Below are 101,843 nucleotides of genomic sequence, written 5' to 3' on the forward strand. Positions count from 1 at the left end.
ACCCTAAGCCTAGCTTCAGCCTTATTTCAATGCAAGTCTATGGGGTGAAATTTCAACTTTGTCCTAGAGACATGGGGCCACTTGCTCTTTCATCAGGAGCCCCCAAGAAGCGCCCACAGCAAATTTGGGGCTTCTAGTACTTGAGGAACCCTAACCCTAACCTTAACCCTAACCCTAACCCTAGCTTCAGCCTTATTTCAATGCAAGTCTATGGGGTGAAATTTCAACTTTGTCCTAGAGACATGGGGCCACTTGCTCTTTCATCAGGAGCCCCCAAGAAGCGCCCACAGCAAATTTGGGGCTTCTAGTACTTGAGGAACCCTAACCCTAACCTTAACCCTAACCCTAACCCTAGCTTCAGCCTTATTTCAATGCAAGTCTATGGGGTGAAATTTCAACTTTGTCCTAGAGACATGGGGCCACTTGCTCTTTCATCAGGAGCCCCCAAGAAGCGCCCACAGCAAATTTGGGGCTTCTAGTACTTGAGGAACCCTAACCCTAACCTTAACCCTAACCCTAACCCTAGCTTCAGCCTTATTTCAATGCAAGTCTATGGGGTGAAATTTCAACTTTGTCCTAGAGACATGGGGCCACTTGCTCTTTCATCAGGAGCCCCCAAGAAGCGCCCACAGCAAATTTGGGGCTTCTAGTACTTGAGGAACCCTAACCCTAACCTTAACCCTAACCCTAACCCCTAGCTTCAGCCTTATTTCAATGCAAGTCTATGGGGTGAAATTTCAACTTTGTCCTAGAGACATGGGGCCACTTGCTCTTTCATCAGGAGCCCCCAAGAAGCGCCCACAGCAAATTTGGGGCTTCTAGTACTTGAGGAACCCTAACCCTTAACCTTAACCCCTAACCCTAGCTTCAGCCTTATTTCAATGCAAGTCTATGGGGTGAAATTTCAACTTTGTCCTAGAGACATGGGGCCACTTGCTCTTTCATCAGGAGCCCCCAAGAAGCGCCCACAGCAAATTTGGGGCTTCTAGTACTTGAGGAACCCTAACCCTAACCTTAACCCTAACCCTAACCCTAGCTTCATCCTTATTTCAATGCAAGTCTATGGGGTGAAATTTCAACTTTGTCCTAGAGACATGGGGCCACTTGCTCTTTCATCAGGAGCCCCCAAGAAGCGCCCACAGCAAATTTGGGGCTTCTAGTACTTGAGGAACCCTAACCCTAACCTTAACCCTAACCCTAACCCTAGCTTCAGCCTTATTTCAATGCAAGTCTATGGGGTGAAATTTCAACTTTGTCCTAGAGACATGGGGCCACTTGCTCTTTCATCAGGAGCCCCCAAGAAGCGCCCACAGCAAATTTGGGGCTTCTAGTACTTGAGGAACCCTAACCCTAACCTTAACCCTAACCCTAAGCCTAGCTTCAGCCTTATTTCAATGCAAGTCTATGGGGTGAAATTTCAACTTTGTCCTAGAGACATGGGGCCACTTGCTCTTTCATCAGGAGCCCCCAAGAAGCGCCCACAGCAAATTTGGGGCGGGGCTTCTAGTACTTGAGGAACCCTAACCCTAACCTTAACCCTAACCCTAACCCTAACCCTAGCTTCAGCCTTATTTCAATGCAAGTCTATGGGGTGAAATTTCAACTTTGTCCTAGAGACATGGGGCCACTTGCTCTTTCATCAGGAGCCCCCAAGAAGCGCCCACAGCAAATTTGGGGCTTCTAGTACTTGAGGAACCCTAACCCTAACCCTAACCCTAGCTTCAGCCTTATTTCAATGCAAGTCTATGGGGTGAAATTTCAACTTTGTCCTAGAGACATGGGGCCACTTGCTCTTTCATCAGGAGCCCCCAAGAAGCGCCCACAGCAAATTTGGGGCTTCTAGTACTTGAGGAACCCTAACCCTAACCTTAACCCTAACCCTAACCCTAGCTTCATCCTTATTTCAATGCAAGTCTATGGGGTGAAATTTCAACTTTGTCCTAGAGACATGGGGCCACTTGCTCTTTCATCAGGAGCCCCCAAGAAGCGCCCACAGCAAATTTGGGGCTTCTAGTACTTGAGGAACCCTAACCCTAACCTTAACCTTTAACCCTAACCTAGCTTCATCCTTATTTCAATGCAAGTCTATGGGGTGAAATTTCAACTTTGTCCTAGAGACATGGGGCCACTTGCTCTTTCATCAGGAGCCCCCAAGAAGCGCCCACAGCAAATTTGGGGCTTCTAGTACTTGAGGAACCCTAACCCTAACCTTAACCCTAACCCTAACCCTAGCTTCAGCCTTATTTCAATGCAAGTCTATGGGGTGAAATTTCAACTTTGTCCTAGAGACATGGGGCCACTTGCTCTTTCATCAGGAGCCCCCAAGAAGCGCCCACAGCAAATTTGGGGCTTCTAGTACTTGAGGAACCCTAACCCTAACCCTAACCTTAACCCTAACCCTAACCCTAGCTTCAGCCTTATTTCAATGCAAGTCTATGGGGTGAAATTTCAACTTTGTCCTAGAGACATGGGGCCACTTGCTCTTTCATCAGGAGCCCCCAAGAAGCGCCCACAGCAAATTTGGGGCTTCTAGTACTTGAGGAACCCTAACCCTAAACCCTAACCCTAACCCTAGCTTCAGCCTTATTTCAATGCAAGTCTATGGGGTGAAATTTCAACTTTGTCCTAGAGACATGGGGCCACTTGCTCTTTCATCAGGAGCCCCCAAGAAGCGCCCACAGCAAATTTGGGGCTTCTAGTACTTGAGGAACCCTAACCCTAACCTTAACCCTAACCCTAACCCTAACCCTAGCTTCAGCCTTATTTCAATGCAAGTCTATGGGGTGAAATTTCAACTTTGTCCTAGAGACATGGGGCCACTTGCTCTTTCATCAGGAGCCCCCAAGAAGCGCCCACAGCAAATTTGGGGCTTCTAGTACTTGAGGAACCCTAACCCTAACCTTAACCCTAACCCTAACCCTAGCTTCAGCCTTATTTCAATGCAAGTCTATGGGGTGAAATTTCAACTTTGTCCTAGAGACATGGGGCCACTTGCTCTTTCATCAGGAGCCCCCAAGAAGCGCCCACAGCAAATTTGGGGCTTCTAGTACTTGAGGAACCCTAACCCTAACCTTAACCCTAACCCTAACCCTAGCTTCATCCTTATTTCAATGCAAGTCTATGGGGTGAAATTTCAACTTTGTCCTAGAGACATGGGGCCACTTGCTCTTTCATCAGGAGCCCCCAAGAAGCGCCCACAGCAAATTTGGGGCTTCTAGTACTTGAGGAACCCTAACCCTAACCTTAACCCTAACCCTAACCCTAGCTTCAGCCTTATTTCAATGCAAGTCTATGGGGTGAAATTTCAACTTTGTCCTAGAGACATGGGGCCACTTGCTCTTTCATCAGGAGCCCCCAAGAAGCGCCCACAGCAAATTTGGGGCTTCTAGTACTTGAGGAACCCTAACCCTAACCTTAACCCTAACCCTAAGCCTAGCTTCATCCTTATTTCAATGCAAGTCTATGGGGTGAAATTTCAACTTTGTCCTAGAGACATGGGGCCACTTGCTCTTTCATCAGGAGCCCCCAAGAAGCGCCCACAGCAAATTTGGGGCTTCTAGTACTTGAGGAACCCTAACCCTAACCTTAACCCTAACCCTAACCCTAACCCTAGCTTCAGCCTTATTTCAATGCAAGTCTATGGGGTGAAATTTCAACTTTGTCCTAGAGACATGGGGCCACTTGCTCTTTCATCAGGAGCCCCCAAGAAGCGCCCACAGCAAATTTGGGGCTTCTAGTACTTGAGGAACCCTAACCCTAACCCTAACCCTAACCCTAGCTTCAGCCTTATTTCAATGCAAGTCTATGGGGTGAAATTTCAACTTTGTCCTAGAGACATGGGGCCACTTGCTCTTTCATCAGGAGCCCCCAAGAAGCGCCCACAGCAAATTTGGGGCTTCTAGTACTTGAGGAACCCTAACCCTAACCTTAACCCTAACCCTAAGCCTAGCTTCATCCTTATTTCAATGCAAGTCTATGGGGTGAAATTTCAACTTTGTCCTAGAGACATGGGGCCACTTGCTCTTTCATCAGGAGCCCCCAAGAAGCGCCCACAGCAAATTTGGGGCTTCTAGTACTTGAGGAACCCTAACCCTAACCTTAACCCTAACCCTAACCCTAACCCTAGCTTCAGCCTTATTTCAATGCAAGTCTATGGGGTGAAATTTCAACTTTGTCCTAGAGACATGGGGCCACTTGCTCTTTCATCAGGAGCCCCCAAGAAGCGCCCACAGCAAATTTGGGGCTTCTAGTACTTGAGGAACCCTAACCCTAACCCTAACCCTAGCTTCAGCCTTATTTCAATGCAAGTCTATGGGGTGAAATTTCAACTTTGTCCTAGAGACATGGGGCCACTTGCTCTTTCATCAGGAGCCCCCAAGAAGCGCCCACAGCAAATTTGGGGCTTCTAGTACTTGAGGAACCCTAACCCTAACCTTAACCCTAACCCTAACCCTAGCTTCATCCTTATTTCAATGCAAGTCTATGGGGTGAAATTTCAACTTTGTCCTAGAGACATGGGGCCACTTGCTCTTTCATCAGGAGCCCCCAAGAAGCGCCCACAGCAAATTTGGGGCTTCTAGTACTTGAGGAACCCTAACCCTAACCTTAACCCTAACCCTAACCCTAGCTTCAGCCTTATTTCAATGCAAGTCTATGGGGTGAAATTTCAACTTTGTCCTAGAGACATGGGGCCACTTGCTCTTTCATCAGGAGCCCCCAAGAAGCGCCCACAGCAAATTTGGGGCTTCTAGTACTTGAGGAACCCTAACCCTAACCCTAACCTTAACCCTAACCCTAACCCTAGCTTCATCCTTATTTCAATGCAAGTCTATGGGGTGAAATTTCAACTTTGTCCTAGAGACATGGGGCCACTTGCTCTTTCATCAGGAGCCCCCAAGAAGCGCCCACAGCAAATTTGGGGCTTCTAGTACTTGAGGAACCCTAACCCTAACCTTAACCCTAACCCTAAGCCTAGCTTCATCCTTATTTCAATGCAAGTCTATGGGGTGAAATTTCAACTTTGTCCTAGAGACATGGGGCCACTTGCTCTTTCATCAGGAGCCCCCAAGAAGCGCCCACAGCAAATTTGGGGCTTCTAGTACTTGAGGAACCCTAACCCTAACCTTAACCCTAACCCTAACCCTAACCCTAGCTTCAGCCTTATTTCAATGCAAGTCTATGGGGTGAAATTTCAACTTTGTCCTAGAGACATGGGGCCACTTGCTCTTTCATCAGGAGCCCCCAAGAAGCGCCCACAGCTAATTTGGGGCTTCTAGTACTTGAGGAACCCTAACCCTAACCCTAACCTTAACCCTAACCATAACCCTAACCCTAGCTTCAGCCTTATTTCAATGCAAGTCTATGGGGTGAAATTTCAACTTTGTCCTAGAGACATGGGGCCACTTGCTCTTTCATCAGGAGCCCCCAAGAAGCGCCCACAGCAAATTTGGGGCTTCTAGTACCTGAGGAACCCTAACCCTAACCTTAACCCTAACCCTAACCCTAGCTTCAGCCTTATTTCAATGCAAGTCTATGGGGTGAAATTTCAACTTTGTCCTAGAGACATGGGGCCACTTGCTCTTTCATCAGGAGCCCCCAAGAAGCGCCCACAGCAAATTTGGGGCTTCTAGTACTTGAGGAACCCTAACCCTAACCTTAACCCTAACCCTAACCCTAACCCTAGCTTCAGCCTTATTTCAATGCAAGTCTATGGGGTGAAATTTCAACTTTGTCCTAGAGACATGGGGCCACTTGCTCTTTCATCAGGAGCCCCCAAGAAGCGCCCACAGCAAATTTGGGGCTTCTAGTACTTGAGGAACCCTAACCCTAACCTTAACCCTAACCCTAACCCTAACCCTAGCTTCAGCCTTATTTCAATGCAAGTCTATGGGGTGAAATTTCAACTTTGTCCTAGAGACATGGGGCCACTTGCTCTTTCATCAGGAGCCCCCAAGAAGCGCCCACAGCAAATTTGGGGCTTCTAGTACCTGAGGAACCCTAACCCTAACCTTAACCCTAACCCTAACCCTAGCTTCAGCCTTATTTCAATGCAAGTCTATGGGGTGAAATTTCAACTTTGTCCTAGAGACATGGGGCCACTTGCTCTTTCATCAGGAGCCCCCAAGAAGCGCCCACAGCAAATTTGGGGCTTCTAGTACCTGAGGAACCCTAACCCTAACCTTAACCCTAACCCTAACCCTAACCCTAGCTTCAGCCTTATTTCAATGCAAGTCTATGGGGTGAAATTTCAACTTTGTCCTAGAGACATGGGGCCACTTGCTCTTTCATCAGGAGCCCCCAAGAAGCGCCCACAGCAAATTTGGGGCTTCTAGTACTTGAGGAACCCTAACCCTAACCTTAACCCTAACCCTAACCCTAACCCTAGCTTCAGCCTTATTTCAATGCAAGTCTATGGGGTGAAATTTCAACTTTGTCCTAGAGACATGGGGCCACTTGCTCTTTCATCAGGAGCCCCCAAGAAGCGCCCACAGCAAATTTGGGGCTTCTAGTACTTGAGGAACCCTAACCCTAACCTTAACCCTAACCCTAACCCTAACCCTAACCCTAGCTTCAGCCTTATTTCAATGCAAGTCTATGGGGTGAAATTTCAACTTTGTCCTAGAGACATGGGGCCACTTGCTCTTTCATCAGGAGCCCCCAAGAAGCGCCCACAGCAAATTTGGGGCTTCTAGTACTTGAGGAACCCTAACCCTAACCTTAACCCTAACCCTAACCCTAGCTTCATCCTTATTTCAATGCAAGTCTATGGGGTGAAATTTCAACTTTGTCCTAGAGACATGGGGCCACTTGCTCTTTCATCAGGAGCCCCCAAGAAGCGCCCACAGCAAATTTGGGGCTTCTAGTACTTGAGGAACCCTAACCCTAACCTTAACCCTAACCCTAACCCTAGCTTCAGCCTTATTTCAATGCAAGTCTATGGGGTGAAATTTCAACTTTGTCCTAGAGACATGGGGCCACTTGCTCTTTCATCAGGAGCCCCCAAGAAGCGCCCACAGCAAATTTGGGGCTTCTAGTACTTGAGGAACCCTAACCCTAACCTTAACCCTAACCCTAACCCTAGCTTCAGCCTTATTTCAATGCAAGTCTATGGGGTGAAATTTCAACTTTGTCCTAGAGACATGGGGCCACTTGCTCTTTCATCAGGAGCCCCCAAGAAGCGCCCACAGCAAATTTGGGGCTTCTAGTACTTGAGGAACCCTAACCCTAACCTTAACCCTAACCCTAACCCTAGCTTCAGCCTTATTTCAATGCAAGTCTATGGGGTGAAATTTCAACTTTGTCCTAGAGACATGGGGCCACTTGCTCTTTCATCAGGAGCCCCCAAGAAGCGCCCACAGCAAATTTGGGGCTTCTAGTACTTGAGGAACCCTAACCCTAACCTTAACCTTAACCCTAACCCTAGCTTCAGCCTTATTTCAATGCAAGTCTATGGGGTGAAATTTCAACTTTGTCCTAGAGACATGGGGCCACTTGCTCTTTCATCAGGAGCCCCCAAGAAGCGCCCACAGCAAATTTGGGGCTTCTAGTACTTGAGGAACCCTAACCCTAACCTTAACCCTAACCCTAACCCTAGCTTCAGCCTTATTTCAATGCAAGTCTATGGGGTGAAATTTCAACTTTGTCCTAGAGACATGGGGCCACTTGCTCTTTCATCAGGAGCCCCCAAGAAGCGCCCACAGCAAATTTGGGGCTTCTAGTACTTGAGGAACCCTAACCCTAACCTTAACCCTAACCCTAACCCTAGCTTCATCCTTATTTCAATGCAAGTCTATGGGGTGAAATTTCAACTTTGTCCTAGAGACATGGGGCCACTTGCTCTTTCATCAGGAGCCCCAAAGAAGCGCCCACAGCAAATTTGGGGCTTCTAGTACTTGAGGAACCCTAACCCTAACCTTAACCCTAACCCTAACCCTAACCCTAGCTTCAGCCTTATTTCAATGCAAGTCTATGGGGTGAAATTTCAACTTTGTCCTAGAGACATGGGGCCACTTGCTCTTTCATCAGGAGCCCCCAAGAAGCGCCCACAGCAAATTTGGGGCTTCTAGTACTTGAGGAACCCTAACCCTAACCTTAACCCTAACCCTAACCCTAGCTTCAGCCTTATTTCAATGCAAGTCTATGGGGTGAAATTTCAACTTTGTCCTAGAGACATGGGGCCACTTGCTCTTTCATCAGGAGCCCCCAAGAAGCGCCCACAGCAAATTTGGGGCTTCTAGTACCTGAGGAACCCTAACCCTAACCTTAACCCTAACCCTAACCCTAGCTTCAGCCTTATTTCAATGCAAGTCTATGGGGTGAAATTTCAACTTTGTCCTAGAGACATGGGGCCACTTGCTCTTTCATCAGGAGCCCCCAAGAAGCGCCCACAGCAAATTTGGGGCTTCTAGTACCTGAGGAACCCTAACCCTAACCTTAACCCTAACCCTAACCCTAACCCTAGCTTCAGCCTTATTTCAATGCAAGTCTATGGGGTGAAATTTCAACTTTGTCCTAGAGACATGGGGCCACTTGCTCTTTCATCAGGAGCCCCCAAGGAGCGCCCACAGCAAATTTGGGGCTTCTAGTACTTGAGGAACCCTAACCCTAACCTTAACCCTAACCCTAACCCTAACCCTAGCTTCAGCCTTATTTCAATGCAAGTCTATGGGGTGAAATTTCAACTTTGTCCTAGAGACATGGGGCCACTTGCTCTTTCATCAGGAGCCCCCAAGAAGCGCCCACAGCAAATTTGGGGCTTCTAGTACTTGAGGAACCCTAACCCTAACCTTAACCCTAACCCTAACCCTAACCCTAACCCTAGCTTCAGCCTTATTTCAATGCAAGTCTATGGGGTGAAATTTCAACTTTGTCCTAGAGACATGGGGCCACTTGCTCTTTCATCAGGAGCCCCCAAGAAGCGCCCACAGCAAATTTGGGGCTTCTAGTACTTGAGGAACCCTAACCCTAACCTTAACCCTAACCCTAACCCTAGCTTCATCCTTATTTCAATGCAAGTCTATGGGGTGAAATTTCAACTTTGTCCTAGAGACATGGGGCCACTTGCTCTTTCATCAGGAGCCCCCAAGAAGCGCCCACAGCAAATTTGGGGCTTCTAGTACTTGAGGAACCCTAACCCTAACCTTAACCCTAACCCTAACCCTAGCTTCAGCCTTATTTCAATGCAAGTCTATGGGGTGAAATTTCAACTTTGTCCTAGAGACATGGGGCCACTTGCTCTTTCATCAGGAGCCCCCAAGAAGCGCCCACAGCAAATTTGGGGCTTCTAGTACTTGAGGAACCCTAACCCTAACCTTAACCCTAACCCTAACCCTAGCTTCAGCCTTATTTCAATGCAAGTCTATGGGGTGAAATTTCAACTTTGTCCTAGAGACATGGGGCCACTTGCTCTTTCATCAGGAGCCCCCAAGAAGCGCCCACAGCAAATTTGGGGCTTCTAGTACTTGAGGAACCCTAACCCTAACCTTAACCCTAACCCTAACCCTAGCTTCAGCCTTATTTCAATGCAAGTCTATGGGGTGAAATTTCAACTTTGTCCTAGAGACATGGGGCCACTTGCTCTTTCATCAGGAGCCCCCAAGAAGCGCCCACAGCAAATTTGGGGCTTCTAGTACTTGAGGAACCCTAACCCTAACCTTAACCCTAACCCTAACCCTAGCTTCAGCCTTATTTCAATGCAAGTCTATGGGGTGAAATTTCAACTTTTTCCTAGAGACATGGGGCCACTTGCTCTTTCATCAGGAGCCCCCAAGAAGCGCCCACAGCAAATTTGGGGCTTCTAGTACTTGAGGAACCCTAACCCTAACCTTAACCTTAACCCTAACCTTAGCTTCAGCCTTATTTCAATGCAAGTCTATGGGGTGAAATTTCAACTTTGTCCTAGAGACATGGGGCCACTTGCTCTTTCATCAGGAGCCCCCAAGAAGCGCCCACAGCAAATTTGGGGCTTCTAGTACTTGAGGAACCCTAACCCTAACCTTAACCCTAACCCTAACCCTAGCTTCAGCCTTATTTCAATGCAAGTCTATGGGGTGAAATTTCAACTTTGTCCTAGAGACATGGGGCCACTTGCTCTTTCATCAGGAGCCCCCAAGAAGCGCCCACAGCAAATTTGGGGCTTCTAGTACTTGAGGAACCCTAACCCTAACCTTAACCCTAACCCTAACCCTAGCTTCATCCTTATTTCAATGCAAGTCTATGGGGTGAAATTTCAACTTTGTCCTAGAGACATGGGGCCACTTGCTCTTTCATCAGGAGCCCCAAAGAAGCGCCCACAGCAAATTTGGGGCTTCTAGTACTTGAGGAACCCTAACCCTAACCTTAACCCTAACCCTAACCCTAACCCTAGCTTCAGCCTTATTTCAATGCAAGTCTATGGGGTGAAATTTCAACTTTGTCCTAGAGACATGGGGCCACTTGCTCTTTCATCAGGAGCCCCCAAGAAGCGCCCACAGCAAATTTGGGGCTTCTAGTACTTGAGGAACCCTAACCCTAACCTTAACCCTAACCCTAACCCTAGCTTCAGCCTTATTTCAATGCAAGTCTATGGGGTGAAATTTCAACTTTGTCCTAGAGACATGGGGCCACTTGCTCTTTCATCAGGAGCCCCCAAGAAGCGCCCACAGCAAATTTGGGGCTTCTAGTACTTGAGGAACCCTAACCCTAACCTTAACCCTAGCTTCAGCCTTATTTCAATGCAAGTCTATGGGGTGAAATTTCAACTTTTTCCTAGAGACATGGGGCCACTTGCTCTTTCATCAGGAGCCCCCAAGAAGCGCCCACAGCAAATTTGGGGCTTCTAGTACTTGAGGAACCCTAACCCTAACCTTAACCTTAACCCTAACCTTAGCTTCAGCCTTATTTCAATGCAAGTCTATGGGGTGAAATTTCAACTTTGTCCTAGAGACATGGGGCCACTTGCTCTTTCATCAGGAGCCCCCAAGAAGCGCCCACAGCAAATTTGGGGCTTCTAGTACTTGAGGAACCCTAACCCTAACCTTAACCCTAACCCTAACCCTAGCTTCAGCCTTATTTCAATGCAAGTCTATGGGGTGAAATTTCAACTTTGTCCTAGAGACATGGGGCCACTTGCTCTTTCATCAGGAGCCCCCAAGAAGCGCCCACAGCAAATTTGGGGCTTCTAGTACTTGAGGAACCCTAACCCTAACCTTAACCCTAACCCTAACCCTAGCTTCATCCTTATTTCAATGCAAGTCTATGGGGTGAAATTTCAACTTTGTCCTAGAGACATGGGGCCACTTGCTCTTTCATCAGGAGCCCCAAAGAAGCGCCCACAGCAAATTTGGGGCTTCTAGTACTTGAGGAACCCTAACCCTAACCTTAACCCTAACCCTAACCCTAACCCTAGCTTCAGCCTTATTTCAATGCAAGTCTATGGGGTGAAATTTCAACTTTGTCCTAGAGACATGGGGCCACTTGCTCTTTCATCAGGAGCCCCCAAGAAGCGCCCACAGCAAATTTGGGGCTTCTAGTACTTGAGGAACCCTAACCCTAACCTTAACCCTAACCCTAACCCTAGCTTCAGCCTTATTTCAATGCAAGTCTATGGGGTGAAATTTCAACTTTGTCCTAGAGACATGGGGCCACTTGCTCTTTCATCAGGAGCCCCCAAGAAGCGCCCACAGCAAATTTGGGGCTTCTAGTACCTGAGGAACCCTAACCCTAGCTTCAACCCTAACCCTAACCCTAGCTTCAGCCTTATTTCAATGCAAGTCTATGGGGTGAAATTTCAACTTTGTCCTAGAGACATGGGGCCACTTGCTCTTTCATCAGGAGCCCCCAAGAAGCGCCCACAGCAAATTTGGGGCTTCTAGTACTTGAGGAACCCTAACCCTAACCTTAACCCTAACCCTAACCCAACCCTAGCTTCAGCCTTATTTCAATGCAAGTCTATGGGGTGAAATTTCAACTTTGTCCTAGAGACATGGGGCCACTTGCTCTTTCATCAGGAGCCCCCAAGAAGCACCCACAGCAAATTTGGGGCTTCTAGTACTTGAGGAACCCTAACCCTAACCTTAACCCTAACCCTAACCCTAACCCTAGCTTCAGCCTTATTTCAATGCAAGTCTATGGGGTGAAATTTCAACTTTGTCCTAGAGACATGGGGCCACTTGCTCTTTCATCAGGAGCCCCCAAGAAGCGCCCACAGCAAATTTGGGGCTTCTAGTACTTGAGGAACCCTAACCCTAACCTTAACCCTAGCTTCAGCCTTATCGCCAACACTAATTCAATGCAAGTCTATGGGGTGAAATTTCAACTTTGTCCTAGAGACATGGGGCCACTTGCTCTTTCATCAGGAGCCCCCAAGAAGCGCCCACAGCAAATTTGGGGCTTCTAGTACTTGAGGAACCCTAACCCTAACCTTAACCTTAACCCTAACCTTAGCTTCAGCCTTATTTCAATGCAGGTCTATGGGGTGAAATTTCAACTTTGTCCTAGAGACATGGGGCCACTTGCTCTTTCATCAGGAGCCCCCAAGAAGCGCCCACAGCAAATTTGGGGCTTCTAGTACTTGAGGAACCCTAACCCTAACCTTAACCCTAACCCTAACCCTAGCTTCAGCCTTATTTCAATGCAAGTCTATGGGGTGAAATTTCAACTTTGTCCTAGAGACATGGGGCCACTTGCTCTTTCATCAGGAGCCCCCAAGAAGCGCCCACAGCAAATTTGGGGCTTCTAGTACTTGAGGAACCCTAACCCTAACCTTAACCCTAACCCTAACCCTAGCTTCATCCTTATTTCAATGCAAGTCTATGGGGTGAAATTTCAACTTTGTCCTAGAGACATGGGGCCACTTGCTCTTTCATCAGGAGCCCCCAAGAAGCGCCCACAGCAAATTTGGGGCTTCTAGTACTTGAGGAACCCTAACCCTAACCTTAACCCTAACCCTAACCCTAGCTTCATCCTTATTTCAATGCAAGTCTATGGGGTGAAATTTCAACTTTGTCCTAGAGACATGGGGCCACTTGCTCTTTCATCAGGAGCCCCAAAGAAGCGCCCACAGCAAATTTGGGGCTTCTAGTACTTGAGGAACCCTAACCCTAACCTTAACCCTAACCCTAACCCTAACCCTAGCTTCAGCCTTATTTCAATGCAAGTCTATGGGGTGAAATTTCAACTTTGTCCTAGAGACATGGGGCCACTTGCTCTTTCATCAGGAGCCCCCAAGAAGCGCCCACAGCAAATTTGGGGCTTCTAGTACTTGAGGAACCCTAACCCTAACCTTAACCCTAACCCTAACCCTAGCTTCAGCCTTATTTCAATGCAAGTCTATGGGGTGAAATTTCAACTTTGTCCTAGAGACATGGGGCCACTTGCTCTTTCATCAGGAGCCCCCAAGAAGCGCCCACAGCAAATTTGGGGCTTCTAGTACCTGAGGAACCCTAACCCTAGCTTCAACCCTAACCCTAACCCTAGCTTCAGCCTTATTTCAATGCAAGTCTATGGGGTGAAATTTCAACTTTGTCCTAGAGACATGGGGCCACTTGCTCTTTCATCAGGAGCCCCCAAGAAGCGCCCACAGCAAATTTGGGGCTTCTAGTACTTGAGGAACCCTAACCCTAACCTTAACCCTAACCCTAACCCAACCCTAGCTTCAGCCTTATTTCAATGCAAGTCTATGGGGTGAAATTTCAACTTTGTCCTAGAGACATGGGGCCACTTGCTCTTTCATCAGGAGCCCCCAAGAAGCACCCACAGCAAATTTGGGGCTTCTAGTACTTGAGGAACCCTAACCCTAACCTTAACCCTAACCCTAACCCTAACCCTAGCTTCAGCCTTATTTCAATGCAAGTCTATGGGGTGAAATTTCAACTTTGTCCTAGAGACATGGGGCCACTTGCTCTTTCATCAGGAGCCCCCAAGAAGCGCCCACAGCAAATTTGGGGCTTCTAGTACTTGAGGAACCCTAACCCTAACCTTAACCCTAGCTTCAGCCTTATCGCCAACACTAATTCAATGCAAGTCTATGGGGTGAAATTTCAACTTTGTCCTAGAGACATGGGGCCACTTGCTCTTTCATCAGGAGCCCCCAAGAAGCGCCCACAGCAAATTTGGGGCTTCTAGTACTTGAGGAACCCTAACCCTAACCTTAACCCTAGCTTCAGCCTTATCGCCAACCCTAATTCAATGCAAGTCTATGGGGTGAAATTTCAACTTTGTCCTAGAGACATGGGGCCACTTGCTCTTTCATCAGGAGCCCCCAAGAAGCGCCCACAGCAAATTTGGGGCTTCTAGTACCTGAGGAACCCTAACCCTAACCTTAACCCTAACCCTAACCCTAACCCTAGCTTCAGCCTTATTTCAATGCAAGTCTATGGGGTGAAATTTCAACTTTGTCCTAGAGACATGGGGCCACTTGCTCTTTCATCAGGAGCCCCCAAGGAGCGCCCACAGCAAATTTGGGGCTTCTAGTACTTGAGGAACCCTAACCCTAACCTTAACCCTAACCCTAACCCTAGCTTCAGCCTTATTTCAATGCAAGTCTATGGGGTGAAATTTCAACTTTGTCCTAGAGACATGGGGCCACTTGCTCTTTCATCAGGAGCCCCCAAGAAGCGCCCACAGCAAATTTGGGGCTTCTAGTACTTGAGGAACCCTAACCCTAACCTTAACCCTAACCCTAACCCTAGCTTCAGCCTTATTTCAATGCAAGTCTATGGGGTGAAATTTCAACTTTTTCCTAGAGACATGGGGCCACTTGCTCTTTCATCAGGAGCCCCCAAGAAGCGCCCACAGCAAATTTGGGGCTTCTAGTACTTGAGGAACCCTAACCCTAACCTTAACCTTAACCCTAACCTTAGCTTCAGCCTTATTTCAATGCAGGTCTATGGGGTGAAATTTCAACTTTGTCCTAGAGACATGGGGCCACTTGCTCTTTCATCAGGAGCCCCCAAGAAGCGCCCACAGCAAATTTGGGGCTTCTAGTACTTGAGGAACCCTAACCCTAACCTTAACCCTAACCCTAACCCTAGCTTCAGCCTTATTTCAATGCAAGTCTATGGGGTGAAATTTCAACTTTGTCCTAGAGACATGGGGCCACTTGCTCTTTCATCAGGAGCCCCCAAGAAGCGCCCACAGCAAATTTGGGGCTTCTAGTACTTGAGGAACCCTAACCCTAACCTTAACCCTAACCCTAACCATAGCTTCATCCTTATTTCAATGCAAGTCTATGGGGTGAAATTTCAACTTTGTCCTAGAGACATGGGGCCACTTGCTCTTTCATCAGGAGCCCCCAAGAAGCGCCCACAGCAAATTTGGGGCTTCTAGTACTTGAGGAACCCTAACCCTAACCTTAACCCTAACCCTAACCCTAACCCTAGCTTCAGCCTTATTTCAATGCAAGTCTATGGGGTGAAATTTCAACTTTGTCCTAGAGACATGGGGCCACTTGCTCTTTCATCAGGAGCCCCCAAGAAGCGCCCACAGCTAATTTGGGGCTTCTAGTACTTGAGGAACCCTAACCCTAACCCTAACCTTAACCCTAACCATAACCCTAACCCTAGCTTCAGCCTTATTTCAATGCAAGTCTATGGGGTGAAATTTCAACTTTGTCCTAGAGACATGGGGCCACTTGCTCTTTCATCAGGAGCCCCCAAGAAGCGCCCACAGCAAATTTGGGGCTTCTAGTACTTGAGGAACCCTAACCCTAACCTTAACCTTAACCCTAACCCTAGCTTCAGCCTTATTTCAATGCAAGTCTATGGGGTGAAATTTCAACTTTGTCCTAGAGACATGGGGCCACTTGCTCTTTCATCAGGAGCCCCCAAGAAGCGCCCACAGCAAATTTGGGGCTTCTAGTACTTGAGGAACCCTAACCCTAACCTTAACCCTAACCCTAACCCTAGCTTCAGCCTTATTTCAATGCAAGTCTATGGGGTGAAATTTCAACTTTGTCCTAGAGACATGGGGCCACTTGCTCTTTCATCAGGAGCCCCCAAGAAGCGCCCACAGCAAATTTGGGGCTTCTAGTACTTGAGGAACCCTAACCCTAACCTTAACCCTAACCCTAACCCTAGCTTCATCCTTATTTCAATGCAAGTCTATGGGGTGAAATTTCAACTTTGTCCTAGAGACATGGGGCCACTTGCTCTTTCATCAGGAGCCCCAAAGAAGCGCCCACAGCAAATTTGGGGCTTCTAGTACTTGAGGAACCCTAACCCTAACCTTAACCCTAACCCTAACCCTAGCTTCAGCCTTATTTCAATGCAAGTCTATGGGGTGAAATTTCAACTTTGTCCTAGAGACATGGGGCCACTTGCTCTTTCATCAGGAGCCCCCAAGAAGCGCCCACAGCAAATTTGGGGCTTCTAGTACTTGAGGAACCCTAACCCTAACCTTAACCCTAACCCTAACCCTAGCTTCAGCCTTATTTCAATGCAAGTCTATGGGGTGAAATTTCAACTTTGTCCTAGAGACATGGGGCCACTTGCTCTTTCATCAGGAGCCCCCAAGAAGCGCCCACAGCAAATTTGGGGCTTCTAGTACCTGAGGAACCCTAACCCTAACCTTAACCCTAACCCTAACCCTAGCTTCAGCCTTATTTCAATGCAAGTCTATGGGGTGAAATTTCAACTTTGTCCTAGAGACATGGGGCCACTTGCTCTTTCATCAGGAGCCCCCAAGAAGCGCCCACAGCAAATTTGGGGCTTCTAGTACCTGAGGAACCCTAACCCTAACCTTAACCCTAACCCTAACCCTAACCCTAGCTTCAGCCTTATTTCAATGCAAGTCTATGGGGTGAAATTTCAACTTTGTCCTAGAGACATGGGGCCACTTGCTCTTTCATCAGGAGCCCCCAAGGAGCGCCCACAGCAAATTTGGGGCTTCTAGTACTTGAGGAACCCTAACCCTAACCTTAACCCTAACCCTAACCCTAACCCTAGCTTCAGCCTTATTTCAATGCAAGTCTATGGGGTGAAATTTCAACTTTGTCCTAGAGACATGGGGCCACTTGCTCTTTCATCAGGAGCCCCCAAGAAGCGCCCACAGCAAATTTGGGGCTTCTAGTACTTGAGGAACCCTAACCCTAACCTTAACCCTAACCCTAACCCTAACCCTAACCCTAGCTTCAGCCTTATTTCAATGCAAGTCTATGGGGTGAAATTTCAACTTTGTCCTAGAGACATGGGGCCACTTGCTCTTTCATCAGGAGCCCCCAAGAAGCGCCCACAGCAAATTTGGGGCTTCTAGTACTTGAGGAACCCTAACCCTAACCTTAACCCTAACCCTAATCCTAGCTTCATCCTTATTTCAATGCAAGTCTATGGGGTGAAATTTCAACTTTGTCCTAGAGACATGGGGCCACTTGCTCTTTCATCAGGAGCCCCCAAGAAGCGCCCACAGCAAATTTGGGGCTTCTAGTACTTGAGGAACCCTAACCCTAACCTTAACCCTAACCCTAACCCTAGCTTCAGCCTTATTTCAATGCAAGTCTATGGGGTGAAATTTCAACTTTGTCCTAGAGACATGGGGCCACTTGCTCTTTCATCAGGAGCCCCCAAGAAGCGCCCACAGCAAATTTGGGGCTTCTAGTACTTGAGGAACCCTAACCCTAACCTTAACCCTAACCCTAACCCTAGCTTCAGCCTTATTTCAATGCAAGTCTATGGGGTGAAATTTCAACTTTGTCCTAGAGACATGGGGCCACTTGCTCTTTCATCAGGAGCCCCCAAGAAGCGCCCACAGCAAATTTGGGGCTTCTAGTACTTGAGGAACCCTAACCCTAACCTTAACCCTAACCCTAACCCTAGCTTCAGCCTTATTTCAATGCAAGTCTATGGGGTGAAATTTCAACTTTTTCCTAGAGACATGGGGCCACTTGCTCTTTCATCAGGAGCCCCCAAGAAGCGCCCACAGCAAATTTGGGGCTTCTAGTACTTGAGGAACCCTAACCCTAACCTTAACCTTAACCCTAACCTTAGCTTCAGCCTTATTTCAATGCAAGTCTATGGGGTGAAATTTCAACTTTGTCCTAGAGACATGGGGCCACTTGCTCTTTCATCAGGAGCCCCCAAGAAGCGCCCACAGCAAATTTGGGGCTTCTAGTACTTGAGGAACCCTAACCCTAACCTTAACCCTAACCCTAACCCTAGCTTCAGCCTTATTTCAATGCAAGTCTATGGGGTGAAATTTCAACTTTGTCCTAGAGACATGGGGCCACTTGCTCTTTCATCAGGAGCCCCCAAGAAGCGCCCACAGCAAATTTGGGGCTTCTAGTACTTGAGGAACCCTAACCCTAACCTTAACCCTAACCCTAACCCTAGCTTCATCCTTATTTCAATGCAAGTCTATGGGGTGAAATTTCAACTTTGTCCTAGAGACATGGGGCCACTTGCTCTTTCATCAGGAGCCCCAAAGAAGCGCCCACAGCAAATTTGGGGCTTCTAGTACTTGAGGAACCCTAACCCTAACCTTAACCCTAACCCTAACCCTAACCCTAGCTTCAGCCTTATTTCAATGCAAGTCTATGGGGTGAAATTTCAACTTTGTCCTAGAGACATGGGGCCACTTGCTCTTTCATCAGGAGCCCCCAAGAAGCGCCCACAGCAAATTTGGGGCTTCTAGTACTTGAGGAACCCTAACCCTAACCTTAACCCTAACCCTAACCCTAGCTTCAGCCTTATTTCAATGCAAGTCTATGGGGTGAAATTTCAACTTTGTCCTAGAGACATGGGGCCACTTGCTCTTTCATCAGGAGCCCCCAAGAAGCGCCCACAGCAAATTTGGGGCTTCTAGTACTTGAGGAACCCTAACCCTAACCTTAACCCTAACCCTAACCCTAGCTTCAGCCTTATTTCAATGCAAGTCTATGGGGTGAAATTTCAACTTTGTCCTAGAGACATGGGGCCACTTGCTCTTTCATCAGGAGCCCCCAAGGAGCGCCCACAGCAAATTTGGGGCTTCTAGTACTTGAGGAACCCTAACCCTAACCTTAACCCTAACCCTAACCCTAGCTTCATCCTTATTTCAATGCAAGTCTATGGGGTGAAATTTCAACTTTGTCCTAGAGACATGGGGCCACTTGCTCTTTCATCAGGAGCCCCAAAGAAGCGCCCACAGCAAATTTGGGGCTTCTAGTACTTGAGGAACCCTAACCCTAACCTTAACCCTAACCCTAACCCTAACCCTAGCTTCAGCCTTATTTCAATGCAAGTCTATGGGGTGAAATTTCAACTTTGTCCTAGAGACATGGGGCCACTTGCTCTTTCATCAGGAGCCCCCAAGAAGCGCCCACAGCAAATTTGGGGCTTCTAGTACTTGAGGAACCCTAACCCTAACCTTAACCCTAACCCTAAGCCTAGCTTCATCCTTATTTCAATGCAAGTCTATGGGGTGAAATTTCAACTTTGTCCTAGAGACATGGGGCCACTTGCTCTTTCATCAGGAGCCCCCAAGAAGCGCCCACAGCAAATTTGGGGCTTCTAGTACCTGAGGAACCCTAACCCTAACCTTAACCCTAACCCTAACCCTAACCCTAGCTTCAGCCTTATTTCAATGCAAGTCTATGGGGTGAAATTTCAACTTTGTCCTAGAGACATGGGGCCACTTGCTCTTTCATCAGGAGCCCCCAAGGAGCGCCCACAGCAAATTTGGGGCTTCTAGTACTTGAGGAACCCTAACCCTAACCTTAACCCTAACCCTAACCCTAACCCTAGCTTCAGCCTTATTTCAATGCAAGTCTATGGGGTGAAATTTCAACTTTGTCCTAGAGACATGGGGCCACTTGCTCTTTCATCAGGAGCCCCCAAGAAGCGCCCACAGCAAATTTGGGGCTTCTAGTACCTGAGGAACCCTAACCCTAACCTTAACCCTAACCCTAACCCTAACCCTAGCTTCAGCCTTATTTCAATGCAAGTCTATGGGGTGAAATTTCAACTTTGTCCTAGAGACATGGGGCCACTTGCTCTTTCATCAGGAGCCCCCAAGGAGCGCCCACAGCAAATTTGGGGCTTCTAGTACTTGAGGAACCCTAACCCTAACCTTAACCCTAACCCTAACCCTAACCCTAGCTTCAGCCTTATTTCAATGCAAGTCTATGGGGTGAAATTTCAACTTTGTCCTAGAGACATGGGGCCACTTGCTCTTTCATCAGGAGCCCCCAAGAAGCGCCCACAGCAAATTTGGGGCTTCTAGTACTTGAGGAACCCTAACCCTAACCTTAACCCTAACCCTAACCCTAACCCTAACCCTAGCTTCAGCCTTATTTCAATGCAAGTCTATGGGGTGAAATTTCAACTTTGTCCTAGAGACATGGGGCCACTTGCTCTTTCATCAGGAGCCCCCAAGAAGCGCCCACAGCAAATTTGGGGCTTCTAGTACTTGAGGAACCCTAACCCTAACCTTAACCCTAACCCTAACCCTAGCTTCATCCTTATTTCAATGCAAGTCTATGGGGTGAAATTTCAACTTTGTCCTAGAGACATGGGGCCACTTGCTCTTTCATCAGGAGCCCCCAAGAAGCGCCCACAGCAAATTTGGGGCTTCTAGTACTTGAGGAACCCTAACCCTAACCTTAACCCTAACCCTAACCCTAGCTTCAGCCTTATTTCAATGCAAGTCTATGGGGTGAAATTTCAACTTTGTCCTAGAGACATGGGGCCACTTGCTATTTCATCAGGAGCCCCCAAGAAGCGCCCACAGCAAATTTGGGGCTTCTAGTACTTGAGGAACCCTAACCCTAACCTTAACCCTAACCCTAACCCTAGCTTCAGCCTTATTTCAATGCAAGTCTATGGGGTGAAATTTCAACTTTGTCCTAGAGACATGGGGCCACTTGCTCTTTCATCAGGAGCCCCCAAGAAGCGCCCACAGCAAATTTGGGGCTTCTAGTACTTGAGGAACCCTAACCCTAACCTTAACCCTAACCCTAACCCTAGCTTCAGCCTTATTTCAATGCAAGTCTATGGGGTGAAATTTCAACTTTTTCCTAGAGACATGGGGCCACTTGCTCTTTCATCAGGAGCCCCCAAGAAGCGCCCACAGCAAATTTGGGGCTTCTAGTACTTGAGGAACCCTAACCCTAACCTTAACCTTAACCCTAACCTTAGCTTCAGCCTTATTTCAATGCAAGTCTATGGGGTGAAATTTCAACTTTGTCCTAGAGACATGGGGCCACTTGCTCTTTCATCAGGAGCCCCCAAGAAGCGCCCACAGCAAATTTGGGGCTTCTAGTACTTGAGGAACCCTAACCCTAACCTTAACCCTAACCCTAACCCTAGCTTCAGCCTTATTTCAATGCAAGTCTATGGGGTGAAATTTCAACTTTGTCCTAGAGACATGGGGCCACTTGCTCTTTCATCAGGAGCCCCCAAGAAGCGCCCACAGCAAATTTGGGGCTTCTAGTACTTGAGGAACCCTAACCCTAACCTTAACCCTAACCCTAACCCTAGCTTCATCCTTATTTCAATGCAAGTCTATGGGGTGAAATTTCAACTTTGTCCTAGAGACATGGGGCCACTTGCTCTTTCATCAGGAGCCCCAAAGAAGCGCCCACAGCAAATTTGGGGCTTCTAGTACTTGAGGAACCCTAACCCTAACCTTAACCCTAACCCTAACCCTAACCCTAGCTTCAGCCTTATTTCAATGCAAGTCTATGGGGTGAAATTTCAACTTTGTCCTAGAGACATGGGGCCACTTGCTCTTTCATCAGGAGCCCCCAAGAAGCGCCCACAGCAAATTTGGGGCTTCTAGTACTTGAGGAACCCTAACCCTAACCTTAACCCTAACCCTAACCCTAGCTTCAGCCTTATTTCAATGCAAGTCTATGGGGTGAAATTTCAACTTTGTCCTAGAGACATGGGGCCACTTGCTCTTTCATCAGGAGCCCCCAAGAAGCGCCCACAGCAAATTTGGGGCTTCTAGTACCTGAGGAACCCTAACCCTAACCTTAACCCTAACCCTAACCCTAGCTTCAGCCTTATTTCAATGCAAGTCTATGGGGTGAAATTTCAACTTTGTCCTAGAGACATGGGGCCACTTGCTCTTTCATCAGGAGCCCCCAAGAAGCGCCCACAGCAAATTTGGGGCTTCTAGTACCTGAGGAACCCTAACCCTAACCTTAACCCTAACCCTAACCCTAACCCTAGCTTCAGCCTTATTTCAATGCAAGTCTATGGGGTGAAATTTCAACTTTGTCCTAGAGACATGGGGCCACTTGCTCTTTCATCAGGAGCCCCCAAGGAGCGCCCACAGCAAATTTGGGGCTTCTAGTACTTGAGGAACCCTAACCCTAACCTTAACCCTAACCCTAACCCTAACCCTAGCTTCAGCCTTATTTCAATGCAAGTCTATGGGGTGAAATTTCAACTTTGTCCTAGAGACATGGGGCCACTTGCTCTTTCATCAGGAGCCCCCAAGAAGCGCCCACAGCAAATTTGGGGCTTCTAGTACTTGAGGAACCCTAACCCTAACCTTAACCCTAACCCTAACCCTAACCCTAACCCTAGCTTCAGCCTTATTTCAATGCAAGTCTATGGGGTGAAATTTCAACTTTGTCCTAGAGACATGGGGCCACTTGCTCTTTCATCAGGAGCCCCCAAGAAGCGCCCACAGCAAATTTGGGGCTTCTAGTACTTGAGGAACCCTAACCCTAACCTTAACCCTAACCCTAACCCAACCCTAGCTTCAGCCTTATTTCAATGCAAGTCTATGGGGTGAAATTTCAACTTTGTCCTAGAGACATGGGGCCACTTGCTCTTTCATCAGGAGCCCCCAAGAAGCGCCCACAGCAAATTTGGGGCTTCTAGTACTTGAGGAACCCTAACCCTAACCTTAACCCTAACCCTAACCCTAACCCTAGCTTCAGCCTTATTTCAATGCAAGTCTATGGGGTGAAATTTCAACTTTGTCCTAGAGACATGGGGCCACTTGCTCTTTCATCAGGAGCCCCCAAGAAGCGCCCACAGCAAATTTGGGGCTTCTAGTACTTGAGGAACCCTAACCCTAACCCTAACCTTAACCCTAACCCTAACCCTAACCCTAGCTTCAGCCTTATTTCAATGCAAGTCTATGGGGTGAAATTTCAACTTTGTCCTAGAGACATGGGGCCACTTGCTTTTTCATCAGGAGCCCCCAAGAAGCACCCACACCAAATTTGGGGCTTCTAATACTTTAGGAACCCTAACCCTAACCCGAGTTTCAGCCTTATCGTTAACCCTAATTCTATGCAAGTCTATGGGGTTAAATTTCAACTTTATCCTAGAGACATGGGGCCACTTGCTTTTTCATCAGGAGCTCCCAAGAAGCGTCCACGCCAAATTTGGGACTTCTCGTACTTGAGGAACCATGAAACCCTAACCCTAACCCTAGTTTCAACCTTATCGTAAAGCCTAATTCAATCCATTGAAGGACCCAACCTTCGAAGGACGCATCCTATGAGTCCATATGTCCATATGTCGGATGAGTCAATGTTGCAAATTCCTCTTCATTTGATGAATGTTTTCACAGGTTTCTACCACCATGCAAAATTTGGTGAGTTTTGGAGTCTTATTCACACTAGCGCTGTATAAGGACAGAATAATAAGAAGAAACGGAGGCTGTGTCCTTCGTAGGATGAGTCCTTCAAAGGATGCGTCCGTCGACGAATGCGTCCTTCGTAGAATGCGTCCTTCGTAGGATGAGTCCTTCGTACGAATCTGCGTGTTCATTGAATGAAGAATGATGCTGATTTCATCGTATTTTCAGTAACTAAACTTTTAGCAAACTTAGCTCAAACTTACAAAAGTAACTAAAAGTTACGTTTTAGTTGAAAAAGCAACTTAGTTACAGAAGTAACTAAAATTAACAAACTGTTTTTTGTTGACTGTTATAGTGCAGCACCTCTGGAAACACCAACAGGCCGGTTGACCTTTACTTAGCACTTGCCATAGGGCGCCGTGAAAAACACAGCAATCTTGTGGCTAAAGCCTCTGTTCCACTAAAATTAGCAGGATGACATCATGTTTTTGGACGCGGGATGTCGCGGAAGCAATCGGCATTGAGTTCTGTGTTCACGCACCAAACTCAGCGGGGTGTCACCCCCGCCGGCAAGCTGCACCCCCTCCGCTTTCACCGCCGCGTGTCTGCTGAGATCGCATGATGAAGTTCTACAGAATTCAAGAGTCCGGCGGTGGCCAGTGTTCTTAGTTGTTGGTCACTTTTGGTGGAATGATGACGTCGTTGCCGCCAGACTTGAAGCGGCGCGCACCTCCGCGGCCGCTTCCCGCCGTGCAGCGATTGTTTTGGCGTCTGGTCCATTTTGTGCCCGAGCAGCGGGCGAAACAGCCAGAGGACAATGAACAATTATCCAGCGCTGATGGAACGTGATCGAAAACTTTTGCATCAGTGCTTGATATACGCCGCGACTGGCGCGATATTATGATTTAGCGGACGTTACGCTCAACGTCACCCCGTGCGGCAGGTAAAAAAGGTGGTGTTGTCCCGGCTTTACAGATTCCACCGCATGCCGATTAGTGCGGAGCCGATTGGAGACGATTTTGACCTGGGTCGTTTGCTGGGTCATTTGACCCGTTTTGTCGCGCGGCTCGGTGAGCAGATTCCACCGCCACCAAATGCCGATTATTTTCAAAAAGCCCCATGTTTTTTGGGCAGTGGAATTGGGGCTTAATTGTCTTTCTGTGTGAGTGCAGAGCCTCACTAAGTGCGTCAGTGCTGTCAGATGAACATGGAAAACCTGAATGTTCAGCTGAAGCCTCCCGTTTCACTGAATCACCAAGTGTAGGAGGTTTTTTGTTTGTTTGTTTTAGTCACCCTCAATATGATTGAACTTCTGCTTCTCCAGATCTGAGCCAACAAAAGCAAAAACTATCAACCCTGCCAGTAGAGGAGCATTGGATTTATTTTAAAAGAGTTTCATGACCTGTCTCCACCAGCGGAACTCTGTCAGCTCAGTCGACTCCACCCTCCACCTTGATCCACTCCTGCTCTGCCTTGGCAATCAAGCCCACCTCAGCCCCACTCTGCCGTGTTGTCTCCGTTTACAAGGCCAATCTTTGATTTCATTCAGCTCAGTCTGCTTGTTGGCTGTGAAGCTCAGTTTCTGTTGCCACAGATTGGCCACTCTATTTTGCCATTATCATTTTCATCGTTCTGTGATGGAACCTTTTTCCACCATGTTAAAATTCTTACTCTGCTCCTTGTGTTCTTCTGCTGTACCTGGCACTTTATGAGATGAATTGTCCAATGTGTGACATCTCATCAGTAAGACTGAATAATGGTACAACGTAAAGAAAATGTTATATTTATGTTGCAGTGTGATGAAGTGACTAAAATGAACAGTTGTGGTGCAGTTGTCTTTTTCAACCAAAAGAAAAAAAAAGTTGAGCGGTTGATGTAGCCCAGGGTTTGAATCTGCTTCAGTTTTCTGTGTTTTTTCTTCTTCTTCTTCTTCTTCTTCTTCAGCCCTGGCTTACCCGCTGGTATGAGAGACCTTAAAGATTAAACAGGATGTCAAAAAACAGAAATGAACAAACATTTGAAATATGCCCTCTTACCATTGGATGCAGCTAAAAAAAATAAAGCAATTGTCATCAACTATAACATTTGAAATAAGATAAAGTTATTAGAAATGATGTTTGTTGCATCCACCAGCATGAACTCTCCAGGCCAGTGTGTACCCGTTTGGTATGTTGCTGCCCTCTACTGATCAAAATGAGGAAGCTCAACGGGACACAAATCTCAACAGCTGCTGCCCAACATCACTTTTCTGTTCCCAGTTTATTTTGTTTGTGCGCTGCACTTAGCCATTATGTACATCCTGTCATGGCAAACAGAGGAGAGAGGGGGCGCGCATAGACGCACCTTTTTACACAAGTCAGTTAACACTTACACAGCAGACAGGCATAACACATGACGTACAAGAGGCCCAAGTCAGGTCGCTCCCACACATACCACAAACAACACACATCCATTGACTACATTACACAGGTTAGCATGTTGACATAGCCGTGTGATTTTTTTTTTCTTTTTTTAGATAGAGAATTCAGTCAGCAAGGAAGCTAATGGTGGTTATATCACATGTAGGTCCTCAGTTCGTATAGAGAAGCACATGGCACACACCCAGTGTGTCTGGAAAGTCCCCTAACGAGAGCCGTAGCCCTTAGATCAGAGTTTGTTGATCGAGGTTGTGACTCATTCTGTGTCCAAAACCAGCTGAAGAATTGAAACCAGTCAGCCTCTTCCCTTGTTCCCTTCTGATCTACGAATCCGTAAAGCAGGTCCACGAAAGGAGCTCATAATGAAGTCCAACAGAAGGAGGAAATATATCATTTTAGGGATGATCGAAGAGGAAAGGAAACCACACAAGCCTTTTATCGTCCATCTCCAAAGCAGAAGGCATGAAAAGTAATGATATGCTGGGGGGGCAAGATTTTTCACAACATATTTTCAAACTGATATCAGATATTGAACATCAGAATGAAAAATCTCCACAAGTCTTTGCAGCAGAGCTCAATTAATAAAGTGGAAGGTGAGGACACAATTAAATTGTGTTGGTGTCCGAAAAATGCAAAGTCTCAAGGGAGAAATAATACGTCTTACTGCTGGATCTTTGCATTTTTGACCCCTGTCTCTACCTTGGACTCTGAAATACCTTTTGCACACACAGACTATTCCAGCAGTATGACAGTAGCTCTAACTTTACTCATTTAGACAGAAAAAAAGAGCTTAATAATTTCAAATTAAAACTTTAGGCAGTGTGATGTTGCTGCAGAGCCAGAAACTGAAGAACATGCAAGACCTGCTCAAGCTACAAACTTCAGTGTGCTGTGCTAGGAGTTGTTGTACATCTCAGCTCTCTCATGACCTCATCAGTTTACAACCAGTAATGCATTGCTTTACTTCAAACTCAATCCAACAGCTCTGTTAAAACGCTGCTCATAGAAATAAGTGTGCAGAAACACTTGGTTTTAGCACACAAGTACCATTTCAGGAGGTTGGAAGCAGAAAATTGTGATGTTTTCCTTGAACACAGTTTCACAGAACACTAAAAAAAAAAAACGTTAGCCAATGAAACGGGATCAGAGGCTCATTGCGGCTGAAACTTCGACCGATAATGGCAATGACCAGAACAAACATTAGTAGAAAATCAATTTTGAAAATGTTATTTGTTTCAGAGCCACGTCAGAGTCTGTCAGCTTGTGCTTTGACAGAGGCCCCTCCCCTTTACACTGTCACTGGAGGAGTAGGTGTACATAATGGCCTCAAAAGTGCTTCATGAGTGCGGCGGTACACAAGCCAATCATATAACACCCTAAACTGACCCTCACTTGTTGATCAGCTGCAACGTTAGCGAGTGAGATAGCACCTTTCCGACCAAGTCATTTTATTTGTTCTTGTTTCATGCTCATCATCCTCAAGATAACAAAACATTTTCCAAGACTTTCTTAGTATTAAAATTCACATCACCAATGTTTCTCCAACAACATTTTCAAGAATCTTTTTACTACTTCTGCTCACTTCTCTTAGCAAGTGTGCGCTAAAACATGGAGTCTTTGAAATCAACCCTTTTTGATGTCACCAAGGGCACCGATCCCATCGCCCACTCAGGTAACAGAGGGCAGTTTTCTGGGGGAAACTCGAGAAATCCTTTTTTAATTTGTTTGTTTGGTATGCAGTTATGAGCCTGCTTGAAGAGTCCCTCATAAAATAACCAAAGGACTGAACAGGGGCATAGTATGGAACTTGTTTTTTTGTGTGTGTTTTTTTTTTTTTTTAACTTGAAATGCTTAATTTATGCTACCAAGAATCAAGAACGATGGACTCACTGAAATGTTCTTCCACGGCAGAAGAAGAACCTCAGACTGCTGGTGCGAGCAGTCTGATTGTTGACAAATGCCTTTCGCGCCTTCACAACAACTATTTGTCATGTAATTTTCTCCTTTAGAAAAAAAACAGTCACTTCAGTCCCTGATGAGTTGTTTTTTTTCTCTCTCATATTGAGTGTCTATTGCTCCAAATTCACCACATGACTTAAGCTTTGACGAATGGGTTGGTTCAGCTCACTCAACAAGGACAGACATCGGTGCGCCACACTGATACAGTCGGGAAGGTACTTTAAGAGCTACAGGAAGTGGTTAGTTCAGTGAGTTTTTGCAGATCAACTTGATGTTCCAACGTATGGTGACGCTGCTGACCAGGGTTGTCGACTCTCCGTCCTCAGAGATTGATGATATAATCTGCCGGGGCCTCCTTTTTTTTTTTTTCCCTTTGCTAACTTCTTCTCCATGTTTACTCAGTAGAGGGGTTTTTGTCCTTGGCTTTCAAATTCTGACCAGGCATCGTTCAGTTCCATGAAAATCATCTTGGCATACTGTTCGTACGGTTGTCCCGTTGCCTGAGACACAAACAAAAGAAGACAAGTTAGAAAACAGACTGTGTGGTACACCGAGAGCTTTTTCCTGTGTGACTATAGAGTTTTGGCAACATGTTTTCGGGGTAATTGCCCTCCTCTTGCATGTTTCCGGTTTTGCTTCACCTTTGCTTTGAAGGGACATTATTTTGTACATTTGAGGCTTTTACGTAATATCGTATTAACCATCACAGAAACATAAAAATGATTTTGGTGTTCTAATAAATCTGTATATTAAAAAAAAAATAAACACAAACATTCTTCTGCTCTCTCACCTTGTCGGGGTGGACAACCAGGACTGCTCTTCTGTAGACCTTCTTGACCTGCTCTGGGGTAACCAGGTCAGCCATGCCCACAGTCTTCCAGCGCGTCTCCCCTTCCCACAGCACTGTGTGCATGGTGGACAGAAGAGCGCGGATGTTACGCTCCTTCCCCTCAATCCAGTCCAGAATCTGGGTCACAAACAGGGGGAAACAGAAAAGGGGCACATTAGCATGTGGGAAGCAGAGCTGGAAGAGTAATTAGCAGACGTGCGTTAGGCTGGTTTTGGCTCTGCTGTCGGTGAAATCAATTGAAACAAAGTGTGTTCATGTTCCTTTTTACTCTGATGAATTATTTTTTTTTGTTTGTTTTTTACATAGAACTCTTCTTTTTGGAAAGCTTTGGTTGTGCTGTACTGAAACAATGGTTGGCAAAAACTTTAGCAGTAGTTTGACTCAGATGCTGTGACTCAAAAAGAAAATTTAACTACAAAATACTTTGTAGTCTCAAAAATTCTCCTGCCTTTAGCTTCTCTGGATCCATCTCTTTGGCCATTTCCTCTTTCCTCATCTCCGCGATGGTCCTGGGCCCTTTCTTCTCTTTGGTCCCTGAAAAGCCCTGACCAGACAGCAGGTCATCGAAGTTGGCATCTGAGGCCTTGGGCTTAGGACCTGGCAGACACAAAAATAAACATTTTTTAAGCCACATTACTGCTGTGGACATATCAGATGCCACTCCACACCTCCTACTCACCCACGCTGGCTTGGGCCTTGCCCCCTGCGCTGGGCGAGCCCCCTCCCATGGCAGAGAAGCTGACGTTGTAGTTTGGTCGGTTCTGGGGCGACATGTGCGGCATGGGGCCGTGGCTCGGGCTGGGCTTTGGCTGCGGGGCGGGGCTTTGTCCCTGCGCCTGCCATCCCTGCCCCGGTCCCGGTCCCGCCCCTGGACCAGGCTGCCACGACGGGAAGGCTCCGTGCTGGGGAGACGGAGGAGGCCGGGACGGGGAACCCATGGGTGGCATGAAGGGCGTAGGTCCAGTCGGTGTGGTGGGTTTGCTGGAGAAGCCCGAACCTGCCCGAGCAAAGGGCCACGTTTAGCAGGAAGAAGCAAAACGTTCACAAGGATAACTTTTTATATTCCCAGTCACAGACCTCCAAAGCTGCCCCCGAGGTTGCCAATGTCCGCAAATGGGTCCAAGTTGTTTGGCTTGGTTTGGTGGGTGGGGGTGCTGTGAACTGAGCCTGTGGGGCTGGTGGTGGCTGAACGGCTGCCCATAGTGAAACCTGCTCCTGCGTGAAGCAACAAAGAAGGACAATTTCTCTTTGGCAAGGCCATTCAAGGCTGAATCTCCGTTGAATAAATGATGTGTGGTACCTGTGCTTGTGGTAGCGGTTCTGTTCCAGTCCCAGCCTCCCATTGCATTTTGATGCTGAATGTTGACAGTCGGGGTCGTTGGTGGAACAGGAGAACTCCGGCCTGTTTGAGCGCATGAAGTCGGTATTGAAAGTGAGTTGGACATAAACTCATGGAGCCAGAAAGTCTCATGCCATGACAATCTGTTAGATGCCCAAACTGACAGCAAGTTACTTCAGGAAAGTGTCAAACTTAAGAGGCAGAATCACTTTTGTAATGGTAAAATCAAAAATATATGCAAGCAGGAAATAATGTAACAAACTTGTTTAATTCAGACGCAGCCTCGAAATTTCTTCATATTTGTCATGCAGTATTTTGCCCCCAGACATTAAGAAATATAAACTGTCTTGCAAAGCCGCAGAGTATAATGGCAAACAAAAGGAAATAATGATAAAAACCAGTTTTATGCATCTGTCACAATAAAAAAAACAAAAAACCAAACAAACGCTGTTTTAATAACACAATGCATATTTATGTGCAGCAGCGCAGCAGCAGACTTGCAGATGCTTCACGGTTTAAGATACTTTATCCCTAAATCCAGTGTGCTGGGTGAGTGTGCAGCAGAACAGCAGACGCATGCCTTACCCAAGCTTGCTGGCTGCAGGGTGGGTGATGGAGAGCGAGCAGCATGCAGGAAGGGGTCCGGCTGCCCCATGTTACCTGGTCCGAGGAAGGAGCCCATCATGTCCTGAGGCTTCGGCATGGGACCCGCCCCGAAAGGATCAAACGCTGCGGTAAACAAGGGAACCCATCATCACTGTTGTGTTGGACTATTTGATTGACATTTGCATGCAAAATATGAGCAAACTTCTCTTATCTCTTTATGAATCACTATTAGCTTCAGATCAGTGGTGTTAAACTGATTATGATGAAGGGGCCACATCAACATTTCACAAAAATCCCCAGTAGAGATTAACAAAGTATTCTGATTCTGATTTTGATAACACACAACTCACTTTAAAGTAAATCAATAAAGAACATCAACCAAACATTTGCCTTCCTCTGCAACAATGATTATAATTATTTATTTCTCGACTTCACTTCTAGTGTGGAGGCAGGATGCTGCCACTCTGTGGGACAAAGGAATTTTGAATTGCTCTTAAATGCAGTATATATTTTTATGTTAAGATAAGAGCTTGTTATGCACAATTCAAGCATTCCAGGCTGCCCATAATGAGCTGGGTTTGGGCCTGTGAGCCTCCTGGTTTTCCTACCTGGTGCAGGCGAGGGGCATGGCGAGGCTGTGTTGGGAGCCACTTTGTGTGGTGTGGACTGGGCAGAGGACGGCCCACTGGTTGGCTGTGGTGGCCCCCCAAACAAGTCCCCCAGGAGATCTGTGGTGGCGGCGGTGGTGGCGGTGGTGGACGGAGCCTGAGCTGAGGGACGGCTGATGTCCACCCTGTCCAGGCCCAGGAGGTCCACCTCCTCGGGCGGTTCTGGGGCGGCTGGGGCGGCAGGCGCTGCGGCGGCAGGCGCTGCGGCGGCAGGCGCTGCGGCGGCAGGCGCTGGCTTTTGGCCGGCTGCGCCGGTGCCGCTTTGCTGGCTCGAGATAGACAGCATCTCGTCGTCCGAGGGCTCGCTCTCTCCGCCGTGGCCCCGGCCGTCTGGACCCCCCTGGGACCGGCTGGGCTCTGCCAGAGGATGAAGATGGTGAGATGGAGAGAGAAGACAGCGGAGGGCAAATGAGGGATACACACGACTGCACAGGTCTCCTCTACATGAAGCACTAGCTACATTCCAGCTCCTATATAATCTATTGAATATGAAGTCGTCAATGGGTTCAACAGCTGAGCTTAACTCAGGCTACCAGACTGCACTGAGGAGCTTCTCTAACAGGTCTATGCAGTCATTTCACATCTTACCCTCCAGGTCCAATCCCTCCATCTCATCTTGCAGAGGCACAAATGAGAAGGCATATTAGTTTGTTCATCTGCTGTAATGCAAACGTGTCTGTGTCTCTGCAGCGTGATTCCTAATTTGTATGTGTGATGCTGAACTGCCAGTGAGGCCATCCATTGGAATTTGTTATACAGATTCTAAAAGGCACGTGGCCCTGAGCAGATGCCGCCATGGCCTTTAAAAGCCTTTAGAAAAAATCAAGCTGGTGCTTCAGCACCTTCCAGGGCACTAAAGTCAAGTGACGGCTATGACGGTGCAACACGGATCAGAACCATGTTGTCAGCGGTGCACAGATGGTCAGAGCTATGTGATAAACTAGTGGAATGCATGGCCATGACAGGCTGACAAAAGAAAAACACTCAGGTGATGATGATATACAGTGGATCAAGTGGTATGAATTTGCGCCCCACTTTAAAAGAGATGAGTGCACACGTTCGCACCGTACCAGCGATTGCCAGAGCATCCTGGTGCTCCTGGTGGCAGGAGAAGAGAACACTGGGGTTGAGGTCTTTGCATGGGAACTGCTCCCACGGCGGCGTCAGGTCTTTCTGCTTGTCCACACCTTCCACCTCCACGTCCAGTATGACGTGGAAAAGCTGCGGGTATTTCTCCGGGGAGTCGCATGCATCCAGGTCCGGTCTGAGAAAAAAGATTGCAAAAGTGTGTGTGAGTAAATAGTGACAGTGTATGGGTGAGAGGAAAAGGAATTATTACAGACTACAGTTAAAAAAAATTGAAAAAAAAACTTACTTGTTAAACTTTAACATGGTGGTGCCAGGAGCAATGAAGCCAGTGTGGAACTGGATCTGGAAGATCTGCGTGTTGGACACCTAACAGGAGAACAAACGTAAACATGTAGATCATGTGATCCTTGCACTTCTGTCAGCAACTGCAATCGCAGTGGTTGGCTTTTTAAAAACATAATTTGAAATTTTTGAAAATATTCACTGAAACTTATTTCACTAATATGTTTGTGTATGTTTTTTCTGTTTCACTCTATAGCAGCTTTAATGAGCATTTGACATTAAGCAAAACCATTTTGCACAAGGTAGCCATACAATCAACAAATTTGCATATGCAACATTTTACAAAACAAATTGTGAATAAAAAAAAAAAAACATCTTGTTCAGAAAAACAACCTCATGCAGAAATGTCAGAAATGTCATAGTTGCAGTCAAAGAGAGTTGCCTGAAGATCACCTTGGCCTGCAAACGCCCCCCAATGGTGGACCTCATGTGGTAGACGGAAACCACCACGTCTCCCTGCACGCTGACACCCAGTGGGAAAACCACCTTCCCCTCCTGGACCCTGTGTTCCCTGGAGATGCATGTTAAACAATAAAGAAGAGACAGATCGGTCATTTCGGAGCGTATCAATCATTCCGTTTGCCTCGGAAGACAGATTCACGGTCCCCGGCTCACCTCATCCTCTCGTACTCCTGTGCGGTGGTGAAGATCTTGGTCTCTCCGATGAGGATGTCGCAGAAGGGCCGGCAGCCGCTGCGCTGCTTGTTGAAGCACGGTACGGGGCTCACGGTCAGGGCCTTGATGGTCAAAGGCTTGGAGTGCGGGAGGCTGGGCTTCTCCGACACCATGCTGCACACGTAGCCTATGTACCTGGATGAAAAGGGAAGGATAATCTTGTTTCTTTCACTCCATAGGATCCAGACCATAGGCTGTCAAGTGGGTTTTTTTTGGCCTGGGTTAAACTGACTGTGGAAAGGCAATAAAGGAACTCTGACCATTATGTATCCAACTTTATGTATCAAGCATGCATCCAAAAACGGTCGGGTTGACACACAAAACAAAACACAGCTCATATTTTGTAAGAAAAAAAAAAAAAAGAACAAGCCCTTCATGATTGTGCCAAGTCAGAGTCAAGGGAACTAAGAGTGGACGCTGAATCATTGCTATTGCATCACCTGTGACAGCAAGCACACCAAAGAAATTGTGTCCCAATGAAAACCAAAAGCTGCATATTTAAAATAAAAAATTAAATTAAAAAAAGGGTCAAAATACTTCTATTGAGCAACACTGCCAGTGCAATCTCTCATGCATGTCCTTTCAGACACATTCAGGGCCGACTTGTAACTCTGACCATGCGCTGTCCCTTCCTTCCCCTCCACTTCTGCCAAAACACTGATGTCGTTTTCCTCCCAGTGTTCTGGCAGCTTTACTGGACGATAAATAAACCACACTACAAAAGCTACACAGGAGGTGTTAAAAGGCGCCCCGGGAGGCAAACTGAGCCAGACTCCAGCCACATGCAATCGTTTGCCTTTTTTTTTTTTTTTTCTTACAAATCTCGCGCTACCCTCGCTCTTCGCTGCATGCACACACACCTGCGATGTGAAGGCCAGAGACCAGAACCTGGCCGCTTGGCGCTGAGCAGCTGCATGGCCGGGATCGGGTTGTTGAAGAGGTGGCAGAAGCAGAACATGGCACAGACGAGGACACCTGAAGGAGCGCGGCCGTCCTGCGAAACAGAGGCAGAGAAGCAGAGATGAAGTGTTTGTTGACCGCCGTGTGTTGAATTTCCTCCGCCAGCTCGGCTCAGGCCGACGGTGGGGAGCAAGAAGGGAGGCATTCTTGTGATCTGGGGCAGAGAGAACCATTTGGTAAGGGTTATGCAAGGAGCAGCCACTTGCCAAATCGTGGACCACAGTGACTTGGCAGTGAGAAGCACGACCACAAGTCGGTGCACGCTGTTGGAGCTCAGGAATCAAAGCGGTGCTCAGTATTTCTCACAAACAACAAAAATAAATTAGTGCAAAGAATTGAGTTTCTAAAATATGCTTTTGTTGCATAAACTGAGGCTTACCAATTACTTTTATTTTACTGTAAGTATACACTTCATTATTATATATATGGCCAGTATGTTAAGCTTGTACCAATATAAAAATCATAAATCAAGCCAAATTTCACACACTGCACCTTTAAGGGTGTGGAATGATTAGGGGGTAAGCCTTTTGTGTATTGTTCCTTCCCACAACCAACACAACAGTGGAACAGGAAGTGACTAAAGCCCCTGCAACACTTTATGATTCCTCTCACGCTAATGATTTGCGGCATCAAATGCCGAACAGCGTCGAAGTCGAGGCGTCTCGTTCGTACGGTATCGATCCATCGCAGCTGACTGACACGCTGGGCTGAAACGCTCCTCTCTTCTCCTCCGTCAGCGAATGAATTGCCTTGTCAATAGAACAGCCCACTGCTGAGCAGCAGCGGAGGCGGTGAGCGACACAAGGCCGAGGAGCCGGGCAGAAACCGTTGGACATCTTCCGAGCTCTTTCACTGCATGTATTTTTCCTGCAACACAATGCGTGACCTTTGCCTCGGCAAGTTGGACAGAAACATCAAGTATCAAGCTGTCCAAGGTGCTCGCGACAGGTGGGTTTTGAATCAGATTGCTTCAATATGCATCGGTTGACCTGCATGTGGCCAATGTTTTTGGCGCAAATTTAATACCCGACTTTCAAGGTGCTAAAAGGTGACGTAAAAAACGCAGAGTAACAGAAGCATCACTTGTTTTAAATGTGCAGAAAAGGAATCATCGTCCGTGTTGTGCAATCTGTTGAACTCATCCATCGACAACATCTCGACAGCTGCTGTTATTTATTAGGTCAATTCCTAACTGTTACCCAAAATGATGTATGTAAGACGTGCACTTCATTGTTTAGCTCCAGGATATTTCTGAGGTCATGAAGAAGGCAATGGTGGCAGTTCAGGGAATAAGAGGATGGGGGTGTTCGTGATATAAGATGCTAGACGTGATCATCTTCTTACCGAGCAGGTGATGACGCAGACATTCTTGGGGTTCTGTTTGAGCCAGTTGTGCATGTTCTTACACACCGCAAACAGGTTGTGGAGGCCGGGAGCCTGTCGGGAGGGCCAGTTGCACTCAGACACCTGGAGACGAGACGGAGGCGTCGGCACCGAGAGGGAGGAGGACGAGATGGAGCGACAGCGAGGAAGAGATGCAGAAGAGAGAGGAGGGCGGACGTTAGCAACAGTCGCGAGGATGAGTCATCTGACGGAGACTCGGCAGCTTCTAGGAGGCCATTTTGGTCAGGATGAGTCAACCCTCCCCTGCCAGATGGTGGCAGTCTCTCCAGCAGGGGTCTGCTGGAGTCTCATCAAAAAGTCATAGTCATTATTTTGTTTTTCGAGAGGTGATTCAAACAAGACATTTAGACCAATAATCCTTTTTTTTTCCTCCAATATTTAAAGCACAAAGACTCATTATTGTTGCAAATGCATCCTCGCATTGTCTTTCCAGCTCCTATTACATTTTAACATCTGAGCGTTAGTGCAGGACATCAAGTTTGCACTAAAGAGGAGGAGCAATCTGCCATACTTTGATCACACCGTGTTGTTTTCCTTTATTTCCCTGACCTGGATTTTCTTTTTTAACACCTCTGCGTGTGCCAGCTAGCACCCTGAAAGCCGTACTCGCAATCAGTGTAAACAGTTGACATTAAACCTGTGCAAACTAAACTCTGACTCTCTGTGAGCAGCAGAGATGAGCTGTACACACAATACAATACAAACACATGCAACTACATGTTACCCGATTGAAGATGTAATCGTAGAGTAACTATTTCAATTACTTTATCAAAGTCGTGTAACTAATTACATTTGATTACTTTTTTAAATTTGGAATAAATGTTCTCAACTGTTTAGAGCCGACAGTGTAAAGCTTCCAGGACTGCTCAAAACTAACAGACATAACAAGGTCAAACTTGAGTGCCTCTTTTTACTGCAAGATCGTTCTGAGATATAAAATCAGGGCAGTATAACCAATTATCTTTTAAGGCAGCAAAATCAATCACATTTTTGCAAAGATATGCCTGCTAAACCAACCACTTAACATTCTTCATCGACATGAACTTCAAAATCGCTCAGACTTTTACCGTGTCAGAGCACGGGAAAACCAAGGTTAAACAACATAGAGCTCAGCCTTTTTTTTGTAAAAATTGGTCATATGCAATTAAAATTGTAATCACAAATAATTCCACAAGTAACTGTAATTTTATTACATATTTTTCCAGTAATGTAACTGATCTTTATTTTGTAATTAAATTACGTAACAATGTCACATGGACAGGTAAGTTGTTACTCCCCATCACTGGCAAATGCATTTCAAAAACAGATTCAGAGAGCAACACTGCCTGCTTGCACCCTCGTGGACACGAATTAGCCACTGTGGATTTGATAACGGCGCCGCGCCGGCGGAGAGCTCAACACACTGGCAGGCGGCCCTCGTGCACTGCGACAGTTACTTTCTGTGGAGACAAACTGGCCCAAAGTGCTGCAAAATCCCAATCCTGGCCCTGGCCCTCAGTGGGCGCACTCACTCACCCTGTTGGAGAATTTGGCGCCGCGGTAGTTCCGCTGCGACAGGTTAAAAACCGTGTAGTGGTCGGCGTGCCGGCTGTCGAGGAACGAGCGGATGTCCTCCACGTGGTTCTGGTAGCCGATCTGCACCGACTCGGCCGGGTACGTCATCACTGCAGAGGACGCAGACATGTCGGGTTGAGACCGGCTGGAAGGAGCGGCAGCGAAAACACAGCAAAACTCCTACTCCGAATTGTACCTTTCAACGCTCAATTCCCCCACCCTGCTGCTGTTGCACTGCAGTGCATTCACTTCAGTCTGCAACAGTGGGCCCGCGCACCAGCGTGATTATCAGCATGTGCGCACAAGGCATTGTGGGATAGAAAGGCCCTCAGGTGACAAATGCCCAGCTGGCTGTGCTTTGTAAAGGCCAGTTCACTACTGCTGCTGCACATTCATAGCAAGCTGGTGGTATGTGTACTGAGGACAAATGATGAGCTGAAAACACATTTGACTTTTTTAAAAGTGGAATTCATCTTCGTAATTAGCCTTATGTATAATAATAATAATAATAATAATAATAATAAGAATAATAATAGTTTTAGTAGAAAGACTCTTTAGACATCAAGTTATTGCTGTAACTTCTCCTCACATCACATCAAAAATGCAGTCAAGCAAATTAGTTGGCAAATCAAGTCCAGCCTAAATAATAATGTGCTGATGCTCCATTATGTTGGCTGCAGCAGCCAGTCAGTTTTAATCTCTTGAACCTCAAGTCTGGTCCGGTCAACCCAAACAGTCGTGCAGAGTTTTTGGTTTTGTTGAATACAAAGTGGTGGACATTGAGCACCAGCCAGGACGCACCCGCAGACAAGTTTCTCCAAAGTGCAGCAATGTTTACCTATGATGCGTGTTGTGATGTAGGCGATATCCAGCTCCCCCTTAGTGTATCTGGAAGGAAGGAGGAAACCAGAGAGTTAACTCCAGCGGTCATCCATGACAGTGAAGAGTGCAGAGAACGAAATAAAACATTTCCATTCCCATCACATTTACTGATAAATGCATGCAAGAAAACATTTCATAATGTTAGTGGTATGTTCAGATCTGATCAGCTGGCAAATGTGCCGATTGCTTTGTCATGAGGGTCAGAAGAACCTCTGATCTCAGTTCATTCGATTAGTATGTTTAATGAAGACCACAAAGACCCAGTACAGACCGATCGCGGCAGTTAAGGCCAAGCAACACCAAAACTGTACAATCCCGACACATTTGCTCTACGCTGGTGTTCTTGTCGCACCTCGGAAGTTGGAGGAGTACCTTCTACACACACAAAAAATACTCTTCACCTCTCTAATAACATCACACCATTAGAATGAGGGCTCTGCAAGATCCAAGCGGCGGATCCACTTCTCGACATCGTCTCGCTCCAATCGTCCCAGGCGGCGTGTCATCCATATTCAGGCGGGGAGACTCAACAGGCTTCAGAGCAGAAGCTTCCATGTGTCAGGCTGGCAGGGAACGTTTCTTTTTCGACACTCATTACAAGAGGCTGAACGGCTCCACATCAAAAGGAGAAGCAGCATGCGTGGATCGTTCTGTCGAGTACGACACGGCCTTTCGCGGCCAAATTTAGACATGGATGTTTTAAGCACGCGCACGCACAAAGGCACGTACACACACACACACGCAGAAGCAACCAAGTAGAACAACATGGTGAAGGTGATTAAAAGAGCTTATTAAAAACTATGTAGACAAGTGTGGAACTTTTGATTTGAGTCGTCAGCGGCTGACTTCTGGAAGTTGGTTACAGAATCACAAAACAAATGATTCCTTTATGTTATGCGTTTAAATAAATCATCAAGAAACAATAATTTGGGTTACATGCAATATTTATTTTCACAGTTTTAATGCTGATGTTTCCAGTCCTGACTGGTCCTTTGGATTACTTTAAGGCAGAGTCAAGAGCCGTCACCCCTGGAACAAAGTTTGAAATTGGAAAAAGCGATTGTGTTCTTGCCTGGGTTTGTTTCCCTTGGACGTCATAACACAACCCTTCTATCCAACAATGAAGATGAACTTGAACAGCTACTGACAGAACAAAGGTCGCCACCCCACAGGGCACAGCTGACCTGTAGCTATCACACCGAGAATATTAGCGGGCCAATGTGCATCAGATCAAGTTGAGCTGCAGCCTACTGTGAAAATCCCCCAAGCAGCACTGATCTGGGCCATGTCTGCGTGGACATGGAGGAGAGCCATATGGCCCCGATGGAATCCCAGACCTGGTTATGTAATGCTGCTCAACTAGTCCGCTCTGGAGTGGACTAGTTGGCTGCGTGCGTCTTGAGGACTTTCAGCGTAGACACCGGAGGCAAATGAAGGATGAAACGTGCAGTATATTCCGCTGGCTGATAATGAGACAAGATTGATAATTGAAAAAGAAGAGCGACTTGTCTTTCTTTCTTTCTTTTTTTTTTTAAGGTGTATTTGATGGTTTCTTTTTCTCTTTTTTTTAGTATAGCTTCTTGGCTATAGGGTGGTGAGGGGTCAGCTTTCAATGCCATGGCCAGCAGTAATGGTGTATACGCTATGCTAAGACCTGCCTCCTTGACACATAGAGCTGTGGACAGCAGCCAATTGAAAGACGTTGAGTGATGTGGAGAATAATATGTTGCAGAGTTCACGGATTGAAGAAGCACAAAGCTCGCTAGTCAACAAACTACAATATAAACAACGCAGCAGCACTGGGCCTGTGCTGGTGATGCACCTGGCTTCATGAGAGACCCGACCTTTCAAAATAAGACAGTGATGACCATTATGCTGGTGAACATAAAGGTTAGTGTTGTAGTACTCGAGATTGGTCTTGGTCTCGAGACCACTTCTTCAGGGTCTCGCTCTCGTCTCGGACTCAGAGGGATTTTTACTCGGTCTTGTCTCGGTCTCTGACAAACGGAAAATAATCCAGCTGCTGCCGTTTACGCCGTTTGTGACACCCAGAGTGACAGAGCTCCTTATTCCAAGTTAATTTATTTTTTTAATTCTATGAAGCAAAATTGTTGATTTTTTTTCAAAATGGTTCAAAACAGTTGGCAAAGCAGCAAAATGTTGCTTTGCTAACCCTAGCCCGCCTCTCACCACCCGTACATACCAGCTCCGCACAAACACACTGTGGACACACGAAATGAATCCCTCCGTACCGGCGGTACACTGGCTATCTGGCACAATGAGCTGCCATGAATAATTCAACCAGGGGATAGAGAGAGAGAGAGAGAGAGAGACAGACAGACAGACAGACAGACAGACAGAGAGGCGACAGATGAGGGGGTTGGGGGGGACAAGCGAGATGAGAGGAGAGAGACCGAAGGAGTGGGCGAGGCTCAGGAGAGGAACAAACATGATCAAACTTGCTGAGTCAATAGTGAGGAGTGTGTGTGTGTGTGTGTGTGTGTGTGTGTTTCTGACAGCACAATGGCCGCTCTGTGCTGCCCCCCCCCCACGCCCCTCCAGCAGATGCCTGTGCACAAAGTGGGGCGAGCAAGCGGTGCCAGACTCTGCTGCGTCTCTGTCTCTGTCTCTCTCTCTCTCTCTCTCTCTCTCTCTCTCTCTCCAAGCCCCACCAACATCCCTCTTCCTCGGGTTCTCACTCTCGCTTAGCAGCGACGACCAAAGTGAATGGACGCACGCACTGCACATTAAAATCGCGGTGTGGCTGCTGCAGCAATATTTGACACAGCAGTGCAGTCGAGCAATTTTTTTCTTTTTTCTTCAATGTGGAAACCGAAATCTAGATCCGCATCACCCAACTGCGCCACAACTCAAAACAAGGGCAGAGCAAAGCACAGGGGGCCTTAAAAAGTAAAAGGTATTAGCATTATAAAGCATCGAGATCCCTTCCATTTCAGCTCCATAATCTCTGAACGTGCCAACATCTATGAGAAAGTATCTTCAGTCTGTTTTAGTTTTGTCAAGGACTCCATACGCAGTCAGCTTCCATCACAGCAGGAGGCAGCGGAAGCTCCTCAAAGCTGCTGTGAAAAACTGGAGAAAAACAGGAATCTGAAGCTTGAGGAGCAGCTGCTGCTGAAGATGTTTTGGTTTCATCCCAGCGGCGGAGCATTTTCATGTTTAATTACACGAAAATTGGCACACTTTTCCCTTCTCTAACCTTAACTTCCTTAACATTATTAAAGAACACAGTTCAGCACTGTACACAACAGACAGCGAGAAGTTTGCGTAGGATGCACAGAAATCCACGAGCATTCATCTCAAGTGCGAATCCACAGTGCAGCATTCTGCACTGTTACTGGCTGCCATGCATGAATGGAGACTTACGTGGAGACTTGGCTCATGACCTGTCTGGACGTGTCTTTCAGAGTGTCCTTCAGGTTGTCTTTGAAGTTGCTGAAGAACTTCCCCGCTCCTCCCTTCACCATGTCCAACAGCCCTCCTCCGTAATTGGCATCCATGTCTGCGGACGGAGCACATTTAGCCACAAGTCAGACTCCAATAGCAGTTCACACACACACACACACACACACACACACACACACACACACACACACACACACACACACACACACACACACACACACACACACACACACACACCAAGTGTCATCCATCTTTTTTCTATTACTGCTTCTCCTGCACTCGCGGGGTTTGGTGGCGGCTCTCCCTGCACTGATGTGCCAGTTAACACGATCAACGTTTGAGTGGGTGCACAAGGAAACAGGAAGACACACAGTGGATGCATGTAATTTGGCGTGATGGATTGTAATGTATGTCCATGTACTGTGAGTGCGCCCTCAGTCACACTCCCACTTCTCTCCGTCTTTCTCCCACATACATCCACAGCAGCTAACACAATAAATGTTTCACAATCAGAGTGTCGGTGCAGCACAAACTGGTCAAAAGACGGACAAAAAAAATCCCCAAATATTTCCTTTATTAATACCAAATTAAACTAGTTTTACATCCATGTCACAATATCAGTGGTAATAATGGAGTGGGCTAAAAATGATATATGGTGCAATTGTGTAGCAGACTTTTTGTTGCTTTAACCGTTTTACACTCTAACGAGATGAGTAATGAGAAATTCTGGCTGACTGATTAAATACAGATTAGCTGATCCATTCATACTGCCATTATCGTCTGATATCTTCCTTTCTTTGGTATGAACTTTGCACGTCCGCCCTTCATCGCTCTGTTCCTCTGCTGGAGTAGTTCTGTGTTGCACACTGATCTGTCATCCTCTTTTTTTTTCGTTGGTTCCTCACTAAAATCCATTTTTAGACTTTTCATCCGAGGCTGCATGGGCCGACGGAAACGCCTGGCAGGGATTTATTTCCTTCTGAAGAATAAAGCTTCTGCTTGTTGATCTGCAGAACTTTCCAGAAAGTCAGGTTGAGATTTGACAGCGGCTGCCAAAAACGCATAGTATGTGTCTAATCAAGTGAACTTTCTGTTTTGACAGAATACTTAGATACTTGGAAACTGAGACAATGTGATGTAGTCAAGGCTGCCTTGAACAAATTCAGAACCCGCCTTAAAGCACACAAGTTACCGACCGACAAAGTTATTATCTAAATCATACTTCAGCTAAACCGGGTTTTGCACATTATCAATTCCTGCAATGGGACAAAACTTTTCTTAGAAATCCTCTAGCCGAAGATTCTCCTGAAAAATAGTAATATCCTGCCAAACTTAAATATTCTTCAAGGCCCATTTAAGCATTAATGACTGGAATCATTACTGTAGCATTCTTCAAGGGAAGCTCCTCAGTTCTCATTAGCGTCAGCTTGTTTTAAAAATGTAGATCCTCACAGTGGGAAGCGTGGCAGAACGAGTGAGACACTGGAATACTGCTAGTTCTTGAAGTCAGGAGCCTAAATAGGGCAGCAGTCATGTTGAAGTGACTGCACAGGTAAAGAGCAATCTGCTGTGATGAAAGAAAGCAAAAATCCCAAGAGCTCTACTGCATGAAAGGCTTGTGGAAACAGAAAAAGAGACACGTGAATGAGGAAAAGGCCCTTTCTAGTTTGAGTTTATCCAAAAGACTCTTTCTCCAAACATCTAGTTACAAATATCCACACAAACGTTTGTCTCTTGCATGCATAAGGTGGCAGTTGCTACTAGATAGATAGATAGATAGATAGATGGATGGATGGATGGATGGATGGATGGATGGATGGAACTGACATTGCAAAGTATGACTCAATCCCACAGTGTAAACAAAGCACTGTGCCAAACACCTTCTCCCCTTTTTGCCGTTACATTTTTGTCTCCCCAAGTGTGTGTAAATCTCTCTCCTTGCCGAGAGTCTTTCAGCAATTGAGGCCAGATGGATGTGGGAGTGTTGCAGGCTGGCGATCCAGCAACAGTGACAAACCTCACTAATACAGACACCAGAGGAGGCTCCGACAACACACAATGCCATCAGGTAAGCAGCCCATGACGAGGGCGCAGAGGGAGCTGGATGGGTTAATTTCTCCTCCTCCTCTTCCTCCTCCGCCTCCAACTCCTTTGGAGTCTGGACCCTCTATCCCTCAATATCTGCTTGTTTTTGACTATTCGGAGGGGTTTAAAGAGACACGGTGCAGGACCAGCACACATGAAACAGCCCCGCCGTGAGGCCTTGAGTGGGCTAGACAGATATCTGACACTGGGACCCCTCCCCCTACCCACCAATCCCCAAGGCCCTGAGATCATCCTCACATCACCACTTCCAATCTCTTTCCCTCACTGACCCTTTCAACCTCCGCCCAGCTTCTTTGGTTTCACACGTGTTCATCCCTCAAAGCTGGCTGACTCTGTGGAGCGTTACAGTGGGATATTGACCATGATCGTTGACTTAACACTCCTTTACACTTTAACGCCCTTGTGTTCCAGATTTACCTGGCAGTTGTCAATTAATTCGTTTTAGGAAATGCAGGTCAAATAAGATAAGTTTTCACTTTAAGCTAAATTGACTTGCTGTCACACTTAGATGAAAGTGTCGCCGCCTCAATGCTGCTACACATCTTTTCAACCATCTCAAGTGAAACTTAACTATTATGAGAAAACCGGTGATACCTTTTGGCTCTGAGACAGTTTGACAGTGGACGATGTTGCCAGCAATACATGTCACCATACAACCAACTAGAAACCAACAGTGTTTGTGACCGACGTTGATTCATGTGCATCGCAAGCTGCGGGTTAGATTGCATTTTTCACCAGACGGCAGCCTGCGAGCACCAAACTTCACGTCGCACTGCAATTTTAGTTGTGCAGTTTTCTCTGAGCATGTGTGTGTGCTCCCTGGCTACACCACAGTGATATAGCCATGCCGAAACAAAAACAAATGTATTGACTCACGCTGAATTGCAATACACATCACCCTTACATCCTGCAACAGAAAAGTGGATGATAATAACATCATCCCGGGTATCTGGGAGGCGTCTTCCACAGCTCCACACAACAGCAATCCTGAAGCAGCAGTTCTGGGTTACAGTTTCTTATGTGATGTGCAGTTCGTGGGCACCACCACCACCACCACCACCCAGTACACACTGACCAGTCATCACCATCAGAGCCTGGTGGTCGTGGGTAACCGACGGGAACCCACAAGGTAGAGAGCGCCGCTGTCCTACCTGAGCTGTCCATGGTGCTGCAGTCCTCCTCTCGTAGCGGGCCTGCTGCCGCCTTCGCTCCGACGCTGCTGGCCGCTAGAGTGCCGCTGCTGCCGCCGCCGCTGGTGCCGCCGCCGCTGCTCCCTCTGCCGATGCTGAAGCCGTCTCCGCCGCTATCGACCAACTGCAAAGATTCGTAGCCATCGTAACTGGTCTTTTTCTTGTAGGCCCCGAGCAAACTCATAACCGAAGGAGGCAGCAGCACAGGAGGAAGAGACGGCGGATGAAATAGATGGGAAACGACGAGTCCTCCCCACCCCCCCGGAGGACGCGCAGGCTCGAGCCGGCTGTACGCAGCGACGTCGCCGCCAACAACGCCACAGCCTCCGCTGCTGCTGCTGCCGCTACTGCTGCTACCGCCGCCTGCACCGCATGTCCGAGGGAGGAGAGGGCGACGGGACTCCTCTGCGTTCAAGCGAAGCGAAAATTCAGCCGGAAGGTCCCTCTGTCTCTTCCTCCTCCTCCTCCTCCTCCTCTCGCCCGCTCTCCCTCTTCTTCTGTCAGCAGAGCCGCATTTTACTATGACGCTGCTGCCGCCACTGCCGCTAAAACTGCCTCTGCTGCTGCTGCGGTCGCGCTTGAGTCCCCGACTGAGTAAAAGGGGAACCCACCCCGGCGCACAATCTTCTCATGTTGTTGTCGCATCTATTATTTAAACAGCCTAATCGGTAGTTGTGATGACTGTGCAGCCATAGTGTTCCCTTCAAGGTAGCAACTAAATACTTAAGCTATATACAGTATATATATATATATATATATATATATATATATATATATATATATATATATATATATATATATATATATATATATATATTTTTTTTTTTTTTTACATAAAAAAAAAAAATCCTGAGTCGAGGATCTGCATTACGTCACACTTTTTCGTATGACGTATGTCACTTGAACTGTTATAATAAAAATATTTCTACCGATATGTGTCTCTCACCTCTGAAACCTTCAGAAATTCTTAACTTCTCTAACTGCCGCCACATTTTGACCAAGAACAAACATCCCTTTGTGATGTCACAACAAATGTATATCGCAGGCTTGTCGCAACGGTAGGAGGAATACAATGAGTTTATCTCCTCCCAAGAACCTCAATGTGCTTTTTCAGCACAATTGGACAATTGCAGCTTCAAAATTGTCATTTTATCTTCATTGTGTGGAATATGACTTTGAACCCACGTGGAACCAGATTGTGTCGTGTTTCCTTCTCTGGCCTCGTCCCCTGGCAACGGATACCCAGAATGTTTCAGAAAAGAGGACATGAGCCTGGGAAACTCTTTTATAGGACCGCGGACAAGAGCTCAAAGCCCAGCAGGAATTGAATGTTCTGAGGGGAGGTGCATACGCCCTCCTTAACTGGACCGGAAGTGCTACTGAGCCATTGTGGCAACAAGTTTCCTGTCTGGTTTCTAAGCAAGACTTGGCCTTTGATGCCTTTCAGAGTGTGACTCTAAGGAAGAAACCTGTCGGTGCAGAGGGAGAACCACCATCTCTGCCACCTAACTGAGCAACCCCGGCAAACCACAGGGCATTTTTTTCACTGGATAAATAGGTTATAGCACTTTTCAACAAATTAATAAATTAAATTAAATTTTCTAAACAACGGTTTTTGATTCTTTCACATACATCTGTGTAGTGGTCATATTTTTAACAGTGCTGCTCTCATAAAACCAGAAAATTCATTATGTCTTCTGATGTGGCTAGCTGTATTTTTTTGTTTTTGTTTTTTTGTAAATTTCATCATTTAATTATATCATTTTTGTCAGTTTATGGAGGGAAATTGAGCTGTTAAAAAGCTGGGACACATTACATGATCTAAGATAGAAATTAGGTCAAATAAACTGACAATTAATTTATAAACAAGGCAATAAGTTCATAATGACTCAAAGGTTTTTGATTCCTTACTTTAGGGGGAAAAAACATTATTTTCCTTTTGTGCATTTTTTACAGCTATGGGAATTAGCCCATTGTGATGTCACAAAAGGCTTGGTAAGAGGACCTCAACCAGCTGATAAACTTATGCATTTTAGGATCATTAAAAATGCATGGCTGAACCACGGAGCACTGAGGTGAAAAATAATGATCTAAAAATGGTTATAATTATGGGAAGAACATTCCATTGACTCTTTGAACCCTCTCTGAAGCCTTTCGGTATCACTGCTACAGGTACTGTAATTAGGTAATCATTTACCACCACTGCAGCGAAACCATTTCGCACATGACCGTTATGACAAGCAAATGCGGTAAAACCGCCTCTGATGAGGGAGACACCTGACTGGTGTAAAAATGTGTTTTGCACAAAACTGTGGCTCTGTTTTCATTCATTGGTTTTTCATTTAAATGTATATTTTAAAATCTTTTACATCAATAGTCTTGGATTTCAAAAGAGGGCATTGGTCTTTTTTAACCACTATTGTCAAGGATACACTAAGGATTAATGATTATCCCCGTAAGAGTTAAAGTAGAACCCAGGAATCCGCTGGATCAGCTGCAGAGCAGCTCAGTTGACAACGCAGCTGTGGACTTGAATCGGTCAGAGACTTTTTCCTGTCATCTACTGATTCTTCACAGTGAACACTGGGATACTGCAACAAAGCTTCTGCCCTTTCTTTCTCATGTTCACAGAAAAAGTAATGCAGGGAGATAACTAGTCATTCTAAACAGCCTGTCATGTTGACCAACACAGATTTCAAGCAGATTTGATATTACCTTGTTAAAGCCTGTTAAAAGCACACAGTATGATTATATAGTTCTTTATTTTAATCTTACGTGAAACACATTTACAGCAGGGCGGGGATGGGGGGGGACTAAATAAATATGAAACTCACTTCTCAAGATTCATCAGATTTTGATAGGCCGTTCAGTTTGTGTGTTCTTTCTATTATTATGACAAATTATCCATATAGACACCAGTAAAGGTGAAAGAAGATGACAATCAATGCAGCTTAATTGACCCTGGGTGCATACGTGTGGATTTTTTTACATTTTTTTTTTGCTTACCACGTGGTAAATGTTGTTTTATGATGAGGACTGCCCGACACTGTTGCCTGTGAGAGATGACGCGTCAGCTAAACCCTGTGAGGCTGAAGCATCTTGATCGCCCCCTGGTGGTAGGCTGCAGTATAGGCCTTAAACGTATGAATTCTCAGCAGTTTGTAATCACCGAGAACGCAGTCCCCCTATTATGCAGCACTTTGTTTTATGTGGATTTAGGGCGGAAGTGAAACATAAAGGAAGCAACACCTCATCCATCTAGTCAAATATGGAGCGTGACATCTAAAGATTTTTCGTTTTTCGCACAAACTGTAGTGGCTTACCATCAAAAAGTGTCGTCAGATCCGGGAATGCGTGATTCGGTGACCTGTGCTGAAGGGTCGCACCGTGATACCGACTCAAATGTGCCAAGCTGCTCGCGTGACGCCGGCAGTGACGACGACAGTCACGATTGGTCAAGGGCGACGATGAACGTCGAAGCTTCTGGCAACGGTGTTTATCAAAATACAAGATGCGACGTTCATGCGCGGAAAGACAAAACTGACGCGACGTTTTCCATAAATAAAGCACACAAAGCTTCGAACGACGTGCACATCCATCTGCGTTTATGAGCGCAAAACGCTGACCTGGTATTGTAAAGCTGCTCAGCTGCATCAGCCGGCTGGCAGCAGTAGCCCTTCAGTCACACACTATAATCCAGTGTCATCTGTCCTGTACACTGACAATACACATTAAGATCAATGCAGCTCATAAATGAACGTGGAAGTGTGACGCAGCTCTTTGGGTGAAAACGCGCGAAGGTGTCGACGTCCCGATCAAAAAAAAAATAACCACATGATGTCACCCGTGACTCGCGTGCGGGCCTATATATAGCCATCTTGGGAAAACACGCACGGTTTCCTGCGAATAACAGGCGAGTGTTGCTCTAGAGAGTGTTCACCTCTCCGTCCAATGCCCCGGTGATGCACACGGAGGAGGGTTCGGTGTCGGGGGGGGTGGGGGTTGCTTTGGATCTCTGGATGTATGGCTTCCTATTATGTAATATCCGCGCGCGCACGTCGTGATGCGCCCTCTCCTTCTCGGACAGGTGAGGCTGGTGCGTGCAACGAAGGGAGGCAATGAAAACGCCGCATAATTAACGTAATGAGAAGGACGGTACAGAGCGACGAAGGCAGACGTGACTTTACCTTTCGGAGCGGCTTCTACCATCCTCCCGGGAGCGCCGTCATGTGCCGCTCTGATGCTGCCACGCTCCTCCTGGCTCCTGGACGCGCGCACCGACCTTTGGTTTGTCATCCACCGATACTCAAAGGTCGTGGACCGGTGGACGTCCTGCGAGGACACCGCCGGTAATTGGCTCCTGGAGATTGTTTTTGTTTTTTGTTTAGTGACTCCAGTTATGGCATCGTCATCACCATCAATACCATCATCATCATCATCATCATCATCATCATCATAACCACAATTTGGACTGAGAGCTACGAAAGAGGTCCCCGCGATGGCGATCCGTAGATCGATAAATCATGCGGATGCGCTCCGAGTAGGAAACATACGGGATGGGCGGCGTTTGCGAATCGGCGGCGCCGAAAGTGCGCCACTCAGCGCATTCTGCGTGTCATGACCGATGTGCTAAAAACCTGGGGTGGATTTTTAGAGACGTGCGGGAGTGAGCTGTGTATCGCTGCTTTCATACCAAAAAAATAAACAAACCAAAAAGTGAGCTTTTCAGTTTGTTGTGGTGACATTCTCAACGGTTTATCAAAGCGCCACATTACAGAGACACTTTGCGGACAAAGTCGTCATTTCTGCTGGTTCTGTGCTCTTCACAGCACAGGCAGGTATTGGTGGTGCCGTAATAGCGAATACACGAGGTCGTGGCTTGAGAACAGAGGAGCCAACGCCACACTTCCATGTCCCCGTTTTGTTATTCAGGTGAGCGTGCCTGGTATGTGCACCACGCTTCGTGCACGCAGATACCTCTGTAATCCGTGACGGTGCAGCAGAACATGCACACGGGCTTTAGCCGCAGACCTGAGAGGATTAGGCCAGAGAGGGGGGGTGACAAGGTAGAGGCGGTCTATTTACGTGCGTGCGCGTGATTTAAATACCCACCGTGGCTTCCTCTGTGGAGCTAGAGTGCTTTGCTGTGGCTTCCCGTTTTCTTACATAATCTAAAAAGATCAAGAGGTGAAGGAGGGAGGAGTGGCGCTTTAGTGTTTGTGTCTGTGCAGCAGCGTACATTTGTTTTGTTTTGCGTGTTCTGTCACTTACTTTCCGGAGTGTTCCGTCCGGATATCCTGTGCCTAAAACTAAACTGAATCTGGCCCAAATTCATAGCAAATTAAAGACACGTGACCGTTTACACTACTGGTGAAAAGCAAGCAAAATCGGAGCGCAATCAGACACCAAGAGCCTCAGAGTTCAGGATGCAGTACATGAGTTCTTTGATTCACTGTGCCAAACAACACTGGTTTGGTGGATGGTTGCAGGTGTGGTGAGAGGAAGACACACCTGTAGCCACTCATATTTATGCTTTACAGCAGTAGGGATCCACCTCTTCCTGTTCTTCCTCCTCCTCTTCCTCTTCTTCCCTCGACTCTTCACTACAATTGGATAACCGAATTTTGCATAATGTTAAAGGTAAGCAAAGTAAAATGCAATTCAGAGAAGAATGGAGATGGAATATAAAGGATTTTTATTTATTTTTTTCTATAATCTGTAATGCCATATTTTGAAAGTACCTTATTTCTTCCCAGAAAAAGATAAATTATCTCTGGACACAAACAATGTATTTCAAGTGGATGCATCAATGTCAGGATGCAATTAAAACCTGTCAATCGGGGGCATAAAGGTGCTATTCTTCTGTGTGGCGACATGTTTAGACAGCATGGTTGGTCAGCTGTGGTGCTGCCCAACCAGGAGTGGTGTTGTCAGCATACTTTTCACACCACGCCTTGTTTTTCAACACACTGAGCAGCCAAAGCCAGTCATGCTCTCTGACTGACAGCATGAGTGAGAACCAGAGGCGAAAAGAAAGACACTTTACACAAAAGTTGATCAAAAAAAGTTTGTATTTGATTTTGCCACAGATGAAAAAAGGTTTTTCAGTACAACATATATCACCCTGCAACAGCCAAATGCTAGATGAAAGCCATAGCTTTGAGAAGCATATATTTGTGTATAAAAATGCTTTTCGGAAGTGTTCAGCTCTAACCTATACACATTTCTTTTATCATAAATGCATTGATGAGGAAGCAATTCTTTAGAATCAAAACATGTATAGAAAGAAGCTATTTATGTAGCTCTGTTTTTTTTTTTAATTCACAATGCAACACAAGGCAATTACAAATGTAGTTGGTGGATATGTTTTTGGAAATACTTGAGTTTGAAAAAATACAAAAAAATTAAAGCTTGTTCTCACTTACCTACATGGACACATCATGTACAGCAAATTTACAGCATATTATACGTCTTAAAGCAGAGGAACCACCTGTCTCAGCAAAACAGTCACCTTAGTTCCCTTTAAGATTTTCTTATTACGACGTTGGACATTATTTTATGTTATGGCAGAATGGAGTAAACACAACTTAGTGGGCATGCAGACCCACAAATCATGCCTTTCCTTCCTAGTTAAATTACAACATGTTACATTCAGCCAATGTGACGACGTTTGCCTTTTATAAATTATAAATGTGAAAACTTGATTGAGGTACAGATCAATTGAAAATAAGTTGTTTAATGACTGAAATGAAAGCGGCTAAAACATTAAGTAAATAAGTAAATGACAGCATTATGTTTTTGATGTTTTTCTCGTTTTCTGTATGGTGTCGTATTTTGGACAGCCACTTTACATGTAACAATGTTTTCAATTTCTATCCTGTTCACACTTTTCAATGTTTTTCTTTTACTTTTTTTATTCTTACCCTTAAACTGTACCCTGACAAGTGCTTTAGCTAATCTGAGATTATTCATTCAGAAGAGTAGAAAAATAAACCACTTATCCACAAACAAAAACTATTCCAGCCGTGACCGTTCCAAGAAAGAGAAGAGACTGAATTGTGAGTCCAACAAAAACAAGTTTGGATTAGTGCCTTTGTCAAACTTCAACATTGACGGGGGGGACTGGAGGCTGCGGCTGGCGAGTGCGGCCGGCACTTCCTCTCCTCCCTCCCTGCGGTCTGTTCATTCAGAGAAGTGTCAGGGCACCTGGCCTTGGAAGACGTCTGAAGGTTACGTTTGCATCTTTGCTGTGAGCAGCGAGTTGATATAAGGCCAAATCCGATCCGTCTCTGTGCCGGAAAATGAGTGCAGGACTCCCTGTGACCTGAGAGAAGAAGAGGAAATAAGAAAATAATACTAGAAATATCAATGCAAATATGAGACAACCTTTTCACTTATTATAGTTTATAGGGTTCCAAAATATGAAATTCAATGTACAATTTCATCCATTCAAACCAAGGTAAAAAAAATAAAAATAAAAATAAACAAGTGTGAAGCACTGGTTACTTTTGTGAGTTATTTTTACAAGTCAGTGTGGCCTGAGGTGTAGAGGAGAGGTCTTTGCTGAAGACACTTTTTCCAAATCCTAATGTTTATTTGGCCTTATGAACCTACCACTACATTCCCGCTTCCTTCTTTTCACTTGTGAAGCATTAAAATTTGCACACGCACACACTGGAATATACAGCATTTTCTTCACAATCAGGATGAAGATAAATTTTCAGAGTGCTGTTTTGTATTACAGTACCAAACAAAGAACTATTGTTCACAAATACTTCTGAGGACTTTTTACCACCAGGAATTACCAAATTCTCATTCTTAGTCATAACTTTTTTTTCTCTTGTTATGACAGCCATCTGGGATTAATATTAGATGCAAGGAATGCAGGAACAACATGGCTGCAGTTTTGTAGGGGAGCAGAAGAAAAAGAGGAAAATTTCTAAGTCACAGACTGCAAACACAAGCAGCTGCGTGCAAACATTACAAATCCTGGAATATTTGTCTTCATTACAAAAGGAAAAAACTCAATTTCTTACACTGAATATTTGTGGTGTACATGTAAACATACACATGGCTGCAGAAAAATGAGAAAAATCACTGTATACAATTTACAAACATTAACGGGTATAAACATTTGCACTGACTTGTATAGGTCTATGACAGGCTTAGCCACATCTTTGTATTGTCTCAGTCTGGCCATCAGGGCTTCGGGTTTGTCGTCGTCATGTTGGATCAGCGGCTCCCCTGTGATGTCATCCTTTCCCTGAGGAAGCCAGCACAGTTTAACTTCAACAAAAGCAAAGTCATTCCGCAACACAGGAATGAAACAAATTAAGAATAACGGAGGAAAAAACAAGCCACGACATTGACCTTCTTACAGACTGAAGGGTGGCACTTAAAAATGAAAACAACGATAAGAACAACAGAAAGAAGCCAGACAATGCTGTGGCGTGGCTGAGACCTGCACTTGAGGCGGATTGAAGCCCATGTTGTAAACTCTCCCACTGCCCGGATGGATCCAGCGGTCATTCAGTCGGTCCTTGAGAGTTTCGTACGGGATGTTGAGGCTGATGACCAGGTCGAGTTGAAATAGACTGTTCAGCTCCTTTGCCTGGGTCAGAGTCCGAGGAAAACCTGGCCAAAACAAAGACAGAGTGAACTGCATTCAGGATTGTGGTGTCTTGCATGGCAAAAAAACAAACATATTGTGTATAAGTTATTTCACAATTTCATGTTATTTTTTCTGTTAATTTCTGGTTAATTTTCTGTAAAATGTTTCTTGCTTCATGTCAATGGCTAACAATAAGCATGTCGACTGAAAATGCTCAAGCGTCATAATGTGAAGAAAGTTTATCAAGACGATTTGGTTAAAATATCAAACTTCTGCATACGAATAAACAAAATAGTGTCATCCAACGATTATGACTTGTACCTTTCACTGACAATTCAACAGTGATGTCCGCTTCTCTGTGGCATGAAACACAGTAGTGTGTTGCTTTTAGTTGACAATTAAATTTTCATTACTACATGCTCACACTGGAGTGGTACAACTTGCAGTTTAGCTGTGTCATGTTGTGCTGTGGATTATTCTGAAAAAAAACAACTGTTAATATTGGCAAAATAAAAGGGAAAAATCACTTGTGCAGGTACGAAAATAATGAATTCAACATCTTCAATGGACATCATCTGTTAAAAATGTTTAAAATGTACACAGTCTGTCAGTCTAGACAAATTTTGCCAGAGTTTAGTCTTGCATGAGCACCAAAACAAACTGGCTCCCTGACCAACCCTCTGGCATGGTGAGCGCTGATATCGGACCATTTTGTGGACAATGTCAAATGATGAAGTAACTACATGACGTCACAAACCAGGGGGCGCCAGTTGGTTTTTCTTCTGTGTTTTTTTGTTCTCCTTTTTCATTGTTTTTTCTTTTCTTTTCCAACCATCTATTTTAGTTTAATTTTTTATTTTCTGGAGTTCATTTGCTGCCGTTTGTGGTTTATTGACATGGTGTTGGACTAAGTGGAAATTCACACACCAGACTGTGCAGTTGTCTCAGTGCAGTAAACATTAACAGTCTGCTGATCACTGACTCACTCACCTTCACAGTCCTCCCTAAAATATTTTTTTCTCAGCCACGCCTGTCTACCTTAAAAAAACAATTGTTACATCTGTGAAGACAAAGCTTAATCCAGCTGCTCTACATGATCACCGCTGCACTCACTCAGTCACAAATGCAGCAGAGCTCTTGTTTCATGTGGCATATCAAAAGACTGGCTCTATCCCTAACAGTTTTCATATCGAATGAGTCTGGAGAATGTTCATTTTTTCTGACACTACGGTCCACCTCACTCTGATCTATCTGGAGAAACAGAAAACAACTGCCATAACAAAGCACGGCCAAGTTTTGGCTGCTGGAGGTGAAAACTGGCACCACGTTTGTGGGTGTGTTTACATCTCGCAGCACCACATTTACAATCTGGAAAGCCAGACGGGGTCTCCACTTCCTCAGTAGATCAAGCAGAGTTAGATCCCAAGGCGCTATTAGAAAGCAGATGAAGTCCCCCAGTTCCTAATTTGGCCACTTCCAGTTAACTCCTTAGAATGTTTTGCTGTAGTTATTGTGTTTCCTAAAACTAAGTTTGTGAAAGTTTCTCTTTACTTTCTTTGCAGTTAAAACATTTTTTGTGTAGTTTTGCTCAAGGTATTTAAAAAAAAAAAAAAAAACAGTACTTGACTCAACTCTCTCTTTTTATACTGCTGAGTCACCATGAAGTTCACCATGTTAGGAAACCCTCCCTTGCATTCCAACTCTCCACCATAATGCTGCCCTTTCAAACATCAGTTTAGGATTTTCCTGTTCGATCCTTTTGTGCACAAACTTTTCATTGTCACTTTGCTGCATCGCATGTCTGTGTGAAACAGCAATCAGTATTCTCAATCAGTATTCTCCCTTGTAAAACGTTCTGTCTTTCCAAGCAAAACGAACCACAGAGAACAAATAGGATGTTTTTTACATAAGTTCTGGGATGGATTAAAAAAAAAATCCCCTCCAAAAAAAGAAATCAATAAAATGTGGGACTATATGTCTCAGAGTCACAAGGTAAACATGAGGAACTTAGATAAATGATGTGTGGGTCCCTGTGTGGGAGCGTGTTTATGTGTGCCTGACCTTAATATGGCCGTCTTTTTAGCTTACTAAACTAAAGCTATTTGATCAGTGTTCATGTTTCAAGGTTACAACAGCTCTTTCATTAGCACCAGGATTCCCTGTAGTTTTAACTCTGTATTTATTCTCAATGGTAGCAATTTTGAGTTGTTTTCTACCCCTTTATGATAAATGCTGCAAAACTCATGTACATATTTTAGATAAAAAAGTGTAATTATACGATATGCTACTAAGAATGTAGCACTTTATAGAGCATACAGACATGTAATTTGAGTCACCAAATGACTGAAAAAAGGGTATTTGGACTAAATGTTGCATGAAGGAAATTTCCATCAATTTGATTTATACAGTTCTTATCCCATTGAGTCAGGGAACGTTGAAATGCAGCTGGACAGCTCAAATTTGATGTATGAAATCTCACGCAACCATCTTGCCAAGCTCCAGAGTCTATTCAGTTCATCTTTGTGTTCATTAACCAATCAGCATCCTTCTAACAATGCCAAAAGCAGGAAATGAACGGTGCACGTTTTTTTCTTCTACATAAAACCAGAGAAGAGAGTGAAGAAGAATCAGAGATAGTGAATCTGAGGCTTGTTGCTGCCACCAAGATTAGAGGCTGCACTCAAGGCCGTTTAATCAGAAGTCACACATTTTCTCATTTAAATATGAACAAAACAGCATTGAGGCTTTACTCTCCATTTTCTCTGTTTTGCTTTTGCAAAAGTTTGGTTAAACAAAACAGTGCATTGTAACTCACAACAGGGTGGTGACTTGAACCTTGTGTCTGCACCAATAGGAGGCCTTAACTGCTGGTGTTAAAAAAAAAAAAAAAATGTCTGACTGGTCTGCTCTGAAAGTAATGTAATGATGATTTGGCCAATTACCTTCCATTGTGTGTGCGTCTGAACCTGCCTTCCTATTTCCAAACGTATAGCATAGCATAGTAGTCAGTAGCAGTTGGGAAGCCAAACAGAAAAACTGAGGCTGCTGTTTGAAGAGAAATTCAAAATACAGCCGCACATAATAATAATAATAATAATAATAATAATAATAATAATAATAATAATTCTTGAAAGCTGTATTCTTCTTACCGTCTAGTAGCCAGCTGTAGTTGCTCATTTCTTGCAGTCTGGGTAGCATTAGTCTGGTCATCACATGGTCAGGCACCAGGATGCTCCTCTCTACGTAGCTCCTCACCTCCACGCCTGCCTCTGACCCCAAAGTGCACAAAGTCTTTGAAATTACACACTGTGTTAATGTCACAATGGAGGGGGGGGGGGGGAGGCTCATGGAAGAAAACCGTTATAAGAACACCAATGGCATCACTACATGTTTACACAGCCATGTAAATCAAATACATGATAAGTATCCAATAAAAGCGACGCCTCAACTTTGTGACGGCAGAAATCGACACGGCTCCTCTTTTCACGGATTTCCTACAGAGTTGAAATCGCACCCTTTCAATTCCGCTGGCCGATCAGTTTCAACGGCCGTAAGGCAATATTGAGAGGGGGGGGGGGAGACAACACACAACACAACAAAACTCATTTTGTTTTGGAAATGCGTTGAGAAGCTTGTGTTGCTTGTGTTACTCCTGCATGAGTCATAATTATTTAGCGCATGCGCAGCCATATGAGTATTTTTTTTTTTTTTTTTTTTTTTAGAAATACGCGTAACACACAGTAACGTCAGTGGTTAAATGAAATAAAAATAAATACACATATTTACATGTGTTACTTTCTCTCGCGGCTATGGAGGCGAACGCGTTCGAATGACTTCTGTTAGCAATGTTGCCGAGTCACCGCAGACATGAGCGGAATGAAAAGTTTGACAACAAAACATTCCGTGCAGATTCGAAAAGATGTTATGTGACAACCGTAACGATCCTAAGGCGCTGGGTCGACTCCACAAAAGCCCTCCACAGTGGTCTCAGCAGTTGTGACCTACCTGAATTGGACGCTATGCTCTCCCGTAGAAAGTGTCCGCTGGACAAATATTTCAGTCCAAAGCTTTCCGCAATCCTCTTGGATATCGTTCCTTTTCCCGATCCGGGTGGGCCCATAATTGCTGCTCTGAAGAACTTGGCCATGTCCTTCTAAATCCACTCTCCGATTGCAAAAAATCCTCTAAAATACGCGCACGTTTTCTTCCCACTTCTTGCGCGATGGGACACTGCCCAGTCCCCCCTCCCCCTTTTAATAACTACAAACCAGTTACTATGTCACTAACGGCTATCAAAACATGCACATAGCCTGTCTGACATTAATCCAGTTTGGCCAAAGTAAACTCCAGCTTATCTTTGGAGTCTGAAGTTCTGTCTCTGCGCACACATCAGGACTTTCCTACTTTTTTGTGTGTCTGTGTGTGTTTTAGCCCTCGGTCCAAATGGAAACGCTTTTCCTTCCCCCTTTTTTCTTTTGGCCCGTGCGTATGTTAAGCTGCGCTACGTCTTTAAGGACAGATTTCTCCCCGCGAATGAATGAGGGAGTCGCTGCAACGCCCTATTTTGCTGTGCCCATCCACAAAAAATGCGGAACACTGATTCGCACGAACACAGTGTGGCAAGAGTCGTTTCCCTACGCAGGACGGGAAAAAAAAAAAGATAACTTTTTCAATACTAAAAAGCTTTCTTTCCTCGTCTACGATTGCAACAGCGGTGGGATGGAAACGTGAAGTAGGAAGATTAACAGTGGCCCACAAACTGTCAATTTCCTCCCAATCGTAAATATGATACTATATAATATTGATCGTTAAAAAAAAAAAAAAAATGAAACGAATTCAAAATTTGCAGATACTTGATGTTTTTTTGATGGGGGTTGACGGCGAAAGAATGTATATTGGTCGCATTTGTCTAACAAAAATCACGACAACAGCATGTCTACTCCAAACCTTCGGGAATTCTTTAGTGCGTGTTATGCTGTAACACGCACTAAAGAATCCAAATTCCGCGTCCTCTGAGCGAGAAGATAGCAGTATGACGTTCCTGGGTGTTTTGGATGCTATGCAGCATTTAAGCACTGGGTGGTGCTGTGAACTCGCAATCAGAATAGGACGGTCGCGTTTCTCTTTACAACCAGTGTCATGTCTCTCGTTTCTTACACGTCTGACAAAAAGGGCGTGACAGTCAACTTGTCACATGACTCCTAAAATATTAAGAATGCGTAGCCAGTGTCTTGTAATGGGTCGCGAGCGGTCGACATTTTAAAATGTTGACTTTTCAAGAAAAAGCAAATCAGTTCCCCAGACCAGTGAGAGTTGCGGCGCCATGCATTCTTGCGTTGTACTAATTGGGGGTGGGCGGGGGTGGGGGGGTTGACTTCGTGTCAAAGTGCGTAATTCCCTGATTCCAGACCTGACAGGAGCGTCGCTTTCGGGTGAGACGCGCGCATGCTTTATTCGTTGCTTCTGTCTTGTGTCGCCGTCTAAAACCTTTACGATTTTGCCCTGTGAGCAGCGCAGCGTGCGCAGAGAAGCGCGCGAGCCGCTGTCATTCCGCGCAACGTTTTTTTTTTTTTTTTTTTTTGCGGACGGGAGGAATCGGATGAGTACTTGTTGCGAGCCATACGGCGGCGGCAGCAGCGTCCCGGAGCTGTCAAACGACTGCGCACAGCCTTCAGTCAGTGGAGTAACGAGACTAATCCATCAGACAAACAACTCTGGAAGCTTAACCTTTTTTAGCCGAACGAATCAACTTCTTCTCTCCACGGACTGAAGCCCTATCTCTCTTTCTCTCTCTCTCTCCCTTTTTATTTAAAAAAAAAAAAAAAAAAAAACGTTCTGAATTTGTCACATGGCTTTGGAGAATTCAATAACAACAAAAAATGGCGACTATCACGTTGTCCTGTGTGGTCTTGCTGCGTCATTAAAAATATTCATGTAAACACGGGAGATTAAATGAGAAAATGGCAAGGTAAGTGGCGCAGATTTTTGTGATACACGTATTTCGCCATTGAGCGACATTAAGAATAAATTGTTGTCTTTGAATCGCACAACATGATATTTGTTTTTGCCAGGGAAAGGGGTGTGTGTGCAATGCTGGGCGTTAACGTTCGCTGCACAGTATTCCGCACACCCCAAAAAAAATGCATTTCGAGTTTTGCCGTTAGATGACTGTGAAAAAGGCAAATCGTGTTCATATAAAGGCGCTGTGCGTGTTAGTGCGTTGGATTAAATGACGACGGTGATTCGATTTTTGCCAACTTTTCGTCGTTTCTTGTAACCAGCAACAAGCTCTCCGTGCAACCCTTTAAAATCATGTACCCCTGGCGTTACCATGTGTGCCGAATTCGTATTTCTCGTGCGTTACCCGGACTGTTTAGTTGGAGACTATAAGCCTGTTATTTACATTGGGGCTTTATGCAGTCTGGGCGCGCGCTCTCCACACTCGCTACTGGTGATTTCAACTGACACCAATGCCAACAAGCTCAACGCAGAGAGCCGACAGTGCTCTGGCCCATCTGTCCTGTTTACGCTTTTTTTTTTTTTTTTTTTTCTTGTTTCGCTGCTTCTCACGTCTGGCACAGGAGAACATCTTTCTCTGTGTGTGTTTTTTGGCCAGAGCCCTGAACAGCGGGGCTAATGGAGTTGTTTACATGAAGTGCAGAGGGCGGACTGGCGACCAGGAGGGGGCGGAGCCGCGACGGAGCCAGAGAAGGCTGCTCACATCGGGTGGAGGCGGGGCTTTGCCAGAAGAATCATAACAAGTCTGACGTCACTCGGCCTTGTGGTTGGTATGAATAATATAGCCACAGCTGAGTTTAGCCTGCACGTAGTCCTGCAAAGGGGAGGAAGCCGTCTGTGTCGGTGATTGTTGTGAAACAGCGCCGTGAGCGGCGGCCGAAGCGAGACTGACGCTGTTATTGATGCTTTCAGATGGAAAAAGGAAAAAGGTGTTGCTAAGCAGGAGACCGCAAAAACAAACATACTTCATTTTCAGCGAAATTATGTCTAGTCACGTCTTTGGTGTGGCCTAATCGTGTTCACGTTACACAATCAGGGTTGTGCTTCATCGGAACCTGACTGGCAAACTAGCTTGAATAAAAAAAATGGCCAACACGACCAAAATAGCCTGTATTAACTATAGCACACATTCAGAATATGTACACACAACTGGTACACAAGGTGAGGCCTAACCAATCAGTCACAATAATGTTATAAGTGGTATTTATGTTGTTCGAGTATAATAATAATAATAATATTTGATGCATTGCAACGGTTCGTGTTTCCTAAGCACAAATTTAAAAAGCGAATGAGCCATTTGTATGTTTTGAATTGCATTCTCACTTGTTAACCCTCGAATTTTGACAGTTGTTGAATGGAACCAAGCCCCGGACTGCTAGATGTGACAGGCTGCCCTGGTTCAGTTATCACAGTGCTGATGCTGTCCCCATCGAAGGTACAGTACTGTGATAACTGAAGGATGGCTGCCAACTTGACACGAGTGCAGTTTGTTGACGGTTGGCCACATGGGCCAGAAGATATATTGACTTGACACACACTTGCAGTTGCTTTCTCAATAAAGACAAGTTACGCCTCTGAATCTGCTGTCCGTGTCTGTGTTAAGGAGTCTAGCTGATAACAAAAAATACACAGAACAGAAAAAGTTGACCAAATTTGCTTATAGTCGAACCTGAAAGTTTAGAGAGCATTTGTCTTGATTATGCGTTTGCAAAGTAAATAGCATTTGATGAACTCAGTGGGATACATCAATTAGTGTCAAGGAGGTTCTTGCATTACATTGTTGTCAACAGGGGGAGCCAAAGATCCATGAACTGCAGAAGTTCTGCAGCCCTCCCTGATTGCGTGAAATGTTTCTAAAATAAGGCAAAGATTAGTGGCCACCCTTATGTTCTCAATTGCTGTAACTTTAAGATTAAAGCGTGTGTTAAGTGTCCAGTCAGTGTGTTTTACAAATGCAGAAAAAATGATGAACAATGTCAGAATTGGAATACTATGAAAATATAACAATGAATTAATACTGTAGTCACTTAGATTTCCCCAGAAGACTTAATTAAAAAAAAAAAACACCTGTTTTTGTTGAGGAAATCCCCTAAGAGTCGCTAAAAAAAAACCACGCTGTTTAAATCTGAACGCCTTCTGCCGTTTGACTCACCATTCTTACCAAGTACTGCGAGATAACTGGGATGTGGCAATACGTTGGTCCCTCCTCGTTTATACGGTCAACACCCTTTTTTTTTGTGTCACTTTTTCATTTCCCCCCTCTGTTTATCTGTTCTCATCTCCGTCAACAAGTGACGATGCGCATAAGAAGTGTCAACTGCAAGGGTGATGTAATTTGGTGTTTAGGACCAACCCCTTGCTCGGTTTGGCTCAATAACAGCTGTCTGATGGCACTGGTCACAACAACAGGCTGGCAGAGCGATGTGAGAAATAAGGAAGTGGAAATCCAGACACAGCTAGTCAAATGGAGACTGACATTTGAAGTGAGTATATTTACAAACATTTACAGAAAGTTGGGAGCTGATCGATCGCGCACAGCAATCTAGTTCATGCGCTTTAGCATTGGTCAAAAAGTGTACAAAGTAAAAGTGTAAAAAGTGTTGTTACACAATTTATCACTTTAAGGTCACATAAAAATTGTCGTGTGTTTGCGATATTGCAGCCAATAATTGCTGCACGAAATGACTAAATATGGTCACAGGTCAGTGTGGTATGTTGGTTTTGCATGCAACGTTAATGTCTTTTTTTTTTTTTGTAATTATTATTATAACGACCAAAATAGTCAGAATCTCAAAAATGCAATGCACTTTTTGTTGACCATAGGGGGATGCGATGAAGTACATAAGCCACATTATAACATTTTGAAATTGTCGGCTACATTTTAAAAAAGACTGTCAACTGACTTTTGGAAGTTGTGCATCGGAAAGACTTGGACAAATGGGAAGATCATGAGGCGGCAGTAGCCACAAATAGAGGCCAGCAGCAGTAGGTCTGCAGAGACAGCAGGACAAAGAAGAGGATGAACTCGGCACGACGACGCTTCCTGCAGCAGTATTTAGAAAATGGCTGTGCTGCACGAGCCAATGGTAATGATACTATTATTCTAACATGTTTTATGCGATAAAAACATGTTAGAATATTATAATATTGTGAATTATTTCTATGATTAATTTACAAAGGTGGCTGTAACTTTGTTCAATCATTCAAATCAGACTTTTTATGTTATTATTTGTAATAATAATAATAATAATAATAATAATAATAATAATAATAATAATAATAATTATAATAATTATAATAATTATCTCCATCATCATCACATATAGTGTAGATAGTTATTTATGAAATGTTATTAATAAAATAAAAAATAAAAAATAATAAATTCCTTTTATTACAATATAATACAATGTATCCCAGCTATTATAACAAGTCCCCCTTAATTTCGTACGTATTGATGGCGTCTAATCTCCGGTTAAGGAAGGTTTAGAGTGCGTCATTGATTGACAGCCACAGCAGCCAATCGTTGGCCTTATTCTTCAGAAACCCACAGCGTTGTTTTCGGGAAAGGGGACGTTCCCTGTCAGGAAGCGCTAGCGACAACCTATGTGAGTTGCGACTTCGCTTTATCAGCCCTATATCGAAGAAAATCTGTGAATTCGAGCCCGGTAGCCCTCACGATACGGTTGGACACTTTGGATATCCCCCCCCCCCCCAGTCGTCGAGAGATTTTTTTTTAAAAGTGACCTCCGGCGACGAGCTCACGAATTGATTGCGGTGTAATGCAGTAAACCAGACGGAAGTAACTTGCCAGTTGCCTGGCCGAGCTTCTAAGGTGAGTATGTAACGCTTTATTAGGGTCTTGTTGAAAGAAATATGTGCCGTCTTGGTCGCTGGAACTAACGTGACTTATTGGCCATTTGTTTACGTGGCTGCCAAGCTGCGTGTTTAGCTTTATCTGCCCGCTCGCGCGGGCAAGTGTGTCTGCGTGCGACGAGCTAAAGCTAACGTCAGCCAGCTCCAGTCTCTTCGGCACGGCAGCGGTGACGCTTCATCCGCGTCTGACGGCAGTACACTGGCTATTACATTCATAGTGGCTTTAAGCAAGCATCCAGATGTGAATGTACACATTTCGGTTACTGTTGGAGAAATGGCTGGGGATACAAAAAAAAAGAGGGGAAAAAAAAAGGCGTTGTCACAATTCAGGTGAGACGACGCATTCAACAGCGGCCTTTTACACTCAAAAAGTTTAACAGACAGCGGATAAGATAGTGGACATTGTGGGAGAGGGACACATGCTTTCGCCCCCCCCCCCCACACCCATATATAATAGAATTGATTTCCTAAGTAAATGGGTTCTTCTGACGACGTGAAACGCACCACACCCGTAGCGTCAAAATTGAAAGTGACGAAAACGAAAATGATTTTGACCGTAACCAGCTGCTGTTCTTGATTGAGCGCAGTTTAATTATGACGATCGGGGGTCTTTTTGGGACTCAATAGCAAAGACGAAGTCTTGGTATCGACTGTTTGTGGGACAGCCTTTGGATTTTGTCCTTGTTTGTCTTGCAATGACGAACATGAAAATTAGTGCCATAAAGTAGTCTCTCTCTCTCTCCGTCTGTCACACACACACACACACACACACACACACACACACACACACACACACACGCAGTTTCTGGTTTGACCCCTACTAAATCGACACAATGAGTGAAGGTGTTTTCCAGTATCTCTCTCGTTTCAGCGTGAACAGGAAGTCAACATGTCAGCCTTAAATTCTTAAAACTCTTGGGTTACAACTATTTACACCCCATTTGGGAAGCATTTTATGAAAGCTGCTTTTAATTAGGTTCTACTGTAACCTATTTATCAGTCAGTTACATACACGCGCACAATGTGAATACTGTGATTGTGATGCAAGTATCTGCAGAGCTATACACACACACACACACACACACACACACACACACACACACACACACACACTATATTTTAACGATGACAGAAAGATAGACTGAATTAAATCTGTAGTTCCGTGCAAAGCAACATAAAATGGTAACATTGAGACAACAGAAAAAAAAAATCCACCTTTTTATATCAATATGTTGCTATTGTAATGTATAAACGTGTTGTCATATATCATAGAACCCATGTAACCTCTCCATTGTTGTTGTTTCCCAGCATCTTGTCTTCTCATGGGACCATTTGTATCACTTTTACCAAAAACTTCCCAGTTATTAAACTGATCTACAGCCATGTAAACATCCCCAGTAGGATATTATTACATCATTTGTAATAGAAAGTCTTATAAGGAGATGTCTTTCTATTGCTTATTTGAGTTGAAATAAGCAATGATAAAAGTTCTGTAAACTAAATTTTAGATTTCTAGAGGTTTGAATGTCTTTTCACACCATTACTTAACTTAGCTTTCTATAAGAGCCAATGTAATTTCTCGTGTGCAGCTGTTATTACTTTACTAACAGTAGTAGTAGTAGTAGTAGTAGTAGTAGTAGTAGTAGTTATAGCTGTTTGTGTTGCTTTAACTTTACAGGAACCGTTTCAAAAGTGGACTCATAATCAATAAACACTCAACTAATCACGCTAAATCTTATGTTACGCATGAGTGCAAATGTAGCTACATGAAGGATAACTGGAGTCTCGAACAGCTGGTTGGGATTTGGAAAATTACGCCTTTGGTTTCATTTAGCTTTACTTTGATTCTGAACTAAACATTATCCGTGTAATGTTCACACTCAGGACGGAATCTTAACTCTCACAGGCAATTCATTTAAAAAAAAAGCTTTCACCTTCATCGTTTGTATTTTTCTTAGATTGTAATCTGTGAATATTGATAATTAGATTTTACTTGTGTGAAAGCCCTTCATCCTAGTTTTAAAAAACAAGTGCCTACATCATTTAAGTACGGATTATAGATTTTTCCTACGTACTTATATGTATTACAACAAGACGTACAAAACCACAATTTATCATTTACTGTAATAAATCGTTTAACAGATCAAAATAAGTGTTCCTTTATTGGAAGATGACGATGAGCCATGTTGATAAAACTGACAATACTGCAGCATCCAACCTAATTTTTTTTGGTTTGTTAAAATTCAAAAAATATAACTATTATCATTATTATATGGTCTCTTCAGATCTTTATTATTCGTCCTGATTCCCATCGAGCAGCCTTACTTGCACCATTAACCATTAAAACAACAAAGAAAACAACAAAAACTCTCTTCAGAAAACGGCTTGTTTACTCAGAAGGCCAAATGAACACCTCGCTAAATATTGGAAAGATGTCAATTCCCCTTATGACATCACAAAGGGCTGATTTCTAAAACTGTGTGACTTATACACTTGTTGGAAATTAGAGCAAGCAGATGACTAGGATAATTGGCTTTGATGCGTTTTTCAGCCTTTACTTGATTGCATAATTGAGGACACATTATCAGTTGCATTATTGAATTTGAATTGGTTCATCCAGTTTGGTTTCTATTAGGCTTTCAATTTATGTTTGTGTGAAAACATGCCTCTGGCAGTGGTAACCCATAAATGGGACTGATTTTAAATATATATATATATATATGTATATATATATATATATATATATATATATATATATATATATATATGTATATATATATATATATATATATATATATATATATATATATATATATATGTATATATATATATATATATATATATATATATATATATATACATATATATATATACACACACAGTTTATATTGTAACAGTTTGTTGCATAAAGTAATTGGATGACCTTTTCATATGTGACATCAACTCTTGTCTGTTGAAGTTAATTTCAGTCATTTCAGGGAAGTTTTACAAATGTATTTTGATGTGACACTGTTTTTGCCATATTCTGCCAACACCTTTGAGTCATTGTGTGCCGTACTAGTCAGTTCAGTGTCGTTAAAGTTAACCTTTTAAAACCGATTATCATGCTTGGTGCCACTTATTCAGCTATCACAAATAACGGTGGAACATAAAATCCATAACATATATTTAAATTAAGCTGAATTTAAGGAGGAAGTTTGCGCGCTTGGCCCATTGTAGAGGCAAACGGATGACTCATTCATGACCCTTCTGAAGAAATTCAGCTGGAGGAAATTGACATTATAGTTTTAAAAAACCTCTTGCCAGACATTTGGGCTTTTTGTTCAACCAGTGGTTTCACATCAGTAAGCACGTACAAGACAACTTGAAATAATTGGCACATAATATGCACACATAGGTTAAAACTACACTTCAGGTTGTAAAATTAATCAAAACTCTAATCAGCACTCCCGTAATATTGCAGTTGGTGATCTTGTCCGAAGGCCTCATGATCGCAATTTGGTGATATTTTATGTTGCATTTTAGGGGGAGGGATAGCATCTAAGATCCTTTGCTACACTCTTGATATTGAATTGATAGCTGACATAACCTGTTTTGATACAACTAACTAGGCGCATGAGTAAAGTAAATACATGAGTGCATCTGCCATCAGTTTATTTGCCTTTAAATTTCTAAGCTTGTAGGACTCTATAAACATTTCTTGTTGTTGCGTTTCCTTCTGTGTTAAATCTACCTGTCTGTGTCTGTCTATTAGTTTGTCTGTCTATCTGTCTGTGTCTATATTTACACTTGTATGTGTGTGCATGATGGTGTGTTTATCGAGGAAGGAAGTCAGTGAATGCAACCAAATGCACACACACAAGTACGACAGTGAACCGTCCTTACCTGCATGAGTGGTATTAGATGTTCATTAGCAGTGGTCCATGCTGAACAATCAACTGCTACATGTCTGCTGCATCAGGCTCTGCGGCCCATTTCTGGCATTTACTACTGTTGTGGTTGAAGTAGAGACACAGAAACACAGGGAACTCGAGAAACAAGAGTTCACAGTCTTTGACTCTGACATCAGCCCATGGTGATACACATTAGGTTAACTACAGTAGGTCAGTGTTTTTTTTTCTTCTTCAGTCTTATCATTCTTAAGGTCAAATGTTTCACATGCTTTCAGATGTTTATTTTTCATTTGGGACTTTAGTAGAGTAGCCTTCCATTACGCCCAAAGCTCTGTGGACAATTGGGGGAAAAAAAAAACATCCTTAGCCCCCTGTTTGCAGCCCAACACAAAAAGGTTATTGTTTTACCTTGATAGTTTAATTTGTTCATTGTTCATTTAATGTTATATCTGTCATGTGAGGAAGGGGATTTTTAAAAAAAATATATATTAATTTTCCATCCATCTTTTTGAAACCGTGTTTGGCGGTTCCTGCTGGCAAAACGATAGAATGCTGTTTTTTTTTTTTGTCACTTCATTGTTGCCGTCCTTTTTGAAACCGGAAACTCGGTCCGTCTTTTTACTCAGCCCATGCTTTGGCTTGTATATTTGTCATTTCCTGTTTTTACTTCTGCCGTGGTTACCGTCACTCCTGTGTGTGAACTTTGAGTGCTGCCCCGCAAAAAGTGTGTAGGAAGCGCCACAATCCTGGAAATTGTGTAGAAGGCTTCCCCGCTGAAAATTCCAGCGATTTTGCTCTTTCTTTTTTTTTTTTTAAGGTGGCCACTCACAGACATTTCATTGAAAACACGGCTTAAGTTGCCTGTGAAATGTCTGAAACAGAGCTCGTGATTGGATGAAGTATAAAATGTTGATCAAGGAAAAGTGGCTGGTGCTGGCTGGCAGGATGGGCGGTGGTCAGTGGAATGAAGTTGCTCTGCACACCACAATGTGATGTGTTGCCCATCAGCAGAACAGCACTGATGGAGGAGCTGACTGTCCTAACTGCCCCTCCTCCCCCGAGCAGCAGCCCCCCCACCCCCTCCGTGTGTGTGCGTGTGGCCATCTCTGTTCAGTGAACGGCTACTCAGGCTAATGTCATTTGATATCCTGCCTTGGCAGCTCATCAGGTTAATGACCGCTGAACCTTTGGCCACTCCGTTTGCTGATCTCACCGCACGATCACGCAAACTGCACTTAGCCTACTAACACACACACACACACACACACACACACACACACACGCACACACATACACACACACACACACACGGAATATATCAACTTCAACGTCATGTTACGTTTGATTGGTGCTATACAGCTTCTCTTCTTTTTGTCTGAACTAAAGCAGATGTGAAGCCTTTATGACCTCATGGCCGTATGTGAATTTTAGAATTTCTCTTTGTTGTTTTTGTTTTCCCAGTGTCTGAATGCCATCTCTGTCGGTGATGGAGTTGAGTAGGCAACTGTGTGGAAAGATGAGGAGGTCAAGTAGGAAGGCTCAGTATTCCTCATCTCCCACTGCCACTTGGGGCCTGGAGATTCATTTTTACTCACCGGGAGTTCACCAGCTGGAATACACAAGTGGCTGCTTTACTGCTGAGCAACTATGTGTGGATGCTGCCAAGAAGTGCTGTAAGTGAATTTCCTGTTTGATCCTTCTTGTACAAAGAGAATAACCCACCCTTAACTCATTTTCTGTGGTGAGCTGCGCTGATTATACCTGTTAAAGCGCTAAGTAAATGCCAAATTAGGGACGCAATAATGAATTAATCAATAACTGCACACGTGTTCACTGAATTTGATACAATATTCAATACTTATTTTCAGGTGATTGCATAACAAAAATACTCTGAAATCTAGAGTACATGGAACTATGAAAAGCTTACATTGCTACCAAAACACAGTTACTTTGAAAAGCTCAACAAAATGTAGAGACATTGTACAGGGTCCAGGATGCATAACAAAGAGTTTTTTTGATGATGGACTTCAGCCTAAGTGTTACCACAGTGCTGTCAACATTTAAAGTGAAATGCATTTGTTTTCAAGAAAGACTAAGAGGCTCAATAGGCTCTCCTGGGAGATCACGGACAAACAACGAGAATCAATTACCCCTTTTAGTGTTACGATCATAATACTGGGCACTATTTCAAAATCGATTTTAACCACAGCCCAAAAAGCAATGGACCATTACTGTAAACCCAAGTTAATCACAAGGCTGCCGCTCAACCTCATTTTTACCCCAAAACTATTTTTCTTCTATTCTCTTTTTTTATTATTTTTTTAAAATCTAAGTTAAAAAGCTTTTACAAGTTCAAATTAGGAAACATTCCATGCGCTGGAGTTGTAGGCTGAATGGCCCAGCGCCGCTCTGTAAACATGCTTTTTCTCATAACCAAATTTTGTCTGGGAATTTCTTCCCTGATTCTAATCACCGCTTTCTGAGTCCCCACTTGACCTCGCTTCAGTCTTATGCAAGCTGTGATGCCGGGATAAAATCAAAAGCACATCTAAGTCTGAGCTTCTTGGGGAAAATGTGACTCGGCAAAATAGTCAACAAGGGAAGCCTGTCTTTATTATTTAATTAGAAATTCTTATTATTGGCTATTAAAGGCGCCGCTGTTAATGGTTTACAGTCACACTACATATAATTGACATTCTTTAATCCCCGGAGAGCAGTGGTCACCAACATGGTGCCCGCAGGCAACAACTCAGCAACGTGATTATTGTCTTCACATAGATGGGCCACGTTACGAGTACTGAGTCATATGAAGGGCAACCAGTTTGCTACACTCTCCTGAAATAACACATCTTCTTGTTTAGCCAAGAATTATAGTATATATGATTGATAGATAGATTTTTCTAGATCATTTCTCATTTTTGTGCATAGAGGAAGCGGAACAATTGAAATGAGCCTTTATGGAGAAACAAGACCATGCTTTCAAAGATGTTTTTTTTCCCCTCTTGCTGTTTTGATATGTATTCTCATCAATTTAACCTTTTCTCCCTTCAGTGATCTCTCCCCTCTGCCACAATCTTTTCGCCCTGTACGACGAGGCGACCGGCACGTGGTATCCGCCCAACAGTGAGTTCAAGATCACAGACGATACCAGTCTCAAGCTGCACTATCGCATGAGGTAAGACTGGCGGGCCAGCGGCTGCTGACTGCACTCAGGTGGAATGTTGTTTCTATCGCGGCTTTTCCTTGGGTGAAAATGTGTTTGTTCCTGGTGCTGCGCAGCACTGCACTGTTGCGTCGGGGAACCAGTGGAAGGCAGAAGAGTGCGGGAACTCTGGCATAGTTGCTGATGGGATGTGGAATGTCCCTTTTGGGTGGGAAGAAGAAGCAGCAGCCCAGTCAAAGAACCTTTTTTAAAATTCCCCTTAGCTTCACTCGCTATCCTTCAGGGATCTGCGGAGCTTTATTGGTGGGATTGTTTGTGTTTGAATATCTCTCCTAATACTTCAATATTTTAATAGTTTGTTTGTTTATATTGGGATTGAAAGAGGATGTATTACTGAGCGTCACTGTCCATTTGGATCCAAGCGTCTGCTTTGAATATTGCAAAAAAAAACCAACAAAAAAAAGCCTTATTGTTCTTTCATGAGTATCAGAACTGAGCCGTGGAAGCCCAACAAGAGGGACGCACTTCCCTGTAGAAAGTACATTTCATTCATTTCAGCAAAATATGTGATGGCTTTTCTTTGTCTTTTTCCATAACAGAGGAGTCTTGAAAGTGTGAGAGTTTACCGTTGTACTTTTTCCAGAAAAGCCTGCACGATATTGAAAATGAAATATTTTTAGCAGCATTCGGAACTTCAGAAAGAGGCAAAGTAGTCTAATGACATTGTCATTAGATGACTAAATAAGGAGTGTCCTTTTCCAGCCAATTTTCAATCATTAATTGGCACTTGTTAACAGTTGACAGTTGACAGTTGCTTCTAACTAGACTCATTGCGGTCTGTTATTTTTTTGTGAAATCGATTCTGAGTTGGTGTGTATCTCACTAGGTGTTTTAAATCAATATATTGTTGTGTTTTTTTTAACACACACACACACACACTCACACACTCACACTCTCTGCTTGCGGCTGAGCATTTCTCAGCCCAAGTCGCTCACAATCGCTCCGGTTTGGAGGATGCGCTGGCGAATTTGCAACATGCGGCACTAATGAGGGACAGAGCGACTCTGCCGTGTCTGCTCTGGAGTCCTTGTGATGAAACCTGCTCGCAAAGGGTGATAAAAACATCAGTGTTGTTTCAGAGGCACTTCCTCTGTGCTCTGTTTAGACGGCAGCAAGCGCAGACAAAAAGTGAGTGTGCACAAAGTGTACCTGTGGTGCGCGTCCTGCCTGTATTTGTGTGCTTTCTTCTTCTTCTTTTTTTCTGAAATATGTCTTTTGTCAGGGCTGCCTCTGTACCGTAGTAGGTGAGCTGCCAGCCAGGCGGTGAGTTGTAAAATTATGGTCAGGCACGCCTTGTTTTGCATAAACAAATGTGTGAGAACACACAAGGATCAGAGAGCCGCCTGCAATCGCAGCCATCAGGCAGCCAAGAGTTGATGTATATCAAATACACCCATTTCTGGTGCCAGTAGTTTTGTGTGTGAGGCAGGTTACACTCTGTTTCAACAACTCTTAACTGATCTTCAGCGTCACTATTATCATCATCATCATCATCATCATCATCATCAGTCTCCCTGTGTCCTAATGGGACTAAACAACCAACCAAACTTAAGAAACACACAAACAAATCAAACCAAACAAAACAAATTAGTTGTCAACACTTGGTTATTGTATGCCAGTCAGGTGATCTCAGATCAGTCAAGACGTCCACTTGCTTCACAGGAAGTGTCGTTTTGTCATACCATTTTTTGGAACAGCAGTAGTAGTATTGCTATTGGTGTCAGCACATTATACCATAGAACAAAAGATGGCAGGTTTTAGTCATATTTTTTTTCACTTCACTTCAATTCACTGCATGAACAGTCACACTTGAATCAGTAGAGCGTGTGGCCAAGCATGAGTTTGAATACTTAGTTTAGATTGGCTTTTAACTGATTTCTTTTTTCTTTTTTTTCTTTTTTTTTGAAGAGTGCGTCAGTTGACATAGCTGCTGTAAAACAATGATTCCGCTGATTGCACTTTGATTTTTAACTAATGGCTAAAATCCATTCAAGGCATACTGAAAGCCTTCTACATATTTATTGAGCGGCACATTCCAGATTGTAACGCAGTCTCTCAAAAAGTCATGAAATCAGCCTTGTCATTGTTTTAAGGCAGCTGTGTCAACTGAATGTCAAACTGGAAGTCCAGCTATTGTGTTGGTATATATTAAGTTGTACTATTGCGCCGTTACCATTATTACCATGACTACTATTTTTACTTTTATTTTACATTTGAATAAAATCTTGAATCTTGAATTAGAACAGATACGTTGCCAGTGTTGGTTCAACTTCAGACAGCCTCTGCTAGCAGGACGCTGTGTGGCATCACAAAAGGGCCGATGTTTCCAGAACGGCACTAATTAATTTACATTGCACATTTCACATTTCACATGCCATGCATAAACTCTGTGGGGAATTCAGTGTAGGGCTGGATGGACATGTTATTGCGAAAAGATATGGTGAAGAGCACTTTGCAAGTTTGCATAATTTGGGAATTCCTGTAATTCTTTCTGGGTCAGACGCGGCGTATTGAAACACTGCTCTGTGTCTCCCGTCAGATTCTACTTCAGCAACTGGCATGGCACCACCGAGGGGGAGTCTCCAGTGTGGAGACACTGCATCAGCAAACTGAAGGGAGCCTCGCAGAAAACCCCAGAAGGAACCCCTCTGTTGGACGCCGCCTCTCTCGACTACCTGTTCTCCCAGGTAAAAACAGCGGAGGGATTTTGCAGTTTTCGCACGTCCAGGTTACCGAGGATGTATCTAATTACGCACGCATAGCGTTTCCTGTGCGAACGTGCTCATTTGTTTGACCTGATTTTGGCCGGTGTTGTCTGGAGCCTACATGAGAAAGTTGCCTGATTGTTTTATTTTCTTCAATTTTTTTTTTTGCGGGGGAACAGGGTCAGTACGACTTCCAGAAGGGCCTGGTTCCACTCAGGATGTACCATTCGGAGGCCGAGCAGCACGACATAGAAAACGAGTGTTTGGGGATGGCCGTGCTCGCCATCACTCACCACGTGAAAGACATGAATGTGCAAAGTGGCAGCGACGTCAGGTGAGGCGCACCCTGTGATTGGGCCGGTATTTGTCATCCTAAAATAAAGTTGGTTGGGTGATGCAAGGTTGAGAGATTTTTAGTTATTTGGACGTAAAAAAACTCCTTCCAGCCGTCACTGAGTCAGTAGACGTGACGCTATTTTAGTCGCAATTTAAGTACATTTTTATGAGCCATGGCAAATATTTGGACTCTCTATAATCCCATGGAAGTATTGACTGCTGATAAACTAGTTTCTGTGTAATTCTACTTTTTGAAAATTCAGTGACATTGTTTCATTTGGCTCTCTCCAACTCGCTCCCGCCAGTTACAAGCGGTTCATCCCCGCGTCCCTGAACCGCAACATTAAGCAGCGCAACATTCTGACGCGCATTCGCATCAACAACGTCTTCAAGAAGTTCCTCAACGACTTCAACCGGCGCACGTTCAACGACAGCAACATCACCATGTACGACCTGAAGATCAAGTACCTGGCAACGTTGGAGGGCCTCACCAGAGGGCTGGGCGGCGAGATGTTCGAGCCTTTGTCCCTCAGCGTGATGCAGGAAGGAGACGTCTACAACGGGGGTTACTGTGGTGAGAGCTCAAGCGAGATGATTCAACCTTCTTATGATTATTATGCTTATGATTAGAAGTTGCAGTGTGAAATGTGCGGTCGCCGGTCACTTTGGTCCCAGTTTTACAAGGAGGACATTTTGAGAGAGGCCAACGATCCCATCTTAGACCCATTCTTCTTCGTCCTTTCTATCCATATAACAGTGAGCACTTTGAATCCTGGTTTCCAACAGTACTGTGCAATATTAATCATCATCTTTTATAGATATGGCAAAAAGCATTTAGTCCTCTGTTTAATTTGTTGTTTTTTTTGTTGTGCATGAGGAAACCAACAGCGAGAAGAACTTAATTTATCTGTTAGTTTATCTGTTTTAAAAACTATGATACATAGTGTCACGGTGGAAAAAAATTATTTATTAACCATTATTCTCTTTTGGATGGGACAGAATAAGGGAGTAAAAGTTTAAGTATCTAGATAGTTAGGTCGGAGCAGGTTGATTACACTGACAATCCACCGAGCAACGTCAACAAGTTTGTTGACAGCCAAGATGTGCATTTATGCCTGGATTGTAAAAGCCAGAGGTCAAAGTCACATGATTTTTACATGAACACTTGCCACATTTGTGGCAGACTTGTCAGACTCCACGCAACTGTACATCTTCCTGTGTTAAATCAATGAGCCGTGGCGAGTGAACTCGTCGCTGTCGAGCGGTTCTGGTCTGGATTTGCCTCGTTAAACATCCTGGAAAAACAATGTGGTTAAGCCAGTGGACTATAGTGAATTCTCATGTTTCTTTCCAACAATCATGCAAATGTTTTGGCTCCAAGTCTGACTGCTGTGCTGCGGCCTTTTCCTCGCTCGCTCGCTCGCTTGCTTGCAGGGTACTACAACCACAGCCAGGCGCAGATCCAGAGTCAGAAGAAGGAGACGAGCAGCGACATGCAGGTGCTGGTGACTGGCACCGCCGGCATTTCCTGGAGGAAGAAGCCCGCTACGGTAAGTGGAACTGTCTCTCGAGTGCAATTTCACTCGCTCCAGGTCAAACGATGACGATGTCATTAACCCACGCCCGTGAACACCCCCCTTTGTTATGATTGCATCAGGAGTGTTCAAGGGTAAATGTTTAGCCGTTGGAAGGTAAACGGAAATAAATCCTCTCCGTTTCTGTGGAAGAAAACTCACTTGTTTTTTTGTTTTTTTAACAGTCTCAGGACCAAACGTCCTTGCCGTCTTTCACTAATTCCTTCCCCTGTGTTCCTCTTCACGACAGCCGTGCGTGATCCCCAAAGAAAAAAGCAAGTCCAAGAAGAACAAGGTGGACGGGAAGCAGAAGAGCTTCCAGAAGAAGGAGGACAACGAGGGCTGGGACGTCTTCTGTGACTTCCATGAGGTCACCCACGCCGTCATCAAGGAGAAAACGGTCACCATCTACAGGCAGGACAACAAGAGGATGGTGAGACACACGGACCCATCAGTGATCTTTGTCCCTCGATGAAATGGGACCCAGCAATGAATCACCGATGAGCTAATTTGTTTGGCTGCGGCTGTGGCCTCGCCGCCTCTGCCTGAATTGAATTGAATTGAATTGAATTGAATTGAATTGAATTGAATTGAATAGATTTATTGCTATTGCAAAAGAGATACAACAACATTTAATGCACTCGCGTGCTGGGCTCAGTTAAAAAAATACTACAATAAGTCACAATAAATATAGATATACAATCTCATCCTCAGTCCGTCACATTCATGGAGTCGTTCACTGTACCGTTCACTCAGTGCCACGCTGTATGTGTTGACAGATGTTAGTGGTTTATTTTCAGGTGAGAGTTGAGTATGGTGACAGCTTTGGGATAGTAACTGTTCACTGGCCGGATGAATGAAGTAACAGACAGCAGTCGTTTTTGGTTAAATTGCTTTTCATTTAATGTCACATTTTAAAGATCCGGTGTGTAGAACTTTTAAGGAAGCCACACTTAAAACAGTGTGTTTTGTGTTTTTTGGCACTGTCAGGAGGGCTTCCTTAAAAGATGGCGGCGTGAGACAGCGGCTAACTCGGAGCAAGACCTTTGCTCTATGTATATTCTTAGTAGTGGGAAATAGTAGGAAAACCACATTACTTTTATTGTACTGAGAGTATACATGTTTATTAATGTGGGCTGTATGCCGAGCTTTTACCAATATAAGAAAATCATAAATCACAACTTAAAAAGACACTGGACCTTTAATCTTCGTGTGAACCACAGACTTGTCACTCTGCTTCCTCGTGTTTCTGGCTGCGATGCGACAGCAATGGAAGCACAGGCAGCGCTGTGTTGCAATGTCAGGTCATCTTTTGGTTTAGTTTGAATTTGCGCTCTGCTACCACATGTCAAAGTAGCCTAGAATCACATCGTTATTTTTAATCTGCTTGCTTCGCCGCAGCATTATCTGACACGTCGTTTTCTTTATACAGTCGCCTGGGCCACTGCCTTGACATGTTTTTACACTTGCACAAACAAACAGACGGGCTACGTGCTCAGCTTGTTTTCCTTTGCCTCCCGTGAATGCAAAACCAGTTTGCTTTCTGCACGGCAGCCTCTGCTAATGGAGGCGTCGGCCTGCATGGAGGCGTCGGCCTGCGTTGTGAAAATGGATTTTGAGTTTGCTACTTCCGCGAGCCCTCTGGAGCTCCGCCGCTTCATAAATGCTTTTTGTTTTAATCACCTCCTCTCCGCATCTCATCTCTCTCTTTTTTTATTTTTTTCTCTTTTTTTTTTCTCCCCAGGAGCTGCAAATGGCCTCCGAGGGGGAGGCTCTGTCCTTCGCAGCTCTGGTGGATGGCTACTTCAGGCTGACGGTGGACGCACACCACTACCTGTGCACGGAGGTGGCCCCCGCCTCGGTGGTGCGCAACATCAACAACAGCTGCCATGGACCCATCTGGTTGGTAGCGACGCACGACACCTCTTCTCCTCCCCATTAAAAAATCTCTTGTACCAGAAATGACCCACTTGCGTGACTTGCATTCATTGAATTGAATGTGATGCAACAATCAAACCATTTGCTTGTTGATCCTTGTGCGCCTCTTACCTGTGCACGCTACCTGTGATTATTTGGTTATGGTATTTGTTTAATTGAATACTTGGTAGTGCAGAGGTCGCAGGATTACCTAAAATCATTTTTTTTAATTTTTTTAATTCTATTTATTCATCCTCATGTTATCTTTTAATCCTTGATATAAATGCTGGGTCGTAGACACTAAGCAATACTAGTAAAAGTACATTCCAACAGCCTTTCCAGACTCGTCACACTGGTAGTGCAAAGATGACTCCAAATTCTTTTTGATTTGATCATTTGATTGGAGTGTTTTGCTGAGGGAACCAGTGACCTGATGTGCTGCAATCCTTATGTGTTAATATCCATTGCTAAATATATAGAGTTGAATGATTGGGAATGACAGTGAACTGATTGACAATGGATTAAAGTAGCTTAATTAATAAGGCTGACATGGTGGCTTCCCGTTCAAGTTAAAATGAGAGCAATACTGGAAAACACCGTCTCTCATTGTGCCCATTTATTAGGGGTCAAACCAGAAACTGTGTGTGTGTGTGCGGCAGATACAAATGGCCAAACGACTCTAAAGCGAGTCATAATGTGATATACAACATTTGAGGCACCACGCTAGTAATCCTTCATGTGATTTCCCTGCAGCATGCTTCTGGTCTCTCATTGCATTTTTCTTCCCCTGCCACGTAACAGCACCGAGTATGCCATTCAAAAGCTGCGCCAGGAGGGCAACGAAGAGGGCACCTACATCCTGCGCTGGAGCTGCACCGACTACCAGTACATCATCATCACTGTCGTCTGCAGCGAGGTAGTTTGACAGACAAAAGAAATTTTAAAAATCAAAGCAGTCTGGAATTCGTTTAGAGGAATTGGGGCATAAAATTTGTTGGATTTGTTTTTTAGAATTGGTATAAAAATAAAAACCTGTTATTGCATTTGTCGCTTTAGGGTCTTCTATGGTCTTTAACTATTATACATATTGTTTGGATTATAAAGAAAGCATTAAAAGGCTTGTATTCTCTGTAGCAATTTAGATTCATTAATTAGCTGATGTGGCTATTTAGAGAAAGCAATGTAAATCACAGACATCTCTCTGCCATGTCTTCTGTCTGCAGTTTACTTGCTTGTAAGAAATATTGATTTTTTTTTGTTCTCTACAAATTTAGTTTGGCAGTGTTTCAGTGAAACGCTCTCACTCCCTGTGTTTCGTGTCCCCCCCCCCCAGTTTGACGTGATAAAGTCTTCCATCGTGCGCCAGTATAAAAACTTCCAAATTGAAGAGACCCCTGAAGGCTACCACTTGTATGGCACCGACACGGTTCGGCCCACCCTTGGGGAGCTGCTCCAGCATCTGGAGAGCCAGAACCTGCGCTCGGACAACCACCTCTTCCAGCTGGTGCGCTGCTGCCCTCCGCAGCCCAGAGGTGAGCTGAAAGACCTGGGATGATCACGTGTGCGATGCCGCTCCAAATTAAACTGCGGAAATGGGCGTTACTGGACGTTTAAATGTAAGAAGAAAAGTTTTTTTTGTTAACACGTGAAAACACAATGAGCTGAATGAGCTCTTTTCCTCAGTGTTTTATTCTGGCATACCCATCGATGGTTTGTTTCTCCAAGCGTTTGATAAACCGACACAACAAGCGTCCCCTTTTGTTTTTGGTTTGTAAAATCCTGCCGCCATGACCTTTTCTTGTATTGCTGGGATTTGTGGTTGGAGACTGGACGTGCTGCTCATCACAGAGCAGTCAACATTACTCTCTCTCAGCCTATTGCCGATAGAATGGAGCCGTGACTACGCTGAGAACTACAGAACAGCAGTTGTAATGAAATGAAATAGCAAAAATGCAATACCTGCTGCAAAAAGCAGAATCGGCTGTTTTTCATTGTGAATACTCTTAATAAGCAGCACAAACGTGAACATTAAACATGGGTCATTAGCCAAACAAACTAAAAATTAAATGTTAGATACATAGTTCTATAACTAAGCTAAACTATCTCTCTTTTTCAACAAAGCAAACCTTTATTATTAACAAACAAAGCTTTGATTGAAAATCTCGGTGCTATTTCACGCTGAATCCTCACTCCGTGGCTCAAAGGTACAGGAACCATGGTAACGCACAGATGAAAAAATCATCAGCCTTTTGCAGATTGTCAAGGAAACACTGAACTGCATTAAATAATAATAGAACAGAAATAAAAGAGTAGGTAAAGGAACAGGCCTGCAGTCTCTTTCTCAGTGACTGCAGTGACATACTGTAAATAAACACGCAGAGGCGGAGCCACTAGTGGCTGTCACAGTTATTACATCTAATAATGTTCATTTAAATTGGAAGCAGTTTCCCCTGGTGTGAAAAATACAGTTGTTTAAATTGAATTGAATGGTTATATATGAGCAAGATTACCTGAACACAACTTACCTTCCTTTTGTTGGGTTTTACGACATTTGATATCTTCTAATATAATGTGTAATATTTTCTCAGGGTGCAAGGAAGAAAAACTTTTTTTTTTTCCCAAAACGTGATGATGCGCGATAACTTTGACTCCAGTCACTGTAGGGTTTTTCTGCTGTACAGTTTGAAGAGTAACACTTTTGTGTAGTTTACAGCATTGCAACATCACAGCACGCAGCACGCAGCGTGCAGCCCGACATTGTCTTTCTCATGCGAGCGCTCCACGCAAAGGTGTTGTGATTGCCACCCCAAACCCCCTCTGGTCTGCGAGGGGCACGGCAGCAATCTGCAGAAAATAACCTCTCTTTTATGTCAGATTTGATCCTGATAACAACCCCTCTTTGTGTTTGCGCGTCTCGGTGAGCGAGCGTGGACGCGAGAAGCAGCCGTGAGCTGCGCTTGCGTTAGTGTGTGAATTGGTGTCAGGAAGGAAAAGAGTTGTAAATGTGGGTTTCCGGAGCCAAAGCAGCAATCTTTTTTGTTTACTTTGCTCAGGAAGCTTTGTGTGCCTGTGTGACGGATGCGTTGAGACGCACGTTTTGCGTTGGATGTTACCAGAGTGCTGTGTATTTATCACGTCTCAGACGGCGTCCTGATATATAGAATAGAATGCAACGCATGCACTTTAATGATCACAAATTGGGAAACTACATTACTACTATTTCTACTACATACTACGAGATTAGAATACCATAGTACTACATACTGTTAGTACGGTTTGTGCAGTTTTTTGATTTTTCTTATTTACTAAAAAAAAAATAAAAACTCATACATGCAGTATATCAGTTGACTAAAGAGAGGCTAAAAGGTGTGTCCCAGTTTAAGCAGACACAGAAAGGGTGCATTGCAATGCGTGAAAGCTGATGTCTGGGGTGCAAGTTGCACGTATGTTTTGTATCCCTGTTTGCATGTCACCGAGTCGACCTCTCCACACGCTTCGAGTAGAGGCGAAGTTTGCACATATACCTTTTTCCCTGTTTTAACCACAGTTCAGTGTGGTTTGTCACAATTTCAGACGCCCACACACACACACACACACACACACACACACACATACACACACACACACACACACACACACACACACACAAATAGCACAGGAGGGAGGGGGGGATAAGACGTCCTCCCACACGCAGCCGCGCGTGCGCAGCGGTCGGACTGAATTTGTACAGCAACGCAACCTGAATAGCTGCTGGAGTCGCCGCCGCCGCATTGACGCAACCATAGAGAGCGCTCGTCACCACATGTAAACAGAGTTCTGCTTTCACGCCGTAGACTAAGAAAAACCAAACAATGGTGCCGGCGAGCGCCTTTTGTTTTGTTGCAAGTCTTGCAAAACGACAGGCGCTACAGCCGGAGCGTTCGCAATTGGTGCATCGCTCCTGCTTTTGTTGTTGTTGTAGTCGTCATTGTTGTTGTGCGAAGGCAGCGCAGCCCTGAAGTGCAGATAATGAAATAGTTTTAAAAAAACAAAAGTGGATGTCACAGGGAAGGACGACGCAGCTGCGGCCTGAAGACAATCTTCTTCCTTATCGCTGTTGCACAAGCGTTGGTGGTTTTAAAGTCCCACGGATGCAAGATATTGTTAATTAATGTTTCCTAACAATGTCAGATTTGTCAGCACTCTTGAATTGATATATTTTCTGTATTGTTGTTTTATTATTATTTTTAACCTCTTCACGTACCCAGAGACTGAAAATGGAAATGAGCTAATTAGCTCAATCTGGTACAAAACATCTTGCTCTAATCTGGAGGCTAGTGTTGCTTTGTTCATTGTCCCTGAGACAAACACTGAAACTTAATGAACTAAACAAATGTAATGTATTTATTACTTGTCATTAAACTCTGCAGAATTTTTTAAGCTCACATACACTTCTGGAAACCAGTAATTTGTGACGTCACAAAGGGCACTAACGCCCTGTCTGACACCGGTTCAAGGTCAGTTTTCAAAGTCACCCCAAAGTTTTGGTTGGCCAACTTTGTGGATAGTGACTCGTGCAACGGCTGCTCCACTAGAGTCTGAGACGAAAAATGAAGAGCTGAAAACGTCGATGAGTGGGAATGTTGAATACAATTTATGTCCAGTACAGTTTTTTATTTGCACGCTTTTGTTAGTGTTTTTTGGTTTTGTTTGTTTTGTTAATGTTAAGTTTTGTTTGTGTTGCAGAGATTTCCAACCTACTGGTGGTCACCAAAAACAGAGCGCCTGCCCCCCAGACGCCCATGCAGGAGAGTCAGTTCATCTTCCATCGCATTCTCAAAGATGAGATTAAACAGGTAAAACTAAAGCCAACACTCCTCCCCTGTCCTAGAAAATATTGGTGAAAATATGTTTTTACATTTTTCAGTGGTACATTCACAACTGTAAAACCTTCCAGAACTCTGGCTTACCTTTATTTTAAATATGGTGTCGGATGACGACGACTAAACAAACGGCAAGCGGGCACAGACAGCAGGTCCGTCACTGATAGCGGTCCCCTTGGAAACACGACATCCTACACAGCGTTCTGGTAACAGAAAGGCGACCCCTCCAGATTTAGGGTTACATCCCACATCATTTTAGCCAACGCCAGCATGTCCAGCTCGTTCACGTGAACACACTGGCGGCATGAAACATTTCCCTTGCTCTTGAGTGAGTGAGTGAGTGAGTGAGTGACAGTGAGCGGTAACCCTTTTATGGTAACAGCTGAGCCTTTCCTTTGCTCTCTATACCAGCGTTTTTCAAACTTTTTTGAGCAACGGCACATTTTTTCCATTGATGAAATCCCATTGCACACCACCAACCTATATATTATAAAATTACACTTTTTAAGCCCTAAGAATGACAATACAGTCTCTTAATTTATTTATACTCGCATAGTTTGGAACATAGGCCTGTTTGGATGCACACAAAGCTAATATCCTGGGAGGAATTGAATACAATATATTCCAAATTGGGAAACCACACAATTGAGGGAGGAAAATAGGCTCACATTCCTTTTAAAGGAATTTACTCCACAATGGAATGTTTTTTTTTTAGTTTTTTTTAGACCAATTAAGTGAAATTGGATAATTTTTCACAGCACACCTGACATATCTGTTAGTACACTAGTGTGCTGAAGCACAGCAGTGGGAAAAGAAATCTGTTCTATACAACATTTGAACAAACCGCTGTGTTTTTCAATGAAGGTAGTTCAGGGTTGGCTGCTGCTTTCAAAAAGCCAAATTTCAAATGCTGCACCAAAATGTTTTTAACGCATGTCTTCCCGCTTTCTGCCGGCGTGAACCAGGAGGAGCACCTCGGCCGAGGCACCAGAACTAACATCTACCAGGGCACGCTGCGGGTGAAGGGCGAGCAGGACAACGACGAAAGTTACATCTCCAGCCAGGAGGTCAAAGTGGTGCTCAAGTTGCTGGGTTCGGGTCACAGGGACATCTCCTTGGTGAGCTTCTGCAGCTTCTGCCAGTCCTGCCATTCTAGTACGTAAAGCCCAACCGGTAGTCAACGCAAAACCCTTGGTCCTTTCCTCCCCCCCCCCCCAGGCTTTCTTCGAAACGGCCAGCATGATGCGACAAGTGTCCCACAAACACATCGTGCTGCTCTACGGAGTGTGTGTCCACCACCAAGAGAGTGAGTGCCCGTTTGACTTTGCTCGGTGGTTCGGGAGCCAAATGAGGTGAAGTACCTGAAACTGAAATGTTTCCGTACACATTTGCGTGTGTCACAGACATCATGGTCGAGGAGTACGTCCAACACGGACCACTGGACGTGTTCATGAGGCGCCAGCAGAACCCGCTGACCACGCCCTGGAAGTTCCAGGTGGCCAAGCAGCTGGCCGCAGCTCTCAGCTACTTGGTAAGAGACGGAACAAACGCGCGCAAAAACAAAGGCGTATCAGAGTGAAACCCAGTCAAGCCAATCGTTTTATTTCTCCGTAGTTGCTCGAGGCGTATCCATAAAGTGTCGGGCAAATTTCAAAGCCATGTTTCCAGTCCATTTAATTTCATTTCCTTTTATTCCGTATCATGGAAACAATTATTAACCTCTAAACACAAATGATTCCACAGTTGTTCCAGGAAGAAACAAAGTCTTACCGAGCCCCTTTCTTAGAGCAAAGTTACAAAGTTAAAGCAATAATTAGTTAGATGGTCTGTGCATTAGAAATTCAACTTGTCACTTGTATTGATAAACTGTAGTTATTTCTTTCTATAACCAAACACACAGAGCAACTCATCACTGACCCAAAAACAAAATAAACGGATCAGCAGCAGAGCTAAAGATCCTACGTGTCCGCTTCACGTTGTTTTATTACTTTGTCTTACATTTTCTTAAACAGATAAATATTAGTAGAAGCTTTTTCATCTTGTGGTTTCTTAGTGGTTTGTTCATATTCGCAAGGCTAATGCTGACACCGTTACGTGGCTATCGGAAGCAGAAGAATGGAGAGCGAAGTCCCTGTCAAGAGTGACTTTTCTCTGAATGATTCTGTTCAACGCTCTGGTATCTTCTGGTCTCCTCATCCAGTCAAGACAGATCTGTTAATGCTACTGTATCAAAGGAGGGACAAAGCTTTCGGTTTTAAAAAGGGAGGCCAACAAGGAAGTTCCCAAAACTTGTGTTCTATTGCTTGGCCAACAGGAAGCGCCCGAAGTTGGTTGCAAAAAGGCTAAAAATGACTGGCTGTCAGTACGGAAAGTAAAAAAAATAAATAAATGAGCAAATAGGCTCTAATGTCCATTTTGTCTGATTTGATCTAATTTGGAGTAAAGCTGTGGGCGCAGCTAAAGTTTAGTGGTCAACTTCAGTCACTCTACCAGCGTGTGGGTGGGTATTATGGCACACGCTCACCTCTGGCACCGCCCATACATCCAAATATGGAATCTTACAATTTAAAAACAAACTAGCAACTCAAGATGGCGTTGACCCAGGAACCAATCTCTAGGCTTGTGAGCGCCTATTCACAAACCAGTGGATGGTGCCATGGCACCATACGATGGTACCGTACAATGGTACAAGTCAGCAGTTCAGTTTATTTTATTTTACAAATCAATTAATATGCAAATGCAAATGCAGCACAGGCCAGCTGAATGTTCGCATTGTCAGAGTGAATTCTGCAAACGCATGAGCTCTGATCGGAAAAAGCACAAACTTTATTGTGACCAGGAGGAAGTTGTTTCAAATTCTGCAGTTTGCGTGCAACATTTGTGTTCTTCATCCGCATTAGTCTGACAGTGCTGATTTGCTCGGGCTCATGACGTCGGCCTGGTGTAGCGATATTTATGTCATCACTCCGTCCTACCAAATAAGTGGAATTAGTTTAGAATGATGCCCTTTCCATCTCATTTCTGACACACGTTTATTGCGAGAGGGATTGTAACGGAAGCTCGCTAATCGTCCTCCATCGGAATGTGTGTCTGCAGGAGGATAAAAAGCTGGTGCACGGCTTTGTTTGTGCCAAGAACATCCTGCTGGCCAGGGACGGGCTGGGTGAGGACGAGGGAGGGCCCTTCATCAAGCTGAGCGACCCAGGAATCCCCATCACGGTTCTCACCAGGGAGGGTAAGTTCTCAGCGCACTTCCTCTGCCAGGGCGGGTCAGAGTGAAACCTAACCAGCACTGAACAGGCCTCAGAGTGACTTCCGTTTTCCTTTCCAAGTCAGCTGTGAAAAGAAACTCAAATAGAAACAGTCGGTACGTTGGTAGATGTGCCAGTGGTTTGGTCATTTTTTTCCTGTCTCAAACACAGCTGTTCTTGTCAGCGTGTTGCCAAGTATCAGTTTCCATTTCTCCCATCATCCTTTACAGAAACCAGTAAAAATCATAAGTCCAATTTTAAAATTCAATGGGAATTGTTTAGAAGAAAACAAAAAATATATTTCAGATCCAGCCGAAGTTGTCACAGTTGCAAAGTTTTTGTTGCACAACCGACAGACACTTGGCGCATTTGGTTCCATACACAAGTAGTGGAAAAAAGTTTTTGGACGCTCTTAGAATTTTACTCAATCCCAATTATCATCATGAAATATTTGCCAGAGAATAATTTTGGTGTGTTTAAGGAAGTTTGGCTGCATCAGAGGCTCACAAACACATCGATATTTTTGTTAGTAACACAAAATAAGAACACTAAATTCTTGTAGTTTGTCTACTCTTGCGCTCTACGTCAACTTGCTGAAACGCCCGTGTATGAGCAGCGTGTAGGTCAATGTCGGTGAACTGCACTGAACCAAACTGCCCGCGAGAGACCAAAGACCGATTCTCAGCGCAACACAGTTCATGACAGATGCGTGAGGTGTCCGAAAACTTTTCTTCACCGTTGCATAACGGCGAACCGTCAAAGCTCAGCGAAGACAAGGTCGTCTCTCGGGTTGCACATCATCCCCTTCCCTCCCCCGAGCGAACAGCCTCATATTTCTTCCCGTCGATTCGAGCAAGATGCCGCGCGATCAGATACAAGTGCGACTGCACAGATGGCAGGAAAAAATACCCAAAAAACCACAAGAGCGACTGGAAATGCTCATCTGAAAAAAAAAAAAAAAAAACTTGCGGCCACCAAACATCCCTGGGGGAGTCGGGGTAGGAGGAAAAGGAGAAGGAGGAGGAGGAGCCGCTCCCTGCATCTCTCTTCCCAGAACTGGCAGCGTTTCGGCCTCTGTCACATTGCTCAAGAGCACATCTTCCAGCTGCTTCTGCCTTCACATATAGATTTGATTAAACCTATAGTGGAGAAGGGGCGGAGCTGGTGCAGCGTCCGTCTTCCCGGCAGAGCTCTGCTCATCTTACCCCAATCATGAAATCTGTTCATCCATCAGCGTTCTATCTTTCTGACCTCCCACTTTGTTTGCACATTTTCTTCTTCTCTCTCCCTGCACTTGTATGTCCCCCACCACTCCCTCCCCCTCCTCCTCCTCCTCCTCCTCCTGCTCCTGCTCTTGTTTTCCGCCACTCTGCAGCTGGGTGGTTCTGTCTGACTTGCACACACTTACCCACTCATGTTATGGATTTTTCTTCTTTTTTTTCCTTCCCCCTTGGCTAAAAAGCAAATGGTGGAGGTCAGCGAATCAGTTGGCTCACTTTCCGGTCAGAGGAATGCATCTAGCCCAGCTTTTAAAATGAAGTGGATGCGGCCAACATTTTAAATGGACTTCTACTCCAGTCTCTATTTTATTTTGGAACTGTAGTATATGTCATGCCAAATGAAACAACCAAATACATTTCTTTCATTGTATTCTTAAATCTCTCATTTAAGGTCCAGTGTGTAGAATTTGGCCAGATTTATGATTTTTATTTTGGAAAAAGCTTGATCTACTGCCCATAAATACATTAATAGAAGTGTATACTCGTAGTACAGTCAGAGTAATTTGGTTTTCCTATACCCATAGAACGATTCCTCATATATGTATATATAAGAATATACATAGATCAAGGGTCTTGCTCCCATTTATTTGCAATCTTGCACCGCCGTATCTCTAAGGAAGCCTGGTGTGGACAATCCAGCCCGTCTGACAGCACGTTTTGTATTTTGGGTGACTGCTCGTGTCCTGAAACAAACCGCTGATGAAGAAGGTGGATGAGGTATCCAAGTTTGTGTGTGAACGCCACTGTAGTTCACTGGCAAACTCGGGAGAGAGGGATGGTCAACGAAAGAACGCTGCAATCTGACCACTAGATGGCAAAATTGTACACACTGTACCTTTTAAAAGCGGTCAGACTGATATTTCCAGTCTTGACGTTCATCAGTTTCCCTCTACATTTCTCAAAATTAAATATCTTATCTTAAAAATAGTTTTAGTTTCTATTATATTTTATTAATTATCATTACTTATTCAAGTGTGTAGCTTTGTTTGTAAAGTGTCCTTGGGTGTCAGAAAGGCACTTATATATAAAATTGTTGGGGAGGAAATATCTAGGCACAAATAATAATATCTCCCCAATATGTATTCCGTCGTTCCGGTGTTAAGATGAGGATTTCAAAGTAAAGTACATAATAATTAATTTAATCTGACTCCATTTGATAATAATAACTTTACTTTTATATCTTCATTGAGAGAAAGACTTGATTAACAATTAAGAATATAGACTCAATAATAATTAAATTCTCGTGATCTGACATTAGTCTTCAGTTCAGGGATGGCTTATATAAATGAACAAAACTATTCAGTTTGTTCATTAAACATGGAAGAATAGCCTTGATGTCTGGGTTGGAGTATTCAGAGGTTATTGAACATGATACCCAATCTTATCTGTCCAACTCAGAGGTTAAGGGTTTGAATAATGTCCAGTGAAACTTACCATATAACTAAGGTCTTTGGGATTCTGATTAATCCCTATCTTAGTTCAGTGATGGCAGATATAGACAAAGCATTCAGTGACCTTCTTAACATGGAGGAACAGCCCAGACATCTAGGTTGAGATATTATACTCAGTCTTTTCTATTCAACTCAGAGGTAAAGAGTACTAGCATTACTCAGATAAATCTACCATATAACTGAAGACTAAATCAACATCTAATGTCAGATTATTCTCCACATAGAACAAAAGTCTCAACAAATTGATATTGAAGGGAAATGGATAACATACCAGTTTATTGCGATGTCCAGAGTAAAAATGCAGCAAAAATGTAACAGACCGGTTGTGTAAAAATGATGGTAAGCAAATCAAGAAGTCAAAGAAAAAGAAGAAGAAGAAGAGAGAGAGAGTGGGTGCCAGAAAAGGAGATAAAAAAGAGAGTGCACGAGATTCTTGCTCTTTCCCTTAAATATCCTCCCAGAACAGAGACACCTCTAAAAGGCATATTTAAAAGATTCAATCAAATACTCTTCCTACTCAGGAACCTTTTGGTCATCAGGGGTTATCTTCCACAACAACAATAGATCACCAAGACCTTCATACCTCTCGCACTGACACTCACAACATTTCAAAGGAAAGTTATAAACAAAAGGCAGAGACAGTCCCTGAATGCAAATCCAACAAACCCAAGGAGATACCTTTTGGCCCTCGGGGGTTCCTTTCCTGCGACATGTAAATCATGTTAGTTAATTACAATAGGTGAGATTAATACAGTTGTAACTTCCATTGTTAAAGAAAACACTTCGGGATGTGGATTTGACTGTCTTACAAAATGTATTATCATTATTATTATTATTATGAATAAATAGAATGGATATTTGACTTGAGGTCAGTTGTGCAGACAGTGTTGGGCAACTCTTCATGTGAAATGACAGACATCAAATTCACCTTCCTCCTATTGACGAGAACGTGAAGATAGTTGCACAGTCTCATATAAGCTAATCGTGACACCACACATTTCAACACACTTCCTGTTGATGTACCTTTGAAATGGCGCCGTGGCCTGTCACAGTGCTGTGGTTGTTCCCAGCGTCCTGCCACGGTAAACCAACTTTTTGCGAAAAACACTTTGCTGTCTGTCGCCGAGGCGCCAATGTGAGAAAGGGTTTTCGAGAACTTTGGCAAACTGCAAGATGTGCAAAGGTTTTATCAGTTGCTCCGCTGACCAGACCAACACTTTTTTTTTTTAACCTTTTGATAAAGAACTTAGCAACAGGCTGCCAGCAACCGCTGTCCGTTCGCCTCTCCAGGAGGCTGCTCCAGGTGTGAGAGAGCGTGTAGGCTCCCTCGTCCCGGTTCATCGTCCCCGGGCTCTGTCTTCTTATCTCAGTCGCCTCCCTGATCCAACGCTGGTGTTTATTGTCGTCTGTGTGAATGACTCTGGCCCAGTCCCAAGCGAGTCTATCTTCTAGTTTTAGCGTCCTCAGTAGAAGAGGGTGTAGAAAAGCTATCTGAGTTTTGAGCGAAAACAAGGCATTAATCTAAACCCATGCAACAGATAACAATGCATATCAGCTGTGATGAGAAATTTCAAAGGGGTCTTTACTTAATTTTTGCAGAGTGCGTGCACCGCATCCCGTGGATCGCTCCGGAGTGCGTGAAGAATGTGTCGGCTCTGGGCGTGGCAGCAGACAAGTGGGGCTTCGGGACCACGCTGTGGGAGATCTGCTACGATGGAGAGGAGCCGCTCAAGGAGAAGAAACCTGCCGAGGTTGGAGGCTCAGTCGGACGGCAGTTCTGCCGCTTCGCTCCCCCCCCCTTTTTTTTAATTTTTAAAAAAAAAAATTTTACCTTTTACTGTCAGACGTCAAAAACTCTTTGTGTCATGTGTCCGTCCTGAGCAGAAGGAGAGGTTTTACGAGATGGAGTGCCAACTGGCCACCCCGGACTGCACGGAGCTGGCTGAACTCATGACCCGCTGCATGAACTACGACCCCAAGAAGAGACCCTTCTTCCGGGCCATCATCAGGGACATAGACAAGCTTGAGGAGAAGAGTACGTGTGACAGGAAGTGTCCGTTCTCGCCTCTGATTTGAACGTCTCCAAAAAAAAGCCTTGTTTCAGCCTTTTTTTTGCTTAGGGTGTTTTCCAAAACTTGAGTCACACGTATAATTACGACGGTGTAATGACTTTATAGTGGCCCTAAAAAAGCAGGTGCAGGTTTGAAACCGTGCAACGGTTGCAACACAGCCTGGAGTTTTGCATGTTTGCCATCTCTTCAGCCAGCGAGCGGTGCAAAGAGAGAGACAGAGCGAGTTGTTTACTCAGTTCACAGGATCATGAGGAAGTTCACTAGGTGCATTATAGCTGAAGTTCCCCCTCAGCTGGGCCCCGCGGGGGCCGTCGCAGGCTCTGTCATCCCACCTGCTGGCTTGAACTGGCACTGCAGGCACACAAAAGACCTACACCAGTGGGTCTCAACCCACATTTTTTTCCTTATAATGAAGTCATGACCCAAATTTATTCCAGAAAAATAAAAATGCAAGCCAATTTTCTATCATGTCTAGTAAATAAATTATTAAAGTTATTGAATTGAATTGAATTGAATTGAATTGAATTGTGTGTCCTGCAATATAAACGGCCAATATTTTCTCTCTGTCTTTATACATGCGTATTTTTTTTTTGATAAAAAATAAAGAAAGGAGGGGGCGGGGGATTGCACACAAAGCCGCAACCCAATCAAAACAGCTCTCTGACCCACTTTTGGGTCGCGACCCACCCGTTGAGAGACGCTGTTCTACACGACTTTGAAAAATTGTGACGGTTCTTAAATCTCAGTTCCATTGAATATGACAACGCCATTAATGCTGCATTGTCCTGTGTTACCGTCCCCTTCAGACCCATCCATCAAGCCCAAGCCCACAGCCGAGGTGGACCCAACCGTGTTTGAAAAGAGGTTCCTCAAGAAGGTCCGAGACCTCGGAGAGGTAATGGCTCCTGCTGTCATCTAATCTGTGACTTTGCAAGATCTTTTTTTCTTTCTTTTTTTTTTTAGCTTTGTATTGGTGCAATGCGACCGCTGTGGGGATTTTTTTGAATGTCTATTTTCATCCCAGGGTGGAGGAACGAGTCCAGTAACGATTTGCGTGCTCACGTGCAGTTTGTCTCGCCTTCCTCGCGCAGGGACACTTCGGCAAGGTGGAGCTGTGTCGCTACGACCCGCGGGGGGACAAGACCGGCGAGCTGGTGGCCGTCAAGTCCCTGAAGCCCGAGACCCGCGAGCAGCAGAGCACCAACCTCTCGCGCGAGATCGAAATCCTGAAGGCGCTCTACCACGAAAACATCGTCAAGTACAAGGGCATCTGCCAGGAGGAAGGTGAGCTGGAGCTGAAGTGGAGTCAACATAGTGCCCATAAAGACCTGTATACTCACAGGACAAAGTCATTTGTTTTTTTCTACCCTTGGAATGGTTCTCTTATATATAAGAATATATACAGAGCTTGCATCAACATTTTCTATTGAAGCCCACCTGACAGTTCCCTAAATATGAAACACACTGTCAGGTGGGCTTCCTGAAAAGTTTCACACACTGTAGCTTTAACAAACAAAAACAAAAACAAAATAACACATAAAATATCTTTGTGAGCAGTTTTAGGTTTAGAAAAGCACACAACCTTTCATTTGTAGATGAGAAGAATTTCAGTTGCTGAATCTGTGCCAGTTTTTCTTCTTTTTTTCTTACCTCTGATTGCATTTCCCTGTGAACGTGTTTGCAGGCGGCCAGGCCTACAAGTTGATCATGGAGTACGTTCCACTTGGCAGCCTGAAGGAATATCTCCCCCGGCACAAGAAAGTCACCAGCCTCAACACTCTGCTCAACTACTCCATGCAGATATGCAAGGTGAGACTTGTGCTCGTCGCACTTCCAGCAAAGGAGCAAACTGTCGTTTTAAGCAGTCGTTGGCCAGGTGTCGTCAACACTGAAACAGTTCAACAGCTTTTGAAAGCTTGGGAGAAAACGTCCCGAGCCAGAGTTGCCTTCTGGACGTGTTGTTCATTTTGTCATCGGCTCTTTTAACTCCGTAAACGCAACATTGACGTGGGACATTTTATCCCTCCGTCTATTTGTTCTCCTCAGGGGATGGAATATCTGGGATCTAAAAATTACATCCACCGCGACCTGGCTGCCCGGAATGTGCTGGTGGAAAACGAGAAGACGGTGAAGATCGGAGACTTCGGTCTGACCAAGAGCATCAAGGACAACGAGGGCTATTACAAAGTGAAAGACGAGAACGAGAGCCCCGTCTTCTGGTGAGTGAAGAGGAGGGAGGAAGAAAACCTCTCTAACGCCCTGAGGTCCAACTTAGTTAGAAACTGTGGTGCAGTGCAACTGATTAGTCATCCAATGATTTATCATTTTGTGAGATTAGAAATCGCTTTTCCTTAGAATCAAGAGACCCAGCACATTGAAAACACCAACCGACAGTGGCTGGAACAATTTATTGCATATTTGTTTAACGAGGACAAATGACATTTTCACAGTTTGTCTCATCACACCAGTAAGGTTTTCAATGCTTTATGCCAGGCTGTCGGCCCGCTGTGTGCCGTACTTGTATCTACAGTCCACCGCCTCAGTGGCCGAGCTCTCATGCTGCTGCGCTGTCTGTCTTTCAGGTACGCACCAGAGTGTTTGACCCAGTGCAAGTTCTACCTGGCCTCAGACGTTTGGTCCTTCGGCGTGACCATGTATGAGCTTGTCACCTACTGCGACAACACTAAGAACCCCATGACGGTCAGTGCCAAGTGTGACCCGCCAATAAAAATTTCATAGATAGATGGATACAGATAGATAGATGGATACAGATAGATAGATGGATACAGATAGATAGATGGATACAGATAGATGGATGGATACAGATAGATGGATGGATACAGATAGATAGATGGATACAGATAGATAGATGGATACAGATAGATAGATGGATACAGATAGATAGATGGATACAGATGGATGGATACAGATAGATGGATACAGATAGATGGATGGATACAGATAGATGGATGGATACAGATAGATACATCTATAGATAGATTTATAGATGGATGCAAATGGCAGAAGTGAAAGCCAATAGATTGAGCATCACAGCATAGACACTGTTGCTCATGCAGCAGATGGTGGAACAGCAAATATTGTAACAGCGCGAGTCGGGCCAACACTGCCACAACAACAACAAGAAAAAAAAAATCGACAACAACTGTGTCAAGATCTCCGTTTCGAGTGCCGTCGCCCTCCTGGTGGTCTGTCACTGGCAGTCAGTCAGGAAGAAACACCTGAACAGGTGTACACAGTGAAAATGAGCTCTTGACCATGTATGAACAGCGTGTTTCCTGTGCGCACGCAGTGCTTCATGGAGATGATCGGCCGCACCCAGGGACAGATGACCGTCATGCGCCTGGTGAGGGTGTTGACCGAAGGGAAGAGGCTGCCCTGCCCTGACGGCTGCCCCAAGCCCGTAAGAAACTGCTCACACTCATTCTCTCACACACACACACAGATTTAGCTTCGCTCGTACATAAAAACGAAGGCGACGTGAGTCACGCGCTTGATTCCATCAAAAAAGGGTGAAAAGAAATCGAGACTTTGAAAGGAAAAGACGTGAAAGTTTTCATTGGATTCTAGTGAAGCAGCGGACTGGGAAGCAGAGCGGCTGCAGCACGTCACTTGTGTCTGTGAAGGTTCTCAGTCAACCCGGTCATTTGAATGTAGAAGGCTTGAGTTGGAGCAACTGGACTTGTTCTTGCAACCTTCAAGACATTTCACTGCTCATTAGAAAGGCTTCATATGGAGTCCAATTGCCCCTCTACATTAGGACCTACTTGTAGGATAATAATGATAATAATGATAATAATAATAATAATAATAATAATAATAATAATAATAATAATAATGATAATGACAACAACACAAAGTTAAAGGCAACCAAAAAAACATGCTTATTTTTCCCCCCGCTCCACTCACTGCCTTCTTGACCTGGTGTGCTGTCCTGTGGAACAGGTGTACGAGCTGATGCGCAGGTGCTGGGAGCAAACGCCCGAGAAGAGGATCACGTTCACGGCCCTGATCAAGGATCTGAACAACATGCAGCAGCAGCCGCAGCCCACCGACTGAACTGCAACCCTGGGATTTCTGCAAGGGGTGGTTTAGGGTGAGTTGGGGTGGGAGGGTGTGGGTGGGTGGGTGGGGGGTTGGGGAAGGGAGACGACTTTGCAAGAAGGCCGAGGACGAGCTGGAGGGACGAAGAGGGCGACGTGCGCTTCACGCAGCTTCACAGTGCCGAGGAGAGGCACGAGAGACCCACAGTGATGCTCCTCCGTCTTTCACTTCCATTTACCTCTCGTTTTTATTCTGATTCTTTTCACTGGCTGATGGATGATGTCACCAGTGTCCCCAGTGCTCCCAGGTCTCGCAGCTTGTCCAAGGTCCCATATTAAACCATTTCCAGGCCTGTATTTTCCATCCCGGACTCAGGTAGAGCAGCCTTGCATGATTAGTCCCACCAGAGAAACTGTGGAGGGTCTCTTGAAAACAGCCTTCTGCATCAGTGCCCCTCCATAATATAACATCAGAAAGGGCTGGCTTTCATGAGTGTGGGTTTTTTTTTTTGTTTGTTTGTTTGTTTTGCACACACTTTCTGCAATTCTGAGCAACGGAAAGAAGCAAAGGGTGGACTTGGCTCATTTCTGCAGAGTTGTTTGGCAATTTAGAGACTTGCATTGTTGTCAGCAAACATTGTTAGGAAAATGTATGCATAATATGAGGCCTTTTAATGTGACCTTGTATCCAATATCTTAAAAAAAATATATACATCTATTAAAAAAAAAAAAAAAAAAAAAAAATTAGCCGTCTGCATCGTTGGGCAATGTCACCGTCACATGAACTCTTCACGTGCTTGATGAGCATCGGCAGCCTTCCATCTGGTCGGACCGTCGCTGTTGGAGGAGTCGCAGGTGAGAAACGGAGAGAAGGGACGGTTTCAACAGTGTTTGGACGTTCATGTTTTCAACAAAATCATTGGAGAGTGGTGTTGGAGAGGACCTGGACGGCACGAGGGCATTAAAACGGACACAGAAGACTTGGACTTTGAGTGTTTTGTGCTCTTCCTCCAGACGCTGACGACTGTGTTGTTGTCAGCGTCTGGATTCCCAGTGACTCATCTGCGAGTGCCTGCAAAAGTTTAACTCACTGACGTGGCTAATCTCAACCCACATAGTTCGTCTATATTTTCCAAAGTTTTTCCTTCCTTCACATAATTGCTCAACCTCTTGGAAACCCCAGAGAATCTTCCTTTCATGAATCCACCGTGGTGTTATTTTACTTTCAAGCCTGCGGGTTTTGCCAATAGCTTGAAATGTTCACTATGAATCTGTTTTATGGTCCTTATCCAGAACTAGAAATCTTGAATCACTCACTTGGCGGCACCTGCTGGACTCATACAGAATATCACCACTGTTCCTAAAATCATGATCCAAGTGGTATCTTCACGTTTTTCAAAAGATGGTTTTCCAAAAAATGAACCAAAATCCCCACGACATTCTTGAAATAATCCTAAGCCTAAATCATTATGATGATTTTTTTTTTTTTTTTGGTTTTGTTTTGTCTTCTGTGTTTGGTTCATCTTTTCTATTTTAAGACTGTGCCCATATCTCGTCGCTCGAGGAGTGGGACATTAAAAAGCAGTTCCTGTTAGAGGCACACGGGGGCAGTATAACGCCACTGTTTTTCCACTGTCACTCAGTCTGTACAGTTCAGAAAAATCATATACTTGGTAATCATATATGAAACGTCAATATAGGATATTTACACAAGTGCGAAGAAAGGAGCTATTGTTGTTGTTTTTAATAGAGTTTGGATGATGCAGAGGGCTCCAGGTGACAGGATGGTGCATGGAGAGTGAGTGATGTCAAGCGTTCAAATGGCATTTTACCTTCAGTCTGAGGAAAAATGCTCTTTTTACCCCTAGATCAATTTATAATATTGTATGTGAATTTCTTTTGTACTTTTTTTTTCTTTTTTCTGTTTAATCAACCAGTAACCTATGAAATGAGTGTTTTACCTATATGTCAAATGGTTTGAAGATATATATATATATATACATTTATATATATATATATATACATTTATATATATATATATATATATATATTTTTTATTTTTTTTTTTTCTTTTCTTTTCTTTTTGTTATCAGCCACGCAATGTGAACCACGCAGCTGTAAAATCCCAGTCAGCTAATACAGATGAAATGGTCAGTTCTGTTTCCCGCGGTATCACGATAACTATATTGATGTGAGAAAGTCAAAAAAAAAAAGAAGAAGAAAAGGATCGCCAGAGAGAAGCGTTTGCACTTCAGTCAACATTTTATTTTGGAATGTAAAAGACAATTCCTTCAAAAAAGATAAAATAAATATTTTTTTCCAAAAAAGACAGAAATGATGAGTCATGGAATTAAAGTATTCATAAATACACAATGAAAAAAAAAAATGAAACAGTTGGGTTTTTTTTTTTTGTTTTGTCTGGGTCAGTCCAAATGCTATGTATTTATTACTGAAAATGTTACAGCCGTGAGTATGCATGCTGAAGGTCGCGCTAGAAATACTTTATTCACAGTAAAAGATTAACCATGTCTGTGCGATATAAAATTTTGCAAAATCTACAGTATATCTCAGGTCAGAAAAAAATACACATACTTCAAAAGCAAAACATTTCTTATAAAGCAAGAAGCGCAGCAAAACTAGGTATATACATACAGCTATTCAAATCTGTGGGGAAATAAGAAATAATTGTAGTATTGCAAAGCTTTGTCATCGACACACACACACACACACACACACACACACACACACACACAGTCATTAACTATTGCAAAGTTTCGCCTCAACACTGACCTCGTCTAATATGCTGATGGCATGATGGCAAACACACCGAAGCTGGAAATTTGGTTTTACACAAGAACAGAGAGATTATTATTTTCACCTGAAGTGATTCATCTGTGTTTTGCTTTTGTGACAGTGCGTCAGAGCCAAAACTTTTAAATACACAGTTTAAAAAGAAAACCGATTCAATTCAATATTAAAAACAAATTAAACTAGAAATAGAAGCAGATATGCCTGTCTACACAGATAGATTAAAAAACAAAACAACAAAAACAATTCTTCTTAAAGGTGCAAACCCCAACTGGTTCACTAAGCTGACGATTGAGAACCCCACCCCCCCCTCCCCACCCAGGCAGGCTTTGATTGTGCTATGTTCATATCATGTTCAGAGAGCCACGCCGTATTGTGTACAATCATCAGCAGGACGTCGCATCACAGAGCACAGTGAGGCACAGGAAACATTATCATCAAACGTGTATTGGCAACAAGGTCAACATTTCTAAACACACTCGATTCCCCCCCGGTGGAGGGGGGGGGGTCCGATATTCTACTAAATATTCTACTAAAAATAAAGAACCTGCCACATCTGCAAACATTTGCCCCTTTCCTGCTGTAAAACTATTTGCTGTATAAACAGTGGGAGGCAGTTTTCAGATAGTATTGCAACATGAGTGAAGTGACTCGAGCCTGTGACACAAGGTGACGCAGTCAGAGGAGCTGATCAACTGGGACTAGTAACACGGGGCCCTCGGTGAAACAGAGATGTGAAAGCAAGCTGATTGAAAAGCTCCATGGCTTTGCAGCGTGGCGAAGAAAAACATTGAGGAACACAGTTGTCTATACACTGTTTAGACTGCAAGAAAAAAACGTGTGAGTATATACGTATATGTACACACATATATACGTATATGTACACACATATATATATATATATATATATATATATATATATATACATACATATATATATATATATATATATATATATATATATACATATATATATATATATACACATATATGTATATACACATATATGTATATACACATATATTAGGAAAAAACAGAAAGGAATGATCTACAGTGTAAAGGGATGAGGGTGAACACTACAGAGGTTATAGATGTCAAAGTATTGAGATGGACAAACAAAGCGTCCGCCTTTCAAAGGATGATACTCAGATAATAGCGACAATTTTATCCCAATATCCTTCCCTGCGAAGGATATTGGGATAAAATGGTCGTTGTTCCTACCCTTCTCTCGTGTGTGTCTGAATCAGAGCGTCTGCAGTTATGAAGAAAAGAAAGACCGCTGAGTGAGTGAGACCGCAGGTAATATTGCATTTAGAGAAAAAAGAGAATCTGCGTGGACCAGCAGACAGCAGCGAAAGAAGGCCTGTCTCCTCTGAGCAATGTTCACTGCGTGCACACACAAGAAATGAAAGGTAAAGTAGAAATGTGTCATTCATTTTCCATTGCCGCTTCTTCCTGAGTTCAGGGTGGAGCCTATCCCAGCTGTCTTAGGGCGGAGGCAGGCAGGGTGACACCCTGGACAAGTCGCCAGTTCGGCGCAGGGCCACATACACAACCATTCGCACTCAGGGACAATTTAGAGTGCTCAATCGACGTGACATGCATGGTTTTGGGCTGTGGGAGGAAGCCACACAGACACAGGGAGAACAGAACATGCCAACTCCACACAGGAAGGTCCCAGACCTGGAATCGAACGCACAACCTTCTCGCTGTGAGGCGGCGGCGGCGATTGCCACTGCGCCACCGTGTCGCCCTAGTGTCCAATGTGTCAAATCCATACAAACCACCAGAGGACAGTCACAAAGATGGAGTTTAGAAGGAGACGTGAAAGGACAAAAATTGAGCGAGGAACGCAGAAAAACAATGCGACAGGAAGAGAGGAAATGAAGTCATTTTTCCTGTGTAGAGTTCATATATCAAAGTGAATTTGGTGGAAGTTTTTTTGGAAAGTCAAGCATTTCCTATCTTTTGCTTTAAGTTGACCGAGGTGATTTTACAGAATTATGCAGCAATGATTAATTTGAAAAAAAAAAAAAAAAAATGGTAATGAAAAGGCTGAGAATATAGGGGGTGAAAGGGATGGCAGATCGACAAAGAGGGAAACAATCCAACAGTGCCGTTGCAGTGTACTTTCACACCCGGCGTGTTTACTATTGACTCAGAATATGTGAGATGACGGCCGTGTGTGTGCTACCGGAACAGACACTCCTCATTCTGTCGCTGCTCAGAAAGCTCCACAGTGTGGACTTGTGATATTACAACTTAGCTGCGATACATCCAAGACACTCCAAACCACAGAGCCATGGGCACCAACGCAGCGTCAGAGAGAGAGAGGAAGCTGGAACAAAACAAAAAAAACTTAGCCACGGGGGCAAAGCTGGCAGGCTGAATGCAACGTGACAGTCGGTAAAACGGCCTGAATAATAAACAGTCAGTCAGACAGACAGTCAGACAGACAGCTATATAAAATCTGCTTCCTCAGCAGTTTACACCAGCAAACGGACACACACGCACACACACACACACAGTGTCCACAGAGTTGGTTGGGTGAGTGCAGGAGAGCTAAAGAGTGCAGCTCACTATTTACAATCCACAAGGGTCGAGATGTAAATCAGGGTGAGGCTCTGCAAGTTAAAAAAAAATCAAAAAATCAAAAAAATCAATGAAACGATGCAACGATGCTCGAGATGAGAAACTGCGTCTACATAACCACCTTCATGGCGAACTGCGTCTCTTCCAGGAAGGCGACTTCAGGCACAGACGGCCGAATGTTTTCATTTTTAGGGCAGCAGACTGGATCTCCTGCCTCTCTCCTGAAATGAGCCTTGCTTACTATTTTAAGACAGGAAAGTCCACAAACCAGACTGGGCAAACAGCGACAGAGCAGAGAAAGCCAAGAGAGGGTTTAATTTTGTGTGTGTGTGCGTGCGTGTGTTTTATGAATACAGACCTGCTCAGCTACGACAGCACGGCCTCCTGATGAGGACTTTGTGTTTCTCGGTTTTGGCAAAAGAAACTAAACGAGACCATACATGAAACCATCCGCTCAACGAAACAAGTGACCATCAGATGACCTGTGACCTTTGCAACTCAAAAACAGCTTTATACCCTCAGATGGAACGTGGGCTTGTCGTACGTTCACACGCACAGCTGATAGAAAGGGGAAGCTCATGTAATGACAAAATATAAATACAGATTTTTTAAATGCAAAATGATTGTGTAATACTTCTGTCTGTGACATTCAAACAAGACCACCTACATTTTTATTGCCACTTTGGCTAACTAGCAACAGCCGGAGGCTTCCTATTGGCACAAAGGGACAACGACTCAACTAGCTAATGCTAATTCTCGTCACGACACAGTCGGGGGAGTGAAGCAAAGACATATTTTTTTATCAAATAGGAAATTATTTGTTGTTGTTCTGTGTTCTTTTTCATGCAATGCACTCCAGTTCTGCACTTTACCCCACGTCTGCTTTGTGGGGCGTAAAAATGAAATGAAATGTGCAGAACTGTTGGGTGAAGACGACGGATGATACAAGAGCCACAGTGGCAAAGCAGAAGACACCCCTGTCAATATTAGTGAATGAATATCTTCCTGAATTCTTGGGACCGTCTATCAGAGTGAGCTGTACATCTGGGTCCAGCAGGATTCCCTGTGGACAGTGTGACATGTCACACACCGCCCTTTTAAAGTACGTTTGTTCAGCATATTTATCGGATTGAACGAGTGTAGCTGTGCCAAACACTCATTCAATGTGCACACAACACCTGCACCCACGTGCAGTGTGTGAAATGTGATACGTCACTGCGACATCGAAAAAAAAAAGAAAAAAAGACATTCTTTCTACAGCAGTAGGACACTTTCCAAAGTTATTGCTGTTATCATGAACACAATGTTTGCACAAACGCAAACAAAACTGACAGACGACAAATAGTTTCTTAACATTGAAAACTGCAATCCTTCAACATTCGGATGAGAAAGGAAGATACAAAAAAAAAAAAAAGAACAAGTGAAGCCTCGGACGTCAAAGTCAAAGTCAATTTGTAGTCTTTTGCACTGATACTCATAATATTCACAGCAACAGTAAAAGCCGATTAAACCAAGAGAAGTCCAGACATGAAATCAGAGGAGCAGGTTCCTTTGTGTGGAACAGAGAACTCCCTCTGAAGGTCAACTTCACTGTTACCTATGAACATTGAATCAATTGTACAGAAACTCCAACGGCTTCCATAAAAACAACCTTTAGTAGTTTGTAGTTCATGGAGAAACTAATACTGACGCCGCACAAATCTACTGAACTTATTACGCTTGTAGATGGAGCTGCAATATGCATATATTTTATATTTTATATGCAATATTCAAAGGACCTCAATCATTTCACTAGGGTCTGTGTGTGTGTGTGTGTGTGTGTGTGTGTGTGTGTTCCTAGAACCAGCTGATCACCTTCATTCACCTCGTGTTGCTCTGTCCACTGCTTGCAACACAAAGTGCCACGCGCGCACTGAGTGATCCCGGTGTGCAAACACGCCATCTGGAGCCCAGCTCGGGGCTTTCGTGAGGGGGCGTGAGCGCGGGGGACAGCGCAGAGTTTGCAGGGAGACTTTGCGTGTTGCAACGGTGGCTGGACAGCAGAGTGGCGCTCCTGTTACAGAGTGCCAACTGACCTCCCACAGAGCGGATCACCAAGAGAACACAGCAAAGTAAAGGGAAGAGACTGTGTATTTGGCTTGAACGTTCAAAACCCAAGTGGATAACGACATTAGAGTGAACACAATCAGATTCTGCTAATAGTAAAACTATCTGAATTGCCTCGGAACACTGTGTTATATTACAAACAGATATAGGAATATATGTTGAAAAAGAAAACCAAAGCGCGTCGCTTTGTTCGTGCCGTACAGTCTTTCTCACACGCACACGGGAAAAAGAAAAAAAAGAGCCGCAAGAA

General features: G+C 44.4%; 3 protein-coding genes and 1 long non-coding RNA gene across 11 annotated transcripts; 2 read left to right on the forward strand and 2 right to left on the reverse strand.

Annotated features, from left to right (window-relative positions):
* Positions 1 to 25,733: 25,733 nt before the first annotated feature.
* On the reverse strand, positions 25,734 to 50,364 carry dnajc6 (DnaJ (Hsp40) homolog, subfamily C, member 6). Of its 6 annotated transcripts, XM_076045337.1 has the most exons (20): positions 50,232 to 50,364; positions 49,148 to 49,320; positions 44,922 to 45,084; positions 41,626 to 41,761; positions 38,195 to 38,244; positions 37,318 to 37,466; positions 35,743 to 35,865; positions 34,299 to 34,432; positions 33,379 to 33,573; positions 33,157 to 33,274; positions 32,708 to 32,787; positions 32,403 to 32,596; positions 31,273 to 31,689; positions 30,644 to 30,787; positions 30,020 to 30,121; positions 29,797 to 29,934; positions 29,399 to 29,716; positions 29,168 to 29,316; positions 28,660 to 28,836; positions 25,734 to 28,369 (listed from the first exon to the last, which is right to left on the reverse strand). In XM_076045337.1, exons 3-20 carry the CDS (start codon positions 44,932 to 44,934, stop codon positions 28,268 to 28,270), a joined length of 2,739 nt encoding a protein of 912 aa, XP_075901452.1. In that variant the 5' UTR covers positions 44,935 to 45,084; positions 49,148 to 49,320; positions 50,232 to 50,364; the 3' UTR covers positions 25,734 to 28,267. The 6 variants fall into 6 exon arrangements, with proteins under 6 accessions (XP_075901452.1, XP_075901451.1, XP_075901449.1 ...); XM_076045336.1 differs by lacking the exons at positions 49,148 to 49,320; positions 50,232 to 50,364 and having other exon boundaries at positions 29,797 to 29,928; positions 30,719 to 30,787; positions 44,922 to 45,636; XM_076045334.1 differs by lacking the exons at positions 49,148 to 49,320; positions 50,232 to 50,364 and having other exon boundaries at positions 30,719 to 30,787; positions 44,922 to 45,634.
* Positions 50,365 to 51,013: 649 nt separating this feature from the next.
* ak4 (adenylate kinase 4) lies at positions 51,014 to 58,359 on the reverse strand. The gene is made up of 5 exons (XM_076045339.1): positions 57,577 to 58,359; positions 56,721 to 56,840; positions 53,422 to 53,594; positions 53,105 to 53,223; positions 51,014 to 52,284 (listed from the first exon to the last, which is right to left on the reverse strand). The coding sequence occupies exons 1-5, from the start codon at positions 57,716 to 57,718 to the stop codon at positions 52,191 to 52,193; spliced, it is 648 nt and encodes a 215-aa protein (XP_075901454.1). The 5' UTR covers positions 57,719 to 58,359; the 3' UTR covers positions 51,014 to 52,190.
* Positions 58,360 to 58,671: 312 nt separating this feature from the next.
* Positions 58,672 to 61,168, forward strand: LOC142900803 (uncharacterized). The gene is made up of 2 exons (XR_012928934.1): positions 58,672 to 59,539; positions 60,188 to 61,168. It is a non-coding gene; the product is annotated as an uncharacterized LOC142900803 (long non-coding RNA).
* A 748-nt stretch (positions 61,169 to 61,916) lies between these two features.
* jak1 (Janus kinase 1) lies at positions 61,917 to 94,152 on the forward strand. 3 transcript variants are annotated; one of them, XM_076045341.1, is made up of 25 exons: positions 61,917 to 62,072; positions 68,817 to 69,028; positions 70,407 to 70,530; positions 73,118 to 73,265; positions 73,463 to 73,617; positions 73,925 to 74,193; positions 75,054 to 75,169; positions 75,444 to 75,626; positions 76,938 to 77,095; positions 77,912 to 78,026; positions 78,444 to 78,642; positions 81,836 to 81,945; positions 82,938 to 83,090; positions 83,191 to 83,278; positions 83,376 to 83,503; positions 85,069 to 85,207; positions 89,554 to 89,705; positions 89,839 to 89,989; positions 90,833 to 90,921; positions 91,118 to 91,310; positions 91,711 to 91,835; positions 92,073 to 92,245; positions 92,609 to 92,726; positions 93,337 to 93,447; positions 93,990 to 94,152. In XM_076045341.1, the coding sequence occupies exons 2-25, from the start codon at positions 68,824 to 68,826 to the stop codon at positions 94,101 to 94,103; spliced, it is 3,516 nt and encodes a 1,171-aa protein (XP_075901456.1). In that variant the 5' UTR covers positions 61,917 to 62,072; positions 68,817 to 68,823; the 3' UTR covers positions 94,104 to 94,152. The 3 variants fall into 3 exon arrangements, with proteins under 3 accessions (XP_075901456.1, XP_075901457.1, XP_075901455.1); XM_076045342.1 differs by lacking the exon at positions 61,917 to 62,072 and adding an exon at positions 62,453 to 62,675; XM_076045340.1 differs by lacking the exon at positions 61,917 to 62,072 and adding an exon at positions 63,155 to 63,421.
* Positions 94,153 to 101,843: the final 7,691 nt, after the last annotated feature.

Source organism: Nelusetta ayraudi, unplaced genomic scaffold (genome assembly GCF_046127955.1).
Source record: "Nelusetta ayraudi isolate G7.1 ecotype Tasmania unplaced genomic scaffold, CSIRO-AGI_Nayr_v1 ptg000084l, whole genome shotgun sequence".
In the NCBI taxonomy this organism is placed as follows: domain Eukaryota; kingdom Metazoa; phylum Chordata; class Actinopteri; order Tetraodontiformes; family Monacanthidae; genus Nelusetta; species Nelusetta ayraudi.

Coding starts and splice junctions, on each gene's coding strand:
- dnajc6 (XM_076045332.1), bottom strand. CDS start 45,144: ATGAGTTTGCTCGGGGCCTACAAGAAAAAGACCAGTTACGATGGCTAC. Junction 34,433..35,742: donor TCTGCGTCATCACCTGCTCG/GTAAGAAGATGA, acceptor TCTGTTTCGCAG/GACGGCCGCGCTCCTTCAGG. Junction 28,837..29,167: donor TGGATCCAGAGAAGCTAAAG/GCAGGAGAATTT, acceptor TTTGTGACCCAG/ATTCTGGACTGGATTGAGGG.
- ak4 (XM_076045339.1), bottom strand. CDS start 57,718: ATGGCCAAGTTCTTCAGAGCAGCAATTATGGGCCCACCCGGATCGGGA. Junction 56,841..57,576: donor GAGCATAGCGTCCAATTCAG/GTAGGTCACAAC, acceptor CTTTGGGGTCAG/AGGCAGGCGTGGAGGTGAGG. Junction 53,224..53,421: donor TCAATCCGCCTCAAGTGCAG/GTCTCAGCCACG, acceptor TGGCTTCCTCAG/GGAAAGGATGACATCACAGG.
- jak1 (XM_076045341.1), top strand. CDS start 68,824: ATGCCATCTCTGTCGGTGATGGAGTTGAGTAGGCAACTGTGTGGAAAG. Junction 81,946..82,937: donor TCAAAGATGAGATTAAACAG/GTAAAACTAAAG, acceptor GGCGTGAACCAG/GAGGAGCACCTCGGCCGAGG. Junction 85,208..89,553: donor CACGGTTCTCACCAGGGAGG/GTAAGTTCTCAG, acceptor TAATTTTTGCAG/AGTGCGTGCACCGCATCCCG.